At 49.9% G+C, this 114734-nt stretch overlaps 1 protein-coding gene across 3 annotated transcripts; it reads left to right on the top strand.

Annotated features, from left to right (window-relative positions):
- The first annotated feature begins 290 nt into the window (after positions 1-290).
- Positions 291-84063, top strand: LOC123364788 (serine/threonine-protein phosphatase 6 regulatory ankyrin repeat subunit B-like). 3 transcript variants are annotated; one of them, XM_045007174.1, is made up of 28 exons: positions 291-519; positions 3727-3828; positions 9845-9943; positions 27458-27571; positions 27799-27903; positions 29514-29612; positions 33278-33379; positions 34699-34800; positions 35676-35774; positions 37533-37733; positions 41053-41154; positions 41247-41345; positions 43182-43310; positions 44382-44510; positions 45247-45363; positions 46556-46654; positions 51958-52158; positions 54269-54367; positions 63911-64117; positions 67059-67160; positions 68330-68428; positions 69625-69771; positions 71405-71512; positions 72546-72743; positions 73133-73339; positions 74707-76072; positions 81427-81579; positions 83726-84063. In XM_045007174.1, the coding sequence occupies exons 1-28, from the start codon at positions 367-369 to the stop codon at positions 83935-83937; spliced, it is 4950 nt and encodes a 1649-aa protein (XP_044863109.1). In that variant the 5' UTR covers positions 291-366; the 3' UTR covers positions 83938-84063. The 3 variants fall into 3 exon arrangements, with proteins under 3 accessions (XP_044863109.1, XP_044863110.1, XP_044863111.1); XM_045007175.1 differs by lacking the exons at positions 291-519; positions 3727-3828 and adding an exon at positions 8329-8363; XM_045007176.1 differs by lacking the exons at positions 291-519; positions 3727-3828; positions 9845-9943; ... (1 more) ...; positions 27799-27903; positions 29514-29612 and adding an exon at positions 32512-32614.
- The last annotated feature ends 30671 nt before the right edge of the window (positions 84064-114734 follow it).

Genomic DNA, 114734 nt, shown 5'->3' on the forward strand with positions numbered 1-114734 from the left:
CCTGTAGGAAAATCGCTAAAGGCAGCTTTTTAACGGGCAGAAAACCCAACCCCCACCTCACCCCCCTGCAGGAGGCTGATGTCAAGGTAACCAGGACACAAAGGAGGAGTTAGAAAAGTTTAACCAGAGCCTGAGCTGAAAGGCCCCTCTGATTGGAAGAGTCTGAATCAATAGAGAATAGAGGGAAGAGGGGGGAAATCTGCTGCCCTTACCTCCTACCAAGAGAGAGCAAAAGAAAGAGAAATTGACATCGGTCGCGACGCCTTCTCCCAGCACAGCCGAGGAGAGAAGAAATATGGCTCCCTACAAGGAGCCGTGCAAGGACTGACCTTTGAAAAGAATCTGATTTGGGGGAAGAGAAGGAAAATGTCCGAGAACAATTCGCCTCTCGGCCCCCTAGGATCATTCGCATCTGGCAGCAGAGTGCTGCAGCTGGCCACCAAAGGGGAGTGGATCACCCTGGAGCAGACCCTGAGAGGCATAGACAAGGGGGACCTGGCCATCTCCCAGACTGACCAAGTAAGTAGCTAACAGCCAGGAAACTGTTTCCGCGTCTGCTTGTGTTATGACAGATACAAAAGAATAAATGGTGCTATGATGATTTGGGGGTGGGGGGGGCGGGGAGAGGCAGTGAGGAAGGCAAGGGCTGGAGTCACCGGAGCAACTCATGGTTCTTTCCACTGCATAAATGGCCAAGTGCCTTGGGAGCAGGGGTTTGCTTCAGTCTGCGTCATCTTGTATTCACCTCTGCTGGAGGCAGAGTATTCCACTAGCTGGAATAGGCAGGTAAATCTGTTATTACCAGCATGAACTGATGACCCTGCTCCCATTCTCCTTCCCAGTTGTGGTTCGCACTGAATGGCTTCTCCTTGTTAAGAACAAGGATGTTTCAGCCAACGGTTTCACTATTATTGTGTGCATTACAATAGCAGGATCACCACTGAGATCCTGGCCGCATTGTGAGAGGCACTGTCCAAACACATAGTGAGGCGGTCCCTGCCTGGAAGAGTTTCCCATCTAGATAGACGCGGCAGATAAAGGAAGCATTACCTCCCCCGGTTTAGAGATGGAGAACCCAGGTGAAGAGCGGTGAGGTGACTTGCCCGAAGTCGCACACAATGTCTGAGGGAGAGCCAGGGATTGAGCTTGGATTTACTGAGCCCTAACCCAGAGACTTAGCCGCAAAACCAGCCTTCAGTACGGACAGAGGAGTGGGAATTATTTAATTGGATAGTGTTTGTGAACGATCCCATCCAAAGGGATGGTTGGAGTGCTCCACATGTGCTGAGCAGCACTGTCTGAGCCACAGAGCATGGAAAAGTCCTGGAGTCTTGAGCCCATGTTGCTAACTGGTGCCACTGCCTGTAGAGGGCATTTAGCCATTCAAGGTCGGGAGCTTTGGGCTTGGATTTAATCTTCATTAACCAACGTAGCGCCTGGTTTTTTGAGTGTCACTGCCTGCCCTGTAACCTTGCTCTTGGAACTCCCAACCTGGGCCACTCACAACCAGCCGACAAGCATGCAGGTCACACCCTGAGGGCCTGTGTGCTAGACAGCCCTGGTACAGCGGTTCTGACCCTAGCAGCCTGTCTGCAGCTTCCAGCAGCCTTGGTTACTACTTGCAGGGTGACCCCAACACACTCCCAGTCCCGAATTGTCCCCAAACCATGTGCTCTCTAAAATGTCCACTCTTCTACAGGACAGCTCAGAGAAATAATATGATTCATTTGCTCCTCTAACCAGACACAACACCCCAGTTGGCCACATTGGACACACTTAATTCCCCTCTATTCGACATTAGGGAGGCCTCATCTGGAGTACTGTGTCCAGTTTTGGGCCTCACACTACAAGAAGGATGTGGAAAAATTGGGTTAGGATTAGGGGGCTGGAACACATGACTTATGAGGAGAGGTTGAGGGAACTGGGATTGTTTGGTCTGCAGAAGAGAAGAATGAGGGGGGGGTTGATAGCTGCTTTCAACTACCTGAAAGGGGGTTCCAAAGAGGATGGATCTAGACTGTTCTCAGTGGTAGCAGATGACAGGACAAGGAGTAATGGTCTCAAGTTGCAGTGGGGGAGGTTTAGGTTGGCTATTAAGAAAAACTTTTTCACTAGGAGGGTGGTGAAGCACTGGAATGGGTTACCTAGGGAGGTGGTGGAATCTCCTTCCTTAGAGGTTTTTAAGGTCAGGCTTGACAAAGACCTGGCTGGGATGATTTAGTTGGAGATTGGTCCTGCTTTGAGCAGGGGGTTGGACTAGATACCTCCTGAGGTCCCTTCCAACCCTGATATTCTATGATTAACTGGAGTTGACACCCACTGGACTAACAAACACAATGCTGTTGGTTTAGATTAACAGCAAGACAAGTTTCTGAACAAAAGAAGGCAGGGTTTTAAGTGAATTCAAGTATGAGAGAGAAAGTTAGAAACGGTTACCAGCAACTGAAAGTGAAAACACGCCTCTAAAAGTCTCAAACTTAATCTAGCAAGTTTTGGTTCAAGGGTTTGGCAAGATGGCCTTCGACACCTGCAGTCCGCCAGCAAGATGGACCCTCTCCTCTCTCAGGATCTCTTCCAGAGGCATAACAGCACAGGCGCCTTTGTCTTCTTAGGTGAAAGAGAAAACATGGGGTTCTCTGGCCCTTTCTTTGATAGTCCGGTGAACCTTGGAGTCTTCTGAAGGTTACGCCTCAAAGTAAAGTTTATTCAAGCAGTGAGGAAAGCAACATGGAGTCTGGTGGCGAAGGAGTCTCTGTGCTCTTTCTTCCCCTATTTATGTTTGCTGAAATGCAAATTATTCTGTTTCCTACCATCTCCTCCCGCTGCTGCCTTGATGATCCTGTTTGCTACTTATATGTAAATTGGGGTAAACACGCATCCCTTTGTTTATGCTAGACCTGCTTTAAAAGCTTTTGCCTAGGCAGGGCTGTCTGGTTTTGAACATGTGCTAATACCATCGTACAGGAGGAATTCACAACTTTACGTATAATGTTGCTACCTACTTTTCACCATATTATTCACTAGTGTGTTGTTAGTTTTCAGTTGACACCTCACAAGGCATATTTTGTACAAAGATTATTACTAGGGTGACCAGATAGCAACTGTGAAAAAATGGGACGGAGGAGGGAGGAGGGTAATAGGTGCCTATATAAGAAAAAGTCCCCAGAAACGGGACTATCCCTTTAAAAATGGGACATCTGGTCACCCTAATTATTACAGTAGTGTGAATACAGTGGTGCTTTGGGTCACACTGGGTTGCACAGGGTTTACAGACCTGGCTTAAGAAAAGAAAAGCCTCCAGAGATACATGAGGCAGGCCTGAGGCAGGGTGCTCCCTCAGGAGGGGACAGCACGGCTGAGCTGTTCCAGCCCTAAAACAGCTGCAATCTAATGAAACCCCATGCCTGGAAAAGGACGCACCCAGCAGTTCTTACAGTCATCCTGATCGACTCGGCTCTAATCTCAAACTGGGCTGAAAAGAATTGTGCTTGAGTCGTTCCATTTTTTCCTCTTGGAAAGATCTCGGAAGGTGGGTTTTGAGGGCAATTGATCGTGTTTAGACAGCACAGTGTGGGCTGGGACCTTTGCTACCTGAGATCTTAGCCTCCCTCCCCAGGCACCAGCATGGCAATGAGCAGCAATAGCCCATGATGACACAGACACCTGTGTGGGCCAACCTCAGACATCTAGGTACTCGGTCAGCAATGCTTTTCTTGTCTCCTCCAGGAGTCAGGCCTGACCCCCTTCATGATTGCAGTGAGAGAGAACAGGCTGTCCATTGTCGAGAGGTTGATGGAGCTGGGAGTGAATCTTTCAGACCAAACTAAGGTAAGACACCATTTACTATCAAGCTGTCCAGAGCCCTGATGGGACTAAGTGGAGCAAGGAGAGAGACTCATGTTAAAGGACTCCATACAGTATGGAGTTATGGGCTACATGACCACTTGGAGGGATCTGATAACTGTCTGCTGATAGCATTCTTATTCACTGTTTGTATTACGATAACACCAAAGTGAGGTCAAGGCTCCATTGTGCTGGGGGCTGTACAAACACCTAGTGAGAGACAGTCCCTGCTCAGAGAGCTGAGTAGCTACATAGGCATGATAAAGGAAGAATTGCAATCCCCATTTTAGAGGTGGGGAACTGAGGCCCGGAGAGATGAAGTGACTGGCCCAAGGGCCCACAGCAAGCTGGTGGCAGAGTTTGGATTTGGACCCATGTTTTCTGAGAACCTCCCTAGTGCCTTAACAACAAGCCCGGCCTTTCATCTGATGTCATGTGAATGAAATAGACGTGGAGGAGGGAGAGGAATTGTTTATGGCAAAGAGCAAGGGACTGAACCTGAACTTAGGGCTAGTCTACACTTACCAGCCGGGTCGATGCGGTGAGTTCGACTTCTCGGAGTTCGAACTATCGCGTCTAATGTGGACGCGATAGTTCGAACTCCGGAAGTGCCGCGGTCGACTCCGGTACTCCACCACTGCAAACGGCGGTGGCGGAGTCGACCTTGGAGCCATGGACTTCGATTCCGCGGCATCTGGACGGGTGAGTAGTTCGAACTAGGGTACTTCGAATTCAGCTACGCTATTCACGTAGCTGAATTTGCGTACCCTAGTTCGACCCCGCTTTTTAGTGTGGACCAGCCCTTAGGAAAGCATATGAGGGACGTCAGGAAATGTTTCCTAGCGTTAAGATCTATTAGACGTTGGAAGAGTCTCCTAAGGAAAACTCCATGGTATGAATCATCTAGGACTGGACTGGATGGAGCAAGGAGGAGTGTTTGTGATGGGAATAATCCTGTAGTAGCAGAGATGTGAGTAAGCAATAGGTCATTTTAATCTCTAAAGCCTATGATTAAAGGAGTCTGGCAGCTTGTGCCAGCTGGAGGTCATCTGGTCCAAGGCATTGGCCTTTATTTGTTATGTATTCGTGGACAGAAACAAACATCTGCGTATGTCTATAGACATGCTGGGGAGGGGAGGAGCAAAGGGTTCATGATAAATATTGCATGGCTCTGCCATTTGTTACATGGGACTCCCCTCCACAGCGGTGGGGTGTCTGTCTTTTTAAGCCCGGATCATGTCTGGTAATGTTTCGGGTATTTCGTTTTTCAAATGTTTTTGTGAAAGGTCCACAGTTCACCTGCTCAGAGGGAGAGGGCACTATGGTTTGGAAGGCTGGTGCACATTGAAAGTCTGTTCCTTTGTTTCTAAGGTATTTAAACACCTAAAGATGCAGATGGGTGGTGTGATGCTTTGGAGGTTCACCCAGACCAGTAAGGGGTTGTGTCTCCACCTGCCCTGTGACCCTGGGTGCTTCTGTGCTGGGAAGCTTTGGCTCAGGGCCCTGCCACCAGAAACCTGCTACTAGCACCGTGACCTCACCCTGGATTCCATCAGCCTGGTTGCTCCTTGTATGGTGACGTCTACAGCCCTTCCAGTCTGGAGTCTCCGCCAAGCCATCCCCTCTGCATTGTCCAGCCCCTGTCACTGGGCCCTCACAGAGGCCACCCAGTTCGCTGCCTCCAAAGAGCCAGAGCTCACACTCACTCAAAACTCCCCGTTGTGCATGTCTGTGGATTTCACTTATGAGTGTTCCCAGAAAGAGTCATTTAAGTTCATACACCCTGGTATTCACCCTAAAAGCACTCGCATTCTTCCAGTCATGGAGCAGAAACAATATCATGTGACTTTCTCTGACCAATTGCAACTTGGCAACACAGATTAACTTTTGAATACTTGTGGCAAACAGAAAGTATTATTTATCTTTTATAACCTGGTGCTACTAAGTGACCACAACCTCAACTAGGACCTCAGTGTGCTAGGTGCTGTACAAGCATATGTAGTCAGAGCCAGTTCCTGCCCTAAGAAGTTTATGACTGAAGAGCTTGTCCACACACAGAGTTACACCAAATTAATTTAAGTGTGATTTTAAAGTGAGGTGCAAAAGGCGTCCCAGGCACTCCTACAGCACTCCAACCAGGATCAGTTGAGTTCAATTAAAATCCATTAGGAACAGGTTTAAGCAAAAGTGAAGTACAGTGTTCTTAAACCAAAATTGCTGCAAGTTTGTGTGTTCACAAGACAGACAAAGGGTGGGAAGGGGAAAGCAAAGTGACTTGCACGGGAACGCCTAGTAGGTCAATAGCAGAGCGGGGACTAGAGAATCAGAATTCCTGACTCCCAGACCAGTGCGCTATCCACTGGACTACGCAGCCACCAATAAACAAGCTCAGAAATAAAAATGTCAGAGAAATGTGAGCGCGTAATAAATAGGCAGCTCCCTGCCCTGAGCTATTGCAGGGGGACAGAGAGACGAGGTGTATGTCAGGGAAATGGCATGCTGTTCCTCAGTCAGGCAGATCTAGCACCAGGTTTAAGAATAACGGCAAGCGTTTACCAAGCTTGATCTCTGTGTAATAACGTCACAGACTGTTGAGCAGAGAGCAGCTAGACAAATCCCCTCTCAGCTGATGTTTGTCAGTATCAGCCCGAGCGATCATTCAAAGCTGCTCCGGCGAGAGTCCTTCCTGACTAATGACAAGCTTATTACTGCAGCAGCACAGGAGCTGTCGTCCGTCAAGAAGATGCATTGGAGGCATTTCTTCTGCCACGAGAACCTTCAAGTGCCACAACAGACCTGGGAGCAACAGTAAATCTCACAGTCCAGCCTTAAGCCCTGCCTTGGGAGGAGATTTCTCTTGAGGTTTGCATAGCCTTGGTGGGGGAGGGAGGTGTTGAGAGCCATTTCTTGTAGGATGGGAGGTCTAAGGGAGGGCTGATGGTAATGGACTACAGGAGCTGTCGTGTTGGATACAGTCCCGGTCAGAAGCCTTTCTCAGTCGCTGCGAGAAACACCCCCATCCTTGTCATCATTCAGGCCTGTAACCCTGACGTCCTCTTCAGCTCTTCTCTCTTTACGACCTCACATCCAGGCTATGTCTAATTCCTCAGGCTTCTTTCTGCATCACATCTCTAGGGTCCAGCCTTTCCTCTCTGTCCACACAGCTAGAGCCATTGTCTAAGCCCTCCTCATCTTACAACTCGTCTATGGTGACATCCTCCCCTCTGGCCATCACAAATCTCATGAGAGATGATGGGTAGGGTGGGGACAAGCCAGGGAGGGCCTTGACTGTGAGGACACTCAAACGGCTGTCGCAAAGATCCTTTTCCCGGCTTGTTGCTTTGACCATATCACCCCTTTGCCTGTGAGGCCTACAAAGCACTTGACGGTTAGGCCACTGCTGTGCTGAGATCGCTGCCCATCATGCCAGCCACTGTGGTCTCATTGTTTCCCTCATCTGTCTGCCTGTCTCCACCTGTTCTCTATAGTTGTACATTTAGATTGTAAGCTCTCTTGGGTGGAGAATGTCTATCTGTTCTGTGTTTGTGCCGCCCCTAGCGCCAGGGGGCGCTGATCCTTGGGTGCTATCATAATATACGTAATAAATAATAGCAGCCAACATGCTTTTACTGCCCAGAGTTGTGCTAGTCCTTGACCACTCACCAGTAAACAACAAAATGCAGCCAGCCCTGTGGAGGAGGAAGCAGAGGCTCACTTCAGAGCCAAGGTTCCCCTGAGGATCTGGGCTCCCCCTACTGAGGGCCTCATTACTGAGCCCAGGCCTGCCAGGTCCTTAGGCAACAACCATAGTGGCTGTACTACGGTGGTGCACTGAACCCGCTTCTCCTCCCCAATAACCTTAGTGCTAAAGGCCTACCGACCACAGAAGCCATGATTGGATGGCCAGGCAGCGCACTCATTGGGTAGCTGGACCATATAAAGGCTCCAACAGGAAGAGGAAGCTGTCTGAGCAACAGACCGTTGCCTGCTGACTAGACTGCCTCCCCTGACCCTACCGACTTGCCTGACCTCCCCTTCCCAACCCATTGCCCCTGCCCCTCAGACTGGATCTTCCAGCTACTGACCGCTGTGAGAACTCTGACCAGTGCCCCACTCTGTTTCTGACACCAATCAACAGCCCAACTACCCCAGCACCCACACACACTTGACTACTGCTCCAGGCTGTCCCCTAGCTGTCCTCGGCCACTGGGCATTACATGAGTGTGATACAGTATGGCCAGAGGGCAGCAGGAGAGTGTTAGCAGGGAGCCTTATTCCCTGCAAGGGGAGGAAGGTTTGCTATATATTAACTTAGAGCACCTGAAGCCAATTAGAGCACCAGCAGTCAGTCACATGATATAAACCCCTGCTTCAGTCAGACAGTGTGGGGGTTGGAGCAGGAAGGTTTGGTTGGAGCAGAGAGTGGTTTGAAGGAGTTGAAGCAGAGAACAGTTTTGAAGAGAGACAAAAGGAAAGTTTGGAGGAGTGCTGTGGTGGGCTGAGAAGTCCAAAAACCCTAGGTAAGGGGCACCTGGCTTGTGTAGAAGGAAGGCAAGAAGCCCCTCCACAAGCTGAAGGGCAGGAGAGGGAAGTAACCCAGGGGAAGGAACCACCAGTACAAGTGGTTCACCACTAACCTCAGGGCCCCTGGGTTGGGACCTGGAGAAGAGGGTGGGCCCAGGTCCCTCCCTCTCCACTCCACTCCACTCCTCAAGGACACTAGTGGGGTAATTAAAAATACAGGGGCCTTGGAGGTCCTTGGGTGAAGGGTGCTATAAAAGGGCGACATGGTCTTATTTATTTATTGCAGTGTGGAGATTTGCCCAGATGATCTTTGTCTAGCAGCTCAGTTCTTGAGATAGTTTTTCCATAAGAGAGTTTTCCCCTCTGTTAGCTGGTTGGCCACTAGCCGATTATTTTTAGTAGCAATAGCTGTGATTGGTGATTTCTAAATCATGCATGTGGAGAGACTGTGGGTTGGGATTGGGTTTTTGTTGTGTTGTTGCGGGGGGAGGGCATTGTATTCAGGACATTGATTGGCATCAACTCTATTGGTAGAATTGCCAGTTATGGAACTAATATCTCTGGTTGTCTGATATCACTGTTAACAACTGAGATGCTTGGCTGGCTAAACCACCGTAGAGAGTTCCTGGACCTGTAACTTCGGGTTTTAATGCAGTTCTGGTGATGGCTATGAAAGCTGGGAGGCTCTCAGTAAGCATGCACCGCAGGTTGCTTTTTTGTAAGCAGGGCTCAGGGCTTAAGCCTTTAGGTGGTTGAAATCTGTCCCAGGTCAGAACGGACCCAAACTAGTTTCCATCTGCCAACTGAGCTTGGAGCTCTCTGTCTTATTACCTGTTGACAGATGTCCCCACTGCACAATTTGCGATCCTCAACTGGCCTGCTAATTGGTAGAGACTTCAATACTTGCTCTCCCTGCATGGGGTGGAGACTAAACTACCCTTCCATCCTGAGGTACAATGTCAGGTGCTCAGATATCACAGTGATGACTGCGACATAAATGCCTAGAGAGACAGTCAAGGTGGGTGAGGTAATACCTGTGATTGGACCAACTTCTGTTGGTGAGAGGGACCAGCTTTCAAGCTACACAGAGCTCTTCTTCAGGTCCGGGGAAGGTTTCACAGCTAATCACAAGGTGGAACAGACTTAAGCATAAGGAGTTAACACATGTTGCAAGACACCATTCAAGGTTAACGCACAGACACAGCCTGACAGATGGTCCCTCCAGGCCAGTGTTGAGGCAGGTTAGCAGAGCTGGGTAGGAAAGATGTCTCTATACTGAGCATTTTCAGTGGATAAACAGAGCTCTTAATGCTGGTGGGCTGCCCATCTGGCACCTTTCAGCACCTGTTGGTTGAGAGAGGAAACCCATCCCGGCAGGACCGAGTAGTTGAAACTACGCTGGCAATGTCAGCTGCTGCTGCTGCTGCTGAGGTTTTTAAGGCATGTTGCTAACTGCTCTTTCTCCGACCCCTTCCAGAATGGCCGAAATGCTTTACATGTGGCTGCTGCCCACTCGAAGGAGGAGATCATCCGGCTGCTGCTGGCTGGAAAGGCAGATTCCAACGTCCCCGGAGGGGTATGTGCACATATGGGGGCATGGTAGGGGGGAGCGTTGTTGCCCTTGAAGTCTCCACTTCCGTTTCTTCAGCCGAATGGTCATTCCCAATGGGGCCGTGCCTGAGACTGGTTCTTGCCCCACTGCCACCATTCGTTTAAAACAGATAAATATTGGCAAAAATATTGGGGGCAGGGAGGGATAGCTCAGTGGTTTGAGCATTGGCCTGCTAAACCCAGGGTTGTGAGTTCAATCCTTGAGGGGGCCATTTAGAGATCTTGGGCAAAAATCTGGGGTAAAAATCTGCCTGGGGATTGGTCCTGCTTTGAGCAGGGGGTTGGACTAGATGAGGTCCCTTCCAACCCTGATATTCTATGATTCTATGAAAACAAAGCACCCATGACACATTAGACTTGGAGCAAGTCTGCTGTGCTGCTCACTGTTCGTACACTGGAACCACTTTGCCCTCCTATAGCATCTCCCACTGTGGATCCCAGAGAAGCTGTGATCCACTCTGTGAAATACATGGGGAAGTCCCACTTCAGTCCACATTCATCTCGAGCCAGGCTTCTTCCCTACAGGGTATTCTCTGGGCTGTTTCAACTGTCCCAAGCAATGGGGTTCCTGTTGCTTCTCTAGGCGGGACAATTTCACAGCCAAATAGATCTCAAGATTGAGAACTTCTTGCCCACCCCTCTTCCCCCCCAAGTATTCAGTCCTCTCCTTTCCCCAATCATTCAGCCTTTGCTTAGTGGGAGCCCATTAGTGCTCTCCTTATGCAGGGCTTTCTGCTTAAGGCTGGCCTGGTAGGCCAAGCTTTCGTCTTCCATCCACCTGAATGCAGGGGAATTTTTTCCACTCCAACAATGGGGGAAACACATCCAAGAAAAATTACTCTTGTGTGCAGGTGGCTGTTTGCATGGACGGGATTCCAGCTTCCAGAGGACGGGTGCTTTCCTCCTCGATTGTGTCTGCTGTCAGTTGTGACGGGAGGGAAACGCTCCTCTGCTCTGTTATCTTCCCTCTGGCAGCATGGTCAGAGGTGTTCCAGATGCAGCCCAGAGAAGTCTTTTGTGCTATTCCTCTGTGCCCTGCGCTGTTTCCAGGCAATCATTACATTGGGCCCTGTAAAGATCTGTGGCACTATATATATAGATATAGATATAGATAGATATACACACACACACACACACACACACACACACACACACACATAAATGAAAAAAAGAACCCTGTAAAATTGGCTCAGGTCTTAAACAGCCCAGGGATGCTCTGCTCACCCTCTGATTTACAAGGTCTCTCTTGCCCTGTCTCTGGCTGAGCGTGGGATGACTCAGAGAGAAATACAGCTACTAGATAATAGCCAGGGCCTCTCCTAGCACTGATTGCAGTACTGGGAATTAATCTGATATCGTGGCTCTTTAAGCCCTGAGTGCAGAGGCACGAGAACTGGCCAGCCCTCCTTCCCTCCCCGAAGACTGCCTTTCCCTCTCAGCACCCATTCACTGCTTCCCCCAGCCTGCTTATCTCACCCCTTCTGTCTGCTCTGCGGGTGCTTCACTTGCTGCCCCTCCCCCTGGTTGCAGACTAGGCAAAAGACACAGGAGTACATTGCAGTGACTGGGGGTGGGAGGCGGTTCCAGCCATGGGGAATGGGATTTGCCGGGGGTCTGCATGCCTGAGGTTCTGGCAATGGGGAAACAGGTTGCATGGGGGAGTGCATGGCAGGGTTTGGCAGCAGGTGTCAGGTTGCATCTAGACTGTTCTCAGTGGTAGAAGATGACAGAACAAGGAGTAATGGTCTCAAGTTGCAGAGGGGGAGATTTAGGTTGGATATTAGGAAAAACTTTTTCACTAGTAGGGTGGTGAAGCACTGGAATGGGTTACCTAGGGAGGTGGTGGAATCTCCTTCCTTAGAGGTTTTTAAGGTCAGGCTTGACAAAGCCCTGGCTGGGATGGGTTAGTTGAGGTTGGTCCTGCTTTGAGCAGGGGGTTGGACTAGATGACCTCCTGAGGTCCCTTCCAACCCTGAGATTCTATGATTCTATGCATGGGCAGTACACGGAGGAAAAAAAATGCAAGTGGAAATCAAGACGTGAACTGGGAAGACAGACTCCATGTCTCTTGGTAACTGGCCTAAAGACAAAATAAACTCAAACACCACTCCCCCTCCTCCTGTCAGACCTCTCTCTGGCCCGCTTTGTGCCTCTGTATTTTCCATGGCTGCCTGCAGTCTGCTGAAGTGCTTTAGAATTTGTTCAACCAGGAGACCCATGAGAGTTTCCATAACACATGCACAAAGCCAGACTCAGTGTGTGCAGAAGGGTCCCAGAGGGAGTTCAGCCAGAAGTCCCTCTCTAGCACCTGTGCTCTCCTTAAAGAGAGAGAAGCTCCCCCATTTCTTCAACGGGCAGCGAGTCCTAGCCACAGAGCACTGAGCCATTTATCAGGCACTGTTGGCACTTGCTGGCCACTGGCTGTAGCTATCTCATGAATGTTTTCACTGTCCAATAGATGGAAGAGCATTGTGCCAACCCCGTAGTTATCAGCTTCCTTCGTGAAACTACTTCAGGGACGGCCACCAACTGCTCTTCTACTCACTGAGATGGTGGCTTCCTGCTGACATTTACTCTTCCATCAGTCCTGATGTAGCGCCCCTCTCCACCTGGTTACCTCCTTTAATGCCAATCCACTTACAGGTTTTGATGGACAGGTCTGGGTTCTTTTGGATCCCAGGGTGTATTTTCTTTCTATGAAATTATTTGGTGGTGCCTCCACCCCCCTCGCTCCTTCCTGGCAGGGTCACCAGGGCAGCTTGGATGGAAAATTCTAACTACAGAGTAATCCCCACTTACTTGCCAGATAGTTGGAGACTTCCAAGAAGTAACACAAACGCATAAAAATATATTCAACACAATTATATTAAACAGGAGACAAATACAACATAACAGGGTGAAACACTATTTTGAGGGTCACTGGTGCCCACACTGAAAATATCCGTGACTTGATGTAACAAGTGTACAATTAGTGTCCCGTTCGTACGCGTATTTTGCTGGGGCCCTTGATGACCTATAAAATTCTTCTCTGCAGTGGTTTAGCCGTGTGGCTGACTGGGTTCAGTACAGCCCAAAGGACTCACAAGTGGGAGGAGGTGGTAAATCCCTCCACAGGTGTAATAAGTAACAGGTTATAAAATCCTCAAACCCTCACTCCCTGGCTTGAGGACACAGTTCAGGGAGTAGAGAGTCCCCAAAACAAATTCCCTGGCTAACTAACTAAAAGCTGGTGCACTCACAAACTCCAGGAATGATCCTCAGGTTCGAAGATGACGCGGGACTCCTCAGTCACTGCAGAGGGGCCCCTGTCTGCTGGCAGGGATCCTCCTCAGGCAGGAATCAGGCTGCGTCGGCCCCAGGATTTCCCCTCACCACAACGGGGTGCAGGGCTCAAGGTGTAGGTTACACAACTACCCAAACATCCAAACTGTAGCCTCCAGTCATACACTCAGCAGGCAGCTTCCCTGGACTGGCAGCCAGAGCAGAGCTGACCATGTGGTGATTGGTCTCACCTAGGGAGCTGGAGGGTGAAATCAGCCTGGCTGGGGAAATTTCCCAGCAAACGCTACCAATTGGGAATCATCAGTGGGGAAGGAAAAACCCAGCTGAGGTTTCTGCTGTCAGGTCCCTAGAGGCCTGTTCTCGGGGAACCCTGCCTGCAGGCCTGGGACTCACCAGCTCCCCACACAGCCAGTCCTGCCCTTGCCCTGGCTGGCTCCAGACTGACTCCAAAATGGCTACTCTCCTTTCCTGAACTCCCTGGGAGGGGCATTTCACTCCCTAGTGGTGGCCAGGCAGACTCTGAGTTTGCCTTGGCTCCCCCTCCCTGAGCTGCCAGCAGACAGAGCTCCAGGAATCTAGTCCATCTCCTTGGGGGTTACACTGCTGACATTTACTCTTCCATCAGTCTTGATAATCCCAATCCTCATCTAGTGATGAACACTGACTTCAGCCACTTCTTTTCTGCCCGCTGATTTCTGAGCCAACTGCCTCGTTTCCAAGTTTCCTTTCTCTGGCCCTCCTAGTCTGTCCTGCCTCTTCTCTCCTCCGTGTTACAATCCACCTGCAGAGCTCTGGCTAGTTCAGTCTTCTCCAGGAGACAGGGCTTTCTGTTGGCTCTGTTCAATGGTTCCTAGTGTTCTCCCTTTCATGTTGGTCCTATGCTTAGGTCTGTCCCTGCAGATATGTCCCAAGGTATGTCTACACGGCAAGCTGAAGTATGGTGCAGCACAGGTAGATGCACTGGCACTAGCTTCCCCTAGGCTAGTAATAGCAGTTCAAACAGAGGCCCTGGGTTTCAGCACAGGTTAGCCACTTGAATATGTGTCTGGGGTCCCCAAAGGGCTTGTACAGCCCACGCTGAATCCCGCGTCACCACGCTGCTGGAGTGGGTATGTCTATCCAGGCCTAGACCAAATGAGGCCCGAGGCGAGGAGGGTCTCTGGTGTTTTTGAACATCTTACAGCACTCTAATCCCAGGCCCCCCAAGCCTGGCACCCCAGGTGGTCACCTGGGTCGTCTGCGCCTAAATCCGGCCCTGCGTCTATCTATGCTGCTATCACGCCTCAGACTGCAGAATGGGCATATCCCTGAGTCAATGGTAGCCTGGGATTCATGCACCATGGAAAGAACTATTCTGTCTTTTGAGGACTACTAGGTGGGCTGGACATGAACAAAGAGAATTTCTGAAACCTCCCGAAGCCCTGTCTAGAGCTGTTGAAGCATTTTTGACGGAAGAGTTTTCTGTTGGAAAATGTAATTTTGTCAAAATCTCAACCTTTCATGGGAAGGTATCAATTTCCACTACGTTTTCTACTGAAAAAAAATTGAAATGATTAATGTTTCATTTTGATAATGTCAAAACATTGTATGTAGACTTCTATATTATATTATAATATTTCAATGTTACATATATAATATTTTGTATTGTTTTGACATTATCGAGATGAAATGTTTTGATTGTGAACTGAAATTTTTTTGGAATATTTTTTTCTTCATAATATTTGGAATTTTGACTTTTCATCCCCAGTCCAGATTATTATTTTTTTTAAATTCTGCTTTCCAGCCAGCTCTTCCTTTCCCAACCATCCCTGGGGCTTCATATACAAACGAGGAGGGATTTTGCTTTCTCTTTCAACCTTGTGGTATCCCAGTTCTGTGTAGAGCTCTTTGTAAATATCTAATGCATAGATTGGCTTGCTAGTGAGTCTACCACAAAGGGTAAGGACAAAGGCTGTCTCTTGGACAAGGCAGCACCAGACAAATGGGTTTCAAACCTCCATAGAGCGTGAGTCCTTAAAGGAATTCATATAACAGCATAACCTAAGGGCTGAATTCTGCATCTTTCCCAGCCACACATGGATGCTTCTTTCTCATCACTCCCTTTAACTGTAAGCAACAAGAGCTCTTCTCTTCCTTGGGGCTCACTTGGAGGGGGAGAGTTAATCCATGAGGGGAGAAGGGAGCCGCGCTTTTGGTTTGTTTAGGATGCTCAGCTGGGACTCTCTGGTTGTGGTTAGACAGCCAAGAGCCACGTTTGTTCTTCTGCTTGAAGCCCTGTAACTCCCAGTGGAGCAGAGGACTTTCTTCCTGCTCTCCAGCCGACACATGGCCGACTGCCCCTGGCTCTGTTGCCTTTGCTGAACATGGGTGAGTTCAAAGCCTACACATCCCAGCTGTCTGCGATTAGAACAGTGATTAGTTCAATAACACAGAGGGTCCCAGGATGCTTCTCTCAAGTGGGATGGGGGGAGGAGGACTCAGTTCCTAAATCTAGAGAGAGAGGTAAGCAGAGTCAGAATTAGCTCTCCCCTGACATCTGGTGGTGAGCTGTGGAAAAGGACTTCAGGGGCTGATCTCGTTTGCATGGGCACACCCACCCTGACTAGCATGATGGAACTGCTGGCCCAAATGGTCACTTTGGCTGCTGTGGGATCATAGAATCATAGAATCTCAGGGTTGGAAGGGACCTCAGGAGGTCATCTAGTCCAACCCCCTGCTCAAAGCAGGACCAAGCCCAACTAAATCATCCCAGCCAGGGCTTTGTCAAGCCTGACCTTAAAAACCTCTAAGGAAGGAGATTCCACTACCTCCCTAGGTAACCCATTCCAGTGCTTCACCACCCTCCTAGTGAAAAAGTTTTTCCTAATATCCAGCCTAAACCTCCCCCTCTGCAACTTGAGACCATTACTCCTTGTTCTGTCATCTTCTACCACTGAGAACAGTCTAGATCCATCCTCTTTGGAACCCCCTTTCAGGTAGTTGAAAGCAGCTATCAAATCCCCCCTCATTCTTCTCTTCTGCAGACTAAACAATCCCAGTTCCCTCAGCCTCTCCTCATAAGTCATGTGCTTCAGTCCCCTAATCATTTTTGTTGCCCTCCACTGGACTCTCTCCAATTTATCCACATCCTTCTTGTAGTGTGGGGCCCAAAACTGGACACAGTACTCCAAATGAGGCCTCACCAGTGCTGAGTAGAGGGGGATGATCACATCCCTCGATCTGCTGGAAATTATACAACCCAAAATGCCATTAGCCTTCTTGGCAGCCATTCGGTCCCTAGTCTGTAGCAGTGCATGGGATTCTTCCGTCCTAAGTGCAGGACTCTGCACTTGTCCTTGTTGAACCTCATCATATTTCTTTTGGCCCAATCCTCTAATTTGTCTAGGTCCCTCTGTATCCTATCCCTACCCTCCAGCGTATCAACAACTCCTCCCAGTTTAGTGTCATCTGCAAACTTGCTAAGGGTGCAGTCCACACCATCCTCCAGATCGTTAATGAAGATATTGAACAAAACCGGCCCCAGCACCGACCCTTGGGGCACTCCACTTGATACCGGCTGCCATCTAGACATGGAACCATTGATCACTACCCGTTGAGCCCGACCATCTAGCCAGTTTTCTATCCACCTTACCGTCCATTCATCCAGCCCAGACTTCTTTAACTTGCTGGCAAGAATACTGTGGGAGACTGTATCAAAAGCTTTGCTAAAATCCAGAAATAGTACATCCACTGCTTTCCCCTCATCCACAGAGCCGGTTATCTCGTCATAGAAGGCAATTAGGTTAGTCAGGCATGACTTGCCCTTGGTGAATCCATGCTGACTGTTCCTGATCACTTTCCCCTCCTTTAAGTGGTTCAGGATTGATTCCTTGAGGACCTGTTCCATGATTTTTCCAGGGACTGAGGTGAGACTGACTGGCCTGTAGTTCCCTGGATCTTCCTTCTTCCCTTTTTTAAAGATGGGCACTACATTAGCTTTTTTCCAGTCATCCGGGACCTCCCCCGATCGCCATGATTTTTCAAAGATAATGGCCAATGGCTCTGCAATCTCATCGGCCAACTCCTTTAGCACCCTCGGATGCAGCGCATCCGGCCCCATGGACTTGTGCTCGTCCAGCTTTTCTAAATAGCCCCAAACTACTTCTTTCTCCACAGAGAGCTGGTCACCTCCTCCCCATACCGTGCTGCAGAGTGCAGCTGTCTGGGAGCTGACCTTGTCTGTGAAGACAGAGGCAAAAAAAGCATTGAGTACACTAGCTTTCTCCACATCCTCTGTCACTAGGTTCCCTCCCTCATTCAGCAAGGGGCCCACACTTTCCTTGACTTTCTTCCTGTTGCTAACATACCTAAAGAAACTCTTCTTGTTACTCCTAACATCTCCGGCTAGCTGCAACTCCAAGTGTGATTTGGCCTTCCTGATTTCACACCTGCATGCCTGAACAATACTTTTATACTCCTCCCCAGTATCTTTGTTATTGGGGCAGGAGTAATAAAGTGTTGTTATCCTGGTTATGTGAAGCAAGGACAGTAGAACTGTACTTGGCATTTTATGATGGAGGGACTTGCCCTCAACCTAGAAGCACTCACTAGGTAAGGGACATAAGTTCCAAAACCCAGTGAATTGAGAGAGTATGGGTATAGGTATGTATACCTGTTGGCATGTGTGTTTTCTGAGTGTCCTAAATACCATTTGACTTCTTCTATGTGCAATGTTCAATAACAGAACTAATTTTGATTCCACTGGGAATCTTGTTATATGCCACAGAGCCACAATCACTGATATGTGGATCTAAACATTAGACTACTTTGGGCTAGTGGTGTAGTAGTACTGAGGATCTCCTACTACTAGCTAAAGTCACTGAGAACTGAAGTCACGAAAGGGTTGATATTGTTGAGAGCTGTGTTGGGGAGTGGGGGCTGAAGACAAGTTGGTGAGTGGCTAGCAGGATGGCTAGCAGAGAGAAGCGGATAGCAAAGATCTGAGGTGTGGTGAGCAGAGCGGATAGCAGGGCGGCTGGTGGAGTGGCACGGAGAAGTGAGGCGTGATGAGTGGAGCAGAGTGGATAGCAGGGCGGCTGGTGGAGTGGCGTGGAGAGGTGAGGTGTGGTGAGGTGAGCGGAGCGGAGCAGATAGCAGGACGACTAGCGGAGAGGAATGGAGAGGCATGGCGAGTGGAGAGGATAGCAGGGTGGTTGGCGGAGAGACGCAGCTGGCAGTGAAGACTGCAACAGAACTCCACGGAAAGGCATGGCAATCGGCCATCAACCCGAGAGTGGAGCATGTGAGATGCCCCTCCCCCTACTTACACCCAGGCTGGGAGATAAACTCTGCAGAGGAACTTCTGAACTCTGGGGGTTGCACTGGCCAAGGTCAGAAACTGTGGGTGGGGTGACTGTTGGGTTGCTGGACTTAAGACCTTGAGGGGAAAAGGACACTGCCAAACTTACCTGGGGGTGGGTCTTTTGCTCATGATTTGTGTTATGAATCCTGTTTGTGGTGTTTCCCCAACATAATGCTGCATTGTTTCCCTCCTTTATTAAAAGGATTTTGCTCCACTCAAACTCTGTGCTTGCGAGAGGGGAAGTATTGCCTCCTAGAGGCGCCCGGGGGGGGGTGTAATTGTCCCAGGTCACTGGGTCGGGGCTCGAGCCGGTTTTGCATTGTGTTATTGAAACAGAACCCCTAGATACTGAACCTGGCCCTTGTCGCTGCCAACTCAGATGGGCAGGAGGGTTACAGATACCTAGGGCCTTTTCGTGAGGGTTCTAATACCACCCTCCCTTCTCTTTAAAGCACAAAATGAGCTGCAGCCTGCTTTGTGCAGCCCGGATCCCAGAGCTGGCCACTTGCCTGCATTCCTGAGAGAGCAACTCTGGTTTCCTACGTGAAGTCTGTTCTGACCCTGAACCTGCATTCCCCTGCTCCGTTTTGTGAGCTTAGCTAGCCAGTGATGACAACAATAGTGAAAAGGAAACAACTTTCCTGACCTTCAGCGGTGCAGCCCGAGAGACACCGGGGATGGACCATTGCTGAGTTATTTATTCACAGCACAGAAAGAGCTGTAGGCTGGATGGGTTACCTGGTACAGGCAGTTTGCACTCATGTCTACAAGCTGTTAGGCTTTCACGTGTATTGATGCTGGGTGCATAAAAAAGTCAATAAACACCTCAATATAATATGCTTTTATGTCCCCCTGGTGAGTAACAGTTAGCTGATTCCAGCCATCTCATGCTGGGCACTGTTAGCCCTGGACAGTCTGCAGATAGAGGACCTCCCAGGCACTACAAGAAGTGGGGCTGGTGATCCAGAAGGAGGTGCTCTTCCCTGAGCTGAGGATCCATTGTGGCATTGGGTGACTGCCACTGGAGGTGGGAAGGGGGGAAATGTGATTGGGGTCTCTGCCTCTCCCTCCATTTATTCGTGACCCTGGCTTTTAGGGAAGGGAGGTGGGAATGAAGGAGGGGGAGATGAGCATCCGGCACAGCCTTGAGCTGCGCCTCACTCTGCTGTGCTGTGTCCCTTACATTTACAAACAACAGCCTTGCAGAGCTCCCAGACCTGAACCTAGATTACTAAGCCAGTGGGGACCAAAAATTGGAACCAGCTGCTGTTTGTTCTCTCACTTGTGTTAATCGACCTGGGAGGTCGGTCAATCTGTCTATTCATCCATGTCTCACAGTGTTTTATACTGCTGCCCATCACCACAGTATCCAAGCGCCTTCCATGTAAAATCCCTAGTGGACTTCATAGAGGTCTTAGTCCTCTTCCAAGCTACCACCACTGGTTCCTTTGTTGGGGCTCTTAGCAAAGACCCTGGAGGCTGACCTACCCTGCCCCTCCAGGCCAGGGCTGAGGTATATTGGCTTAGAGAATCTGCACAGAGTCCAACCCATGTTGTACCTATACTGAGGAGAGAGATCCCATCTAGGGTCACCTCCAACCTGGCACTGGTGAGATGGGAGAAACTGAATTCCTCTTCCATAGAGTGTTGCTGTTCACTTCAGCCTAAGGTCCTAAGTTCTCACTCTGTGGATGCCTGGGATGGCGTCAGCAGAGGAGAAAAGGGGGAAGGTGAATCCCAGGCATCCACAATGGTTGGGGTGGGGGACACAGATACATACATTTGGTTTGAGGGGGGGGTGTTATGGTCATGGCCAAGTCGGGCTCTCAGTGGAACACCATGTGTCATTTTGTGTAGGGCCAGGTAATCCCTGGGACAGCTCTGCCTCAATGTGCTTTTTGAATAGCCCCCAGTATGGATCTTTGTTAGTGAAGTAGGTGCTGGGTTGGTAACCCTGCCGGCTGACATTATTTATCAACAGGCCAGCTTCCTGCCCGCCTCCCTTGATCCACGGGCAGCGTGCGAGAGCCGTTCAGGCTCATTTCCTTTCCGTGCTTGGCTCTGGCTGCCCCCTGGCAGTGGTGCCAGTTGGGACCAAGACCTTTCCCCCTCAGGGACTGAGACCAACTTTCATTTGCTCATGGGCCACCGCACAGGTACCCCCTTCCTCCCTCCCCCCATCCTAATGTGTCTTTAGGGAAACAAAAATCCTCTTTCTCTTATTAACAGTGTCCCCGAGCTGCCCATTCAGAGGGGTAGACAACTGTGCATAATGGAGCCATTGTTTGGGCAGTTTTCCCATCCTACCCCAGGAGAAATAACTCCCCTGCTGCTTTCTCCCAGGCCTACTTAATCGGGCATTGCCACTGATGTTCGGCAGCGCGGTGGCCTGAGGCAGCCCTGTGAAAAGACAGCAGGCAGGTCTGGAGCCAGGGCCTGTTGTTTGGAGCCTTGCGTCCCTCGTCCCAGGGCCAGCGTCTGAGGTTAACGCTGGGCATAAGGGAAGAATGGGCTCCCGAAGAACTGGGCAGGGAGCGGGAGCGGGAGTCGTGGCGGTAACAGGCGGGATTCTTCTCCCCACTCCCAGGGGGCCCTCGCGTCGGTACCCTGGTTCTGAAAGGGTGCCAGCAGCAAGCCTTGCTCAGCCGCTTCACACCGGCGGTCTGTCCACGCTGAGCCAAATTCAGTCGTGCTCTTTGTCCACTGAAGGACTGAAAAGAAACGAGGGACGGATTTGGCAACGGGCTTTGTGAGGGGAATCATAGAATCCTAGAATATCAGGGTTGGAAGGGACCTCAGGAGGTCATTTAGTCCCACCCCCTGCTCAAAGCAGGACCAATTCCCAACTAAATCATTCCCAGCCAGGGAAGGAGCTTAAATACCAGACAAGTGCCTTTGGGCTTGTCTACACTAGAAAGTCCTATTGCTTTAACTATACCGGTACCATTAAAGATGCACAAACACCATACCCCAGTGTGGACAGTTATATCAGTATAAAACTGCTTAAAAGTATAGCTGTTCCTGTACAGGAAGGGAAATCGCCGTCACCTTTATACTGGTATAACTGGATCTATGCTACGGCTTTTACCTGCATAAATATATCAGTAAGATATCACACCTCTAACCAACAGAACTATATTGGAAAAACTTGTATGTGTAGATGAAGCCTTAGAAATCTAGCTTCGCTCTAGTTAGATAAAGATAATGAACAGAGCACTCCCTAAGGCTGCATTGTCTGACCTTCCCAGTCCCAGGTTGCTCTTGGAACCCATTTTCCTAACAGAGAAGTCATATTACTTCAGGGGAAGAGAGTTCAGAAGACCATCACAAGCTCTGACCAATCCAGTGTCCATTAGACAAGAGTCTTCCTCAACATGGCGTGCCTGCCAGGTCAGGGTTGATGTACAATGACACGAGGCAGCTGGGGGATGATGTCCTACCGGTGTCCATGCTGTCCCTTCTCTGCCGTCAAACCATATGGCTGGAGTCTCCCAGGCTGTCAGTTCAGCACCTTTCCCCAGCAATGAATTTACACAGGGCAGGAAGAATTCCTGTATTAGAACAGACAGATGGTAACTGGAACAAACTAGCAGGGGAAACTGAGGCATGGCCAGGCCTGTTGATGGGAGTGGTCAGACTAACTCTATACAGTCTCTATCACTGTGACATCTGCCTCTATCTCTAGGCAATTGCCTGGTGCTGTCGTTCAGGTGGCTGGTTCATGATTTTCAGAAATAATGGGCCTGATTCTGACTTGATTTATGCTGGTGTAAATCAGAAGTAAATTCACTGAAGTCAATGGGCTCATGCTAGTGTAAAATCAGCATGAGATCAGGATCAGGCAATATGGGGCTGATCCTGATTCCACTTCTACTTGTGTAAAGTATTCCTGCTGACATCACTGGCTTCCCACCAGTGTCAGACTAGGGTAGGTGAGAGCAATAGTGGACCTGAAACTTCCTTCCAGTCAGAACTTCTGCCTCCTGTTGGTGAGATACCAGATGGGGCGGGATGTTGAGCGGGGGACAGGGAGGTTGGGATGAAACAGCCAATATGGGTGTTTTTTGGAATGAACTCTGCAAAGGAGGTACAGTCCAGCAGTTATTGTACACCGCTGTCTGAGCATGCCAAAGTTCCTGAGTGCCCTTCTCTGGAGAGAGGGCACATTTCTCATCTCTGAAAAGAGCTTGGATCTTGTGGTATATTGAAAACTGTGTTAAAATTACAAGCTATCACTTTAAGTTTATAAGGGGTTTCTTGGTCCTGCGTGCAAGCTGGAGGACTCTGTAGGGAAATGTGCAATCTAGGCCTTGAGCAGTCAGTCTACAGAGAGCCAGCCTAGAGCAGGATGGGCTGAATTGTGTTTCTCTGCCTTAGAGAGCAGCCTGCTTTGTCTTTCTCTGGTTTTAGTTCTTGCAGGTTATCGTTCTGAATTCTAAGAAATAAAGTCAGGTTACGTTGCAACTTCCCAGCGGGCGTATTTATGCCTTGTGAAATTAACATAACAGACTTGCATGTGGGCATCAGCTGGACATGAGCTCTGAAAGGCCTGGAAATTCAGTTTAGAGAGGGTCCCATAAGTTTGGATGCTGATCTGAACTGTTTGACTCTGTGTGTTTATGGGGCACCAAACGGAGCGAGGGTTAGCATCTTGGCTTAAAGAAATCATTGGGGCAAAGTGTGATTGTACCTTAAGCAACATCTCAGGTGTGATGTTGATCCTTGGATGAGGGCTGGGTTTTCCTTCATTTTTCTAGCTTCTTTTCCAACAGCTGAATGGGTGGGAGGATCTGGCCTAAAGGATGCTCATCAGTGGCTTTAGTACTGCCCTCCTTATGGGGGGCAGGAGTAATGGGCCCCACTGGTTCTGCCTCCCACACCTGTCACCTCCTCACTGAGGGCTCTGTGAGAAGCAGGTGCCAGTGGTGTGGTACAGCACTTCCAGGGGTATATTTTGTGTCCTGGGTTCCATTGAGTTAAATCCACTGAAAAGTTTTGTCTGCTCTTGTGCTGAGCCCAAGAAGCTGGGTGAGAGTGAGGCGCTCGCTGGGAAAGAGGCATCCATTCAGGACTCCAGCAGAGGCCCAGGCGGCTCTTCAGTGGGGATCTCTCCTCAGGCAGGGGTTAAATTCTGGGCCCTTTCCATGGACAAGAGCAGGCGAGGGGAGCAGGGAAAGCAGCTCAGCGTGATCAAGGGCTGTTCTGAGGGTTGGCACCTGCCAGCTGGCACATCTGAATGGTGGCTGTGAATGACAGGAGGAAGGCAGGCTACCCATGCAGCGCTAATCCTCCCCTATGGAGGTCACCCCCCACTGCCTTTCTGAGCCATTGTTGTTGGGCCCTCTGCCCTTCCCCCACACTTGGAGCAGCAACAAAGGGCAATGGGGAAACAGTGTTCAAATTCCCAGGGAATGCGGGGGTGTCTTTAATACTCAGTTTTAGCATTCACCTTTGTTCCACTTCGGAGGTTTCCTTGGGAAATGCTAATGCACAAAGCAGGGTCCAGCAAGCCATGCCTGAGAGGGCTGTACTGGTAACTCAATTAGCTAAGTGAAAAACCTTGGGCCAATACATTTGCATGAGCATCTTCTGTCCTATGCCCTGCCAAAGCAAATGATATCACTGGGTTGCCCGCGTTCTAGCTGGCTGCATTACGTTAGAAATGAATATGGTCTATTGCAAACAAACGGTGTCTCCATCCATGAAGTTTGGAGTGATTATTTTGAAAGAGTGATGGATGAGGAGAACTCAGTGGAGGAATTAAGAACATGTCCACCAAACTCTGGGGCATGATAGATTGCATGCAAGAGGAAGAGCTTGCAGAGGCACTTTAAGAAAAGGGAGAATGCACGTGGACCAGACAAAGTACCAGGGAGATGCAGTGGTATCATTGGGAAGGTATCAAGTATCTTACAGGTTTGTTTAATGTTATTCTTAAGAAAGGGAAAATGCCGGCTGAATGGTGTAAAAGCTTTCTGGTGCCTATTGTTAAACATAAACACAATGTTACACTGAGTGCTAATTATTGCCCGGTTAAGCTGAAGTCACATGCTATGAAAGTAAGGGAGACGATTACGAAATGTGTCTCTGTTAAATGGTTGGAATTTGGCAGGGCCAGTATGGATTCATGCTGGGAAGGAGCATGATTGATGCCATGTTTGTGCTACGAATCTTCATGGAGAAGGTCAGAGAAAAAAATATGGCAACTAGAGAAGGTGCAGGCTTATGTACCAAGGTGACTGTGGCAGAGAGGTGTGCCAGAAGGATATGTCCATCTTATCCAGGATATATGTATGGTGGAGTGACTACTGTAGTCAAAACTACCTGAGGCTCCAGTTGAGAATTTCCAGTCAATGTCGGCCTACATCCAGGTTCAGCATTGAATCTCTTTTTGTTTGCAGTTGTCGTGGCTGTGATAAGAGAGAATATACGGGGGGAGCTGCCTTGGAACACACGGTTGGTTGATGATTTAGTGATCTGTGCAGTAGATCGTGAGACCCTGCAAGCCGACTTTAAACTGTGGCAACATCGTTTGGAGTGGGCTGGGCTTAGAGGAACATAGGTAAGACTGAGGCTGTGATAACTGAGGGAGGTGGGCTCCCCATAAAAGAATCACTGGCAGACAGCTGAAAAGCATGAAAGAATTTAAATACCTAGGCTCAGTGGTTGCTGGTGATGGTGCCATTCTGAGTGATGCCTGGTACTGTACTAACCCTGCCTGGTGCAAGTGGCGGGAGCATGACCCCGGTTGTCTGGGACAAAAAGATGCCAATAAAGGTAAAAGGTAGAGTGTATAGAACTGTAATTTGACCCATATTAATGTATGGGACAGAATTACGGCCAGCCACAGGGAAGGAAATCAATATACTCGCCACCACGGAAATGAAGATGTTGAGATGGTCAAAGGGTTGGACACTCCCTGGTAGGTTGTAAGGGACCTAATGTTTGTTGCTCCAGTTGCAGACAAGTGGAGGGAGACTAGACTAAACTGCTGTGGGCATATCTAGCAGAGACCTGAGAGCTGTATTGGTAGCATGGCTCTTGCAATGACTGTGGACACAAGGTGACCAAGGGGGAGAAACCAAAGACTCGGTACATAGATCAGATATCAGTGGAGCTCCTAGAGATCAATCAGCAGAACAGCCTGGTGTTTGATCATGAGTATTGGAAGATGGCTATAAAAGTCACTGACCTCGAATGGGGAAGTGGCAAGGAAGAAGACAATGATGATCCAGCCGCTAGCTGGTGCGGGGGTTGGCAGCTGGGAAGGCATGGGAGGTGGTTTAGGTTACTTGGCACCTGGATACAGCGGAGGGCTTTGGCACTCTGGAGACGACACCGATCTTCTTTCCCTCCCCCTTGTGTGGAGAGTTGGAGGAGACTCAAATTTTTGTGAGCTAGGGCTTGAATTTAGAATTTCCAACCTCGACCTCAGCCGTCTGCCCCACTCCAGTATTCAACCCAGCCTTTGCTCCTGCATCCAATACTGGTGCATAAATACAACTAGGTTACTCATGTTGCTATTTGAATTGTCACTGGTAGGCTTCAGTGTCAATCATGTCAGATGAAGGGTAGCAATTCACACCCCTCCGAGCTATTGCTTCATGCACATTTGCAGGCTTGGGAAGAGGGCACTGCATCAGTTGACACATGATGGAGAAGGTTAATTCGGAACCCAAAGGGCTAGAAATGTGGTTGTGTTGCAACTGAAAGCTTAGATTCTGCAGCAGTGAGCCGACTTTGCGGCTGCAGAACCACAGAAATCCAGACACCCTGCCTGCAGCTTGCAGAGCGGCTGTGCATGTTGGAAGCATGCCGGAGCGTGTGCTTCTCCGTATAAAGCACATGCATCTTGTGGGTGAGACCGGTCCTGCCCACTCTCCATCAAGGGGTCCCTTGTGCTTTGTGCAGGAGTAGAGTTGTTAGCTCCAGTGTCCAACTCAAGCATGATATTCATGCTGCCTACAACTCCCCTATAGTTTCCACTTTGCATGTATCTTCTCTTCCCCTCCGCAGCTCCAGAGTGCCGATGCTGGGTGGTTCCACCCCATAGGCAACTGTCTAGCCCATATATACATATACGCAGCCTCTGATCAGTGCTTTGAGACCCTTTGTCTGGAAGGCACTACTCCAAAGCCCATTGGAATCGATAGAGAGATATCTGGCTCTGGATCAGGCTCCATGTGAATCATGATCTCTGGCCTATCTCACGAGGTTGTCGTGTGGCTTAAGCACTTTGAGATCCAGGGATGCTATAGGAGACAAAGTGTTTTTCTTACGCCCAGCTGCCCCTCACTGCAATGCACTCTGCTACCTCGCTACCCTGAGCTGGGCATGTCAGTATCGTGGCTCCACACCTCAAACAACCCAAGAAAGCCAGAGCAGTGGGTGTGGGGGGACAATGACTCCATATCTAGCACTCGCCTCCCTTCATAGCCCGGTGCCCGCTAGGATCGTAGCCGGCCGAACGTCCTTTACAGCAGTCACAATGGATCTGAAGCCCCGTGTGAGAACACCTTAGCAGCTCCTCCGGAAAGTGGCTCAGGCTGTTCACTGTTACCCCGATGACTCATCCCCTGGTGCAGTCTCTTGCTTGGTGAGTGAATTGCTCACTGCACCGGAGGCAGACTGCGTAACTGGAGTGCCGTCGCTAGGGAGGGGCAGCTTTGTTCTGCAATGAGAGAGCTGCCCCTCGGCCCAGCCCCTTTTGGCATCAGCATCCGTTGCTATTTCTGTGGCCCCAGAGGTGTGCGTGGGGCTTTTCAGGCGAAGAAGAGATTAAAGGAGAAATCCGCTGTCTCTGCCCCCTAAGCATGTTAGTCTAAATCTGCCCCTTGCCTTCCTTCCCCATTGCAGCCCAAGGAGCAGCTGCCTCTTCATTACGCAGCCCTCCGTCCCATTGGGGCTGTCGGTGTGATGCAGATGCTGCTGAAGGCTTCTCACAAAGATGCTAGACTGAGCCAAGACCAGGTGAGCAGGGGCCTTTCCCTATACGTGATGGGGGTAGTGACTTCTTGTAACACGGGCCTGGCTTGGAGGCCAGAGGTGGCACTAAGTGAATGCCATGGGCTACTGGGCTGGACTGGGGCAGCCTGAAACTCCATCTCCATGCCTGAAGCCCGCGTTCCCTGGGGGCGCTGCATGAAAGGTGTCACCAGCCCCACCCAGGCTTTGGTTTCCTTCTGCCCTCTCCGCAGGACGGCCGCACTCCTCTCTTTCTTGCAGTGGAAGCTGGGAATCTGGGAGTCTGTAAGGAACTGCTTTCCATGCACGCCGCGGCCCAGCTGAGCGCACGGGAAAAGGTACCGGACACACGCCCACCCCGCCGCTGACACCGCAGCTCGCCCTCCAGGCAGCTGGTTTTGTGTCTTCCCCACTGCTGCATCACCAGGGGCTGGAGAGATCAAACTCTATCTAAGAGCTAGCCCGAGTCCTACCAACTCACTCCCCATACGCCACGCTTGGGGCCAGATGCTCAGCTGGTGGAAATCGACGTAGCTCCATTGACATCAATAGAGCTATGCTACTTTACACCAGCTGGCGCTTACAATCTGTCAGAGGAATTAAACCCCTCCGCCGATTTGGTGCCTGTTCGTTTCCTGCTCTTGGGCCTCCTCTGCCGGTTCTGAAGAATCCGTTAACATCTATGCTGTGGGCAGCCAGGCGAGGAGACAGGGAAAATAGCTTGTGTTCAGTTCAGGCCCCATTCGGGAGGGCGGGGGGGAGAGGGATTGGTGTTTGCCAAATAGAAAATTTAGGGGGCTAATAGGGGGAAAAAATAAATGTTATTTTCTACTGTGCGTTAAAACGGTACAACGAAGAGCAGAAAGAATGTTCGGAAAAGTCTCCCAACGTAGCAGCACCATTAGGTGCCTTGGTGTCAGAGTACCCCAGGTCTGGAATTGTAGGCTGGGGTTAATATGCATGGGTAGAGCTGGGGGGGGGGGATGGAAAGGGAATCGCAGACAACTTGCAGTCAGGCAGGGCTGTGTGAGGGGGCCCTCTAGACGAGAGTAGCTGGAGGTGGAGGTGCTGCAAACTAGGAATGAGATGCATTGGTAGAGCCGTGTGTATGTGAAGCTTGCACGATGCCTGTCGCCTGAGTCAGAGCTGTGCCCTTCGAATGCCCAGATAAGGTAACCCTTCAGTATTCTGCAACGGATACTAAGCAATTCTCCAAAGGGAAAACCTGAACATCTGTGCAGTGGTGGCACCAGCGGCAGATTAACAGGCCTGTGCCCAGGGTCTCTGGCCAATTTTGGGCCCCCGGGAGTGCCAGAACGTGTGTACAAGGGGGGAGGGCCACCAGCATTGGGACTGTGGCCCCACCCCTGCTCCTCCTCTTCCCCCCGAGACCCCCACCCTCTGGCCAGGCTGGAAGCCAGAGCTGGGCTGTGGTAAGAGCTGCCCAGGGAGCCTGAGCTGCCCTGGGGAGCCCAAGACCTTCCACTTTCCCTGGGTGGGGTGTTGCGTGCCCAAGAACAGGCCCCAGCCCATGTGCCCCCCTCAGGGCAGGTGCAAGGGGCTCCCCAGAGTGGCCCAGGCTCCCTGGGCGACTCTTACCAGGGCCCAGCTCTGGCTTCCAGCCTGGCCAGAGGGTGGGCCCTCGGGGGGAATTGGAGGAGCAGGGAGCAGGGCCTCATGGGAGGTGTGGTGAGCCAAATGTTCTTTGTGCCCAGGGCCTCTGGGTGGCGGGAGTGTGACTGGAGCAATGTTAGCCACAGATAATGGGTGACTAATAACAAAACATACAAAAGACAAGGCCAGTATTCAATGAACCAGAGTAATATGTTCTCTAGCTCCTGAGATATCAGCGTTATTGGGGATAGTGATAGTACAGAAATCAATCACAATTTTCTGCATGATTGAAGATTGATTGATTGACAGGCAAAGCGTTGCTTGTTCTTTACAGAGATACGGTGACACTGTGTTGCATGCAAGCTGTAGGAAAAGAGATGTGGAAGTTGCCAAAATCCTAGTGGAGTATGGAGCTGTGGTGGATTGCCAGAATGTGAGTATAAAATACACAAACCTTGGTATTGTGAGCACAAGTTTTGCCTTTGCTATCATTAGTGCTGAGCAGAGTCCCCCAATAGCTGATCAATTGTAAAAACAAATGTTGCTTCTTTCTCTTTCTCTGTGGCACCTTATAGACTAACAGACGTTTTGGAGCATGAGCTTTCGTGGGTGAATACCCACTTGGTCAGACGCATGTAATGGAAATTTCCAGAGGCAGGTATAAATATGCAGTCCAGAATCAGTCTGGCGATAATGAGGTTAGTTCAATCAGGGAGGATGAGGCCCTCTTCTAGCAGTTGAGGTGTGAACACCAAGGGAGGAGAAACTGCTTTTGTAGTTCAGCTTTAACCTGAGGTTTCTTAAATCAAAAGTTCCTTGTCATGGAAGTATTCAACCAGCTCATTAATAAACTAAATTATCCTTTAAAAATCCACCCTTTAACTGCATGCGTGCTGAAAATGAATTTAATATCGATAATAGAGATAATGTGCCTGTATGAAATTAGTGATGTTAAATGTTTGCAGCTTTAATACTGAACTAATTTTCTTCACGCTTATTTTCAAGTCTCCCTGGCCATGGCTGCACTAGGAACATTGGTACAAGTTAATTAACAACAGAGCAGTTGCATCATTGCTTACCAACAGTGCAGGTGTGATGCCCGCCATGTTGGCATCATAATATACTGGTTGATCGAACCAGTGGCCTCCGGAGTTAAAAGCCTGAATAGCTATAGCTTGAACTGAAGAGGCAAGGCTCCCTAGCAGGGGCTGAAACAGACTCCTACCCTCTGAATCGGGCACAGAGGTTTTCCCGTCCTGCAAATATTTTCGAGAGTTCAAAATTTGTCCTGTCTCAAATTGGGATGAAAAGTCAAAATCTCAAAAATGTTCACGACCCAAAAAACTTGCTTTTTTATTTCCATTTTGGATTATTTGAAACATTTTATTTTAAAAAAATTTCAATTTTGACTTTTTTCACCATTTCCCCAGTCTAATTAGCTTAACCTAGAAATCAAAACATCATTTTGTCCCCAAAAGTCATTTTGAAACAGAATTTTCCATTTAGAAAAATGTCCAAATGAAACATTTCAACAACTCGGAAATATTTTTCTCGACATTGTTCCAAGTCAGGAAATTCGTTGAACCCAACCCTGTTTCACAAACAGTTTTGGTTTTGACGAATCAGCGTTTTTAGATGAAAAATTCTTGACCAGCTCTCCTCACCAGAGGGTTACATAAGCACTAAGGCAGACAGGACTCTGGAGTTTTTGACCCTGGTTTCAAAGTTGTGGGACCCATGTTTCATATGTCTTCCAGGGTCCATAATCAAATGGGGATGATTGAAGAGGTGGGGTTATTCTTCTTCAGCCATACATTCTTTGTATGTGTCTCTCTCTCTAGCTACGCTATGGATTGAATCCTTCTAGCACTGCTATCGTGAAAAGGGTCTAACTATGGTTGTTACCAGTGCAGTTTCACGTAGCGGGGCTTAGAGTCAGTGAGCACAAATGAGAGGGGTCCATCACTCTAATCAGGTGCACAAAAGTCAGGGATTGAGGCAGGCTCTGTGGGCAAGGGAAGCGTGTTACCAGCTGGGGGCCAATAACCTTCCCCCAAATTATTCGTTCTCTTCCTTGTCTTCTTCTCTAATAAACCCAAAGATGCAGAAAATAAGGAAAACACCTGTTCCAAAGAGCTGTGCAATCCTTTGCAAGGTCCTTTCAGGGATCCCAGAAGAAAATGGTCTCTGACAAGAAGTTTATTTTACATTAAAACTTTCAGGACTAACTTAAACAGTCAAATAAACAAAGCAATTTTGTAGAACTGCAAGGCCAAAAGGTCCTGGGTTATTTATAAAGGGCCCTTAAGTGAATTAGGCAAAATGCCAAGATAAATCTAGTCTGCTAGCATTCCAGCACCAGGGCAGACTTAGCACTAGCACTTGTCAGCTTTGTGCTGAAATATATTGAAAGGCCCGTTAGAGTTCAAACCCACCTTCTCCTTCCAGCGTTTGGCAGAGTAAGGAGGCTGGTTTTAAAAGGAACGTGTTGATTCGAAGGACAGGTTCCAATGTACAATCACATGTTTACAAACGTACTCATTAGAAATGGTTCAAATGGCCAGTCGAACAACCCCTATTGATCGTGTTCTCTGGTTGTGATTCTCTTTGGCAGGAATGCAAGTGCCATTTTCAGTTCTATATTTTCCCCAATAGTTGATGCTAACAACTTTTACAAGAGTTACGTGGTTGGTGGTTCTCAACTGTTCCATGCCAGCACCCCAGGTTAGCTAAGAAGGAGAGCAGACCAAATTTGGTGATGAATCCTGGTCACGTGCCACCTGACGCACATGGCACAGATGCTAAGAAGACCCCAGGTTACAGCAGAATAGATCTGGGGACACCCTTTTATCTAGCCATAAAGAAAGGGAGGGTGGACAAGACCCGCTGAGACTTGTTCACATACCTCCCCATGGAGTTGAGGACTTGTGACCTAATTAAACACAGTTCATTGGGGTGGCTTCTGAATAGATGTAACTGAGTGGAGAGGTCCACTGAAGTGTATGCTGGAAGCTCTAGCACACCTACTGCCCACACCTACTACCTCTCTTGCATCCGAAGAAGTGGGTATTCACCCACGAAAGCTCATGCTGCAAAACGTCTGTTAGTCTATAAGGTGCCACAGGATTCTTTGCTGCTTCTACAGAACCAGACTAACACGGCTACCCCTCTGATACTACTGCCCAAGGAGAGTCTGCTTTAGTTGGAGTGGTGGGACCTGGGCTTTTGGAGCAGAAGGCTCCAAGTTCCATCTGTAATTATGACCCAAGAAGTCCTCAGCAGAGGGTCATAGATTCTTTACATAATACAATAAAAGGAAAACAATGGAAGGAATTATTCGGAGCTGATCTCTGTCAGTGTCACAGGGTACTGGCTTTCGAGGCATTGAGAACATGGGAAATTGCACAAGGGAAACCATGAGAGTAAGGGTAGATGGTAGGTTGGGTTTATTCAGGGACCATCTTCTTGTTCTGTGTTTGTACAGCGTGTAGCATAGTGAGGTCCTGGCCCATGACTAGGACTCCTAGGTGCTCCGGTAATACAAATGATCAGTAATAATTCAGAGTTGATCTGCCCCTCATTGAAAGCCTGATCCAAAGCTCATTGAAACCAATGAGTCTTTCCATAGGCTTCAGGAAGCCTGAAGTGAGAGACCTCAAAGAGACTCATGTCAGGCTGAGAGATTGTCCTGTCTGAGCTGCAAATACATCCTATTTGCCGGAAACCCCGTTCTCTGTTTGCAAACTGCAGGAGCTGGGCCTACCCAGTTCTGGAACAGTGCTGCATCTCTGAAAGCTGATCTGGCTTCGTTTAGGCCAGACCCTGCTCTCCAGACAGCAGCAGCCCCAACGCTACAGGAAGCTGCAACCTCACTATCTCCAGGCGTGGTACAGTGACATTGGTTAACCTGGTGATGTCACTCTAGGAGGCTCTAGGAAGCTTTTAGGGCAGAGGAGTGATGCTTTAGTGCAACACAAGGTGGCCATCTCAGGTACCCAAATTCTCCTGCCCAGTAGGTTATCTGCTTGGGCTAAGGGTGGAGCCGCTGGGCAGCTCAGTTATGCTACACCCAGGACGTTCTAACGCCCTTTGTTTTAGGATGAAGGTCAGACTCCTCTACATGTCGCTGCGTGGGAAGGCGATGAAGCCCTGCTGAAGTTCTTCCATCACTGCAAGGCCAAGACTACCATAGCAGACAAGGTGTGTAAAAGGGGGCGGGGAGTGGGAACTGGCTGACTTAGGGAGTGCTTATTGGGATTGCGAGTCCCTTTTTTCTGCACTTCAATACCGAACTGAGAGGTGTAATAGACGGGTGGATGGATGGGTCAATACCATCAACCAACAGCGCATACAATGTGCAGCACTGCACCATCAGAGTAAACTGCCATTGGCTCATCCCGAGATGGAGACACGGTTACTTAGACATGCCAGAGAGCTGATTAACCCTTTACAGACCATCCTGAGGCAGGGCCGCCCAGAGGGGGGAGCAAGTGGGGCAATTTGCCCCGGGCCCTGCAGGGGCCCCGTGAGCCCTGGCCTGGTGGTGGTCCAGGTCTTCAGCGGCATTTCAGTGGCGGGGGGTCCTTCAGTGCTGCCGAAGACGCGGAGTGACTGAAGGGCCTCCCGCCGCCTAAATGCCGCCGAAGACCTGGACCGCCGCCGGGTGAGTACAAGCGCCGCAGCTCCCCCGCTTTGCCCCAGGCCCCCTGAATCCTCTGGGCGGCCCTGTCCTGAGGGCCCTGTTTGGGTAATTTTGGGACAGCTAGTGGTGCGATATACCTGTGAAACTGGCGGACACAACACGACTCCGTGAGGGGCACCTTTGATTACAGAGCTTCTGGTGTTAATGGCCTGGAAGCCCTCAAACTTGAATCTGCCTCAGCAGGCAGACAGTCCAGACCAGGAACTTCCCTCCACTCGTTAAACTGCATGGTGCTGGTGCAAGTGGCTTGTCCTCCTCCCCTTCCTCATCCAGGCAGGCAGCAGCCCTAGGCAAGGTAAGGGAGAAAAGACTTTCAAGGGCCCATGCCAATCAGCCCAGGAGAACAGCCTTTCCCCTCTTCCGTAAGGACCTGTCTCTTAACTGTTTCAGTTCAATGAAGACAAAGAGACGCGAGTTGTTGAATGAACTGGTTGATCGTTCATGCAGCTGACTCTGCATACGTCACTTGGTTTAGCAGTGCTGTGTGTTGTGGTGGTTTAAACAAATGTTTGGGTGGGCGGTAGTGCTGGTAATAGGTTGGCACCCTTGGCAGGTTGAAGTCATCTAGCCAATGAGCAAGTACCCCAAGAACAGCAGCCATGCCAGCTTCCCCCCAACTTCCAGAGCTTCAGATCCAGGCTTACCCTGGCTATACAAAGTGTCGTAGAGGCAGATGTTGATCCATTCCAGCTGAGGGTACATTCCGGTTAGGCTTGCATACAGGCTGTCTCCCTCCCAAGCACACATTACACTTGCAAAGAAATGCCGGCAGCTCCAGCTGCTTCTCTGGAAACGCTGCTCTCTTTGATGGTTGCAGATGGACCGGTCCCCCTTGCACATCGCTGCAGAAAGAGGCCACACCAATGTGGTGGAGTTGCTGACGGAGAAGTTCCACTCCAATGTGCTAGCTCGCACTAAGGTGAGAGACGCACCCACACACAATGTTCCTCTGAGTAGCAGCTGAGCGTATGGGCCAGAGAGGACCACGACTTGTGCCCACTGTTTGGTTGCTGCTCGCAATCTTGAGCTGGACAAAACTGGCTTGGGAATTAGGCCCTTGTTGCCTTAGCTTGGAGCCACACAGCCTCAGCATGTCTAGTCACACGCAGTGCTGGGAGATGAAGTCTAAAGCCAAGGAATAGGCCGGGTATTAGCCAGCTTTATCAGTCAGGGCAGTGCAAGTGCATTTCTTTGTCAGGGAGCTGGTTTGTTCAAAGAAGTTTGGGTTGTGGGCACAAAGGTCGCAAGGCCCTAACTGGAATCCACGTGGAAATGTGACGTGGGGACACTTCCGTTGTAATACACTGGCTGCGCATGCTGCCCTCTGGTGGTGGCCCATTGAGTGGATAAAAGCCGTAGTGCCAGCTGATGAGGATTCGCTATCGTCTCAAGTGGGAGAGGCCAGTGTTTCGGCTGATTTTTCCATTCTATCCCCAACACTGCCTGTGTCCACTGTAGCCGTGATGAGCATGTGGCCTGTAGGCCCCCAGCCTTCATTGTAATGTTAGTCACAAGCGCCAGTGCATTATGACAGCAGCCCAGAAGGTCCCGTACGCCAGCAAGAGCCTATTTCCGTGCACGGGTGGCAGGCGAAAGCAGGAGACAGCTGTGGGATAGGAATACTATACTGACGAAATTGGAGGGACAGAGGGAGATGGGGCTGGGACATTAGGAGGGGAATGGGAGGCAGGGTCCTTATCTGACCCACTCCACCTTTGGGACCTTTACCCAGCTTCTTGCCTAGCCCAGAGATTCTTGTCATCCTTACTTGCTGCCCATCTTTGCTCCCTGCAGGACGGCAGCACCCTCATGCACGTCGCCTCCGAGCATGGGCACCCGGACACCGCTCTGGCTTTTCTGAAGAAAGGAGTCCTGTTGCACATGCCCAATAAGGTAACCCAGCCCAGAGAGTCAGGCAGGGCCGATGTCTGCTGCTAGGGCTGCTCCAAAATGTCCGTCCAAAACTTGGATTCGGGGGGATGGAAAACGCCTTTTCAACCAAAACAAAAATGTTCTTGAAGGAGATGCAGTGGTGATGTAGCCATGTTGGTCCCAGGATATTAGAGAGACAAGGCGGGCAAAGCCATAGCTTTTATGGGACCAACTTCTATTGGGGAAAGAGACACACTTTGAAGCCACACAGAGCTCGTCTTCAAATCCTTGTCTCTCGAATGTCCTGGGACCAACAGAGCCTGAAGAAGAAGGGGGGAGGGATAGCTCAGTGGTTTGAGCATTGGCCTGCTAAACCCAGAGTTGTGAGCTCAATCCTTGAGGGGGCCATTTGGGGATTGGTCCTGCTTTGAGCAGGGGGTTGGACTAGATGATCTCAAGGTCCCTTCCAACCCTAATATTCTATGATTAAGAGCTCTGTGTGGCTCAAAAGCTGGTCTCACTGTCCAATAAAAGACATTACCTCATGAAAAAATGTCACATTGGTTGAATTTTTTCAGAAGATTTTTAAAAAGCTTAATTTCAATAGACAGACCTCCCTCTCCCCATTTATTTATTTTCCCTTGCTGGAAAAATGAAAGGAGTGGAAGTTTTCCCCCTACTTTCTCCCCTTCATTTCTAACTGGAAAAGTAAAAATTGAGATGAGAGGTTTATTTCCCACCAGCCTAGCAATTTATGGTCTCATAAACCATCCCAGACAGTAGCATGCCTGGGACAGACGACATATATCAGATATGTGGACTGTGTGGCAGGTCTCCACTCAGCTGTCACTGATTTAATTATGTGGCTTCACATAAGTCATTTAATAGCAATCTGCCTCAGTTTCTCCATCTGTGAAATGGGGATAACAATTTCTACCTTTCTCCTAGGGAATGGTATAAGACTCACTGTTTCCAAAACAGGCTGAGATCCTGAGTCCCAAGATGCTATAGGAATGCAACTTGTCTATTAAACTGTTTCCATTAACCATGCTGACGGTCTTTACTGCCGCATCTTTCCTTCCCAGCTGCCTTCTTAGCCTGGAGTTGCATCTGCTTTATCGAAACTGCATTTCCAGTCCCAATAAACCTTGCATAAAACAGACTGATGTTGGGGAAATATATTCACCTCTGGCTGTCCACACACCCGTCCCCCAAACAAAGTGATATTTTTGGGGAAGGGAGAAAATTTCACTGAACATTTCAAACCCAATGAAAAATGTTCACTTCTTCGTACATTTTCCCTACCTTTTTCTGCCAAGCTCTGGAAGCTGCCGGGTGTCTCACATGCATAAGAAGGGTGCCAGGAGCAATATTTCAGTATCACCAGGACTTGATTTACAGAACTGCCAGAAGTTATTCTCATTTCAACACAAACTTTCATCCAAATTTCGATGACAGTCACCCCCAAATTACTTTCATAATCCCCTCTTTGTTTCCCCACCTAGCTTTCTATATTTCCGCTTCTCTTAGCCACAAAGAGCCAGTGTAACCCCCTGACCCACGTGTGTTGTGTCCCCCATCTCATGCCTGATCCACGGTGGATGTGAGTCTGTCACAGCCCCAGCTACACAGAATGGCTGCACCAGTTCCTATGGCACAAGTGATGCCCCAGCCCTCTGGCAAACCGATTCGCCCCGCACACGTTAAGGTGTCAGAGTGGGTGTAGGGAGCGAGTGTTAAAAATCCAAGCGGCAAGGGAACTGGTTGCCTCTCTTTCAGAACGGGGCGGTCTGCTTGCACGCGGCAGCCAAACGGGGCCATGCTGCCGTGGTGAAGGCCCTGCTGCAGAGGGGAGCGGAGGTGGATGCTCGAACCAAAGAAAACTACACGGCCCTGCACATTGCTGCCCAGCACTGTAAGCCGCTGGTGGTACAGACTCTTCTGGGCTTTGGGGCCCGGGTCCAGCTCAAGGGAGGCAAGGTAGGAGTGAAACTTGGAATGTGACTCTTCCTTGCAGGCTGTGTCACTTTAGTTCCTGCCTTCACAATCAGTGCTGCTTTCTTCCTTCCTCCGCTGTAACAATACCGTGGTATTCCCAATCCCCCCCCGGCACCCAAGTGGGTTGTGTTTTCGATGCCCTTACCTATTTCAGAGGGGTACAGACTGCCAAGTGATCAGGATCTTTGTGGGCTGGGCTAGGATTTCATTCACTGACACAGTGCTCTGCTGCGTCCAATTTGCGTTGATCGGTTTTAGGAAACCAGAAGGCTACTCCAGGCTCCCTCTGAACCGGGTTGTAGTGTTGTAGCAAACGCACACCAGGTGGCGCAACAGCACCACCTGCCAGCAGCCTTTTCTGCACTGGGAAAGAACAGCTAGGAAATGTGCCTGGGCTCTACTCTGAACTGTGAGGACTGGCTGACACGTTCTCTCACCAGCTGGGGTGTGTGAGCCCTGAACACACAAAGGGAAACCGGTCTGACATGGGACACCCTGGGATGGATTGTTGCTGGCTGGAGGTGCGGGAGAGTTATCAGTGTTTACCCCAATAAAGCTAATGGGACCTGTACAGACAGCTCCTCCGGGCTGGAAATATTCCTCTTTATTTGTATGATGCTGGAACAAATAGAAAGACGCTGTACAGATCAGTTAAGCACCACTTCCGTGGGACACAAGAGCCGCTAGCCATGGTGTAAATGCTTATGAGGGATGGAGGTTGTTAGGGATTTATAACAAGCAGTGACAGCAAAGCCCCTAAGAGCGAGAGCTAGAGGCGGTGGAATATTTTCCCAAGGGAAGTGGCAGAGGCTTTGTAGCCAAGAATAAAAGATAGTACCGGTAAGTATATTTGGGATATAGAGGTGAAATATATATATTCATTAGTATTGTGGCACACGGCCTAGAGGCCTGTAAAATATTCAGCTGAGCCACACAAGGCTTAGGCCTGAAACAGGTTGGCGCCGCTATCCTGAAAGATAACCTGGTGCCGATACCGTGCAAGATCACAGTAAAAGATGTGTTAAGGGCCAAGGTTCGGGAAACCATGCAGCAACAGACTGGAAAATATGCCGCAATGTACCAGTTAATACAGCAAGATACCTGAAACTAACATTTGGGGGAATTTTGTAATAACCTCGAGTTACTAGGGTAACTCATTGATGTAGATATTAATGACAATAAGGGAGGAGCCACTGAGAAATGGGACACCCATAAATTAGTGGGGTGTGGAAGTATGGATAACTCAGGATAAAAGGTGTTGTCAGGCCTGTGTGCTGGCTGGGGGCAGGGGAGACACATGAGGAGATGCCAGGACACAAAGCCGGCGCTAGGCACAAACAGACTGAGCAATTGCTTAAGGCCCCAAGCAGCTCAATGGGGCCCCCTATTAATTATTAGCATGTGTTGAAGGGGCAAAATATTCCTGCTTAGGGCCCCCAAAGGGGTAGCACTGGCACTACCAGAATGACAGCCACAAATTATGATGACAACGAAGATGATAATGGGAAAGATCATGACTGACGCGCCAGGGTTCTTCAGCAGGAGATGTGTGTGATCAGTCATAAAGCAAAAAACTCTGTCTATCTGCTGCTGGATTTCAGTGTTTTGCGGCATTGTTTATCTGCAAAACAAAATTGTTAATAACGGCCGTGTAATTACTTGTGAAGTTTCTGGGTGTCACTGGCCTCCGTGTCTCTCTCATTCTGACAATACTGTGAATAATCGACATGGGAGACATTTAAAAGTAGCCTCTGCAAAGCACTGAAGAATGTGGAATCCTACAAGTTTGAGATGGAAGGATCTCTTGGGTCATCTAGTCCACACATGCCGTAGGCAGCAATCCTGCCATGCCATGGCCCAGACAGAGCTTTGCCGTCTCTGACAGAGCTGGGACTGATTTTTCAGTTCAGTGGCCAAACCAAAAGATCGAAAACAATTCCATTTAGTTTTGTTTTCCAGTTTTTTGCCTTAAAAAAAAAAGTCTTTACATTCAATTGAAGTAAGATTCAAAAGGGAAAGTTGTTTTGACTTGAAAAGTCAGAACGTTTCATTTCAAAAACGTCCCAACAAAACATTTCAACTTTTTCAGAAAAATTTTTTTGTTGTTTTTTGTGATCAAAACAATTAGGCAAATTCAACACAAATTTGCAAAATGTTTCAGTCGACCTGAATCTACATTTTTTCACTTAAAAAAAAAAAGTTTTCCTTGAAAAATTTTGCCAAGCTCTAATCTCTGTTTTGTAGCGATTCTCTTTGGTTTAATCCATGCAGCTCTCAGAAACCAGGCTATAAAAAGCAGGCTGAAACTAGCAAGGTAGCCATGGGGATCTTGTAGGTAGCGAGATGACGCTAAGCTACATCAGTCTGATCCTCACAATGACAGAAATCCCTAGTGGTTTGAAAGCCTGTCAGATAAAATAGAATTGCAATTTACTTACTAGTTAGGAGGTTTTATCTTGGAAAGAAAGTGCTAACTGGGTTGGGTTCCAGGTGGTGTAAGAGCTTTATGCATTCACCTTTGACTTCTGGATACGTGAAATCATATAAATATAATCCAAAGCCACCAGATCTGGGGTTTTAGAAGGGAAAAGAGCTCCTCCTACCTTGATGATGACTCCCTCAAGCCTTGAGGGGAGGGTAAGGAAGGGTTGACTGATTATTGTGGACCAGTTTGGATTTCAACGTGGCACTCCCATGCCCTGCAATTGACTGTGGACTCTGCACCGAAATATCTCCCAAACCGTTGCAGTGTCATGATGCGAGAGGTCCTGCCATGGAGTGGTGATGATGCTCTAATTCTTCAGGGACATCATCACAACAAGGGCTGGATAAAAAAACGAGCGGGGGGAGGGGAATGTGAACATTTTCTCAAAACAAAATCAAAATTCAGAAAATTTCTGCCCATGGCTCAGTGACCTTGTGCCGTGGGATGAGGTTTGAAGGTGGCAGCCCTAGAGCGGGAGCAGGAGGGATTTATGCATCAGTCTGGACACTGGAGCTAGGAGAGGCTAAGAAGACTCCAGGTATCCCGGGGAGACTGAGATTGACATCATGGGCTCTGAGGAGTGTATGAAATATACCAGGCCTGATTCCCCCCAGCTTTGCACCCGGTGTGCTGGGTGGGTGTGAAACCCTACCCGATCAGAAGGGCAGCGTGTTGCCCCCATGCTGCGCCCCCTTGCACAGGGGTAAGCGATGACGCAGGGTGCCAGACAGCAAGGAGGCCCCGGTTGAGTGGATGTAATAAGAGAAGCCAACACTGTTCCACAGGGCTCTGAGTCCTCGTCTGTGTCTCCCTCAGGCCCAGGAGACACCTCTGCACATCGCAGCCCGTATCCGCGAGGGGGAGAAGGTGGCGGAGATGTTGCTGAAGAGTGGCGCCGATGTCAACGTGGAACAAGAGGTAAAGCACGCGGCCACGTTCCTGGGGGCAAAGAGGGAGGGGCTGGATCTTGTTGGCACGTCGCTCATTTCAATGCTGCACTTTGGCTGCAGAACGGCGAGACGGCCATGCATGTCGCAGCTCGCCATGGCAACCTGAGGATGATCAAGGCCCTGATCGAGGAAGGAGGGGAGCTCACGTCGCAGTCCAAGGTAGGTGGCCCCCAAGGCAGCCAAGATGCACTCGGTCTCTGCCACATGTCCCAGGAACCTTTTGTGGGAAAGACCGGGAACACAAGACTTGCCAGAGCAGATCAGACCGTTGGCCCACCAAGTCCCATATGTTGCCCCGTCGGAGTAGCCAGTACCTGCATGTGTGCTGAGCACTTGCTCCAGTGCACTCCCCCAGCAGCTGGGACCAACCAGCCCACGGTGGGCCGGTGATGATCGTTTCTGCAACCTCAGTCTTATTTCATTGGGATTTATGTCAGAACTAAAATATGTCTTAACATTAACATGCACAAAGGGTTAGACCAAGCTGTCAAACAAACCCGGATTGCTCATTATTTAGCAGTTATGAGGCCAAGTAAAATAACCAGGTGATGGAGTGAGCTGTGAATACACTGGCCTGTCTCTTCTGGCTAGCTGGGCTCACACAGGAATTAGGTTTTAAGTGTTTCAATGAGCTCGCTGGTCTCCCACTCAACTCTGTAGCTCCCCTCCGTGCAGCTGGATCGGACTTGTTTCGATGAGCAGTATCTGATCTGGGGAGACCCCAGTGCTGGATGATGGAAATGCAAAGCTGGGTGGGCAGGAAGCTTGGTCCTGCTTGCCCTGCTAGGCTCAGCTTTTGCCAGTGTCCTCCGGCCTTCATTCCCAGTAGCATTAAAATTCACCCCAAAACCACACAACTGCCTTCTGGTTCGTGGAGAAAGCTGATCTAGAAAGGCTCGGAGCCCTTGGGTTTGTGCCCTTTTGGCTTCTCTCTGGTTAGAAAGGCAGCCTGAAAGGGTTGGGCTTTTGCTTTTTAGTGTCTGTTTTTAACCTTCGAAATATCATGAGTGTCCGTGCTGCTGCTCCTTGATTTTGCTGTAAAATCTCTTCAGCGTTTCAGAGCATGTTCACTGTGATGCAACTGAACAGGTGGCGGGAGGTGGATATTTAACTAAGACTGCCTTTCTCCAGACTGTTAATTAGCTATTGAATAGAAAGAGCTGCTGTAAAAAACAAGCCAGAAAAGACTTTGAAACAGTCTCTCCCGCTCTCAATTGCTCAACTTTACTCTCTTGACTCTTGTGACGTGATCATTTCTGTAGCTGTCCAGTCACCATAGAGTCTTGAGGGGCAGACAAAACCTGTGGAAAAAATAAATAAGGGAGCTTGGGGGACTATTCAGGATTCCTTTTTCCCTCACAAAGATTTGTGTGTGTTTTTTAAAGGCGGCATTAGCCCAATATTTTGAGTTTGTTTGTTTACAGGTTGCTTTTACTGCCTCACAGCTAGAAAGGCTGATGTAGCAGAGACCAATCCTGCTTAGCGCTTGGGTGTGGAGCCAATAAGAAATCCCTTGTATATACTCAGTAATCGTGTTCATACTAATGATTGCTCAGCCCAGTGGGGCAGAGTCATAGACAATGATCCTGAAACTCAAAGGACCTTAAATTTCAGGCAGAGTCCTTAGAATTTCTGTACCATGCAGGACACCATCCACAGAACAACCTCTATGGTACACACTTGAGCCATATGACTCTGCACTGTCAGTGGATGTCTGAGGGGAACTGAGAGCTTAAAGGAAGGGGGTGGTTTATCCCCTTTAGCCTTATTCGGGCTAGAAGTGCGGAGGCTGAATAGGGAGGAGTTTAGAGTCAGGCTTGAGGTATGGTTCTCAGCATGTGGCTGGGTCAGCTGTCTCCATGCCTGGCACCTTCATTCATTTCTGGGTGGAGAGAGGGAATGAGGATGAGATGGGAGGAGATGGCGTGTGCAGTACCAGAGACAGTCCTGGAAGCGAGGCAGCCACCCATCTCAATGTCCCTATCCTGCCGGCAGGCTGGAGAGTGCCCCCTACACATCGCGGTGCAGCACTGCCACTTGCCCGTGGTGGAGGAGATCCTCAACTACCTGGCCACGGAGAAAAGCCATGCAGAGGCCGCCGCCTGCGTCAACCAGGAAAACAAGGTGACTGGAGTAGAGGGAGTGGCCTGCATGTGAGACAGGCCCAATGCCTGAATGTCTGGGCATGTGAAACATAGCATGCTATGTAAATGAAGGGAGGGAGGGTGCAGGGTGTGACATGACATGGGGGAATGAACCCCTCCTAGCTAAGCCACACAAACACCTCTCAAACTTGTCACCCTCTCATGGGGAGAGCTGGAGGCGCTCGCATTCGATCAGTGACCCTCTCCTATGGTGAGGCAGAGGGCTACATGGCAGAGTCCCTGTTCGTCTGATGGGCACCAGGCAAGAATGGCAACAAGCACCCCGTGCCCACTCGCAGCGTGATAGATAAGGCCATGGGACTAGGCCGATAAACTGGGCATCAACTCAATTAGCAAGTGGCATTGTAAGACGGCTTTATTTGTAGGACCCTCCACGTCCTCTGAAGGCTCCCTTCCCACCGCTACCCTCCATTGGGATGTCCAGTCCCTTCCAAGACTGGAAGCAGAAAGCTGCTTTTCAGTGGTGGTCCTAGAAACCACTTCTAGGGTCTGGGTCCTCCCAAACTGCCACACTCTGCCCAGAAATCCTCCCACCCTTTCTTGTCCCCTCTCTTCTCTCCTCACCAAACCGTGCTTTGGTCATGATCCATAGTCAATGGAAAGACTCTCATTGACATCCGTGGGCTTTGGATCAGACCCTACAAGAGCGGATCAACCCCCACATCCATACTGAGCTCGTTGGAAGGCTTGAGGCAGAAAGGCAAACTCCTGCTGGGCTGGAGCCCCTCTGTGGCGAGATCAGTGACCTAGCAAGGAAAAAGGCCGGTTTTGGCTAGCGCTCGTGAGCATGGGAAAGCCTTGAACACAGGGTAGGATAAACTAACTGTAGCCTCCATGCAGGGGAGCTGTAGATGAATAGGGAAGAATCGGAGGAAGCTGGCCAGATTTCCTGGTTTGCAGGGCATGGATTCCTGTGCTTGCCCAGGCTCCGTGCCCGAGTGGTTACAGAACAGCGCTGCGTGATAGCGCAATCAGAGGCGCTGGGTGAACGTGCTGCTTTGCTTGTGTTTTGGCTCATACCCTTTCGCAGGCAGGGGAGACACCCCTCCACCTGGCTGCCGCGGTGAAGAAGGACATGGTCCACTTTGAGGAGGAGGAGACCAAGATCATTGCCATGCTCATGGAGTACGATGCCGACATCTCCCGTACCACGCGACTGGTACGTATGAGCCTGGGGTCCCTAGGGGGAAAAGGCTCAATGGATGTATGCCATCACTGTTGTTGTTATAGGCATATGGGCCATCTGCCGAGCTCGTTCCAACAGACTGATCGGAACTTCAAAGTTAGCAAACTCGGGGGCATGGGTTTTCCCAGACCTATGAAGCTGGAGTTTATTCTGTGTCCTGTTTGTCCTGAAGGTTCCTGGCAGAAGGGTCATCTTCTCAGTGGGCCGCATGGGGAGTTATTGGCAAAAGCGCCACTGTCCTTGTTAAAGCAACTTATGTGCTTAGCTCTCTTGAAAACAAGCCCCCACGCCGTCGCTTGGATACGGCTTGGCTTAGCTGTCAGACTTTAGAAAATAGTTACAAACAAAGCTGTATGTTTATGACATACATTTATATTTCTGTGCATCCGGATGGATCCCAAAGCACTTCCCCCATTATAGATGCACCGCACCACAGAAGTGCAGCCCCCTCTGAGGTGGAGCACGTCAACTGGAGAAACAACTGGTGCAAAGCATGCTGCACCATAGTGGAGAGGAAAGAGTTTTGGTTAAGGACCCCAGAGCAAACCCTTCCCTTCATGGTGTATGCATAACAGGCAGGACATTTGTTTTTAAGGTGTCCCCAGAAGTTCTCCTTACTCTTGACTGGGTGGGTGGCAAAGTTGTTCAGGCTAATGGGATGCATGGAGAGAGGTTTCTCAGAGTCCCTTTGGTGGTTTCTGTGTTGCAGTCCCTTGAGACTCCTCTGCATTACTGTGCCCGTGTGGGCAATACGGATGTCCTGCTGGAGATGCTTAAGCACATTAGTACCAGCCGAATGCAGCAGACCATTAACAAGCAAGCCAAGGTATTTCTGTTCTGGGCTGGGCCCTCATCTTTGCATCTCTGAGGAGAGCATTTCCCCAGCAGGAGCAATGACCAGAATAAAGCTTAGCTCAGGAGAGTTCAATTGCAATGTAAGCTAGGTAAGGGAGTGCAAAAATCTAGACCTTGTACCCTTCCTCACCTTTAACTTTGAATGGCCAGGGAAATGGTAAATAGCCAGCATGCTCTGATGATGCTAAATCCTTCCCAGCTATGTGAGTGGCAGGCTATATTCACTAGTCAGCAGAGAGAACCATACCCACCAACCATAGATAACCGCATGGTGCCTTGACTCAACTCTTTACGCTATAGTTCCATGGGATGTTTCTTGGGGTATCCAGAGCTTTGAGTCCCCTGCTTACCCCCTGCCTGCAGCATGCGGAAGTCTGGCTTGTAAGCTCCCTAACAACACCGGCCTGTCAGCCACCCAAGTACTCTCCTCCAGGCTATGCTCCCTCTGTTTTTGCCTGGCAGGTTAACAAGAGGTGAACCCCAGTCCCTGAGTCCCCTTGGAGCATTCCCCTGTGATACTCAGCTCCTAACACGGGCTACTCAGAAATCCCAGATCCTTTGCACCCAAAGGAGCCATATGCCCCAGTTCACCAGTTTGACCTTTAACCACTGAAATAAAGAAGTCTCTGGTGGTGTATTGGCTTGAAAAGGTTGTGGGAGGGGGGCGGGCCCAGGGAGATGGTGATGGGCTGTGGACTCATTTGCCCCTAGGCTGGGTGGGTAGTGGTGAAGAGTCATTGCCATCTGTTGGCTCTTTGGCCGACATGGATTGAGCTGGTGGCCTCAGTCCCCTTCTGAGGAGATGGGTGGCCATGTTACAGAGCCACCGGCACAGCTGGTGTTAACTGACAACCATCCCAGAAGAGAGGGCGGACTTACTGGATGCTGAGATTGAAGTACCATATGACCGCCAGAGGCGGGTCCCTCCAGAACGCATCGGCAAGGAAGGTGTGTGAGGAAACTGGTGCTGCCATTGTCTGTGCTGTACCCTTCATGTCACTACATGGCGCTTCCGTCACTGGGGCTGCTAGACTGGCACCTTTCACCACCACTGAATTAATAGCATTTCTGAACCTCAGAGAGTGCTGACTCTCCAGGGCTGTGACAATAGCAGGCAGGGGACAAAGAGCTAAGCAGGCCCTGTCTCTCCCTCCCTTCTCTAGAATGACTGCTCCCCGTTGCTGGTGGCAGCAGAGCGAGGACACACAGCGATAGTGAAGATCCTGCTCCAGCACCATGCTCGTGTCGATGTCTTCGATGAGGTAGGGGACTGGAGCCTCCTTGGTATCACCACAACCCTAGTTCTCAGAGGGGGCGTGGTGCTCTGTGTGTGTGCAGGGGCTGTGGGAGGAGATATGGCTGAGGTGAGCTTAAAAACGGTATTTTACACACAGTATAATACGGTTTAGCATTCCATTTCATCTCTCCCTTTAAGTTCTATGTTCCTACTGTGACGTTGCAGTCTATATGATTTTATAAAAAATTGATAATGAGTGAATATAACGTAATTAGAATATGCTTCATGCAAAAGGTCTCTTGTAAGGTATCATTACAAAACTTATTGTCTACTGAGTGTGGTCATCCTATTTGTATAAAGGTATCACTCTTGTATCTGAAACTAGAAATATGAAATATAACTCTGAGGGCCTATTGTAATTATGCAACGTGTGGGCCATTAATGGTGGTTTGGAATCTTAATGGCTCCCATCAACCAGGACAATTGACTGGCTGGCTCTGTTTGCAGGCAGGCCTTCCTGTGAGTCAGGCTGGGAGGAATGAAGGCTTGGGGGTCTTACAGTGACATGTGATCATGTCACATGAACTGGAGTCCATCTTTAACCTGGTGCTTTTCCAGTGAGGGGGTGGAAACCCAGAGGGACAAAGGATTCCCACCTTATGCAAAAGATATATAAATGGGTGGAACAGAACAGAGTGGAGGAGCCATCATGAAGAATCCCCTAGCTACCCCCTGAGCTGGAACAAGAGCTGTACCGGGGAAAGAATTGTGCCCAGGCCTGGAAGGTGTCCAGTCTGAGGAAAAAACTTACTGAAGCATTTCTGAGGGTGAGATTATCTGTATTCAGTTTGATTAGACATAGATTTGCGCATTTTATTTTATTTTGCTTGGTGACTTACTTTGTTCTGTCGGTTACTACTTGGAACCACTTAAATCCTACTTTCTGTATTTAATAAAATCACTTTTTACTTATTAATTAACTCAGAGTATGTATTAATACCTGGGGGAGCAAACAGCTGTGCATCTCTCTCTCTCAGTGTTATAGAGGGCGGATGGACAATTTATGAGTTTATCCTGTATAAGCTTTTTACAGGGTAAAACAGATTTATTTGGGTTTAGATCCCATTGGGAGTTGGGCATCTGAGTGTTAACGACAGGAACACTTCTGTTAGCTGCTTTCAGGTAAACCTACAGCTTTGGGGCAAGTAATTCAGACCCTGGGTCTGTGTTGGAGCAGACGGACGTGTCTGGCTCAGTAAGACAGGGTGCTGGAGTCCTGCGCTGGCAGGGAAAGCAGGGGTAAAAGTAGTCTTGGCGCATCAGGTGGCAGCTCCCAAGAGGGTTTTTGTGATCCAACCCGTCACACCTACCCCTTACAATATTTACACTATCATGCTGTCTTTGAAGTTCAGAAAGTTTCAGTCTGTTACGTTTCTCTGAAATGTACTGGTTTTCTAACTACACAGCTCGAACCCTGTAGTTACAATGACTGGCTGTGGTCAGTCCAGAATCCTTGAGTCATTGTCTTTTTGTTCTTCATCCTCCATTCGTAGAGTTTGCTCTGTTGATTGTTCTTTCTGAGGAACAAACTGTAGCTGTTAGTGGTTTCCGTTGAGCTCTCCAGTGTTCGTCTCAATCATACATGATCTGGACACTGAATTCTTTTTCTTCACGACAGCTGGAGTTGTCCATCCTTTTTCTCCATCCAATTTGACACAGACACAGTCACCTGGCTCTAGACCAGCAGTTCTGTAACTTGCATCTGAAGAAGTGGGTATTCACCCACGAAAGCTCATGCTGCAAAACGTCTGTTAGTCTATAAGGTGCCACAGGATTCTTTGTTGCTTTTACAGGTCTGTAACTGAGTGATGTCTGTTGTAAAAGTCAAACCAGTGGTCCGTCTAGCCCAGTTTCCTGTCTTCCAACAGTGGCCAGTGCCTTGAGAGGGAATGAACAGAATAGGGCAATTATCAAGTGATCCATCCGCTGTCATCCAGTCCCAGCATCAGAAACTTAGGGACACCCAGAGCATGGGGTTGCATCCTTGATTATCTTGGCTAATGGCCACTGATGGACCTATCCTCCATGAAGTTATCTAATCCTTTTTTAAACCCAGCTATACTGTTCACCTTCACTACATCCCCTGGCAACAAGTTCCACAGGTTGGCTGTGCATTGTGTGAAGAAGTACTTCCTTCTGTTTTAAACCTGCTACTTATTTTCATCAGGTGACCCCTGGTTCTTGTGTTATATGAAGGGTAAATAACACTTCCTTATTCACTTTCTCCACACCAGTCAGGATTTTATAGACCTCTATCATATCCCCCCTTGGTTGTTTCCTTTCCAAGCTGAACAGTCCCAGTCTTTTTCATTTCTAGTAGTATGGAAGCTGTTTCATACCCCTAATCATTTTTCATGCCTTTCTCCTTACTTTTTCCAATTCTAATATATATATATATTTGAGACGGGGTGACCAGAACTGCACGCAGTATTCAAGGTGGGGGCATACTATGGATTTATATAGTGGCCCTATTATATTTTCTCTGTTATTATCTATCAATTTCCTAATGGTACCTAACATTGTTAGCTTTTTTGACTGCTGCTGAAGCACACTGAGCAGATGTTTTCAGAGAACTATCCACAATGATTCCAAATCCTCTTTCTTGAGTGGTAACAGCTAATTAAGACTCCATCATTGTGTTTGTATAATTGGGATTATGTTTTCCAATGTGCATTATTTTGCATTTACCAACATCGAATTTCATCTGCCACTTTGTTGCCCAGGCACCCAGTTTTGTGAGATCCTTTTGTAAATCTTTGCAGTCAGCGTTGGACTTAAATATCTTGGGTAATTTTGTGTCATCTGCAAATTTTGCCCCCTACTGTTTACCCCTTTTTCCAGATCATTTATGAATACATTGAACAGTACAGGTCCCAGGACAGATCTTTGGTGGACAAAGCTATTTATCTCTCTCCTTTTGTTTCCTGTCTTTTAACCAGTTACTGATCCATGAAAGGACCTTCCCTCTTATCCCATGACTGTTTCCTTTTTGCCTTTTTATCTGATTTGGCTACTCTCTTCTGTCTCTGCCACTTTGGAGACAGATTTTTTTCCAAAGTTGGAGCAGTAGTTCTGAGTTGTCTTCCCATCAAGAGCTGTGCTGGACTATATCCAGTAGTTGCTATTGATGTTGATCTGTAAGTCAGAGGAGCAAGGAATGGATCTTCCTGCTGTAGGATTTTTTTGGCTGTCTGTACTGCTCTCTCAGTCTCTTCTTCGCTTGTGAGTAATGTGGGCTGCTAGTAATAGGATCAAAATCATATTTCATTGGGAACGATTTATGTTCTGCTGCAGTGAATTGTGGTCTGTTGTCTGTCACTAGTTGTTCTGGAATACCGAAATGAGCAGAAGTGAACCTCATTTTCTCAATAACTCCGCAACATGTTATGTCTTCCAACTACATTATTTCTACATACCTGGGAAAATTGTCCTCAACTGCTAGTTAATGATGTCTTCTGAATTCACATACATCTGCAGCTAGTCTCTTTCAAGGTCTCCCTGGTTAGGGGTGTTATTATTAAAGGTTCCATGTGTTGTGTTTCATCTGTTACTTATGCAGTGTTCACATGCAGATACTTCATTCTTTGTCCTTGTTGATGTCCAGCCAGTCCTTGCCGAGCGTAAAGTGACTGGAGGAGCATGGGGGTACCTCTGAGGTCAAATACACATAGCTCGTTGGCTTGTTCATAACCCCCACTGCCTTAGAACTCCCTTCTCCCAAGAAGCCTTTCCAGAGTAGCCCACCCAGGGGAGCAATCTAAATCCCATACCAGTCATGAAATAAACTTTTTTCAAATACAATGAACAAGAAACATGTGAAGCAAATATCATAGATGATTTGCTCTGCCTGGAAAAACTATGTGGCCATCTTTCCGGCCACTGTCTCCTCTACCCCTTACCAGCTAGCTGTGCTTTCAGACTAATTAGTTTGTAAGCTCCTTGAGGCAGAGACATGGTCTATAACACACGGGATACCTATGATGCTATATACATATATAGGGATTGTTACTCTGCAGGCAAATCTCTGTTTGGCTTCGTAGTGTTCTGGCCAGAGAGGGTATTAAAACTATTCCTTGGTGCAGTAAAGCTACTACAATAATTTCATATGCTGCAGACACCACACAGTGCAAACTCTGACACCTGGGTAGTGGGGACTAGAACCCATGTCTTGCAGCTCCAGAAGCACAGGCCTTCAGCTGCAAGTAGTAGTAAGTTCTATGTGCTCTGTGGCATCCAGCCATTGGAGGGCAGTATCTATCTAAGGGCTTGTCTGCATTACCCTCTGGATCGACGGGCAGCAATCGATCCAGCGGGGTCGATTTATCGCATCTAGTTCAGACATCATAAATCAACTGCAGAGTGCTCTCCCGTCGACTCCGGTACTCCACCAGGGCGAGAGGCGCAGGCAGAGTCGATGGGAGAGCGTCAGCCAACAACTTACCGCAGTGAAGACACCATGGTAAGTAGATCTAAGTACATCGACTTCAGCTACGTTATTCACGTAACTGAGGTTGCATAACTTAGATCAATTCCCACTCTGCCAGTGTAGACCAGGCCTTAGATACTTACATGGTTCCCATCGCTCTCGTATCTGAGCACATCACAACCCCCTCTGAAGTAGGGCACTGCTATTATCCCCGTTTTACAGGTAGGGAACTGAGATGCAAAGGGTATGTCTACACTGCAAAACAAACCCATGGGAGCAAGACTCTCAATCTGGATCAACTGACTCACTCTTAGGACTCACACTGTTGGGCTAAAAGTAGCAATGGAGATGATCCGGCCCAGGCTTTGAGACCCTCTCCCCTTGCTGGGTTTCACCCTGAGCTCAAACCTCTGCACTGCTATTTTTAGCTCCACAGCATAAGCCCAAGTCAGCTGACCCAGGCTCTGAGGCTCATTGCTGTGTAGACATAGCCAAAGAGAGTAAGTAAGGTGCCTAAGGTCACATAGGAAGTAGTTGGTAGAACAGGGTTTTGAACCAAGATCTCCTGAATACTATCTAGCACCCCAACCACTAGACTATCCTTCTTCTTATCATTCATGCCTTTACATAGACACACACAACACTTGCTTGACTGCTTTGACTATGGCCAAAAATAGTCACACAGCAATGGTTTCATGGCAGAGTATTTATAGTGTCCGGAGCACACAGGAAGGCCCTGCTAGTGGGAGGTTATTAAAATCCATGTTTCCAGTGGCTCATCTCTCTGATTTTCTGGTTCCCTGTGTAACCGCAGCAGCTAGCTTTGTGGCTTTGTTTTGCAGCACGGGAAAGCAGCTTTGCACCTGGCCGCAGAGAACGGCCATGACCAGATTGCAGACGTCCTGCTGTGGCACAAGGCCTTTGTCAATGCCAAGACCAAGCTGGGCCTGACACCTCTTCACCTCAGCGCTCAGAACGGCTACAACCATTTAGTCAAGCTCCTCGTGGAGACTCACCTGGCCAGCATTGATGCTATGACCCTGGTAAGGAGTGGCTTATAGGCATAACCAAACTGCATGTGGGTAGGAGCTGGGCTACTAAGGTGGCTTTCTGAGTGGAAACCCAAAGGGCTGCTAATGCTGATTCAGAAACAGATGTTTTCAGTCTGACCCAAACAGGTTTTGGGTGCAGGTGCAAGGAAGGACATGAAACCCTTCTGTAAGACTTACGTAGTAAGGACAAAAATAAACCCACTCATGAGCCTCTGAGGGATTCCATTAAAAGCTACCCTCACAGGGCTTCAGTTAGATACTAACGGCCCAAATTCTCGCCTTCTGCCCTTTGCCGACCCTACTTCAATCACAGCTTACATCTCATTAGGAATATTTGTTCAAGTTTTCAGCTAGTAAATAAATGGCTCGGGTGCCCAGGCCCAGCGGTGAGGAGGCGCAGAGCTACATAAAAACGGCAAAAAGGGCCTTGATCGTACCACCAACCAAGCCTGCTTCCTTCCCAAGGCCAACCACTGGGGTGCTTGGGATAGGTTTAGAACTTCAGTAATGTGAACCTCTGTCAAGGCTCCTCGAGGACAGGGGCAGTTACCAAAATAAGGGCTGCAAAGCTAGTGGCTGTTAGGAACAAACGTATCAGCTATGTGTACACACACACACACACACACACACACACACACACACACACACACACACACACACACACACACACACACACCCTTCCTTGGTAAAAGGGCCAGAGTGGCGTAAAGGGCCCCTAAAGGTCCCTTATCTGGCTGGGGGAGCAGTCCCCTGGTGCAGGCACTGTGGAAGACAGTTGTAAGGCTGCCTTCCGAGGAGGATCCCCCGCTCGCATAGGAGGTGTGCAAGAGGCAGGTCTGGGAGCCAAAGGGATGTGTCAAGGGTGGTCCCACAGTACACAGTGCTGAGGAGACTCTAGGCAGTGCGATGGCCCAGTGTCAGCTGGGGAAATGGCTTAGTCTGGCTCCCATGGCTGTTGTGCTGGGAGTCTCTCCATTCCTTGCAGCAGCCCAGGATATGGAGGTGGCTTAAAGTCACAGGAGACCTTCCTCCCCCTGGGCTGTGAGTTCTGAGCTGTGCCTTGGAGAAGCTCAACACAGAATCGTATGCACAGTACGAGAAAGTGTGCGGGGACTCTCCGGGATGCGTCCCAAGTGGACGAGATGTCATCAGGGTGGAGAACGGCCTTCTTGGTTGCTTGGGCTTTGTCTGGACCAGGACAGAAGGTGCTAACACGTTGGGAACAAGACAAGGCCCCCTGCCTTTAACACATGCTAAACTGGTTGGGTTAAAGCCACGGACAGTCTGGGATTTTATCAGGGCTGGCCTTAGGGAAAATGGCATCCTGGCCCCCACTGCTTCCCCAGGCTCACCCCCCAGCCCCTCTGAGCCTGCTGCCTCCCTGGGCTTCACACCCCACCCACCCCCCAATGCCTCCGGGCCCTGCTGCCTCTCCCCCCATTGAGGTCAAATTCAAGCTCCCTTCTGCAGCCTCGCACCCCAGGCCTGCCCCCCTCCTTGCCTCTTGACCATGGCGCCCCCCTGACCATGGAGCTGTAGGTGGTCACCCATGTCACCCACCCATAAGGCCGGCCCTGGCTTGAATCTGACTGGGTTAGCATGTGTTAAAGGCAGGGGGCCTTGAATACAGCAGGTTCTTCAAAAGTGTTTATTAGCACGTGCTAATATCCCTCCATTAAATCCTAGACCTCGTCTTCATTGGGGAAAGAGGTGTATTGTTAGCCAACACGAGGTAACGAACACAAGGTAAATCCTAGTGGAGACAAGGCAGTGTGTAGCTTTCACGTGTGTTAGCAGGCTGAGGTACAAACCCTAGGCTCCTCCAGAGCCTTCACCTCAGTCTGCTAACGAGTGGAAGCTACAAACTGCCTCACCTTCAGTAGGACCTTACCATGTGTCAGCTAACACGTGGTAAGAAAACGCCTTTCCCTAGTGAAGACACACCCATAGGCTTTAAAAGGCCAAAAGCAGTCTCTGCCCCAGAGCAGGCATCCACGTGCACTCGGATACCTACAGGACTGCCCTCCCTCCTGATCTCGTGTTGCCTCCTTGGGGGAAGCCAGCATTTGCTGAAGTGTGTTTGGCTTTTCTTCTCGGGCAGACCAAGCGAACCCCTCTGCACCTCGCTGCGCTGACCGGCCAGCTGGACGTGTGCACCAGCCTGCTGAGCATGAGCGCGGACGTCAATGCCACCGACATCGTAAGTCTCTCTCTGCTCTCCCCCGCAGCGAGGCACTGCAGCCTGCACCGGGAATCGTGTTTCACGAGCTCTGTTGAAACAAGCACATATCTCGGAGCAAAACATCCTGCAGTTCAGAAGGTCCCGCTGCTGCTGCCAAAGACAAAATAGTTTCCTTTCTCCTTGAGCTCCTCAGGCTCTTTCTGTCTGGGTCTCATTGTTACTCACGAACCTTCTCTCCCCATCACTGTTTGATTGTATTCCTTTGCTGATGCCGTTAAGGTAGGGGGACCCCATGCCATGGTGGTTGGGTGCCTGATGCCCCTTCACCAGTTACTGATATTCCATCAGCAGGACACCAGCTCCAAAGCTCCTAGCCCCAGGGCCTAGAAATCTTTTAACTCCCCCAAATCATTACACCTTGCTCTCGTATCGCCTGTGCCTCCCAAGGATTTACAGGCGTTGAGTTGAGGTGGTATTATCCCCATTTGGAGGCAATGAGATGAGGCAGGTAGCAAGTTGTCTATGGATTGGGATTATAGCCCATGTCTCCTGAATCTCCACTCTGTGCCATAGTCATTAGATTGTCCTTCCTCCCTAAAGGAAGCCTCACCACTGGGCACTGCATACTGCCATCCAGCTGGCCCCTGCATAGTGTATAAAGAGCAGGGCATCCCATGGGTTGTAATTTTCAGGAACCTTGCTCCCCTGCTCTGTTTCTAATCTATTGCTGAATTGAATTTGATCAGCTGCTTGCAACTGGTCCTTGTCAGATGGCAGAAATACCCCATGAACCACTGTGCCCCAAGAGCCACCTTCTGACTCCTCTGGGGGTGGGGGGTGGACTTGGTTCTGCCACTGACTCTCTTTGTGACCTTGGGCAAGTCACTTAACTGCTCTGTGCCTCAGTTTCCCCATCTGTAAACTGGGGTCAGGGATCATTCAAAGGGCTCTTATGGGGGCTTAATTCATTGGAGTGTGTGAGCTCTTTCAATGGAAGATGAGCTAGAGGTGCCACAGCTTGTTATTGAATTGGGGGAATGCTTACACCTCCCCGCATCTGTGTCAGACGTCACTTTTCATCGCTCACTGCTCTGCTTTGTGTCCCATGCTGCTTTTTTCCCTGCATACAGATATTTTATTGCAAACATTCTGTGCTGGCTTTTACGACCGGATACTTCACTTGCTGGCCTCTTTCCACTGCTGATTCCTGTGTCATTCTCACTATCAGTTCCTCTGCTAAAAATAACAATCAGGAGCATGCTGGAGGAGCCGTCTTACCTCTTGGGGAGCAGGAATGGTCCGGGACACCAGGTGGAAAATGAAGGAAAAATAAAACATAAAAGACAAAGGCCACCAATCGGTATAAGTTGCTGTTATTACTAGTGCCTTAGCTTAAGAGCATGTTCAATTGTTAATTTATCTTTTAAAAAGATTTTCTGTCCTTCACAGAGATCCTCTTAGCATAGGGAAGTTGGGGGATTATTTGGGAGCTGATTCCAGTTCTCTGATTCAATGTGCCTGCCCTGGCATGAGTTAGAGCAGACTAGGGGCTGCACTGGCTTACACTAATGACATAAAGTCCTTAAGGGATCACCTGCTAGCTGAGAATGGGGGAATGGCATAGTGCTCTGCCCTGCCCTGACCTGACATGCCATGCCCACTTTGTCCTTCAGTATAAGCTGTTTGCTGGGGGAGGCGGGTGATACTGCAGTGGAGCTGGTTCCACCAGCTGTGACCTCCCTCTCCTGATCGAGGAATTCTGGCCAGAATTGTTGTATCAACCAGGCAAGGTACTAACAAACTTCACCAGGACTTTATTTTTAAAGTGGAAACCTCTTTACCAAGCTGCTGCTGCACCCTCTGTAACTCTCACTCTGCCTCAACTCCTCTCCCCTCCTTCCTGTTTCTTGTCTTTTCAGACTCCCAACAGCCAGTGCTCCTAGTTCTAATAATTTCAAGCAACATCTAAATATTACATTCCCTCCTCTCTTAAGAAACTCTCCCAATTAAAATAAACATTGTTGTTCTAACCACAGGAACAAATAGGAAACAAGACACTATACTATTGGCAGAAATATTACACTGAAAACACTGTAGATACTACATAACATAGTCTCTAGTTCAGACAGGTGGTCGTCTGGGTCTGACAGGCCATCTCTCAAGCCCTGGTTCCAATGCAGTGTCTTGTTGTGTTGATACTACGGTGAAGTCATCCAATGCAGACCAGGGGTTGGCATAATCTCCTCTTGGTGCATAGGCAGGTGCAAGAAAAGAAGCATTCCATACTCGCCCATCAGAAAGTCAATAGGTGTAAGGTCCCTTCTTCTCTATGATTTTAAGAGGAGCTAAGAATTTATGGTCCCCTTTGCATAAAATTCCAGGTTTTCGTATTCTAACGAAGGAACCACACTCAAACTTTAGTTCCTTAGCACCCCGCCGCTTGTCTGTGAAAGCCTTATACTTTGCTTGGTTCTGTTCAACTGTTTTTCTCACATCATCCTCAGTTGGGGCCTCAGGTCGTGCCTTTAACAATCCAGCAATGTTCAGTTTAGTATTCATCTGTTCCCCATGCAGTAACTCTGCAGGTGATCTTTGCGTTGTGGCATGTCGTGTAGCCCGGTATTCTTGCAAGAAATCAGTAGTGAAGGGTATCCAGGGGCGGCTCTAAGCATTTTGCCGCCCCAAGCACAGCAGGCAGGCTACCTTCGGCGGCTTGCCTGCGGGAGGTCTCTGGTCCCACAGATTCGGCGGCAACCTGCGGGAGGTCCGCGAAGCCGCGGGACCAGCAGACCCTCCGCAGGCATGCCGCCGAAGGCAGCCTGTCTGCCGCCCTCGCGGCGACCGGCAGAGCACCCCCCGCGGCTTGCATCCCCAACCACGTGCTTGGCGTGCTGGGGCCTGGAGCTGCCCCTGAGGGTATCCACAATCGCCCTTCCAGTTTAGCTGTTTGCAAACTCTCTGTGTTGTCCCCCATGGAGTTGTGTGAGGACAGCCCCAAGTTCATAATCAGAAGCATCAGTGGTTACAATTGTGGGCAATGCAGGACTGAATAGTGCAAGTACTGGACTACGTACAGTCAAGTCTTTCACTGTTTCGAAACTAGCTTGTGCATCCATTGTCCACACTAAGGTTGAACTTCTCTGTAGTAATTCTCGTAACGGTTCAATGACATAACTGGGAATGAATTTTGCACACCAGGAGGTAAGACCCAAGAAGGAACGTAAGGTTTGCAAATCTGTTGGAGGAGGAGCATTTGAAATTGCCAGGATATGATCTGGATCAGGTTTTAGTCCAGCCTGTGAAATTGTTTGCCCCAGAAAGGAGAGTTCAGTTTGTCTAAATTTGCATTTGGACCTATTGAGCTTGACGCCTGCTTTGCTGATGCAGTTTAATACAGACTGCAGGTTATTGTCATGTTCCTCAGTAGTATTTCCAAACACCATAACATCATCCAAATAGCACTGAACTCCATGTTGATTCTTCAGAATCAATGACATCATTTTTTGGAAGGCACTTGGGGCTGATGCAAGACCGTATGGAACAAGTTTAAAATGAAATAGTCCCTCATGTGTAATAAATGCTTTGAGGTCTCTGCTATCTTCATGCAATATAACCTGGTGGTATGCGCTTTGCAAATCAAGAGTAGAAAACATCTTTGCTCCACAGATTTCGGCAAATACTTATTTTAAACATCCCAAGTCACCACCTGTGACTTCCTCTGTTCTCCTTTGAATACTATTCCATACACTAATACAGCTGTCTCTCAAACTTTCTCCTGCCTATGTGGCCAAAAATTTCTCTTGCTTAATTTAATGGAAAGCCCAGATATTTCATTTCTGTCATGTCTCTTTAGGTAACCAACGGAGTTACATTCTGAGTGAATATATAATCATACCACCTGAGAGAGCTCATTGTCAATAGCCCCTGCACCAGAAAAGAGAGAAATTTCCTAATAAAACAAATTGAAAAGCAACAAGGCTGATTGTAAGGCAAAAGTGGTTTTTAGGCCATGGGACTGACAAGAAATTATTCACATGATCAAATGCGACTAAAGAGGTCTCTGAATTACTGTAGTAGCTATGCCCTGTCTCCATGCTGATTTGAAGCACAACACTTACAATATCTGGATGGGTCTTGGCTTTGAACTGTACATGTACATAGACTTGGTTTTAAAGAATGCTACGCAACCCAGCCAACTCTGTCATATTTGTTCTTGCCTTTTTTTGTACACGTGGCTTGGGGGAGAGGGATAGCTCAGTCTTTTGAGCATTGGCCTGCTAAAACCAAGGGTTGTGAGTTCAATCCTTGAAGGGGCCATCTGGGGCAAAGTCAGTATTTGGTCCTGCTAGGGGAGGCAGGGGGCTGGACTCAATGGCCTTTCAGGGTCCTTCCAGTTCTATGAGATAGGTATATCTCCATATATTCTGTGAGGAAGAGGATGGCTGTCAATCACAATAGCTTTATTTGACTCCCTTAAGTCCACACAAAGGCAAATTCCTCCACCCTTCTTCTGCGTCACTACATAGGTGAAACCCATTCCGAGGAGTTAATCTCTTCAATAATGTCCTTTTGAACAAGTTTTCTAAGTTCCTCTGAAACAGCTTCCCTGACTGAAAATGGTAAGCGCCATAATTTCTGTCATACAGGCATCACATTATTCCGCATTTTAACTTTATGCAGAAACCCATAAGCACAGCCAAGTTTCTCCTCAACCTGGTGTTGGGTCCCAGTTGAAACTGGTGTGTGTAACCGCAAGACTGCTTTGCTGAAGAAGATCAATTCATCCATTAACTACCCTGAGATTTAAAGCAGCCAGTAAATCTCTGCCAAGGATAGGAGTGCCTTTGTGGACAATGTAGAACTCTGCAGTTACACAGCAATCACCAAAAGTAACTATTGCTGGCAGGCAGCCATGTACTGGAGTATGGTTTTTCAAATAGCTCACCAGCTGAAGTTTGGGTTCAGTAAGAGGCACATCTTTAAAGTAATGCAAATAGATGGAATCAGGTAGTATAGATACTGCTGAGCCAGTGTCCAACATTAGCTTAACAGAGTGTGATTTGCCTGAGGGTATGACGGAAACGTTTACAGTGCACTTTATCTGTTCTGCAATATGTGCAGTAGTGGTTTTGTCCACGCTCAGCACAGTAACATCTGGTATTGTAACTGCATGCACCTGTTGATTGAACTGGCTACTGCGACATACTTTAGCAAAACACCCAATCTTTTTGCAATGATTGCACTGAGCTACTTTTGCTGGCCATCCTGTGTAGCTTGCAAGGCGTTGTGGGGATCCACAGCGAAAGCTTTTACTGTATTTTGAATTTGCTGATTCAGTGGCTTTTCCTAAGTTTTCCTCCTGCAATTGTTTGTCTGCAGCAATAGTGAATTTTTCTGCAAAGGAGTCACAGCCTGGACTGTGTCTCCTGTATCCCTGCTCATTATTTTGGCTTCAGCTGTAGCTGACTCAGTCTGAGTAGCAATGGTTATTGCTTTTTGTAGTGTAAGTTGTGGTTCTAGAAGTAAGCATTCTCTTACACGAAGCATGGTTGTTTTCTCAATGAGCTGGTCTCTAATCATCTCATCTGCCATATTCCCAAAGTCACAAGTTACAATCAGACACCTCAGGGAAGCAATATACTGCATTATAGTCTCCCCTGGTTTCTGCTCATGCTGGTGAAATCTGTAGTGATTAGCTACTGCATTCACTTTTGGCACAAAAAAGTTATTTAATGCAGTGAGTGCAGTCTCATATTTATCATCTGCAAGGGGAAAAGTGTAAAATATACGCTGCCCTTCTGCTCCAAGGCAGTGGATTAGCAGAGCATGCTTTATTACTTCAGAAATCTCTGTAGCACTGATTGGAAGCAGATAAGTCTCAAACATATGGATCCAGGCAGTAAAAGCAATTGGAGGCTCACCTGGGCTTTGCAGAAAGGGTGCAGGTGGGTTCAGAGGCAGAAGATCCCATCCTCATCACCAAAATGTTGTATCAACCGGGCAAGGTACTAACAACTTCAACAGGACTTTCTTTTTAAAGTGGAAACCTCTTTACCAAGCTGCTGCTGCACCCTCTGTAACTCTCACTCTGCCTCCTCAACTCCTCCCCCCTTCTTCCTGTTTCCTGTCCTTTCAGACTCCAAACAGCCAGTGCTCCCAGTTCTAATAATTACAAGCAACATCTAAACACCACAAGAATTTGGAGAATGTGACCAAAAGAGGCTGGCTGGAGAGCCCTGGAGACTCACCTCCTGCGTATTGACACAGGACTGGTACAGCAGGGTTAGCCAGCATGCACACTGCCCCATACCACTGTGCCTTGAGTGTAACCTGGAGGAACTTCCTCCACTGGGGAGAGGTTACATTGCTCTCCGTGGCCCATTTAGTCCTTGAAGCCTCTGCGGAGCCCCTCAACAAAAAGGTCAGTCAGCACTAATCATATAGGAATGGTAACTGCTGATCCACCGCTATTGCTGAGATAATCTGATTCATGTACATGGAATGTCCACCAACGTCCTGTTTAATTGAATGCAGTGGAAACAAACAGCAGGCAATTTCCTTGCTCTGAAATCCCCCAGCCTGCCTCTCCAGCAAGCTCTGTGCCCAAGAAACTCTACCTCTGCTTCCTCTCAGGGCCCCACTCACAGCTGCTTCTCTTGGCTTTCTGCCTCCCATAAAAACAGCCTGCAGCTGTTACCCTCCCAGATCCAGAACCATTTTAAAACTGGAGTTTTATTAAATGTAACATCCCAAAAACAAACACGCACAGTTCGAAGAATCCCCAGTGCAGCTGAGTCCTTCTGGAGCACACCAAAAGTTCTGCTGCTGTCATCTAGGTGGGCCCCTTTGACCTCCTCAGCTGACCTTTGGTCCTTAAAGGGACAGGGTGCAGGTGCATTGAACCCTGGCGTGCCCTTATGAGTGCTTACACAACCAATACCCTAGCCCCAGCATTTGCAACCAAAGGAATCCCCTCAGTCCACTCAGCACAGCATCACTGTGCAGCATAACAATGCCGTGCTGTGCCACGGCCCTGTGTGTTGACGTGCAGTCAGAGGAGGCAGACATCCCATTTTAAAGAAGCAGCAGCCCCTGTGCTTAAAGTCAGGGGGAGAGGAGATCACAAGGGGTCACAGAACCCGCAATCACTATATATTTAAGTTGACCTGGAACACCGAGGGGTGCACATTAGGCACTGTTTTACCAAACTTGCTGCTCCCAGATCACGACAGAGCCCCGCGCGCACACACTTTCTTCAGACCTCTTTAAGCACTGGCAGACCCAGTTATTCCCATTAAAATCTAGATCTAAACTCACCCAATGTTCTTGGCTCTGCAGAACCCGGCCCATCTCCAGTAACGTCAGGTAAGATTCGATGCAAGGTTGGGAATAGATGCTCTGGCAAGGCTCATTAGCGCTCTGTTAGCCACCATCCTGCTTGGTAAATAGCAAAGGCGGACGTGTAGCCTGCAGTCTGTCTAGTGAAGATGCACTGACTGCAGAAACTCACATAGGCACTGCCACGGCCTGTGTTATACCTGTGGCAGTGCAGGCTTCCTTCTGCACCTTGCATGCACACACACGGCCACCGATGTCCCTTGCCCCCGTACCTCTCAGCTCCCATTGGCTCCCATTGGCCAGGAGTGCAGAGCCAGTGCTCGGGACGGGGCAATGCGCGGAGCCCTGGGGCCCCCCCTGCCTAGGGTCTGGACCTGCTGGCCGCTTCCGGGACGCAGCATGGAGCCAGGGCAGGTAGGGACTAGCCTGCTTTAGCCCTGCAGCACCACCCACTGGACTGTTAATGACCCAGTTGGCAGTGCGGACTGGAACCGCCAGGGTCCCTTTTCGACCGGTGTTCCAGTTCAAAACCAGACACCTGGTCTCCCAGCTTCTGAGAGATCCCCTACCGGCCAGCTCAGCCTAGCAGACAGGGTCGGCTCCCAGAGGCGGGTGAGTTTGACTTGGTGGGTAGGGAGTGGGGGAGTGGGTCTCTGGGGTGTCTCTGTGGGGCGGTACTCCTGGGGGAATGAAAGCAGGTCCCTCTGCAGATTTCTTTGCTTCCCTACTTCTCCGTCACTGTCTGCGGGGTGCAGAAAGAGAGGGAGAAGCAACGGGAAGCACGGGGCAGGGGTGTGTGACTAGGAATGCCCATGGGCGTAGTTTGGGGGGCATTGCCCCTAACAGAGTTGGGGTGGGGGGGAAACGGGGGTCACATACCACTGCCCCCCATTTCTGTGAGGGCAGAGCTTCCCGGCTGAAAAAAGAGGGTGCCACTCAGCTCCACTGACTTTGCAGCTGGATGCCACCTTCTGCGTCCTAGTGCTGGTCTGTGTGCTGGGAGCCATCCTGTGGTGGGGCAGGACAGGGGGCACACGGGGGGAAAGAGGCAGTGAAGTGGGATGGGAAGGGGGTGGAGCAGTAGGGAAAGGGCATGGGGTGGGAAAGAGAAAGGGATAGGAAAAGCGGGCGCAGGGAAGACGCGGGAGCCCGGCATGCGGCATCCCCTTGGCAGCAGCTGGGGCTCCCCGGTTAAGCAGGCCCATCAAACCCCCACCCTGACAAGCCCCACCTCCCGATGACCCTCCCAGTCTCCCACCCTACTGGGCAGTGGCGGGGGGGAGAGTCCTGTGGGTGGTGGGGCACTGGGAGGGGGCAGTGTGGTGTGCAGGGAGCTGTGTAGTTGTGGTGGGAGGTGAGTAGGGGAGTCTCTGGGCAGGGGTGCGCTGGGCATAGGGATGTGTAGGGGAGGTCTCTGGGCAAGGGGGTACTGGGCAGGAGGGCGCTGGGCATAAAGCGGGGGCATTGTGCAAGGGGGTGGTGTGCTGCGGCATGGACCCGCCCCGGAGGGGAAGGAGCACACTGGCAGCGCAGGACCAGTGTGCGGCTGGTGGCGGCTGGTTTGAAAAGCGTCCCCTCGCACTGGGCGGAGCAGGGCCACCCCTGCCGTACCATGCCCCATAGCCCCCGGCTGGTCCCTTGCTCTGGGGACCAACTCCCCCATTGCCCCCATGGGGGCCCACAAAAGTTTAATCCCACAGATACCTTAGGGAGCAGTGTGAGGAGCCAGAGAACACAGGTAAAATTCCCCTCATGTTTTTGATTTTGCTAATGCCTAAAGCAGAGAAGGGACTTTGTGCCCCGCGGCCCCATGCCCTGCTTTGGCCGCTGAATGAATGCTGCCATCAGATGATGCAGCAGGTACCCAGGTCTTGGCGGGTTAAAATGTGTTTCCATTCAACCCTCACAGCTGTGTGATTGATTTTGTTTTCAGCCTCCAGCTGCCTGACCAAAAAAAGGGAGATCTACCCCCAAACATGACCCTTTAGGTACAGTCCAGGTGGCCGAGGGTTGACTTCCCAGTCTTTCTGAGAGAAGCCTTTAATTTTGGGAAGTGTTTGCCCTTCAGATCTGAACTTGTGAATTTGAAAAATGTCCCCCCTTTCGCCCTGGCCTCTAACCTCTGACCAGGTGCACCCCCGAGGAACTGAGACACAACCAAGCCCCGAAGCGATTCACTGGCAGGCGGGGGTCTTACGGTGCCTGGCTCTGTTTTCCCCTCAGCAAGGACAGACACCGTTGCACCTGGCCGCTGAGAATGACCATTCGGAGGTGGTTCAGTTCTTTCTGAAGCACAAGCCGGAGCTGGTGACCTCTGCCAACGTGGAAGGTTCGACCTGTGCCCACATAGCTGCCTCCAAAGGCAGCATCGCTGTGATCAAGGAGCTGCTGAAGTTCAACAAGGTGGGGGCGACCACGGCACGCAACAAGGTGAGTCCCTGTGGCGGTGTCCCCTTGCTATGGGCCAGTCCAGCTGGGCAGTCTAGATCTGTGCCTGTTCTGCTATCCCAGAGGGATGAGGAAGCTGGGAGTTAAATGGTAATGCAGGAGTGAGAGGGGGAAAGGGAGAACTAGCCACGGACGGTCTATGGGGTGATTCTGAAGCTGGTGCTGGATCTGTAGAGAGAGAGAGTATTGCACCTCCTCTCTCCCGCGTGTCTGAGAGCTCAAGCAGTGCCCAGCTAGGATCCAGAGATCCAGATCATTCTCAGTGCCTCCATTATGCATGCTTAAGGCTAAGATTTTATCATGGTTATTTTTAGTAAAAGTCATGAACTGGTCACGGGCAATAAACAAAAATTAACAGAGCCTGTGACCTGTCTGTTACTTAACTGAAAATAACTGGGGGGGGGGCAGGGCTAGATAGAGAGGAGGAATGGAGTCCCATGGAGGGGGTGGGGGGCTGACAGGTCAAGCGACCCGCCATGGTGGGGGAAACAGCCCCGGTTCCAGTGGCCACAGCAGGGGGTGCAGCCACGGGAGGCTCACGGCCCCCGTTCCAAAGCTGGCCGCAGCTGTGGGACAGGGGTGCGCAATCCTGGCTGCAGCCTCTGGCAAGCCCAGGATGCCGTGGGGCTGGGGCACGCGGCCCCAGCTGCAGCCTCTGGCAAGCCCGGGATGCCATGGGGCTGGGGCACACGGCCCCGGCTGCAGCCCCTGGCGAAAGCCATGGAGCTGAGGTGCCTGGCCCTGGCTGCAGGCCCTGGGGAAAGCCGTGGGGCTGGGGCGCCCAGCCCCGGTTCAGCCTCTGCCGAGCCTGGGAAGCCAGGGGGCTCGAGTGCATGGGCCCGGCTACAGCCCCCGGTGGAAGCCACAGGGCTGGGGCTGCAGGGTCCTGGCTCCAGTCAGCCCCAGTTGCAGGGCAGGGATGCACAGTCCTGCCTCCTCCTCCTCCTGAAGCCCTAGAAGTCACGGAGGTCTGGCAAAGTGACGGAATCAGAGACCGCCGTGACTAAATCATAGCCTTATGCATGCTGCATGGCCACGCTATCGGAGTCTTCGCTCCACGGACAGCGGGCATCCCAGTAATAGTCATGGCAAATTATGAGATGGCAGCCGCGGAACGCTATCACCTTACTAACCATGGCTGCCTCAGAAACGCAGAGAGCTTGTGTCCGCCACAGGAAATGTGGTCAGCTGCCACACCCTCTGGAATCAGCTCTCCCCCGGGGTGGGTGCAAAGAGACAGACGCAAAGGAAGTGAATAACCCCAGGCACTGTGCATAACGCGATACTTCACCACTTTGCTTTCATAACATGGGCCTGAGCTGTACATTTGGGATCCGAATCTAACTTTCCCCAAACTTCGTGAGCGTTGGGGCCTGGCTTTTTGGTTTGGCCCATTATGGAGATAGGAACCAGCTGGGAAGTTCAGATCCAGCATCCCAGTGAGCATAAATAGGGGAACCCTTCTGTCTTCCTGCCAGCCTCCCGGAGACACGAGGGCCTAGACAAGATCCTAAAGGAAATGTGCCTGCCGGTTGTAGTAAGCGTGTTTTCCCCTTCCCCTGTCTGCTGGCATTGCAACAACGGTTAGCTGGTTTTCAGTAATGCATTAGTTGCATCCGCCCCCTTTTATTTATTTAATACAGGGATGGGCAAACTTTTTGTCCCGAGGGCCGCATCGGGTTTCGGAAATTGTATGGAAGGCTGGTTAGGGGAGGCTGTGCCTCCCCAAACAGCCAGGTGTGGCCCAGCCCCCGCCCCCTCCTGCTTCTTGCCCCCTGACGGGCCCCCAGGACTCCTCCCCCATCCAACCACCCCTTCCTGTCCCCTGACCGCCCCCAGAAACCCTGCCCCTGACTGCCCCCCGCCATCCCATCCAACCCCCCCTCTCCTTCCTGACTGCCCCCATTCAACACCCCTGTTCCCCGCCCTCTGACTGCCCTGACCCCTATCCACACCCCTGCCCCCTGACCACTTCCAGAACGTCCCTGCCCTCCATCCAACCCCCTCTGCTCTCTGCCTCCTGACTGCGCTGCCTGGAGCACCAGTGGCTGGTTGCACTACAGCTGCGCTGCCCAGAGCACCAGGACAGGCAGCCGTGGCACCTGGCTGGAGCCAGCCATGCCACCGTGCAGTACAGAGACGGGGTCAGGCCACGGCTCTGCAGCTGCTCTGCCCCAGGAGCTGGCAGCCCCGCCGCCCAGAACATTGCACCAGAGTGAGTTGAGGCTGCAGGGGAGGGGGAACAGCAGGGCAGGGGCCGGAGCTCAGGGGCCGGGCAGGAGGGTCCCGTGGGCCGGATGTGGCCTGCGGGCCATAGTTTGCCCACCTCTGATTTAGTATGTAGCTAAAGGCTTTGCTTTCATGGGAGGGTATTTGCAATGTGTCCTTTGCAGTGAGGTCGCCGGCAGGTCTCTTTGAGCCCTGTTTGTCAGGCCAAACAGGAGAGTGCTGAGATTTCAGTCCCAGTTCCTAAGAACCCCCCTCCCCCCAATTTAAACGCAGCTGTTTGCCCCTCTACACTTTCTCTGTGGCCTGCATGAAGAATCGTAGGTTGCATCCTTAGGGCAAGTTAGCACTGAGAAGACCCAGGATTGAGGCATTGGGAGGAGATGCCTGTGAGAGAGTCCCACATCGTCCTGATGCTCTGTGCCATTGCGTTGTTATATGCAGGGAGCTCTGGTACCTTCCTGGGCCCTTGCCTCTCAACCTTATATGCTGTGATCCTTGCGAGGTGAACCCCACTGCCAGCGTGCTCGGAAGCTCAGACAGTGAGGTTTTTTACCCTCGAAAACTTATGCCCAAATAAATCTGTTAGTCTTTAATGTGCCACCGGACTCCTTGTTGTTTTTGTGGATACTAACACGGCTACCCCCTGATACTTGCACATGGTTAGTTACCCAACCGGTCTGTCTTTGTGTTGCAGACAAGCAACTCCACGCCCCTGCACCTGGCAGCTGCTGGTGGACACGGTGAGGTGGTGAAGGTCTTGCTGCAGACGGGAGCCTCGGCAGCGGATGAGGACGGCGTACGTACCAAGGGCCCTGCTGGGCAGCTCCCAGTTCAAAATGCAGGTGGTGTGAATGCAATGGGTGATGGGTGCCCTCTTTGGCAGACAGCTTGGGCCCTCTAGAGTCAAAAGCATGAGCTGCTGGGGGCTGTAATAACTCATCCTCCGTAATCAGCACAGAGGGGACTGGTAACACCCGCTTGCCCATGAGTGCAAATGCCTCTCCTTCGTTTCAGGGTGCATGCTCGGAAGGGGAATCTCTCTTTGGCAGGGAAAGGTGCATTCACAAACTTTACATTCACATCCTTGTGTCTCTCCTTGATGTGCACCTCTGTGGATGGGGCGCAGGGGTCTGAGCCCTTTCCCCTTTGGGGAAGGTACTAACATTTTGCTGAGATGCTAAAGTAAAAGCATCCCTATTCTTCTTTCCATCTCTCCCCCCATGCCCCTAGTGTGTCTCTTGTAGACTAGTCCCAGGTTGGTGCCGTGTTGTGATTATAGCACGGTGAGGTGTTTAATTCAGGGATGAAGGGTTCAAATTCTCTGCCCCTTGCAGCAGAAGGGCAGTGATGTTTCATTTATAAAGAACCAGCCTCCTCTTTCTTCATGACTCCTCGAACGGTTCCAGGCTAAGGCAGCTCTCCATTCGGTGGCCTGTTGTCCTGAATGCCCAGCCAGCCTGTGACACCTTGAATTATACCAGCAGTTCTCAAACTGTGCCGCGACCCCCTTTGAACGGGGTCACCAGGGCTGGCTTAGATGTGCTGGGGCCCTGGGCTGAAGCCCGAGTCCCACCGCCCAGGGCCGAAGCCAAAGCCAGAGGGCTTCAGCCCTGGTCTGTGGGGCTCAGGTTATAGGCCTCCTGCCTGGGGCTGAAACCCTTGAGCCTCAGCTTTGTTCCCCCTGCCCAGAGCAGTGGGGCTCAGGCTTTGGCCCCCACACCCGGGGCAGTGGGGCCTGGGCAGGCTCAGGCTTTGGTACCCCTCCTGGGGTTGTGAAGTTTGAGACCCCCCTGAATTATACCGTCATAGCATGGAGCTGGGCCGTGCTGGGAGTGTCAGCACCTCACAGAATACGAGTAGGCCCCAGGAGGCCTTTCAGAGGTTCTGTCCCTCGCCCAGACTTCCTCCCTTGCTGTGACAACACTCTGGGATTTGCACCAGGCCTTTTCCTCTGCTCCTTATTAGGAAGGAATGACGGCAATTCACCTGGCAGCCAAACATGGGCACATCAGTGTCCTGGAGGCCTTAAAGGGCAGCGTCTCCTTGAGAATCACCAGCACCAAGGTGAGTGCGTGGCCGCTGGCTTTGCCCATCAAGGGCCGTGCTGTCTATGGCGTGGGTGTGGCTGTGTTCAGGGGCGGCTCTAGGCATTTTGCCGCCCCGAGCGCAGCAGGCAGGCTGCCTTCAGCGGCTTGCCTGCGGAGGGTCCGCTGGTCCCGCGGCTTTGGCAGACCTCCCGCAGGCAAGCCGCCGAAGGCAGCCTGCCTGCCGCCCTCGCAGCGACCGGCAGAGCGCCCCCAGTGGCTTGCCGCCCCGAGCACGCACTTGGCATGCTGGGGCCTGGAGCCGCCCCGGCTGTGTTGTGAAAACAGCCACTGTTTGGACCCAGCTCAGGTGGTGTTTGTTGTAACTGCGTAAGAGGTTATTGTCAGGACCTGGTTGCGTGTCCAGCAGAGAGAGGGCCACACAGGAAGGCAGGGAAGTGCCTGGGACACACAGTTATTGGTAACGGTTAGTCCCCAGTGGGCTGGACACCGTGTACACCTAGTGAGAGACCGTCCCTGCCCCAATGTGCTTGCAAAGAGCCCAGGCAGACAGAAGGTGGGAGAAAGGAAGCATTAGTATCCCTGTTGTGCAGATGGGAAACTGAGGCCCAGAGAGCGCGAGATGAGGTTTCCAAAGGTGACTAGTGATTTTGAGGGCTCGATTTTTGGATGCCTCACAGGGGCCTAATTTTCAGAGGCTGGGTGCTCAGCACTTCCACAAAATCAGGCTTGTTTTAGGGCTCTCAAGTTGAGCACCCGCTAACAGAGAGATCCAAAATTGTTAGTCCTTTTTGAAACCTCGGCCAATGGCAGAGAAGGGACTAGAACCGCATGCTCCTGGCACCCAGTCACATCCCTTAACACAGGGCCCGCCTTCTACCGCTTTGTCAGGGGTCGTCTTTTCCTGATGCTGCCCAGAGCCTTGCGGAGTCAACTGTGGATGCCAAATGCAGAGGCTGCCTCCTGAAATGTCGTGTATCCCCAAAAGCTCCTTCTCCTCTTCCAACTCTCTCATTTCCCCCCCGCTTTCTTTGTTTTCGTTCCTGTCATTCTCATGTCTTCTGTGACCTCTCCCTTTTAACCTTCTTCCTTCCAGCTGTCAGGCATGTACTGTGCTTTGATCGGATGCTAAATGGGAGCGCTCTGGTTCATTTAAAAGAGCAAATCTTGTTTGCTTTCCCTGAACTGTGGATGTGTTTTTCTTTCCCTTCCAAGACAGGATTTACTGCCCTTCATGTGGCAGCTCATTACGGCCAGCTGGACTGCGTCCGAGACATGCTCGCCAGGGGATTGGCCGCCATGCGCAGCGAGCCTCCCAAGCTCACCTCCGAAGGGCAGCAGGTCAAGCAGCAAGCCAGCGAGGTAAGACAGCAGCCAGCGCTGGGGAGGGATTAAGGGACAAGCCGACACATGGCATCCCGAACCCACTTGTCTATTTCTGTGGAGCCAAATAACATGGGGGCTCGTGTTACTGAGCCATGTGATTTCACTGTGTGGTAGGCCCGAGTCCTCTCCCCTGTAGACAGGCTTGGCAGAGGAGTGCTGCTGCGGACTGAATCCCCCTCCCTGCTGCTGCTGTAGCTCGGAACGGCCCGAGTAGTTTCCACACCAGCTGGAATCTTACTCCCTTCTCTTTAGCCAGTGAACCTTCTTACGCCCGACACACACTCCTGAGTGGCCCTGCACCTGGATGGACCCCAGACCCTACCCACCCACCTCCCTGCATCATGTCACTGCACTCTGTGTAACACGGCTACCCTGGTTCCGCTCTCCCTTGGGCCTATGGAGCGGGGAGAAGGATTTACCCCTGTATTCGCCTTGGGAAATCTGCCTTTGCCTCGTCCCATCTCTGCTCTCCTTGGTTAGGATTTGGCTCCACAGGGAGGCTTTTCAAAGGGCCAGAAATGGGAGGTCTGGATGACAAATGACTCCAAGGTCCTGATTGAAAGGGATGGGCTGTGCGTGGAGCTTGCAAGGTGTAGAGACCATGATGCTGCAGCCCTCGGTCCCATGGTGCTACTTGCCCCAGAACTCGGGGGCAGGTAGATCTGGTTGGAACGTTCTTGCCGAAAGATGCTGTTTCGGGGAAGCCGAAATGTTTTGGTTTCCATGAATTTTCATCAGGAGGGTTTTGGGTTGGAGGTCAGATCATGGGCCTGGAATTTGGGAGATCCAGATTCAAGACCCCGCTCTGTCTGAGTCAGTGTTACCTGGGATGAAATTCCCTGCTTTGAATCAGGCACAGCAGGGGTTGTGCCTGGGTCTCCCACAGCAGTGTCCCCACCACCAGGCTATAGTGACGGAGTCTCATGAAAACCTTTGAAAGGTTTTGGGGTTGTTCCAATGCGTAACAAAAAAAAAATTGGAAACCTCAAAAGTTGCCACAGAACGGAGTTGTCATCCTCCAGCTAGCGCAAGGGGCAGGTATTGGAATGAGCTTGCCCCAGCGGCGTAAAGGTTTAGAAGTGCCCTAGTTCCTGGTTGCATTCGATCTGCTCCCCAGGATTGTCGCACACACGTCTTCGGCGTAGCTCGTGTGCGTGGCGCGGCCTGTCCTCGGTGACAGGAGCAAAAAAGGCATGAAAGCTTCACTGCCGGCCAGGCTGCAGGCCAGGTGTGTTGCCCAAATAGCATCCAACAACACACACAGGCAGTATGTTCAGGGGACAGCAGGGGCGTTGTCCGTGAGGGACTTTGGGATGGCCAGCACAAGGCCTAGGCACCCTAAGGGGACCCAGCGTGATGGTGCGTGCGGAGGAGGCTGCAGCGTTGCTGACTCTCCAGGGCCTCAGAGAGGGAAGAAGGTAGATCATCATGGCCCGCCTGCAGGCGTGAGTCACAGAAAATGGGGGAACAGCTGCTCTGGCTTCTGACTTGTACGCAATGTGTGTGTGTGGGGGGGGAGAAGTGTCTGGGAACTGTATTGCCCTCGCTGTATGCCCAGGAGTCTGGGGCATCAAAGGGGCCCTGCCGCCGTCTGTGTGATTTATCTCAGTCAGGATTCACGCCACTGCACCTGGCTGCCCAATCGGGACACGAGAGCCTGGTCCGGCTGCTGCTCAACTACCCAGGTGTGCAGGTGGATTGTCAGACCAGCCTGCAGGTAAGAGGCTGGCCACGCTCAGTGTGGGGCTGTTCTGCTCGCATGGGGGCCACCGTGCTCTGAGCTGGCTCAGCCCAGGAGAAGGCTGCAGCCTGTCGGGTGGGGGGGGTGGCTTTTATTCTTGCAGCGTCGCATCTGGGGTAACCATCTCTCCGGGAAGCTTCCACTTCCCACCCCAGAGGCTGCTCTGGCTCTGCGCTAGGTGGGAGAAGCAGGACCCCGGGGGTGGTCAGGAGGAGAGTCACTTTGGATGCACAAGGCCCACCAGAGTAAGAGAGGGTTAGGGTGAAGGAGAAGACACAGAGGGCAGAGATTCAGGGAGGAGGGTCCCCGGTGCAGAGCAGGGGTGGGAGGGGGAAGAAGATGGGAGGGGCAGAGCAAGGGTGCGGAAGAGAGATGCAGACACAGGGCATACGTCACAGGGGGAGCTCTGTGTTTACTGCTGGCTGTGGTATGTCTCCCCCAAAGCTGACACTAACCAAGCCCTTTTGAGCAACTCTCAGGGCCTAGCTTCTCGGAGGCCAGCACTCCAGGGGCCTTGAGTGGCCGTTCAGGCTAGCATTGTACCCCCATCCCACACTGATGTGTAAGATGACAAGAGAGCAAGGCCACCATGAAGCATCAGCCTCTTGGGACAATCCAAGGCCAATCCCATGACCTAACATTTGGGCTGCTCACCAGCTCAGGCCGGTCCAAACCATCTTAGTGCTACTGCTGACCAGTGCCGGGTTGACAACCGTAGAGACAGCTCTTCGCTCCGCAGAGGAGGCTGCTGCAATGGAAGCTTCGTCCATGTAGCCCTCAGACAGTGGACTTCAGCCCTGTTCTGGAGGGGTCAACTCTAGCTGTGGAAGGTAGTTCAGTCTCCCTGACCCTCGGTCCTCAGCCTCTGTCCTTGCTGTAAGAGAGATGCCTCTCATGCCGAGTCTGACAGTGACTCCAGGTGACCTTGTTAGGTCCCATTAGTGCCCTTGGAGCCATCCCATCCCTGTGCTAAACGCTGTAAAATATTAACCAGCCCACTTGTGCTTAGGGCTCCACCCCTCTCCACCTGGCGGCCCAGCATGGTCACACCGCCGTCGTTGGGCTCCTTCTGAGCAAATCCACCTCCCAGCTGCATCTCCGAGACAAGAGAGGGCGGACATGCCTCCACCTGGCTGCAGCCAATGGCCACGTTGAGATGGTGCGGGCGTTGCTGGGCCAGGGAGCGGAGATCAACATCACCGACAAGGTACAGCAGCAGCTCGCCCAGTTGGTGTTAGCCTGCTGGAACAGTGAGGGGCGGTCACACTTCCTGTGCAACCTTTTCATGTAGTGTCTCACACCAAGCCTTGATCGAAGGCCAGTGCCATGAATGATACATGATGCCAGTAACTCCAAACCCTACGTCCTGAATTCTATGGTTCCTAACAGCAACATGGCTGTCTATTGACAAAAGCTGGCAGCCAAGTTAGCTGCCCATGGATATCCAGTGGGCCCATCACCTGAAAGTTATGAAAGTTTCATGCAATTCTGGTTAAAGGTGATTCCATCCCCTCCTGCACCACTCCCTATTACATGACTGCCTGACGCCTGGTCAATGAATGCTGCACTTTCACTGTACATCCTTTAATTCCACAGCAAGGCTGGGGCCCATTGCACTTTGCTGCCAAATCGGGTTTCCTGGCTAGTGTCCGGCTGCTAGTGGAAAGCGGTGCCACACCGACTCTCGAGTCCAAAGAGGGGAGGATACCTATCCAGTATGCAGCTGCTGAGAACCACCAAGAAGTAGTGAGCTTCCTGCTGAAAAAGAACACCACCACCTTGAAACTGATTGAGGACAGAAAGGTAGGGGAGACTCTGAGCTCTGGGGAGGTGACGTGGGCAAGCCCTGAGCCAAGACTTATAAATCCTCAGCATCAACACTGTGCTTTATGGTGCAATAGCATGACTGGGATCCCAGTAATGCAGGTGTTTATAGTCATTGGTCACATCAGTGGTAGAAATGGTGATGGGGTTCCCAAAGCTGAAGACTAGAGCTAGGCAAAAATTTTCTGCCAAAACTCTAATTTTTTTTTTTGGTGTGAAAAAGGCAGATTTAGCAATACCGAACTGATTCATGAATTGGTGTCTGTTTCACCTAATTGTTTGGTTTTGGGGTTGGGGGATTCTGAAAAAATCAAAATGTTTCATGTTCAAAATGATACATTTCAATTTTTCAGTTGGAAATGACTTTTTGTTTCAAAATTTCCTTCCATTTTATTTTTAAAAATTCAAAAGTGTTTAAAAAAAAAGTCAAAATTAAAATGAAACCTTTTGATTTTGTTGGAATGAAACATTTTGTTCAATCCAGAATGAAAATGTTATGGACTTCTGAATCTGCAAAAATTGTCCTTTTTGGTCTGACCTGAAACAATTTGTTTTTTAACTTTGTCAAAATTGCCAGTTAACCTAAAAACCTATTATTCACCCAACTGTACTAGAACCAGCTTGACCAGGGGGTTGATCTAGTCAGAGATACCTCTCCTCTGTTTCTAGAAGCTGAAAAAAGCATCACTGAACATTAGTTCTACATATCCAGCATTTATATGATGAGCCTTCTTCAGCCGCAGTGAAGATATGTGAATGTTCCTGGCATTTTGGAAATATTCCTCTCAAATTGGATTGTTTTTTCCCCACATTGCTATTTACTAAATCCAGAGATTAGGTGTGGCCTCTGAGCACAGAAATTGGAGTTCTAATCCTAGCTTGGATGATGAATCCTTTTGTGACCTTAGGAAGTCACCTGATCTCTGCCTCGGTTTCACCATATGTAAAGCGGTGGTGATGATACTGCCCTACCCAGGGATGTGTTGTGGGTTAGTCAATGTTTGTAAAGTGTTACGCATTGTTATTGTTACTTGCATTACAGTAGCACCTAGAGGTTCCTCGTGCCAGGTGCTGTACACACATATAGGAAAAGATGGTCCCTGCACTGAAGAGCTTACATTGTAAATAGACAAGACAAAGAGTGGGGGGGAAGATAGTACTGTTATACCCATTTTACAGAAGAAGGCTTGAGACACCAGAGAGATTCAATGATTTGACCAACGTTGTACAGCGAGCTTGTAGCAGAAGTGGTAATTGAACCCTGATCTCCGGAGTTCCAGCCAGTGCCTTAAGCACAAGACTCTCCCTCCTTTTTCTGATATTAACTAGGGTGTTTGTTTTTCCAGTTTATCTTTGACCTTATGGTCTGTGGGAAGCTGAACAACAACCAGGCGACTGAGGAATTTGTCCTTCACTCTTCTGCTCCCCTGGACACTGCTGTCAAGCTTTCCCAGGCCTTCAACATGGCTGCCCTGAAGGAGAAGGAACGCGCCAAAGACTTGCTGACTGCTGCCAAGTACACGGAGAGCATGGCCACTGAGCTCCTGACGCTAGCCTCTGGAGGTAGAAGTGCTGGCTACCTTCTCCGCGCAGTGGATCACAGAGGCACTACCATGCTGGACTCGCTAATTGAATGTGAACAGAAGGATGTAGTAGCGCATCCAGCAGTGCAAAAATACCTGACAGAAGTCTGGTATGGCAGCCTGAAGTGGGCCCCATGGAAGATCGCCCTTTTGTTCGTCGGCTTCCTAGCGTGCCCCCCCATGTGGCTGGTTTTCTCCCTACCCCTGAAACATAGGTTCAACAAAATTCCTATCATGAAGTTCATGAGCCACTTGGCATCTCATATCTTCCTGCTCATCCTGTTCATCCTAACCATAGTGTATCCCCCTATTAGCCCCATCTATGAAGGTCACATGGTGCCATACTGGAATGAGTGGTTGCTCTTAGCTTGGCTGCTGGGGACACTGGTCACCGAGCTCACCCATTCTGGAGAAAGGGCTGGCCTGGCTTGGATCAGAGTGTTCGTCTTGGGCTTTTCTGCCGTTGCTTTCCTTTGCCATTTGCTGGCATTGATGTTCGCCGGCACTGATCGCTTGCACTGCCTGTTTGCCAGGAACATCTTCCTAGGGGTGGCCATGACACTCTCCTTTGTGCAGTTCCTGGAGTTCCTCACCTTCCACCACCTCTTTGGCCCGTGGGCCGTCATAATCAGGAACCTCATGAAGGATCTCACCAGGTTCGCAGTCATCCTGGGCTTGTTTCACATAGCCTTCACCATGCAGTTGTCATCTGTCTACCAGCCAGTCTACCCTGAACCAAAGACCAATCTCTCAGCTGCCAGTGGGAACGCAACTGTGAGCACCACTATCCAGGACCCCGTTGTCATTATGGTCACATTATTCTTCTCCTTGTTTGGCCTCGTTGACCCCGAGTCCCTGCCCTCACTCACCAGAACTCCCCAGTTCACTTTTGTCATCATCCGCTTTGTGTTTGGGGTCTACCTGATCGTGACTTTGATTGTGCTGATCAACCTGCTGATCGCCATGATGAGTGACACCTACCAGAGGATACAGGCCCAGTCTGACACGGAGTGGAAGTTTGGCAGGGCCATGCTCATCAGGGACATGACTAGGAAGTCTGGAACACCTTCCCCCTTTAACCTCTTCACAAATCTTCTCTATTATATCAAAATACTTTGCAAACACAAAGGTACAACTGCTAATTTATATGTAGATTTGTGTCACAGAACATTTTTACTTTGCATGTTCCCCGAAGCCTATTGAAGACATGAATAGAATGGTTGAATGTCGGCAGCTGTAAGAGTTTTTAGGGAGATCTTGGAAAGTGGAAGCATGTCAGTGGCAGTGCCTGGATTTATTTAAGGTCCTCACCAAGGGGCAGTATGTGCTGCATCAGGCACCACACTCATGGCTTCATTCTGTCCTCACTTACAGTCAAGCAACTCCTTTGAGGCAGAAAGTAGAACATGAGCCCATGGTTCTCTCTGTTGCTTACATTGCAGACTAGAGTTGGGTGGGAACTCAATTTTTCAATATATGAGAAATTCTGTGAGTCTGAAAAAAATTCCATTCCAAAATGGAACAAAAACAAAATACACCTCTACCCCGATGTGACGCGACCCGATATAACATGAATTCGGATATAACGCGGTAAAGCAGCGCTCCAGGGTGGCGGGGCTGCGCACTCCAGCGGATCAAAGCAAGTTTGATATAATGCGGTTTCACCTATAACGCAGTAAGATTTTTTGCGTCCCGAGGACAGCATTATATCGGGGGAGAGGTGTAATTCAAAATTTTATGGAAAACAAAATTATGGAAAAAAAATTCATTTTAGGTGAATCAAAGCGTTTCATTCCAATTTTGACATTTTTTATACTATAGAATAAATTTCTAAATGAAAAAATCATTTCAAAACAAAAACTGCAAACATTCCATTAAGCAGAGTCAAAATGGAATGTTTCAACCTAAATCCAAATCGTTTCTTTTCTCTTCCCCAAAACTAAACTGCATCAAAATTGACACGTTTACAGTGAAATGTTTCACTTTCAATGAATCGATATTTTCCAACAGAAAAAGATTCCATCAGAAAATTTCCAACCAGTTTATTACAGACCAAATACCCTCCAGGTGACCCAACAGTGGACATCTAGTCTGGAGGCCACAGAACCTTGATATTTCTGATCCAGCTCACAATATTATGCATGTTACCACAGTGCATAGTAATTGTATACCATTGTACTACATTCCAAGCAACGCATCGAAGCACTTTCCACTCATCTACACCTAAATGTGGGTTAGTAGTGTGCAATATAGAGGTTTTGGGTACATAGGCAATGATCGCCTCCAACGAAAATATCTTGCCAATGAAGACAGATGGCTCTCTGTTAGACCCAGGCAACTCCTGGTCCAGGCGTATAATTTGCTAGGTGGCAAGGTGGGCAGTTAGTCCCTCAGACCTTGGTTTTCCTCTCCTCCCAAATTCACAGGTCTATCTGCTCCACTCCCCCAACCCATATTATCACATATAATGTTCTATATGCTGACACAACTTTGCCCTCCACCCCCAGTTTTTTCGGAAATGACACCCCTGCCCTGGACATCAGTGTGGCTAGATGGGTGGTAGAGTAAGTGCAGGAAGAATGTCTCCGAGTCTAGTGGAAACTTACTTTCCAGGAAAGGAGGATGAAACCTGGAGCCTAAGAGTTTTCTGATGTATGTCCTCTTAAAGAGACACTGCTCCATTCCTTCTCACAGACATACAAGAGAATGGGCTATAAGTGCCCTCACATGACCTGAGGCTGCTGTATTACATCTCCAGAGAGATCAGTTTTAATTTATTTTAAAATAAAGGGTTGGGGGGGTTATACATTTTTATTCCACTGACACTCATTACATTGGGAATGTTTCAGAGAACATGGTGTAATTGCAGTGGTGGGTTTTTCATATACATAGCCCTTTCCTACATGAATGTCACATGGACAGCTGCAGCTCCCCCTTGTCCCCAAACCAGAACCAAGCATGCATCATTTAACCAAGTAGCTAATCAACATAATAGTATTTTATTTCCCAAGAAGCTCTGGATACAGGATATATAACTGTAATCCCAGATAAAAAGGATATCCAATTGGAGTTAAGGTTGAGCACGTTAGTAATTTAAGGGTAATTACAGGGATGTTGTAATTATCCCCAAACCAAGCATTACCAATCCAGAAAATTCAGTTAAGCTTAAATTTAAAAGAAATCCAGTCATGTTAAGGTTCGCCAATGCACAGTTAAGGCACCCAGACAACGTTAACTCCGCCCTGTAGTGGCACGTGGAATAACCATACCATTAGGATTAATGCATAATAGTGTCATAGAACAGATTAAACTGATTTCTAAGGCTACATTGGACTCTTCCCCCTTTTTTCCTCATGATGCCACTGTAGGGCAGAACTAAGAAACTAACACCAATAGTAAATACAAACAAAAAAGCCTTAGAAAAAGAACATGTAGGCTGTGGAATTGTTTTGCAGTAAGAAGTTCTATTGCTTGAGACATTAAAATCTAAACTGGCCTAGGCACTTGAAACTGAACTGTTAAGAGACAATCCTGCACTGCTCCTGCAGGGATATGTGGACAAGATGAGCTAATAAATCTTCCCCATCTCCAATTTCTGTGCTTCTATGAGAAGTGTAATCCCAGGAGACTGTGGGCCTGATCCTGAGAAGTGAAGTCAATGGACTAGATTTTACCCTAGGCAGACCTACTATAAATAGGTCTGTGTCAGGGCCGTTTCCTGGCATTGGCCCCGTTCTCAGTCATTTCAGACCCTCTTGGCATTTGAAGTTGTGATTTTCCAGCGAATTATGGATTGCATTCCCTTCCATGTTTTTCCCAGTTGTCTGGTTTCAGAAATGTGGCTCAACACATAGTACCTCAGGGCTGGCAGAGGAACAGTGTCCTACAGAGAGGAGCAAACATCTGAAAAAAATATTCTGCTCAGATGAAAATCTAACTTCTCTGTGTTCACTCACTCACTATGTTTAAATTGAGTGAGTGTACCCAGAGAGTGTATTCATGGCGGGAAAGTTGGTGTGAACAACAAATGTTAAGTGAATATGAGAAAGTATTTTTGGAGAGTGAATTTTGCAACCACAATGCTATGTATTACACTCATCCTGCCAGAGATCAGAAGCATTGCTGTGTGACCTATCTAAACTAACCAGATATCAAACTGCTGCAGGCCAAGAATTATTCACCCAGGGCTGCCCGGAGGGGGGGGGGGGGGGGGGCAAGTGGGGCAATTTGCCCCAGGCCCCGGGCCCAGCAGGGACCCCCACGAGAGTTTTTCAGGGCCCCTGAAGCAGGGTCCTTCACTCGCTCTGGGGGCTCCGGAAAACTCTCGCGGGGCCCGGGCCCCCGGAGCTTCTTCGCTCCCAGTCTTCGCTGGCGGGGAGTCCTTCCTCTCCAGGACAGAAGGGCCCCCCCCGCCTCCGAATTACCGCCGAAGCGGGACCCGCCACTGGAGTGCAGCCGGATCTTCGGCGGTAATTGGGCGGCGGGGGGGTCCTTCCGTTCCGGGACCCGCCGCCGAAGTGCCCTGAAGACCTGCGGTGGGGGCTGCACTTCGGCAGCGGGTCCCACTTCGGTGGTAATTTGGCGGCGGGGGGTCCCCGCCGTGGGTCTTTGGGGCACTTTGGCGGCGGGTCCCGGAACGGAAGGACCCCCCGCCGCCGACTTGCTGCCGAAGCAGGGGCCCCCGCTGCCCAAGTCCCCGGGCCCCGGGCCCCCGGAATCCTCTGGGCAGCCCTGTATTCACCAAAACTAATTGAAAAATAATATCCAATAATGATTAAATTCAAGAAAATTGTAAGCCGCTAGTGGACAACATGGAAATGGAAAAGGAGGCTAAAATCAGTGATTGTGTTATTTACTATGCATTTGTCAGCTCTTACTTCAGGGTCTTAGCACAGGGCATGCTATATTGGGAAAGATGTTGGACAATTGTTTTACTTTTTAATTAAAACTGGCTTTTTTGTCAAACTGTAAATTTCCATGATAAATCATAGAATCATAGACTATTAGGGTTGGAAAAGACCTCAGGAGGTCATCTAGTCCAATTCCCTGCTCAAAGCAAAAAAAAATTTTTGACAAAAAAAATCAGTGTTTTTAATGAAAAGCCAAAATCCCCAAACTTGAAAAAAAATCAAGGGATTTGGTAACTGAAAACCAAAAAATTTCAAGTCAGAGGAAAGTTTTCAGTAAAATCAACTATTTTTCCCTGCCTGCCTGAAAACTTTCATTTTTTGAAAAAGTGTAAGCATTGAGTATCAGAGGGGTAGCCGTGTTAGTCTGGTTCTGTAGAAGCAGCAAAGAGTCCTGTGGCACCTTATAGACTAACAGACGTTTTGCAGCATGAGCTTTCGTGGGTGAATACCCACTTCTTCGGATGCAAGTGGGTATTCACCCACGAAAGCTCATGCTCCAAAACGTCTGTTAGTCTATAAGGTGCCACAGGATTCTTTGCTGCTTCTGTAAGCATTGAGGGGTTTTAACAAACAAAAAAAACCCAACCAACCCAACACTGACAAAAATTGTTGTTTTTTTTTAATTTCATCCAAAACAATTTTTTTTTCTGAGGGGGCATTTCCGAAGAAGCTCTATGAAATTTACAAACTTGGGTCTCTAACAGTGGCCTCCTAAAAATCCACATTTGGACACCCAAATAAAAGCTTTTCTTTAGGAGTCTAAATGCATATTCATGAGCTGAACTGTAGACACCATGGTGTGAAAATGTTGTCCAATGATCACGGTAATTCTCAGATGTTTTTCTATTTTGGGGTCAAGGAGGGGGTAAACCAATCATTCCACTCCTGAGTACTGGCAATCTTTCCAATATGATAGATTATTAGGGTTGGAAGGGATTTCAGGAGGTCAGCTAGTCCAACCCGCTGCTCAAAGAGGAACCAACCTCAACTAAATCCCCAAATGGCACCTTTAAGGATTGAACTCACAACCCTAGGTTTAGCAGACCAATGCTCAAACCACTGAACAATCCCTTCCAATACTGCAGCTAGGGACACACAGTGAAAAAATAAGTTGAAAACAATCAGCAATAACTATTTAGATCCAATAATTAATATTTCTCAAGATAACTTGAACAACCCTCTGCCCAAATTGACCTGAGGCCCTGCCATTGCTGAGATATTTCCAATCTCATCTAAACCAAGCAGCACAGAAATCTCATTGAAGACCCTAGTCTTTGGAGAGGTCCACACTCAGAAGACTCATGTAAGCCTTGAATGAACATCCAAACTTTGGGACTCTTACCTGAACCTATGATATGTTCAAGGGTTGTCTGTCACTAATTTCCTGTGTGAAGATGGGAGGGGGCGTTTATTGGTATAAACTATATGTATCTCACGTACCAGCTAGCACAATTGTGTCAAAAACAGAATAATAAGGCAAGCATGGGGAAAAGTGAAGATAAGTCCTCATTGTAGAGGTTAAGATCATGTTTATACACAATCCTACTCATCTGAGCTTCTGTGCTCCTCCAAGGTAAGCTGTGCTCCACTGAACGCAGAGACCTGATAAACGAAGAGGAAGACCTGGACAGCACTTCCGACACACGATCCATCAATATGCTGGCTCACACGTCCATGGGTTGGATTAGGGTTGCTGCCAAGAGGATGACACAAGTATCACCAGAAGGTACTGACCCTTTGCTGAGCCATATGCTGGAAATCCACAATAGACAGCCAGAAGGGGACCTAATTACATAGGGTGCCCCAGTAGGGTGCACCTCTGACACTGAGCAAAGGAAAACATAGGATGAATATCAGGGGAATGGGTCCTAGCTGATTGATAATGGAATGGAAAGAAGATCCCATTGCTGGAGGATACAAAATGCAGGGAACAATCCTCCACTGGATGATTTAGACTCCCTAATGGGTGTTTTCCATCTCCTTGATTCTAAATCTTTCTCTAGGAAAGCTGAACAGTTTATCTTTAATGTACCTGTTGTTTTTTCTCTGTACTGCTGGGATCCTCAGACTGTGTGGTTGGGCTGTTGCCATATGTCTCACTTCTGTTATATCTGTACGGAGTCAGTACCGTTGGTGCAAATAGCCTTTTCCTCTGAGGCTCTTGTCTTCCTGTATCCTGCAATTGCCTTCCTATATCTCTCCATCACACTGATTCTCCGTATTGGTTCATGTAGCTGGAAGAGTCTCTCTTCCCCCCTTATCTACACATCTGAATTTTTTGTCCCCCTTTGCTGTCCTTTGTTGTTCCACTTCCTAAGAGTATTATCCATTTTGGGAAATATTGTGGCTGAAAGGTGCTCTGCAGAATGAACTTCTGCATGTGCTACCATATCTAGGCACAACAGAGCGCACTAAGGATGGAGTCATTCCTCTGCCTGTCTTTGCTTTAATGCTGTTGGTTCAGACACTTAGGAGTCAGTTTTCAAAGCAGTGGGAGGGAGGGGGCTTCAGCCACTGCTGCTTATGTTTTGTCTGGAGAGGCCAAACTGTACATCAATGTAACACAACGTTTCACTAACACAACTCTCCACAAAGGTTCCTCCTCCCCCTCCCCTGTTATCTAGCTTGGCTTGGAACTTACAGTGCTGTTGGAGGCGGCTGGAAGGGAGGTTTCTTTTCAGTAGGTTAGGCCGACCCTGTGAGTTTGAAGAGAGGAAACCAGATACAGTATTGGCAAATCGGATAAACACGATGGAATTCCATGGCACATTCAGAATGAATTTTCGGGGTGGGGTGGAAGGGGCACATCTTTGGTGAAAGGAAGCCTCCTCCTCTTTCATTGCCTTAGTGATAGAAGAGTAGAGGATGGGGTGTTTCCCTCACTCCCTTCTGCCTCTCTCACTGTACACTCACCGGGAATGGGTTCAGTATGAGAGAGTGCCTCCTACCTCGGCTGCAGGGCCATTCTGAGCCTGCTCTATCACAGAGACAGAGGTGGGACGGGATGGATTCTGCATTGCAGCAAGAGCATGTTTCACAGAGGAAGATCAGAGAGACATTTATTCTTGATTCATATTTGTTTCCTATGAGTTCCTGCCTCCGCCTCACCAGACTGGACTGAGACCAACTTAATTTTGCATAGCCACTGACAGCTTTCAGTCTGATACAGACTGGAGTTGAACTCATAAACTAGTGGTGAGAGGCTCTATCTCCATTTACCAAACCACTGCTCCCTCAATAGGAGCTTCAAGTGCACATCTGAAGGCAGAATCTTTTCCGTAAGCAATCCCATTAAATCAGATGCAATCATTACATTAACTACAGAAAATTAATATAAAATATATAATACAACACATCATACAATTAACCCTGAGTAACATATTTCATTGGGTAATTTAGTAATTTATATAAGTTTCTTTCCTTAATCACAAGACCCTAAGAGTTTAAGAACTCAGTAATCTCAGCAGCTCCAAATAATATCAGACAATATATTTTAAGACGCTGAGTTTGTGAGGGTCCATAAACAAACACATGCAGACACCACCGTTGCCAACTAATCTGCACAGCCCCAGGATTGAACTCTAGATCTTTGCTCCAAAAGCAGACCTCCACCACCTGAACAAAATGGGAAGTCCCATTACCTTTACCGCAGTATTGTGAGATAGACTCTTTGTAGTCCTCCAGCCACCAGGAGGCAATATAATCACAAACACTTGAGCAGGTCTGATTTCATCCAGGAGAGGGCTATGAGGGCTGACACTTACACTGAACCAACTCCACCTGTTAGGGGGCCTCCAAAAAAAGGAGCCTTGGTGCATGGATGGGTGACTTTCTCCTCTTGCCCTCTTAGCCATCTCTTGTTCTGTCCTTAGGTGGGCACATTCGAAGCCCTCTGCCAGCAGGGCCGCTGCACATTGAGGAGGCAGTAGACTGGCACAGCGTGGCTCTCCGCTATTACTCCTTGAAAGGGCGGATGGACAGAGCGCTGTTCGAGAGGAAATTGTCCATGCACCATGAGGAGGAGAAGAGGGGTGTGCAGCCCATCCATCTGCTGGTGAACGGCCAGGATGTGTGCAGGGTCTAGCCTGTTTGCTCCCAGCTCCCCAGGACCAGTGATTGCCGTGACGTGGGTCCCCTCTGGGCTGCCTGAATGCAGTAGAGTGTGAACGGTGGCGTGTTGTATGTCCAAACGGAAAGCAATAAAGATAATTTTCCATGTTTCCTCCATGTCCAAATCCGTTGGATTTTTGTACTTGTGATCCTCCCTCTAGGGCCTGATCCTGAGAGGTGCTGAGTGTCTCCGGCAAGATACATCTGGCCGGAGCCCAGCACTGAGGAGCTCAGCACTTTAAAGTATTGGAACCTAATATAGAGATTCTGGCAGGTCAGCCACTACCTTCTCCAGCACCAATAGGAGGTGCTGGTCATGCTACATGCCCTCGAGAAGGGAGTTTCCCCTGAAGGTTCGGATTTGGCTTCTGGTTTCTCCCTGCCTTAGTGGCTGTGGCAGTTTTACTGTGCCTATCCCACAGGTGGTGGAGGGAATCACTGGGCTATGCGGACAGCAATCGGACTGGCAGGACAGCTCAGGCTAGAGAAACACTCCTCTGTGTAAACCAGTCCTAGCTTCACTGCCAGTTGCCTCTTAGTGAAGAATTGCATTGTCCTCCCATGATGCAGTGGCCTAAACTGCTTCCACACACAACCCCGGTGGGCAGAGGTGTGAGGGTTATAAATCCCCATCTCCACCCTCTACACCTTTGCTCTGTTGCTCAGCGGTTAGGCACAGCACCAATCAACAGTCATTCCTGAGGGCAAGGACTATTGGAGACTAATGGCAACAGAAGAGTGAGCCAGCTAGGAGGATGTTCCACACAGCTCAGCGTGGGAATGGGTGTAGCTCTGGCCTGCTGCCCCCTGGCACTCCCAAAGGCATGAGACCCCAGTCAACTTCCTGTGCAGGAGTGCTTCTCTGCAGCCCTGCTGCCATGGGGCTTTGGCTTCATGCTTGCAGTGTAGCCGAAAGAGGAGAGACAATAGTACAGTGAAGAGAAATGGAAGGTGCAGACCCACGTCCTTCAGGACGCCCCCCTCACCAAGCAGAGATGCAGACCTGCTGCCCTGGGGTTGTGCCACCTGGAACCTGCATTTCATTGAAATCCATTCAGTGACTGGGGCTTACCAGTGTGAGCAGCTACCGCGGGGAGAAGTGGCATGAATTTAGCTTGTAAAATAGGGGCCCTGAGGATAGTAGGGACTAGTGGTTAGCACAAGGGGGTAGGGAATCAAGACTCCTGTGCTCTGGTCCAGAATCTTGACACTTAATCCCAGCTCTTAGGCCAGTCACGTAACCGTTCTGTGCCTCAGTTTCTCTGTCCGTAAATAGAGATGACAATCACACCTCCCTCATGGGAATGCTGCAGAGCACTGAGATCCTGGGAGAGCTGGCACTTTGGGACAGATCTGCGCTCTCATTGAAATCAATGGCCAAAAATCCATTGATTTCAGCGGCAGCAGGGCTCAGCCTTCTATAAGGGTGAATAAAGGTTGCAAGTTTTTGGCTTCCATAAATCTGCGTTCTTTCATTGGTGGTCTGTCTGAACAGGCTTTGTATGAGCTCACCTCCTCTCCCATCCCCACAAGCAGCCAGGCTGCCTGTCTGTGGGTGGTCGGTCGGGACAGCGCCTGCATACCACCGAGAATGGATGCCGAGGAGACACTCCGTGTGCGAGATCCCCGAGCTGTGCAGGAGGAGGAGTTCCAATGTGCTGAAGTCTCCAGGATGAGACAGCACTGGGGCGGGGGGCAGTGCGTGGCTTGCTGAGAACCGAAATATTGGAAGTATTCAAGAGTTTGGGCAGAAGCAGGAAAGTGTGCTTGGCTACCTCCCCGCAGTGCTCCTGGTGAGTATCTGAGTGTGTTGTGGGTCTGCACTTCACAGCCCATAGGGGCTTCAGGAACACAGTAATACAGCACTGCAGGAGTGCCTCGGTAGCTATTATTGAGTGGAAGCTGGGGTGGTTGAGTGGTTGAGGCACAGCAGGGGGACTCAAGAGCCCTGGATTTAATTCCTGGCTCGGTCACCGACTTCCCGTGTGACCTTGGGCAACTCACTTACTCCCTGCATTTCCCATCTGCAGCATGGGGATACTATTACTGCTTGTCACTGATTTGTCCACATACAGTGTGTGTACACTGCAAAAAAACAACAGCCCCATAGCAGCGAGTCTCAGAGCCTGTGTCAACTGACTCTGGCTCACGGGGCTCACGCTACGAAGCCAAAAATAGCAATGTAGGCGTTCCCACTCGGGCTATAGCCCCGTCTTTTAAACCCAGCCGCGGGGGAGGGTCTCAGAGCCTGGCCCCAGCCTGAGTGGGAACGTTTACACTGCTGTTTTTAGCCCTGTAGTGCAAGCCCAAGTCAGTTGACCTGGGCTCTGAGTCTTGCTGCTGCAGGTTTTGTTTGGGGTGTTTTTGCAGTATAGACGTACCCATCAAGCAGGGGTGACCTGTTGCTATATATCCGTACAGCACCGAGCATGCTCAGCCAGTTCCAGGGTTGCCAGGTATCCGGTTTTCAACTAGAAAGTCCACTCAAAAGGGGACCTGTGCAGTGTCCTGTCAGCACTGCTGACTGGACCCCAAAAGTCCAGTTACTGAAGTAACCACAGTTGGCCTCTTCCACTGGGAGGGCGGGAAGAGCAGCTGCTGCTGGAGGAGGAGGGATCCTGACAGTGCACTGCATTTGAGGAGCGGGGCCAGGCTTGCTGCCCATGACGGCCCAGCCCACCTTCTCAGCCTTCCAGGACCCTGGCTGTCTCCAGCCCCTCGCTCCAGGGACAGACACACCTCGCTGTGCCCCAAATGGACAGGCAGGCAGGCTCCATGTCAGCTCCTCCCACCCGGCTCTTCAGGTGGCAGGTGAGTCCCAGGAGAGGGGGAATAAGTGACGAGGGCCTGTAAGGTTCGGTTATGAAAAAATGGAAAGCTGGCTACACTACCTGCTTCCCTAAGTGTTACTATAATACAAAACAGCAGCACCTATCCCATTATGGGGCCCACAAAACAATCATTAATGCGGAGACATTTTCATTCCAAGCCCATTTTTCTGGGGTGCTTTAACTTTCTGGGGATAAACATTATCTTCTGAGCTGAAAGAGGGAGAACTTAGGGATGTAGAACGGGCAATGACCTCCTGGGTCATCAAGTCCATCCCCTGCTATCACAGGCTACCCCGTCATATAACCCCATTCATACATATATCCAGCTCCATCTTCAAACTGCTGCTGGGAGGCTGTCCCAGACCCTCTCTCCTCTGACGGTTAGAAACCGTGTTTTACTTTCCAGCCACAATGTATTCATGGCCAGCAGTAGCTGACCTATAGAAAATCCCCCATCTGTTTGAAGAGCTATTCCCTTGTGATTGCTGGCAATTGGAGGAAGCATTAATGCCCCGTTAAATCTCTAGCATGAGTCAACAAGCCTCTTGAATAACTAGACATTTGCAAGGTTAAGAAAACTGCCCTTTTTTTTCCCACCAGAGGCTAAATTTTTTCTGAAGATCAGCCTAGCCTCAGTGTTAATGCTATGAGCATATAAGCAAAGCAATTCTTTTAGTATTATTCCATATAGGGCCAGATCCTGCCACACTTAGGTTGAGCCGTATGCACTAAAATCAAGGCTAGGCCCTGCACTGCTTACGTCAGGCTCCCTTAGAAACAAATCTAACCAGCAAATGCCTTTAGCATGCTTATGAGTGTCAAGAATCGCCTCTCGCTTGTGAATGTTTGTGAGTGTAGCGTCATAGTTGCTGATTTATGAAAGGGGACGTGGTTCAGTAACAATCCTGTTACACTGCTGTAAACGTGGTATGAGACTGTAACACCATTATCTTGAATGGTGTTGAAATGGCCCCAGCATAACAACGCTCAAGCCCTGCCCTCTCCCATCCACAACGCTTCCCTGGGTGAGGAGTGGGGGTGGAAATGGGATAGGGTGACCAGATGTCCCAATTTTATAGGGACAGTCCCGATATTTGGAGCTTTTCCTTATACAGGCACCTATTACCCCCCGTCCCGATTTTTCACACTTGCTATCTGGTCACCCTAAAATGAGATCAGTTGGCATTGGAGTGGCACAAACGACACTTAGTCGGGGCCAAGGAGTTGGCCTGTTTTGAATATTGGAAGACAGACGGCACTTGTACAGTATGTTGCCTTCCTGAGATCCTTAGGAATGAAATATCGCTGGTCTTATCATCAGTCCCTTTTTCACTCTCCACCGCTCACTGCCATGACACAGTCTGTGACAATACTGGTCTCAAATGGGCCAGACGGACTGTCTGTGTCAGTCAACAATATGCTGCAAAAGCTGCCTCCAGGTGGTAAAATACATCCTCTCCTACTCTGTCTAATCTCCAGCAGGAGTCTGTTAACAAGTAGCCAGATGATCCTGTCGTGCTCACCAAAAAGGAGCGGGAATCCTAAGATGCCATTTTAATTTGTTTGGGTTTTTAAATGTGGTTTGTATTTTTGCCCCTTTTGCTGAGCTGCAGCAGACGCTGGATCCTTGTAGCCATTCAGTTTCCTATTGGAGAAGAAATTGGTGATGCACAGTCAAGGTATTTCCTAGTTGCCGGAGCCGCCTGCCGCCCTGCTTGGGGCAGCCAGATTCCTAGAGCCGCCCCTGTTCCTAGTGCGATATTTGCTTACAACATGTGCCCAAGTCCTATTTACCTGGAATAGAGGTGGACACAAACTGCCCATGGGAGAGTGATTTCATTTAGCAGTAACCTCAGTGAAAGCACCACTACTCTGTCACCAGGAAGCTCTATGAAGGTATTTTAACAGGGCAATTTCCTGCAATATCCTTGAAAAAAAACCTTATTAAATTAAGATTCAGTATCTTTGGAGTCAATTGTATTAAAAATGCAAACATTATGTATTATTGTGGGATTGTATTAATGTCTCTACGGGGAGACGTGGCCAATGTAAACCTTGGGGAGCGTTCTTAGCTCCAAAGGACTATATTGAACAATGGGACAAACAAAGTTAAGTGGGAATCTCAAGGAGAAGATGAACACAGATTTATCCCCATCTAGCTATGCTGAAACCCATCCTTTTGAAGTTATACACTTAGGAGTGGGCTCTTTGTCTGCTGATCACCTGTTTCATGAAGGCACGGTCAAAGGACCAAGCTGTACAAAGGAAAGATTGAAGTATTTATGGGGGTGCTTGTTTTGAGCAAAAGCTATTACGAACTGGTAACCACGGAAAATCCCCATAGTGGGATTTGAAGGACTGGCACCTACAAGACCCCTTCTTGGAGTTGCAGTGATCTCTAGTAAGCTTGTTAGTATGTGTGTAGGTTCGTTTATTGTTTTTAATGTTTTCTCTGTAATGCTTTCCTCTTAAGAATAAATGTGCTTGCTTATGTAAGCAGAGTCTGAATAAGCTCTCCCCTGACATCTAGTGGTGAGCTGTGGAAAAAGACTTCTGAAGCTGATCTCATTTGCATGGACACACCCACCCTGTCTAGGTGCTCAGCATGATGGGATTGCTTGCCCAAATGATCATTTGTGGATGGTGTTGGACCACCTGTCTCCTTGTTACTGGGGCAGGACTAATAAAGGGTTGTTATCCTTATTGTGTGAACCAAGGGCAGCAGAACTGTACCTGACATACCCCAATGGAGGGACTCACCCTCAACTTAACCACACTTGCTAGGCAGGGAACATGGGTTCCAAAGCCCAATGAGTTGAGAGAGGAGACAGGTAGTTGTACTAGGTTATGTGGTTTGACCCTTTCTCTTTCCATGGTATAATAAAAGAGCTAATTGAGAGTCTTGTTACATGCTGCAGAGCTGAAATCACTGATACATAGGTCTAAGTATTAGACTTACTTTTGGACGGTGTCTCTATTGCAAGAGACTGCCCAATGGGCACCAGCAGTGTGGGTCCCCCACTAACAGCTGAAATCACTGAGGGGTGTGTTTTGTTGTTGGGGGTGGGGCCCCTGAAGACATCTTGGCACATGGCCAATCTGGAAGCTGGTGGAGAAGTGCAGCAAGCGGCCAGCTAGGTGGCTGGCAGAGAGGCGTGGCCAGCAGGGCAGCTGGCAGCAAGGCACAGCAAGCGGCCCAGCTAGTGGTGAGGCACGGCAAACAGCCAGATGGCAGAGAGGCGTGGCCAGCAGCCTGCAGAGCCCTGCAGAGGTGTGGCAATTGGCCGTTGGGGCAACAAGCAAGTGCCCAAGCAGTGCAGCGTGTAAGGTGCCTCCTTACCCCACCCCTCCACACAAGTGGGAGGTGAATTATGCGGATGAACCTCTGAACTCGGGGGCTGCACTGGCCCAGGACAGCAACTGTGAGTGGGGTACAAAGAAGGGATGGACATGTTAAAGGGACTTTTGGGTTGCTGCACTTAAGACCCTGAGGGGAAAAGGACACTGCCCAACTTACTTGGGGGTGGGTCTTTTGCTCATGGTTTGTGTTTCTGAACCCTAGTTGTGGTGTTTTCCAAATTAATGCTGAGTTAATTCCCTCCTTCTGTTAAAAGGTTTTGCTCCACTCAGACTGTGCTTGCGAGAGGGGAAGTACTGCCTCTTAGAGGCGCCCAGGGGGTGGTGTGTAATTGTCCCAGATCACTGTGGGGGGGCTCGAGCTGGTTTTGGGTTGTATTGTTGAAAAGGAACCCCTAGATACTAAGCCCCCCCCTCTTGTTGCTGCTGGCCCCACCTGGCAGAAAGGTTACATTTAGAAAGAGCTGTGCGCTAACTTATAACTGTGGGCAATTACGCTGTTCATAGCCTCTGCAAAGCACAGACGCTGGCCGTTTAGGTCATCTGACTTGCTGGAAATAACGCAGGGTAGGCAGGGACTGGTCAGCAGGCCGAGAGGTGCAGGTCTCTGTCCAAGAGAGGTGACGGCTGGGGAGCTGCGATCTGAGAGTGAGTTCAGTCGCTGGACCATGGAGGGTAACTACAGATGCAGGTGCCCTAAACTGTGACGGGTCTGGTTGCGTTGCAGTCACAGGGTGTGGTTGCAGCGTCGTAGCCATACCCAGGTAGCTTTAATCTAGCTAGCTCGGGTCCCAAAGCAGGAACGCCATGGCGACATGAGCTAGCTACCTGAGTGTTCTGGGTGGGTTTGTACAGCCTGTGCCGAAGCCTGTGCTGCCATGCGTTCGCTGCTCTCGGCCTCTGTCTGCTTAACACACGTGGAGCTCTTCCTGCCTCAAGCCCGTGGGCTTTTCTCCAGGCTCCCGCTAGTGCAACACCACTCCCCCAGGACTGCATGGTCTTGCACAGAGCACATTAACCTTGCCTTTGTGCAGCTGCTTGACCATGCGAGGAACCTCTCGAAGGTCCGACTGCCCAGCTAAACCAAGGGGAGCGTTTTTACCCACGCAATTCCCTGAACAGCTGGCTGGGTGCAGCCGCTGCACAGGGTCCCACCCTCTGCGTTTAACTCGTTCTCTGCAGAGTTTCGTGCTCGGTGCTTGTGTTCCTGAGGACGCTCACCACGTATGACATCAGCACCGTTGGTCATGGCTGTATTTCTATGCATTCAAGTCTTTTACTGAACACAGTTAACTGATGAAAATAGCTTCCTTTCCCCTGACCCCCACTTGCTGTAGAGTTAAACCTCTGTGCTCATTTTATTTCAAACAGTGTAAATCATGTCAATTTGCAAACAGCCCCGAATTCAGCCCTGCTGGTCCGGTCTCCATTTTCTGTTCCTCCAGATCCTTTCCTGGGCAGCCTCAGCCACCTGATGATTCCTCCTGGCTAGAATAAGCTGGCAGAGATATTTCCCCCTTTGGCAGGTCAGTTGAGGGTGCTCTGAGACTGAATCCCACCAACAGCAAACACGTGCACACATCTCTGTGTGTCTGTCAGCTTTTCACATTCACGTTAAATGTGTAACGCTCCCAATCACCACTTGATCATCCTTGCTGCTCATGTCCGTGGGCTTTAATGGAATATAATAAAGTCACCAATTAGGGCAATACACTTAAGGGTAATAACATCTGTATTTGTTTGGGAGGTGATGTTATGCTTTAACCTGACCAAATGCAGATCTTAGGCAATGTTCCCTCTAATTTTTAGTCAGACTGTGTGTGCAAAAAATTTCTTCTGTGCTAATTTTTGTGCACGTGGTGTTTTGCCGTGTGTGCGGTGCTTAGGATCTGTGTACGCACACAGCTTAGAGGGAACAGTGGACTCTTAGGGCCTTTCCTAGTATAACAGTCTAGCACAAATGGACACACAACAATTCAAATCAATCTAGTTTTTTTTTTTAATAAGGTTACCCATCACCATGTTATGTAACGCTACGTCTATACCATGAACGAAGGGCACTGGTCTAAATAGTGGTGTAGCCACAGTAGCCTGGGGGTGGCAGCTGAGCCAATGGGTTTCAGGCAGGTTTGTACTCGGCACGGCTCAGCTGTGCCGCTGCTGCTGCCTGTGCTACTGTGGTGATATTACTAGTCTTACATGCACTAGCTTGGTGAGAGTTGGCTTGAGTATGTGAACTTGAGCAGGGAACTCACACCTCTAGCTTGTAGTGTAGACGGAGCCTGAGTACAATAGGTTCCGGTATGAGTTTGCTGCGGGGCTCTGGCAAGAACAGTTTTTAAAGCCTTCATGGAAGAAATCATAGAAGTGCAGGACTGGAAGGGACCTCAATCAGTCGTCTAGTCCAGTACCCTGCAGTCAAGGCAGGACTATGTAATAACAAACCATCCCTGACAGGTGTTTGTCTAACCTGTTCTTAAAAGCCTCCAATGACAGAGATTCCACAGCTTCCCTAGGCAATTTATATCAGTGCTTAACCACCTGACTGGAAGTTTTTCCTAATATCCAACCTAAACCTCCCTTGCTGCAATTTAAGCCCATTGCTTCTTGTCCTATCCTCAAAGGTTAACATGAACAATTTTTCACTCTCCTTCTTGTAACTACGTTTATGTACTTGAAAACGGTTATCGTGTGCCCTCTGTCTTCTCTTCTCCAGACTAAACACACCCAGTTTTTTCAATTGTTCCTCATCGGTCATGTTTTCTAGACCTTTCATCATTTTTGTTGCTCTTCTCTGGACTTGCTCCAATTTGTCCACATCTGTCCTGAAATGTGGCGCCCAGAACTGGAAACAATACGCCAGCTGAGGCCGCATCAGTGTGGAGTAGAACGGAAGAATTACTTCTCGTGTCTTGCTTACAACACTCCTGCTGATACAGCCCAGAATGATGTTTGCATTTTTTTGCAACAGTGTTACACTGTTGACTCATATGTGCACTTAAAAGGGATCAGAAGGATTAAATTAAAAACAAAGTTACTTTAAAGGCCCAATCCTGTATGCAAGCAAAGCTGTCACTGAAATCAGACCTGATGTGGGTAATTGTGACGGGATCCCTGGGGTACACTCTGAAACTGTGAGACTATTATGCCCCCTTAACTCTCCAGCCTGGGCTGTCTCTCACAATGCTTTGCCAGTGGCAAGCAGCAAACCCCTCCAGGCGCTGTGATCACTCAGCCATCAGTATGTGGAGACGCATACCCAGCTAAATTGTATCCAGGTGCTCTAAGCCACTCATGAATTATACAGAGAGAGATACCAGCAAATCCCACCAGCCCACAGCCTTGCACCCCAGAAATATACCGACTTCCTTGGACAGTGCAAGCCCATTAATTAGTTCGCCACCCCAACAAAGGGTAGTGGACATGCAATAGCTCTTGTTAACCGGAGCTGAGATTCTCCAAGCACTTCAACCAAAAACACACTGTTATAGATAAAACAGATTTATGAGAGTGATTTTAATGAGAAATAAAAATAAAATCACAGTCTAAATTCTAAAGACTAATAAAGATTTGAATCGAGCAGTTTCTCACCCCCACTGGATGTTTCAGGCAGTTTACAGTTCTTATTACACAGGTGGAATTTCCTTCTCAGCCTGAGACTAACCTCCCCAGTTCAAAGTCTGTGTCTTCTGGGGAAGGAGAGAGGCCTAGTGATGATGTCACTGTCCCTCTTTTATACTTTCTTCCAGCTGTCACATGGGATTTAGGTAGCCCTCATTGTGGTTAAGGCACTGGACAGGGATTCTGGAGAACCGGGCTCTGTCTGGCCTCATCTGCAAACTCCCTTGTGCCTTTGGGCAAGAGATACAACCTCTCTGAGCCTCAGACCCTTCTCTTCTGTTTGTATCCCTTCCTCCTGCCTTTTGTCTGCCTTATCTATTTGGATTGGAGGCTTCCCAGGGCAAAGACTGCCTCTCGCTGTGTTTACACAATGCCTAGGACAATGGTGCTCTGGTTTCACTGGGGGCCTCTACGCACTATTATACACAAATGTAACCCTTCTGCCCCTCTGAGTTGGCAGCAACAAGGGCCGGGTTCAGTATCCAGGGGTTCCGTTTCAATAACACAATGCAAAACCGGCTCGAGCCCCCACCCAGTGACCTGGGACAATTACCTACCACCCCCCCGGGCGCCTCTAGGAGGCAATACTTCCCCACTCGCAAGCACAGAGTCCGAGTGTAGCAAAATCCTTTTAATAAAGGAGGGAAACAATGCGGCATCACGTTGGAGAGACACCACAAACAGGACTATACACAAACCATAAGCAAAAAAAACCCAGCTCCAAGTACATTTGGCACTGTCCTTTCCCCCTTAGGGTCTTCAGGCTCCCCCACTCAGTGATCTCAGCTCAGTAAGCTTAGCTCTTTTAGTGATTTCAGCTTGTAGTAGAGAAGCCCCAGTGCCACCTTGGGCCAACGTGAATTCAGGTCAGCAGCCTCCAGATGGACTCCTAAAGGTTTCAAAATTAGCTCTGCTCTTTAACAGTGGAGAGAGGAGGATGTCCAATTGGTGTTCCAGGCCCTCAAAAGGGGCCCATACCATCAGGTACACACACCAGTCCCCAGCCTCTCTCCCTTCACTGGGTTTTGGAACCCATGTCCCTTGTCTAGCAAGTACTATTTAATGTAGGTTGAGTCATTTCTGTCATAAAGCAGTCTCATAGTTCCTCATTCACATAATTAAGGTAACAGCCCTTTTTTTTCCTTCCTGCCCCAATAACAAAGAAATTGGGGATTCCACAGTGTGAAAATAACCATCCCATGCTGCTGTGTGTTATGCTAAGTGGAGTGGGTTTACCAATGCAAATGCACATTCCTAAAATTCCTTTGCCCACTCCTCATAATGTACCACCAGATGTCAGGGTAGATCTCATCCTGACTCTGCTTACACAAATAATAATAATTCGTAATGTCACTGGCTCAACCATGGCCCTAGCATTAAAGGATGTGGACCTTGGCCGAGTTGGGCCTGACGCTAAAAGAAAAGGGGCCGCGCTGTCAGTTCTGGCAGCTGGCATCCACCACTGGCTATTTCTGTGGTTAAACTGTTTAAATCAAGTTAACGGCTTTACAAATTCACTTTCAAAACAGCCCTCGCAGCCTGAAGTGCGGATCCAGCGCAGCTGAAGACGCAGACTGGGGCTCAGGAGTGGTTAGACAGGACTGGGCGTGGTATAAGCTATCCAGATGCAACCCATGTGTTCTTCCAAAGCCGGGAAGGAGGCAGCGTTGGCCGGGTCCCTAGATCTCCTGCACTGCTGTGGGATGGCTGTTTAACACTGCCCTGTGCAGGGCAGAAAGCTATCACCCTCGGAAAAGGAACTGTGTGATTTCTTTTATTCCTTGGCACCACCTCACCTTGTGGCAGCTGCTGCTGAAGAAAAATGCACAGTGCAATTCCCAGGGGTCAAGGCTGCAGTAGAAAGGATTAATGAAGGGTACTAATGCAAACAGCATCTTAATACAGCACAACTAGGATTGTCCCTGAGCCAGAAAAACATGGGAAAGGGTCCTGCCCCTGATTTTTAGCTGCAATCTGGCCCTGACTCAACTAACAAGGCAGATTTATAAAGTGATCCAGATACTTGAGGTTGCTGGGCGAGTGGGCAGGAATCAGCAGGGTGAATCCAGGAGAACAGAAGCTTGTGTGAGAATGAGCCCAAGAGCCTGAGATAGGAGCCAAATAATGTCATCTCCAGCACTCTTTACACCCCAAGTCCTGGGTTCTAGGAATCTACAACCACGGGTGTGTGTGTGTGTGTGTGAGAGAGAGAGAGAGCGAAAGGCACGAATATACCCCACCTCCTGATTCATGATGAGCTGGCTTCTGGCTGGCCTTGGGGAAGCCAAACACCCGTCTCCCCAGCTCCTGTGTAATCAGCTATCCTGACTGTGCACACACTGAGGTCTAGGCATGGGGTCCAGAAAAGCTGACTACAGTAGCAGAGCCATCGCGTGGAGCCCTGAATTGCACCAAGGTTTCCAGAGGGTCTCCTAAGCAGGGCCGGCTCTAGGCACCAGCGAACCAAGCATGTGCTTGGGGCGGCACATTTTCAAGGGCAGCATTCTGGCCATCTTTTTGTTTGTTTGTTTGTTGTTGCTTTGGGTGGCAAAAGCCTAGAGCCGGCCCTGAAAGCAGCAGCGCGTCGCGCCCTTGGGCCACTGCGGTTTGCGCCGCGGGGGAGCAGCGCCGCACCTTGTGGCTGGGCTGGGCAGGCTGTGAGCGGGGGACACTCGGGCTGGGGGCCGCCCCTTGGGGCACATGGAATCACTTGCAGACGCCGCAGGGCGGCCGCCCCCCAGCGCTGCAGCCAGGGCTGGGCGAAGCAGCCCAAGCCGCCCAGGGTCTGTGGCAGGCGGCCAGAAGCAGCAGCAGCAGCGGGGCCATAGAGGGCAGGGCGCTGCCATGTGGGGCCTGCATCTCCGCTCCCTCTGGGGCTACCCTGCCCCGGCTCCTCAGCCCCGTGCCGGGGCGGTCCCCCGGCTCTGCCCTCCCAGGTCCTGGCTGGTCCTGGAGGCGGGTGCCCTGGCTGGAGGGACCCTGGGCTGAGGCGCGGCCCAGGAGCCCTGCTGCTTACCCCAACCCAGGGCCGCCCGGGGGGGGCACAATTTGCCCCAGGCCCCACAGGGGCCCCCATGAGAGTTTTTCGGGGCTCCTGGAGTGGGGTCCTTCACTCGCTCCGGGGCCCCCAGAAAACTCTCACGGGGCCCAGGGCAAATTGCTTCTTCCACTCCGGGTCTTTGGTGGCAATTCTGCAGCGGGGGGTCCTTCCGCCCTGGGACCCGCCACCGAAGTGCCCCGAAGACCCGCAGCGGGGGGTCCTTCCACCCCGGGATCCACCACCGAAGTGCCCCGAAGACCCATGGCGGGGGGTCCTTCCGCCCTGGGACCCGCTGCCGAAGTGCCCCGAAGACCTCCACCACCGAAGTGCCCCGAAGACCCATGGCGGGGGGGTCCTTCTGCCCCGGGACCCTCCACCGAAGTGCCGGGTCTTCGGCGGCAATTCGGCAGCGGGGGCCCCCTGCCACCGAAGACCCCAGGCCCCCTGAATCCTCTGGGCGGCCCTGCCCCAACCCTGCCAGTGCCAGACCAGCTGGAGGCGAGGTGGGAGCAGGCAGAGTCAGCACTGTTGTGGGGGAGCCCAGGGCTGGGGCGGGAGGGGGTGCGACTGGGGGAGGGCACTGGTGGGGGGAGGAGCCCAGGGCTGGAGTGAGGGGCAGCCAAAAAATTTTTTGCTTGGGGTGGCAAAAAACCTAGAGCCGGCCCTGCTCCTAAGGCAGTGCTTCTCAAACTAGGGCCACCGCCACTGTTCCCTCTAAGCGGTGCGTGTGTGCGCAGGCACACAGATCCTAAACCGCACGCACACGACGAAACACCGCACGCACAAAAATTTGCACAGAAGCACAACAATTTGCACAGAAGAAATTTTTTGCGCACGTGGCCTGTCAAAAATTAGAGGGCACATTGGCCATCACTTGTTCAGGGAAAGCCCCTGGCAGGCCGGGCCGCTTTGTTTACCTGCCACATCCACAGGTTCGGCCGATCGCAGCTACCACTGGTCACAGTTCGCTGCTCCAGACCAATGGGGGCTGCGGGAAGCGGCGCGGGCCGAGGGACGTGCTGGCCGCCCTTCCCGCAGCCCCCATTGGCCTGGAGCGGCGAACCCCGGCCAGTGGGCGCAGCGATCGGCCAAACCTGCAGACGCGGCAGGTAAACAAACCAGCCCAGCCAGGGGCTTTCCCTGAACAAGCGGCGGACCAGCTTTGAGAAGCGCTGTCCTAAGGCCATTACAGAATCAGAGCGGCGATGTATGATTTCTCTCAGGCAGCACGAAGACAGACTGAGGGCATGACACTGCTCTCATTGACGTGAGTGTAAAGTGGGTGTAACTTCACTATGGAGTAACACCAGAGTAAAATGAGTGGGCGCTCAGAACCAGGCCCTTCGAATTGGCTGCAGGCAAGTAATGAAAAGAAATGCCGTTGAGGTCTGACAGCCATTCAATACGCTGCCTGTTCCTGCTCCCACTCCTGTTGCTGTCTGAGGAATAACACCTGTCGATTACAGTGGGAGAAGGATCGGGTCAGAATGGTGTCATAGCAATGGGTACATGTCCCCCCCAGGGTCCTTTTGGTACAAGATAGAGCGACTGTCATACTGGTCAGGCTCCAACGTGCACTTACCCCAAAGACAGCTCATCTTTCGCAACAACCTGGGAAGAAATGATTTAAAGGCTCAGAGTCTCTGCTGGTGGAATTGCGGTGACGCTGTGTCAGCGGAGGAGTTGGAGCAAAGCCAGGATGATGCTTAGAAATCTGAGGCAAGCCCACATTGCAGGAAGGAACTGTCACCTTTCCCCACGCATTGGGGCCAACGCTCCAGCACCCTGACCTGCGGCACTCCCGGTTTTGCCAGCCCTTGTGAGCAGAGATTCCCTAAGGGTGACATGTGGTGGGGCTCCGTGATGTGGAAAGGAAGCGTGATCCAGTGGTTAGGGCACTGGGACAAGGTGTTCGCTCCACACTTGCCCTGAAAGGCAAGTTAGCGCAGATTGTTAAGGGGGCTAATTCACCCAACCAGCTACAGGGGAGAGGAATCAGATGGCCAAGCAATCCCCTGACTGAGGGAGGGAACCCAGCTGAGGAGGAAGGGGCAGGGATGGGACTATAAAGGCAGGAAATTGGCAGCAGAAAGGGCTGCTGGGAAAGTCTACAGTCAGGGAGGTGCAGCAGGGCTGGCAAACCCCAGAGAGGGGGGAGTGCCAGGAGGTAGGACAGGGCTCAGGGGAAAGGCAGTGAGCTTTAAGAGGGAACAGACCTTGACTGCTGGCTAGAGGGTCCCTGAGCCAGAACCCGGAGCTCCCAGGTTCCCCTGCCAGCTGCTGAGGGAGCAGCACTATGAGGCAGTGCATGGGAAGACTGCCTGAGCCTGTTTGTGGGAAGAGGCTTTCCAGCCCCAGAAAGGAAAACCATTTGGTATCCTGGCCAAGTCACCAAGAGGCAGCAGCCATTCGTGGAGCTGCAGACCCAGAAAGAGAGAGGCAGAGAGAGAGCATGCAACTGCAGAAAGAGGCATTGCGCTCATGAGCTGTGAGCAGGAGGAGGTGCCATCCCTGCAGTGAGTGGAGTACCCCCATCACAGGCACTAACCTAGGACTTGTGAGATATTGGTTCAAGTCCCTGCTCCAGAGACGATTCCCTGTGTGAGCTTGGGCCTCAGTCTCTGGGCAGTGAAATGGGAGCGTTAGCGGTTCCCTACTTCACAGGGGTGTGGTGAGGATAAATCCTGTTACGCTTGGGGTTGGGTTGAAGCTGGTGGGTGGTAACGGTCACCTGTCATTCAATCAAGTTCCTTTATGGAACTAGACAGCTCAAACAATAGGAGCCACCACCCAAAACACAGGCCACGCTGGGCTGGTCAGAAACGGAGCTGTGTGTACTCCTGAGGCCGTTCTCTGCCAAAACATTACAAATTATGTGCACGCTATTTTAAAATTCTGCAATATTCTGGAAGTTTTATTTGTCAGTAAATAAATGCAGCGGCTCCAGCATGGCAGCGGAGAGCACAGGCCACTGGCTGCACAAAGGTGAGAGATCACCCTGCAGCCTCCCCACCCCTCCACCGGGACATGGACTCAGTGATGAGGCTGCACCCGACCCTGGCACAGCACAAGGCCTGGGCCTGCCCTAGAAACACCCTGGGGCCCTGCCTCTCTGCGCCAGGCGCACCAGGAGTGGGGCTGGCAGGCTCAAGCAGGCAGGATCCCAAGTGTGAATGGGCTCAGTGTGGGAGGGATCCAGGCGTGGGGTGAGAGGATTCTGTGTGAGACAATCTGGGCGCAGGCAGCTCAGTGGGGCGGGGTCTAGGTGTGAGGGAATCTCGATGCAGAGGCTTGTTGGGGGGGAGGTTACAGGTGCAGGGGCAGTGGGACTCTGCAGGGGCTTCCAGGAGAAGGTGGTTGGGTCTCAGCGGAGGGGTCTGGGTGTGGGGGTCTCAGCAGGGGGGTCTGGGTATGGGGGCCTCAGCAGGGGGGTCTGGGTGCTGGGGGAGTGGAGCTTGGTGCAGTGGGGGTCTAGGTGCAGCTAGCTGGGGGTCAGTGGCATGGGGGTCTGAATGTGGGGGCTCAGGGTGGTGCAGGGGGTGGGGCTCATCAAGCTGGGGGGTTGAGTACAGTGGAGGGTGGTCTGGGTGCAAGGGTGGGGGTCTGGAGGCAGGGAATCTGGGTGCAGGAGGCTCCAGATGCAGGAGTTCGGGTTCAATGGAGTGGGGTTTGGGTATGGAGGGCTAGGTGGGTTCTTGCTGTACGGGGTGAGGCTTGGCGGGGGTGCCTGGGTATGGGAGGTCGGGATGCTCGGGGGTTGGGCAGATGGGGGAGCAGCTCCCAGTACAGTGACCCCTCCCCCCACAGCTGAGGAGCAATGTTGGCATGAGCTTCCTGCTGCTGGGGGAGGTTTGTGGGGGTGGGTCTGGCAGCCCCAGCCACTCCTGGCAGGGGAAGAGGAAGTCCCATCCCCTCCTGCCTCTAGCCCAGATGGGTCTAGCAGCTGATCCAGGCTCTGGGTACCAGCCGCTGGCTGGGGTGTCCCCAGCCCTGCGGTGATTTACCTCTCCACCAGCTGCTCCAGGTGCCTGAAATGATGTACCTGCACAGATAAGGAGTGGTACATGACTGCTCTTGCAGCTTCCCTTTGCCTCCCTGTCAGAAAGTTATTTTTCTGTGGGGAAGCAAAGAAATCTGCGGGGGACATGAATTCTGCACATATGCAGTGGCGCAGACTTCCCCCAGGAGTACATGTGGCAGAGGGGTTTTGCCAGGTGTTGTCTGATGGATTTTTGTGTGTGTGTGAAGATGGAGCCAGAAACATCTGAGAAGTAGGAAGGAAGCACCAGGCACAACCACAGAAGAACTGCTAGCATGACCCTGAGGAAAAGTGAAGAGAGTGAGTTTTTTGGGAAAAGGTCTGGCTGGAAAAGCGGCTTAGAACTGTGAGCAAAGGAACTGTCTCCTGCTGTTTGATTCCTGGTGCGTTCAGGGAAACAGGACTTCATACAGTCTTTGTAAATAAACAGGACTGCATCAAAGAAATACCTGACTCCAGCATCAACATCTCCTCCTTCCAGAAACAGCCCCAATTTTGGCTAAGCACTTGTGTCATAAGAGGCAACAATACATTGAAGATTGTGATGTGCTTAGATAGATGGGGCCATATAAGTACCTAAGGTAGGTATGAGATGGACAGGGATATATGGTGATTAGCCTTTGTGAATTCAAAATAAAAAATTCCTTCACGGTGCCTGAGTCGTCTGTTACTTTGTGATTCAAACATAAAAATATGTTACAAGGCTCAGCTCGACATCAGGAACAAAGGCGTTTGCATCACAGCAGAAAGGTCAGATAACAGGGAAAGACAATAGGAGTCTGGCACCAGATGAACATGAGTGCAGCCAGGAGTGGGGGAAGAACCGAGTGAATTTTCACTGTCTTTGTAAATGTCTCCCCATCCAGCTCCCCGATGGAGAAGATCCGTCACAGAGAGCCATCCGCCCTGTGGAGAAGACGCACAGCTGTCTCAATTCAAGCAAGCCCCAGATTTCAAGGTCTCAGGTATGATCAATACCTTGTGATTCCGGGCACGGATTCCCAACCTCTCTTGGTCTCTGACCCACAACATGGCTGACGAGATCTTCCTATGTCCAGCCATGTCCCAGTGGGGCAGGGAGGTTAGGTCCCAGGATGATTTCTCAGCCATTTTGTGCATGCCAGGTCAAATAGAGATGGGGTGCGGGTGGGGAGCAGGGGGCTGATGCTGATGAGTGGTTAGGCCCCTTGTTCTTCTTTGTCCCACCTACTGGCTGCTCAAATCCAAAGCTGGGGATGTGCTATTCCAAGGGGCAGCAAAGCCTGCTCCACAGACACTCAAAGGGCTGTTTCTCCTGCCCCAGAACTGAGCCCGGGGTGGGTGGGGAAGAGCAAGGAGTTACGCTGGGGTCTGCTGGGGTGGAGAGGCAGCGCAGGGCACCAAAAGCCATATGTAGGTATCTACACGAGTGCCCTGTCTTTTAGAGGTGCTGAGCACCCACCGGTGTCACTGACTTGCTCAGGAGTTGTGAGCTATTCCCCTGTGACTGCTGGCCCTCAGTGCCCCTAAACAGCAGGTCACTCCGACTAAATACAGACGCTGCCTCTCAGCAGCCAGTTTGTAGCCATGGGCCTCACCCCCCTTGTGTTTCAGTTACAATAATACAACAACCTCCCCTCCTGCCCCCCAGGCTTAGTTCATCAGTATCTGCAAAGCATTCTGCGAGCTTCGAACGAAGAGCGCTATGAAACCACAGAGAATTAGGGGACTTAAATCCAAGCGCTTTTACTCTGCATCAGGCTTCTGCAAATCACTTGACCCTCTTCAGAACCTATGAAACCAAACACCGACGAACTGAGATAGAGACACCTGCTATGGGCACAGCCCCTGTGACGGGGCGGTTCTGGCGGGACCCAACTGAGAGTGCCAATTCAGGACCAATGGCTCAAACAGGGCAGTCACAGCCCTAGGCTGGGTTTTTTCCACCTCTAAGGCAAACCAAACCAGCCAGACAAAAAGGACTTCGGTCTCACCCCACTGGCTAACCACAAGTCACACAAGCAATTTCCTTAGACACTCCAGTCTCCCAGTATCACCACCAGTGCACTCGTCCTGGGGATGAATGGTTATGAAAACCAACACCCCAATAAAAGAAAAAGGTTCTCTCGATCCCGAAGGACCAAGCCCCAGACCCAGGTCAATATACACATCAGATCTTACCCACAAATCACACTGTTGCCAATACTTTAGAATCTAAAATCTAAAGGTTTATTCATAAACGGAAAAAGGTAGGGATGAGAGGTAGAATTGGTTAAATGGAATCAATTACATACAGCAATGGCAAAGTTCTTAGTTCAGGCTTGCAGCAGTGATGGCATAAACTGCAGGTTCAAAACAAGTCTCTGGAATATCCCCCGCTGGGATGGGTCCTCAGTCCCTTGTGTAGAGCTTCAGTTTGTAGCAAAGTCCCTCCAGAGGTAAGAAGCAGGATTGAAGACAAGATGGAAATGATGCATCAGCCTTATATAGGCTTTTCCAGGTGTAAGAATCTCTTTGTTCTTACTGTGGAAAATCCCAGCAAAATGGAGTCTGCAGTCACATGGACAAGTCTCTGCATACCTTGCTGAGTCACAAGGCGTGTCTGCCTTCTCTCCCTGGGTCAATTGTGTAGCTGATGGTCCTTAATGGGCCATCAAGCAGGCTAAGCAGAGCTAACACCAGCTTGTCTGGGATATCACTCAGAAGCACATCACCAACTTGAAATAAAGACAGTATAGAGCCAATATACATAACTTCAACTAAAAGTGATACATGCACACAGACAGCATAATCATAACCAGCAACCCATAACCTGGTCTTAGACACCTTATACGACCCCCTTTACCTAAGATTTGGTGCCACTACAGGACCTTGGTTGCAACCCATGTTCTATATGGTCCCAATTTATATCAATAATGTCACAGCCCCCTCCGCTGAAAATGAGATGACGTTTGAATGTGTGGGGGTCAGAATAACTAGCGTGGCGTTAAACACACAAATCGGAATGTTTATGATGGTTTCAGCTGGGAAGGGGGATGCCCTGCTGCGAGCACACACAGGTGTAATGCTGACCAGCTGAACTGATGTTGATTTCAGCCTGTCCCTATCTGCACGGCCTGCAAAGCACTGTCCATTAATATGACTCCTCAAGGTCGTATTCCAATGGGCCCTTGCTTTCACTGAAGACTAGCCCTCTGTCAACCTGGTTCTCCACTGCCTTGCTCAGTTATTTGTGCACAGTGGGTGTACAGGGCTACCCAATCAGAACAGGTGTGTGCTGGTTTCTTTAACCCATCTTGTCTATGTATAAATGACTGCAAAAGGTGCAAATCAGGCCTGGCACCTCAACAGGAAATATACAGTGTGCAGAATCGGCCCTGTCCACCCTCTGAGCCTTCTGCATGAGGCATTCCAGTTGGTTAAGCATTCGGGCTCAGGCCCTGTGCTGAGTCCAGTGCATTCCACATAAACCAGGGCACTGTGCTGCCATGTATGTTATTTCCACATCCTAACGGTTCTCACAAACACATTTCATCGCCCTCGAATGGCACTGGCGATGCACATTTCTCTCTGTCTCTTTCCCCCAAAGCAATGCATGTGGCTTCCCAGACAGCTGTGCAGAGGAGCAGAAAAGCTTGGGAAAGAAATGCTAATATGTGCCATACGGTCAAACTCATGCCATGTTTCTGAAGGTTAAATTTATACACAGTGTCTCTTTCAGTGAGAATGTCAGTGACTAGCACATGAAATTACTGCCCAAAGGGGGGTGGGGGTGTTTGTATAAACTGTGGGAAATCTGACCGTGGATTTCTTCTCTTTACTGATCTTGCCTCTGATTCTTAAGTTTACTTCCTTGCATGTCTTGTTTCTCTTGTTCAGATATATGCAGATGTGAATATATGCAGAGTCGTATATGCTGACTGCTGGTGGTGAACCCTTTACGGTTTTCTTCCAAAAGTGCTTTACAGAGCAAGGGGTGAAATCCTGACTCCACTGAAGTCAATGGGAGTTTTGCTAGTGACTTCAGTGGAGCCAGGATTTCACCCCTGGTCCCTTCCCTGTGTGAGTTTTAGCCCTGATGGGCTGAGAGAAGAGCAAACAGCAGAGAGGGCCTGAGGGGTGAGAGACATGCTGTAGTGGTCAGGTCATGTGCTCGCTCACGTAAGGAGGATGGGTACACCATGGTGCCTCGGCTCACGTTGGTTGTAAGTATTATTATTGCCTCACGTCTTGCAGGTATCGGAATAACTGTTTTAGGGAGGGATTGAAGGATGAGATGACAGGGGCTGGCAGAGCGGAGTGCAGAAGGCATTTCATGCATAAAGAACAGTGTGGAAAAAGACCTGCCCACTGGCGGTGGGGCAGGTGAGCTCTAAAGCCTCGTCCCCGGCAAACCCCAAATCTTGGGCTGCCGATTCCTGATGGATCATTTGACCTACCCCAACAGTGATGTGCAGGTTTACCCTGCTCAGCTGCACCCACAGTCTACCCCCAAATACCCGTGAAGCACTGCTCTAAAGCCCATTGAACTCCCTGGAAAGCTGCCTATAGACTTCAGTGGACTTTGGATCAGGCATTTCATTGACAGCCTCACCACAAACCTTCCTTGAGACTCGCTGTGAACTGCAAAGTGCTGGTTTCTAAATTCCTCCACTCCTGGCTATGGCTTACGTTCCTACAGCAAGTACCTCTCCTGCCGGTGCGTCTCAGCATGCTAGGTGAGATTTAGCATATGTATTTATGAACATATAGAGTGCCACCTACAACAGAGTGGGCAAACAGCATCCTCCAGGAGAGAGGGAAGGGTTTCATTTGGACTTAGAAGCACCAGCTGAGTCTGCCAATCAGATCTCTCTGGGGAAAGAATTCTATCGGGGGGAAAGAGGGTCAGAAAGCACACTGGCCTGATTCTCCATTGCCTTGCACTTTGGGTCGTCATTTACCTCTGCAAAATGGGTGTTGAAGGCTCCATGATGCAGAGGCTCCTAGGCAAAGGGTCCCTTGTTCTTTTGCAAACAACTCTCACCTTAGGCCTGACAAACTCACTACACCTAACACACGTCTTACAGGATATTTATCTGTTCAGAGTAACATATAAGGTATCTACTGAAGGCATGTAACTTGGCAGGATTCATAATCATTCTGAGAGGCATGTATGGGTAATATTTAAGGAATAATGTATTTGTATTGAAAGCCTGTTTTATGGATTTGGAGTAAAAGTTAGTCATGGGGAAGGAGGCCGAGGGGGAATATATCTCAACGATGGCCTATTCAAGCAGGCAGGAGTTGTCACCCTGCCCTGGTCAGCTGGTGCTGTAATGCAATGTTCAGTTATCTAGCCTTGTACCATCCCAAGATTTTTGATGGAAACCCATCAGAGACAACTACAAACCATCGAAACCGCTTGGAGATAAAAAAGGAATATTCCAACAGACAAGGAATCACCCTGCCTATGAGTGAGTACAAAAGGCTGTTTCAGAATAATAACAGAGGGTGAGGAAAAGCACTCGGTATCCTTTCACTAAGGAGACATCTTGGGGAACAGGGTTGTTCTCATGCAAGATTGGAGCCTGGTTTCAGCAAAGCCAGCCAGCTCTGCAACAGACTGAACTTTGGGGGAAGGGACCTACTTTATTAGCTAGGAAAGGGAATAATTCTCAAGTGTAGACCCAGGTTCAAGTCTGATGATATTGTTTGGAATTGTAACCAATTGTTTCCACCATTCTCTCTTCTTTCTAGTTTCCTCTCCATTCTTTCTTAAATAAACCTACTTTTGTTTTATTATAAGTGCTGTGTGATTTCCAGGAGCAGTGATCCAAGGTAAAACTGGGAGCAGAGGATCTGGGGTTTCTGTGAGTACCCAGTGTCAAGGGTTGGATCTCACAGGGGAAGGTGCAAGGGGACTTGGGGATTGGGGTGCACCTCTTGTTAACCAGCAAGGTGAAGACAGGACTAACAGAGCCCCGAGGAGAGTGCTGGAGTAGCTGACAGGCTGGTGGTGTTAGGGACCTAACACCCAGTTACCACAACCAGACTCCCTCACAGTGAAGGCAGGGGGTAATAAGGTGAGTCACCATCCTGGGAACCCTGAGAGCAGTCACCAGGTCGGGTAACATCAGACCCCTACTTTGTACAGACGTACGTGGCACTGAAGGGGCAGGGCAGTGCAGAATGCAGCCAATTACCACAAATATACCAAGAATAAGGACAGGTCCTTCTCAGGGCTTGTCCTGTGCTGTTTCTTCATTGAAATACAGTGCCAGGGTGGCAGCCCTGGGATTCTTTGATTCATCCCCGAAACAGGGAGAGCGTGGGCGGCAGCAGCCATGCAGGCTCCTGTGCTGACCTCTCCCCCCGCAGCCAGCATGAATCACTGCTCTGGAGGGACTCATCCCAGAGAAGATCCAGGGGACTCTCCTCTCCTCCCCCCGGCCCGCACCTCATCATTCAACGCCTCCTAGTTCCCCTTCTTGTGGCAGAGGAAGCCAGAGATGCACCTTGTGGATACTCAGAGATGGAAGCCCATGTACTTCACAGAAACCTAGAAGAGCTTCCTTGCTGGACCCGGAGTCTCTGAGAACAGCGACCTGCAGCTTTTTCTCTGCCATGATTCACTGCTCCTCTCTCACTGCTCTTCCATATATGGGAACCTGTGATTTTCTGTTCTGGGAAAATCAAAAGCTTAACAGTGGCATGTTAGATGCTTAGGTCTCCTGCACCTTCACACATGCTTCCACATGTACACAGCTGCACTCGTCCCTACGTAAGCACACACTCGTGCAAGAACACATGCTTGAATACACACGTGTGTATGTGTGCACACCCACGCTCATTGTCACATGCCCCATGCCCTGTCTTTCTCTCTGCTCTCATTTCCAAATACACATATGGTCCAACATGCACGCACACACACAGGCACACACACACACACACGAACATAGATACACGTTGTTGAAAAACACACACTCAGCAACAGTCACACCAAGCCCAACAGACACACCGAGCCCAGCAGCTTACATTTATTTCCTCTTGACTTTGTGGCCGATTTCTTCATTTGTCTCCCTTAATTTCGCTGGAAGATGCCTTTGTATGATGAGAAACACCCGGCTAACTCCTCCTTTCCTCTCCAACAGTAGCTAGCACTCAACTTTCTTTCTGCTCTTTATTTCTGGCAAACACAAGATAGCCAGCATCATTTTATCAAGCATAGGGCTGAATAGAAAGTCAGACTCGATGATCCCAGAGGTCCCCTCTGGCCTTGGACTCTATGGTTTTCCCCCTCGGATAAGCAGAGGAAACCCGTTAATTTCAATGGCGCTGCACCTGTGTACGCTACTGGAAAGCACTAAGCACTGGCCTAGCTCTGCTCCCGTTCAAGTCAATGGGAGTTGGGAGCAGAGTTTAGACGAATGCTGAGTGCTTTGGAAAATCTCATCCAGTATGTCTAACTTCCTTGGATATGGATGTCAGGCCACCCACAGGTGGGATTAACACTCGGGGTCGCTCTCCATCCCCATCTAAGTGAGGAACCTCTTCTGGGTCCGTAGCAATCTGCGCAGGTTGCCTGTGCACTGCCTTATCCCTCCAGCCTCTGGCATGGGGATTCCAGGACTCCAGCTTCTGCAAGCCTCACTCAGCGGCTTACATCTCCAGCCGAGCTGGCATGAAAATGATGTGCTTAGCGCCCAAGGTGGGCTCCACCATGCTAGGCACTGTATGGACACTTATTAAACAGACAGGCCAGCCCCCAAAGATTTTACAGTCTAGATTACAATAGTACCCAACAGGTGAATGAAATAATCCAATGGAGGGAAGAATTGAAGTACAAGGTAACAGAAGTAGGGGAAAGGTAGAGGACAAGATAATGTGGGGGGTGGGAGGGGGCGGCAGAGGGAAAGATTCTGATGTGCTGAGACTATTTCCTATCATGCTGATCAGTATTGTCTCATTGTTTCCTTGTACTCCACCATGTGTTGCCATTTGTCTGTAGATTGCAAGCACCTTGGGGTAGGAACTATCTTTTTGTTCTGTGTTTGTACAGCCCCTAGCACAGCGGGGTCCTGGTCTGTGACGAGGGCTCCTAGGCACTACAGTAATGCAAATAAATAATAAGTAGTGGAGGACAAGGTAACAGTCAAACAAGCCTACCTTACGCAGCGAGCATTAGTTATGGCTCACCACTAGTCAGCTCCCGTGTCTTGCAGGCCTGGGGGCAGAAATGAGTGTGAAGGATGGGTTGGACTGGAGATGGGGTTAGGGGGATTTTTGTGGGGAAGCTCTTCCTTTACGATTTTTTACATTTTGAATTGCTCTCAGCCAATCCTGAGCTGGAACCTCGTTCTTCACAGAGTAAACCAATCATGGGGAGCGTCAGGCAGAGGACATTTTGCCTGCTGCTCATCACGCTGTTGAAGGTATTGGAGTATGTTGCAGACCCAGCATCTCCCCACTCTTCTGTGGTACACAATATTGCCTAGCTAGGACTAACAGCCATTTCCTATGTGCAGTGTACTAAAAACTGTGTGTTAAAATTACAAGCTATCACTTTAAATTCTAAGGATTTTCCTAGTCCTTGCAGGGTTGGGAGCACTGATGGAAGCCTGCAAACTGGGTCCTCAGCAGTCAGTCTGTAAAAAGAGCCAGTCTGATACAAGATGGGGGGAGTTGGGCCTCTCACTGCCTTAGGGAGCAGCCTGCTTTGTTTCTCTCTGGTTTTGACTGGTGTGTATTAGGGTTCTGGATTCTAAGATATAAAGTAGTGTTACCCCATTCCAGGAAGAGTTTTTTTTATATTTTGTTTCTAACTGTGTGTAGGCCATGAACATAATACTGGGTGACTCCACTGAGCCCTTCGTGGTCTCTTCCCACAATCCACTATGGAACCAAGAGTCTTCTCTGCAGCTCCTGCTATTAAGAATGGCCTTCCTGCATCTGTCCAGCTAACTGACCCCCAGTCTGAGTTAAAATCTCACGTGAAAATAAACATTTGCTCCTTTGTCTTTAACTCTGACATTCTCTCCCTCTCAGCTGTTATGGATTATTCATCTGCTGCAACTGTGGTGTTTAATTCAGATTAGGAAACATGCTATACACAGTAAAATTGCAGTGAAGTTGGGATTTTTTCCCCCTGGTCTTCGTGACTTTGGAGTTTGTTTTTTCCCATCTTCTGACACATGGAGTTTGGGGTTGTTGTTTTGTTTCAAGCTTAGGGGGAAAAGTTAATTTTTTTAAAAAAGTAAAAATACAGAAAGGAGAGAACTAGCAGAGTCACCCTCAAACTGGCCTATGTGGGAACTACCTAGGCCTGTGTCTTGCACCAGATGACTATGGTACATAACAGCAATGTGCCTTCCCTATAGCACCTTCTGTGCAAGGAGCTCAGTGCTTTACAAACGCCAACATCTGGACAAGAGTTGGAAGGTGGTAGAATCCCCATTTTGCAGATGGGGAAACTGAGGCATGGCATGATTAAGTAATAAATCCAAGGTCACTCCAGAAGCCTGGGAGATTCGGGGAAGCACAGATTTCCTTCTCTCTGAGTCCCGTGTTGTAAGTGTGAAAGAGAAGAACCCTGAGAGGGAGAAGAGACTGAAGAATGAAAGAGGGGATGCAGTAGCTCTCTGGCTGGACAGGTTGCAAGATGCTTGCCAAGGTTTCTCCTCCTTTCTCCTGACCTGCTGTGTATGGGAAGGATCTCAACGGGTGTCAGATTTTCCAGCTTGCCCAAAACAATTTACATTCCCCAGAATAACTCAGTAAAACGCAGGGAGAAAAAAGGGTTGGAAAAAGCTGGCCTGGCAAGAGATTCAGGAAGAGGAAACAGGAAAATCATCCTTCAACAAACATACTGGATGGGTGATGAAGATCCAGCGAAGCAGCTCCTGCAGGAAAGGAGGCCGACCCGCCATATTAAATCCAGTGAGTTCCCCACACCTCACAATGGGCTCGAGACAGATTGCAAGGCGGGGGGGCGATAGGTAGGAAAGGAAACTGTGCCTCTGCAACATATGCAACTGTTCCACCCGACACATCCCTTCTCGGGCTAAGCAACAAGCCTCGTTCGGTGGGGCTGGAGTGTCAGTAACTCATGCTTTGTCTGACCCCGAATGCCTTCTCCTTTCTGTTCTGTGTCTGTGTGACAACCTGTGTAAGCAGGAAACAGGATTAGGTACAGCAGTGTAACAAGTCAGGGAGACATGGGCCCGATCCTGGCAGGGGATGAGCACCCTTGCCTTCCATTCAAGCCAATGGAGGTGCTCAGCTTGTGGCAGGATCAGGCCCCTGATGAGCAGTTAATAGAACTTGCTGGAAGACAGAAAGATAAAGAACAGGCCGGGCTGACAGCAAAATTGACACTGGTGTTTTCCGATCCAGTGAGTGAAACAAGCCAAGATGAAAACACGTCTCTTTTCTTCTTTGCTCAGCCGGAGAGATTTCTTCCCCTTTCTGCCACGCGCCTCTCCGCTAGGAGGTTTGAGCTCAGTTAGCGCTGCAGGCTTTCCAGGCGGAGAAGCCAGGCACTGTCCATTCTGGGCATCCCATCCCTACCATGCCCACAGCATCCCCAGTCCCCTCCCCTTGCATGGATCCCACCTGTCAAGAACTCACTCCCTGTGTGGGGCTCTGGAAAGGGGAGGGATGGTGCTGCAGAGGCAGCTGAACCCTCTCCCCCAACACACACATTTCTGCAGGAGATGGGGGGATACCCACACATGGACAATCCCCTCTGAGCATGGACCTAGGGCACATGGCTGGGCCCCATGTAAAACCCTTGGGATTTGGTCCATGACCATTATCTCTGAAACTTGGGAATGGGCTTTTTAGCCCAGAGACTGGTGATGAATTGAAAGCTGTTAAAATTATGAGAGATCACTTTAAATTCTCAGGAGGGTTCCTGGACCTGCTTGCAGGCTAAGGGGCTCCGTAGGGAAGCTCGTGATGTGGGTCATTCATCAGTCAGTCTGCAAAGAGCCAGCCTACAGCAAGGAGGGATTGCCCCTCCACCTTTAGGGAGAGGCCTGCTTTGTCTCTCCCTGTTTTTGGTTCTTGTGTGTTAAGGTTCTGGATTTTAAGACATGAAGTCATGTTACATTGCAACATTCCAGAAAGAGTATTTTATGTTTTGATCTAACGTCTCTGTTTGTTTGCCATGAACATAACATAACCCAGGCTATTTCATGACGCTTTCCTGCTCTTTATATTCCAAGTCACCAGCGGGTATGTGTGACAGCAGGACGTAATGCCAATGGTCCCAAGGGCGAAGGATCTTTTTGCCTTTCACATTTTATCAGAAATATAGTCCCTCTTGACAGTTTTTTCAGATTTTTGAAAGGGACTGTAATCACTTCATGAAATAATCACACTCCTCTGTGTATAGAAAGCTAGGGTTCCATAAACAGCAAACTGTTTCCACATGGGATGGAGACAGATATCCCATATTATTCCTCAAAACATGAGTTAAAATTCAAAAGCAGCCTGGATTGCTCAGGGGCTTTTTAAAGGGCTAGAGAGCCTTTCACCTCTCGGCCACCAATTGAAATGAAGCCTAGGCCGGTAGGGAGTGCAAGTTGTTACCAGTGGCCTGGGAAACATAAGTGTGGTAGCCTCAGTCTGATTCCCGGTGGTCACATAAACTGGAAGCCTTGTGGGCTGATACGGCTGGGAGAGCAAGCCCTGAATGCTCTACACAGAGGGGCGAACTTTCTGGTTTCCCCAGGCGTGCTCGACCCCTGCTCCACCCCAGACCCCACTCCCACTCCACCCTTTCCACCAAGACCTCCGCCCTGCCCCTGCTCCACCCCCACCCGCCTCTTCGTGCCCCATTCCGCACCCTCCCTCAAGTGCGCCCCACCCTCGCTCCACCTCCTTCTACCCTCCTTCCCCCCAGCACTTCCTGCACACCTCTGAACAGCTGATCACTGGCAGGTGGGAGGTATGGGGAGTGGGAGGAGCTTATCAGTGGTGCCCGCCGGCAGGCGGGAGGGGAAGGAGTTGATTGGTGGGGCCCACTGGTGAGTGTTGTGAATAATGACAAACATCGTGCTTTAGGTCCGTTATTCCTTCTCCTTTTACTAACATTAATTCACACCGTGTCTCCTTTCATTCAAAAAGAACCTCCTCCAATAACAACCAGGAAAGATGAAGGGGAAACCAGTCACTTTGATTAAATAATCACAGCGACCTAAGTCTCCATTCCCCCTCTGATGTGTCCACTGGACTGAGCATTTTAGGCCAAGGTTTTCAAAAGCGCCTAGTGGTTTATGGGGGCCTCAATTTTAGGGAGCCCAGCTTGAGACGCTGTAAAGAAGTGGGGCTTTTCTGAAAAGCAGGCCCCTTTCAGGTGTTTCACCCAAAAATGGAGGCCCCCAAAATCGTAAAGCTCTTTTGAAAATCTTGGTTAATCTTTTATGGCACTCGCCTCTTAGTCACGGTTGCTAGAAGCGCGTTCAGATTCCATGTGAGCTGACACTTAGGCCAGGTCTGTTTGATTCGGCGCTTACTTATGATTGAACCATGCTGCACGTGTGACTGTCATAGTGTGTAGCTGTGACCCAGGCATCCCAAGCTGGTAATAGCCAGGGGCGCACGGTTACGAGTCTATACCCAGGCGCTTGCCTAGACATGCCCAGACGGGTACGTTTTCCCTGCAATGGCCATCGTCACGCTATTTCCCCAAAGGGGGCCATGTGGTGTCTGCCGAAAGCTAAGAACTCGCTGGTTGTTGCGAGATGTACATATGGAAAATATCTGAAGAGTTGTGTAACATGTAGAATGGCGCGTTCCAAAGCTGCTGGAGGGGAAACTGGTCACCGGGGGCAGGGTGGTTCTCTGAGCTAACTCGGTCCAGAGTGAGAACAGTTGACATCTCTCAGCCCGGCCCAGCCGAGTGTTGACAGCCTAGACAAGGTGCAGGCTTTACAAAGAAGCCCAAGAAAAAGACCAGGACTAGGGGCACAATGATGAGTGAACTGAAGTTCCTGGAACACTCTGGTTATGAAACAAGACAAAAAGTCTGGAATTGTAAAATAGGAGAAAGAGGGATACGAGATGGGATCCATTATGGGGGTGATACTGCCAGGGTGAACGTCTCATGCTGGACCAAGAGCTGGACAGACAGACCTTTGGGTGCGAAATGCCTTATTAGACAGGAAAGGCTCTTGTTAATAAGTACAGGGCTCAAATGGCATGTTATATTTTTCTTTTAGCTGTAGCCATGTTTCTGATTCTCATCCTAGATTCTATTTGACTCTTTATCTGAAGCTTTGTCAGATAGATGTCTATTTTACTATAGACACGACTACGTGCTGTGTGCTAAGGAGAGTATTGAACTGAGGTGAAGCTAGTGAACTGGGGGCACTGCTTCCACAAAGGCAGCGAATGTGCGTGCATTGTGGTGTCCAGAGGTCGAGGGAGTGGGTATTCGAGTCTAATCAAGTGGGGTGTACAGACAGGTTGGCAGGACCTGCACCCCTGGGCCAGAGCAGAACTCTGGGGGCTAGCGATCTCTATAGATTTACCCACACGTTCTCCGCTCTGCCCCAAAGACTCACTTAGGGAGCCCAAGGGCTGGCGTGTGCAAATTGCTGGCCTGCCAAGGGGAAGAGTGGAGTCTGAGGACCCTGGAGTGGGGCGCTTGTGTTGCCAGCAGCTGATAGTTTGGGGCGAGTTCCCCCGTGGTGGGCACAGACAAGGCTCCCCCACACTGTAAGCAGATGATAGTGATTTCCCCTGCACTCCTTGAGGAACTCCAAAACTGTCTCAGTTGTCAAGGGACCAGCAGTTGCATTTGAAGCATGACATTTAGGGCCAGAGTCATCCCTTCATGCAACTCCAGTGGAGGCAGGGGAGTTGAGCTGACCTCATTCAGCGATCGTTGGCCAACTCATCTTTACACCTCCCCATCG

Source organism: Mauremys mutica, chromosome 2 (genome assembly GCF_020497125.1).
Source record: "Mauremys mutica isolate MM-2020 ecotype Southern chromosome 2, ASM2049712v1, whole genome shotgun sequence".
NCBI lineage: Eukaryota > Metazoa > Chordata > Testudines > Geoemydidae > Mauremys > Mauremys mutica.

Coding starts and splice junctions, on each gene's coding strand:
- LOC123364788 (XM_045007174.1), top strand. CDS start 367: ATGTCCGAGAACAATTCGCCTCTCGGCCCCCTAGGATCATTCGCATCT. Junction 9,944..27,457: donor ATTCCAACGTCCCCGGAGGG/GTATGTGCACAT, acceptor TCCCCATTGCAG/CCCAAGGAGCAGCTGCCTCT. Junction 41,155..41,246: donor ATGTCAACGTGGAACAAGAG/GTAAAGCACGCG, acceptor CTTTGGCTGCAG/AACGGCGAGACGGCCATGCA.